General features: G+C 39.4%; 2 long non-coding RNA genes and 110 other non-coding genes across 112 annotated transcripts; all 112 read right to left on the minus strand.

The window, feature by feature from the left end:
- Positions 1-10,162: 10,162 nt before the first annotated feature.
- On the minus strand, positions 10,163-11,466 carry LOC149640756 (uncharacterized). Its single transcript, XR_016372283.1, has 2 exons — positions 11,141-11,466; positions 10,163-11,080 (listed from the first exon to the last, which is right to left on the minus strand). It is a non-coding gene; the product is annotated as an uncharacterized LOC149640756 (long non-coding RNA).
- A 22,873-nt stretch (positions 11,467-34,339) lies between these two features.
- On the minus strand, positions 34,340-34,410 carry TRNAE-UUC (transfer RNA glutamic acid (anticodon UUC)). Its single transcript has one exon. It is a non-coding gene; the product is annotated as a tRNA-Glu (tRNA).
- Positions 34,411-34,489: 79 nt separating this feature from the next.
- On the minus strand, positions 34,490-34,561 carry TRNAE-UUC (transfer RNA glutamic acid (anticodon UUC)). The gene has a single exon. It is a non-coding gene; the product is annotated as a tRNA-Glu (tRNA).
- A 229-nt stretch (positions 34,562-34,790) lies between these two features.
- On the minus strand, positions 34,791-34,862 carry TRNAE-CUC (transfer RNA glutamic acid (anticodon CUC)). Its single transcript has one exon. It is a non-coding gene; the product is annotated as a tRNA-Glu (tRNA).
- A 381-nt stretch (positions 34,863-35,243) lies between these two features.
- Positions 35,244-35,315, minus strand: TRNAE-UUC (transfer RNA glutamic acid (anticodon UUC)). The gene has a single exon. It is a non-coding gene; the product is annotated as a tRNA-Glu (tRNA).
- A 381-nt stretch (positions 35,316-35,696) lies between these two features.
- Positions 35,697-35,768, minus strand: TRNAE-UUC (transfer RNA glutamic acid (anticodon UUC)). Its single transcript has one exon. It is a non-coding gene; the product is annotated as a tRNA-Glu (tRNA).
- A 3,116-nt stretch (positions 35,769-38,884) lies between these two features.
- Positions 38,885-38,955, minus strand: TRNAE-UUC (transfer RNA glutamic acid (anticodon UUC)). The gene has a single exon. It is a non-coding gene; the product is annotated as a tRNA-Glu (tRNA).
- Positions 38,956-39,034: 79 nt separating this feature from the next.
- On the minus strand, positions 39,035-39,106 carry TRNAE-UUC (transfer RNA glutamic acid (anticodon UUC)). The gene has a single exon. It is a non-coding gene; the product is annotated as a tRNA-Glu (tRNA).
- A 79-nt stretch (positions 39,107-39,185) lies between these two features.
- Positions 39,186-39,257, minus strand: TRNAE-UUC (transfer RNA glutamic acid (anticodon UUC)). Its single transcript has one exon. It is a non-coding gene; the product is annotated as a tRNA-Glu (tRNA).
- Positions 39,258-39,487: 230 nt separating this feature from the next.
- On the minus strand, positions 39,488-39,559 carry TRNAE-UUC (transfer RNA glutamic acid (anticodon UUC)). The gene has a single exon. It is a non-coding gene; the product is annotated as a tRNA-Glu (tRNA).
- An 832-nt stretch (positions 39,560-40,391) lies between these two features.
- On the minus strand, positions 40,392-40,463 carry TRNAE-UUC (transfer RNA glutamic acid (anticodon UUC)). The gene has a single exon. It is a non-coding gene; the product is annotated as a tRNA-Glu (tRNA).
- A 229-nt stretch (positions 40,464-40,692) lies between these two features.
- Positions 40,693-40,764, minus strand: TRNAE-UUC (transfer RNA glutamic acid (anticodon UUC)). Its single transcript has one exon. It is a non-coding gene; the product is annotated as a tRNA-Glu (tRNA).
- A 380-nt stretch (positions 40,765-41,144) lies between these two features.
- Positions 41,145-41,216, minus strand: TRNAE-UUC (transfer RNA glutamic acid (anticodon UUC)). The gene has a single exon. It is a non-coding gene; the product is annotated as a tRNA-Glu (tRNA).
- Positions 41,217-41,747: 531 nt separating this feature from the next.
- On the minus strand, positions 41,748-41,819 carry TRNAE-UUC (transfer RNA glutamic acid (anticodon UUC)). The gene has a single exon. It is a non-coding gene; the product is annotated as a tRNA-Glu (tRNA).
- Positions 41,820-41,898: 79 nt separating this feature from the next.
- On the minus strand, positions 41,899-41,970 carry TRNAE-UUC (transfer RNA glutamic acid (anticodon UUC)). The gene has a single exon. It is a non-coding gene; the product is annotated as a tRNA-Glu (tRNA).
- Positions 41,971-42,199: 229 nt separating this feature from the next.
- Positions 42,200-42,271, minus strand: TRNAE-CUC (transfer RNA glutamic acid (anticodon CUC)). The gene has a single exon. It is a non-coding gene; the product is annotated as a tRNA-Glu (tRNA).
- A 381-nt stretch (positions 42,272-42,652) lies between these two features.
- TRNAE-UUC (transfer RNA glutamic acid (anticodon UUC)) lies at positions 42,653-42,724 on the minus strand. Its single transcript has one exon. It is a non-coding gene; the product is annotated as a tRNA-Glu (tRNA).
- An 834-nt stretch (positions 42,725-43,558) lies between these two features.
- Positions 43,559-43,630, minus strand: TRNAE-UUC (transfer RNA glutamic acid (anticodon UUC)). The gene has a single exon. It is a non-coding gene; the product is annotated as a tRNA-Glu (tRNA).
- A 230-nt stretch (positions 43,631-43,860) lies between these two features.
- Positions 43,861-43,932, minus strand: TRNAE-UUC (transfer RNA glutamic acid (anticodon UUC)). Its single transcript has one exon. It is a non-coding gene; the product is annotated as a tRNA-Glu (tRNA).
- A 79-nt stretch (positions 43,933-44,011) lies between these two features.
- TRNAE-UUC (transfer RNA glutamic acid (anticodon UUC)) lies at positions 44,012-44,083 on the minus strand. Its single transcript has one exon. It is a non-coding gene; the product is annotated as a tRNA-Glu (tRNA).
- Positions 44,084-44,162: 79 nt separating this feature from the next.
- On the minus strand, positions 44,163-44,234 carry TRNAE-UUC (transfer RNA glutamic acid (anticodon UUC)). The gene has a single exon. It is a non-coding gene; the product is annotated as a tRNA-Glu (tRNA).
- Positions 44,235-44,464: 230 nt separating this feature from the next.
- Positions 44,465-44,536, minus strand: TRNAD-GUC (transfer RNA aspartic acid (anticodon GUC)). Its single transcript has one exon. It is a non-coding gene; the product is annotated as a tRNA-Asp (tRNA).
- A 230-nt stretch (positions 44,537-44,766) lies between these two features.
- Positions 44,767-44,838, minus strand: TRNAD-GUC (transfer RNA aspartic acid (anticodon GUC)). The gene has a single exon. It is a non-coding gene; the product is annotated as a tRNA-Asp (tRNA).
- A 230-nt stretch (positions 44,839-45,068) lies between these two features.
- TRNAE-UUC (transfer RNA glutamic acid (anticodon UUC)) lies at positions 45,069-45,140 on the minus strand. Its single transcript has one exon. It is a non-coding gene; the product is annotated as a tRNA-Glu (tRNA).
- An 834-nt stretch (positions 45,141-45,974) lies between these two features.
- TRNAE-UUC (transfer RNA glutamic acid (anticodon UUC)) lies at positions 45,975-46,046 on the minus strand. The gene has a single exon. It is a non-coding gene; the product is annotated as a tRNA-Glu (tRNA).
- A 79-nt stretch (positions 46,047-46,125) lies between these two features.
- On the minus strand, positions 46,126-46,197 carry TRNAE-UUC (transfer RNA glutamic acid (anticodon UUC)). The gene has a single exon. It is a non-coding gene; the product is annotated as a tRNA-Glu (tRNA).
- Positions 46,198-46,427: 230 nt separating this feature from the next.
- Positions 46,428-46,499, minus strand: TRNAD-GUC (transfer RNA aspartic acid (anticodon GUC)). Its single transcript has one exon. It is a non-coding gene; the product is annotated as a tRNA-Asp (tRNA).
- A 230-nt stretch (positions 46,500-46,729) lies between these two features.
- TRNAD-GUC (transfer RNA aspartic acid (anticodon GUC)) lies at positions 46,730-46,801 on the minus strand. Its single transcript has one exon. It is a non-coding gene; the product is annotated as a tRNA-Asp (tRNA).
- A 230-nt stretch (positions 46,802-47,031) lies between these two features.
- TRNAE-UUC (transfer RNA glutamic acid (anticodon UUC)) lies at positions 47,032-47,103 on the minus strand. The gene has a single exon. It is a non-coding gene; the product is annotated as a tRNA-Glu (tRNA).
- A 381-nt stretch (positions 47,104-47,484) lies between these two features.
- On the minus strand, positions 47,485-47,556 carry TRNAE-UUC (transfer RNA glutamic acid (anticodon UUC)). The gene has a single exon. It is a non-coding gene; the product is annotated as a tRNA-Glu (tRNA).
- Positions 47,557-47,786: 230 nt separating this feature from the next.
- TRNAE-UUC (transfer RNA glutamic acid (anticodon UUC)) lies at positions 47,787-47,858 on the minus strand. The gene has a single exon. It is a non-coding gene; the product is annotated as a tRNA-Glu (tRNA).
- A 79-nt stretch (positions 47,859-47,937) lies between these two features.
- TRNAE-UUC (transfer RNA glutamic acid (anticodon UUC)) lies at positions 47,938-48,009 on the minus strand. Its single transcript has one exon. It is a non-coding gene; the product is annotated as a tRNA-Glu (tRNA).
- Positions 48,010-48,843: 834 nt separating this feature from the next.
- On the minus strand, positions 48,844-48,915 carry TRNAE-UUC (transfer RNA glutamic acid (anticodon UUC)). The gene has a single exon. It is a non-coding gene; the product is annotated as a tRNA-Glu (tRNA).
- A 78-nt stretch (positions 48,916-48,993) lies between these two features.
- Positions 48,994-49,065, minus strand: TRNAE-UUC (transfer RNA glutamic acid (anticodon UUC)). The gene has a single exon. It is a non-coding gene; the product is annotated as a tRNA-Glu (tRNA).
- Positions 49,066-49,294: 229 nt separating this feature from the next.
- Positions 49,295-49,366, minus strand: TRNAE-CUC (transfer RNA glutamic acid (anticodon CUC)). The gene has a single exon. It is a non-coding gene; the product is annotated as a tRNA-Glu (tRNA).
- A 230-nt stretch (positions 49,367-49,596) lies between these two features.
- On the minus strand, positions 49,597-49,668 carry TRNAE-UUC (transfer RNA glutamic acid (anticodon UUC)). The gene has a single exon. It is a non-coding gene; the product is annotated as a tRNA-Glu (tRNA).
- A 79-nt stretch (positions 49,669-49,747) lies between these two features.
- TRNAE-UUC (transfer RNA glutamic acid (anticodon UUC)) lies at positions 49,748-49,819 on the minus strand. Its single transcript has one exon. It is a non-coding gene; the product is annotated as a tRNA-Glu (tRNA).
- A 379-nt stretch (positions 49,820-50,198) lies between these two features.
- Positions 50,199-50,270, minus strand: TRNAE-UUC (transfer RNA glutamic acid (anticodon UUC)). The gene has a single exon. It is a non-coding gene; the product is annotated as a tRNA-Glu (tRNA).
- A 531-nt stretch (positions 50,271-50,801) lies between these two features.
- Positions 50,802-50,873, minus strand: TRNAE-UUC (transfer RNA glutamic acid (anticodon UUC)). The gene has a single exon. It is a non-coding gene; the product is annotated as a tRNA-Glu (tRNA).
- An 819-nt stretch (positions 50,874-51,692) lies between these two features.
- Positions 51,693-51,764, minus strand: TRNAE-UUC (transfer RNA glutamic acid (anticodon UUC)). Its single transcript has one exon. It is a non-coding gene; the product is annotated as a tRNA-Glu (tRNA).
- Positions 51,765-52,145: 381 nt separating this feature from the next.
- Positions 52,146-52,217, minus strand: TRNAE-UUC (transfer RNA glutamic acid (anticodon UUC)). Its single transcript has one exon. It is a non-coding gene; the product is annotated as a tRNA-Glu (tRNA).
- Positions 52,218-52,295: 78 nt separating this feature from the next.
- On the minus strand, positions 52,296-52,367 carry TRNAE-UUC (transfer RNA glutamic acid (anticodon UUC)). Its single transcript has one exon. It is a non-coding gene; the product is annotated as a tRNA-Glu (tRNA).
- A 230-nt stretch (positions 52,368-52,597) lies between these two features.
- Positions 52,598-52,669, minus strand: TRNAE-UUC (transfer RNA glutamic acid (anticodon UUC)). Its single transcript has one exon. It is a non-coding gene; the product is annotated as a tRNA-Glu (tRNA).
- Positions 52,670-52,748: 79 nt separating this feature from the next.
- Positions 52,749-52,820, minus strand: TRNAE-UUC (transfer RNA glutamic acid (anticodon UUC)). The gene has a single exon. It is a non-coding gene; the product is annotated as a tRNA-Glu (tRNA).
- A 381-nt stretch (positions 52,821-53,201) lies between these two features.
- Positions 53,202-53,273, minus strand: TRNAE-UUC (transfer RNA glutamic acid (anticodon UUC)). The gene has a single exon. It is a non-coding gene; the product is annotated as a tRNA-Glu (tRNA).
- Positions 53,274-53,352: 79 nt separating this feature from the next.
- TRNAE-UUC (transfer RNA glutamic acid (anticodon UUC)) lies at positions 53,353-53,424 on the minus strand. The gene has a single exon. It is a non-coding gene; the product is annotated as a tRNA-Glu (tRNA).
- Positions 53,425-53,503: 79 nt separating this feature from the next.
- TRNAE-CUC (transfer RNA glutamic acid (anticodon CUC)) lies at positions 53,504-53,575 on the minus strand. Its single transcript has one exon. It is a non-coding gene; the product is annotated as a tRNA-Glu (tRNA).
- A 532-nt stretch (positions 53,576-54,107) lies between these two features.
- Positions 54,108-54,179, minus strand: TRNAD-AUC (transfer RNA aspartic acid (anticodon AUC)). Its single transcript has one exon. It is a non-coding gene; the product is annotated as a tRNA-Asp (tRNA).
- A 381-nt stretch (positions 54,180-54,560) lies between these two features.
- On the minus strand, positions 54,561-54,632 carry TRNAE-CUC (transfer RNA glutamic acid (anticodon CUC)). Its single transcript has one exon. It is a non-coding gene; the product is annotated as a tRNA-Glu (tRNA).
- A 373-nt stretch (positions 54,633-55,005) lies between these two features.
- On the minus strand, positions 55,006-55,077 carry TRNAE-CUC (transfer RNA glutamic acid (anticodon CUC)). Its single transcript has one exon. It is a non-coding gene; the product is annotated as a tRNA-Glu (tRNA).
- Positions 55,078-55,307: 230 nt separating this feature from the next.
- TRNAE-UUC (transfer RNA glutamic acid (anticodon UUC)) lies at positions 55,308-55,379 on the minus strand. Its single transcript has one exon. It is a non-coding gene; the product is annotated as a tRNA-Glu (tRNA).
- Positions 55,380-55,458: 79 nt separating this feature from the next.
- TRNAE-UUC (transfer RNA glutamic acid (anticodon UUC)) lies at positions 55,459-55,530 on the minus strand. The gene has a single exon. It is a non-coding gene; the product is annotated as a tRNA-Glu (tRNA).
- Positions 55,531-55,909: 379 nt separating this feature from the next.
- Positions 55,910-55,981, minus strand: TRNAE-UUC (transfer RNA glutamic acid (anticodon UUC)). Its single transcript has one exon. It is a non-coding gene; the product is annotated as a tRNA-Glu (tRNA).
- Positions 55,982-56,512: 531 nt separating this feature from the next.
- On the minus strand, positions 56,513-56,584 carry TRNAE-UUC (transfer RNA glutamic acid (anticodon UUC)). Its single transcript has one exon. It is a non-coding gene; the product is annotated as a tRNA-Glu (tRNA).
- Positions 56,585-57,403: 819 nt separating this feature from the next.
- Positions 57,404-57,475, minus strand: TRNAE-UUC (transfer RNA glutamic acid (anticodon UUC)). Its single transcript has one exon. It is a non-coding gene; the product is annotated as a tRNA-Glu (tRNA).
- Positions 57,476-57,856: 381 nt separating this feature from the next.
- On the minus strand, positions 57,857-57,928 carry TRNAE-UUC (transfer RNA glutamic acid (anticodon UUC)). Its single transcript has one exon. It is a non-coding gene; the product is annotated as a tRNA-Glu (tRNA).
- A 78-nt stretch (positions 57,929-58,006) lies between these two features.
- TRNAE-UUC (transfer RNA glutamic acid (anticodon UUC)) lies at positions 58,007-58,078 on the minus strand. Its single transcript has one exon. It is a non-coding gene; the product is annotated as a tRNA-Glu (tRNA).
- Positions 58,079-58,308: 230 nt separating this feature from the next.
- On the minus strand, positions 58,309-58,380 carry TRNAE-UUC (transfer RNA glutamic acid (anticodon UUC)). The gene has a single exon. It is a non-coding gene; the product is annotated as a tRNA-Glu (tRNA).
- Positions 58,381-58,459: 79 nt separating this feature from the next.
- Positions 58,460-58,531, minus strand: TRNAE-UUC (transfer RNA glutamic acid (anticodon UUC)). The gene has a single exon. It is a non-coding gene; the product is annotated as a tRNA-Glu (tRNA).
- Positions 58,532-58,610: 79 nt separating this feature from the next.
- TRNAR-UCU (transfer RNA arginine (anticodon UCU)) lies at positions 58,611-58,682 on the minus strand. Its single transcript has one exon. It is a non-coding gene; the product is annotated as a tRNA-Arg (tRNA).
- Positions 58,683-58,912: 230 nt separating this feature from the next.
- Positions 58,913-58,984, minus strand: TRNAE-UUC (transfer RNA glutamic acid (anticodon UUC)). The gene has a single exon. It is a non-coding gene; the product is annotated as a tRNA-Glu (tRNA).
- A 79-nt stretch (positions 58,985-59,063) lies between these two features.
- On the minus strand, positions 59,064-59,135 carry TRNAE-UUC (transfer RNA glutamic acid (anticodon UUC)). The gene has a single exon. It is a non-coding gene; the product is annotated as a tRNA-Glu (tRNA).
- A 79-nt stretch (positions 59,136-59,214) lies between these two features.
- TRNAE-CUC (transfer RNA glutamic acid (anticodon CUC)) lies at positions 59,215-59,286 on the minus strand. Its single transcript has one exon. It is a non-coding gene; the product is annotated as a tRNA-Glu (tRNA).
- Positions 59,287-59,818: 532 nt separating this feature from the next.
- TRNAD-AUC (transfer RNA aspartic acid (anticodon AUC)) lies at positions 59,819-59,890 on the minus strand. The gene has a single exon. It is a non-coding gene; the product is annotated as a tRNA-Asp (tRNA).
- Positions 59,891-60,271: 381 nt separating this feature from the next.
- TRNAE-CUC (transfer RNA glutamic acid (anticodon CUC)) lies at positions 60,272-60,343 on the minus strand. Its single transcript has one exon. It is a non-coding gene; the product is annotated as a tRNA-Glu (tRNA).
- Positions 60,344-60,566: 223 nt separating this feature from the next.
- TRNAE-UUC (transfer RNA glutamic acid (anticodon UUC)) lies at positions 60,567-60,638 on the minus strand. Its single transcript has one exon. It is a non-coding gene; the product is annotated as a tRNA-Glu (tRNA).
- A 79-nt stretch (positions 60,639-60,717) lies between these two features.
- Positions 60,718-60,789, minus strand: TRNAE-UUC (transfer RNA glutamic acid (anticodon UUC)). Its single transcript has one exon. It is a non-coding gene; the product is annotated as a tRNA-Glu (tRNA).
- A 79-nt stretch (positions 60,790-60,868) lies between these two features.
- On the minus strand, positions 60,869-60,940 carry TRNAE-UUC (transfer RNA glutamic acid (anticodon UUC)). The gene has a single exon. It is a non-coding gene; the product is annotated as a tRNA-Glu (tRNA).
- A 79-nt stretch (positions 60,941-61,019) lies between these two features.
- TRNAE-UUC (transfer RNA glutamic acid (anticodon UUC)) lies at positions 61,020-61,091 on the minus strand. Its single transcript has one exon. It is a non-coding gene; the product is annotated as a tRNA-Glu (tRNA).
- Positions 61,092-61,622: 531 nt separating this feature from the next.
- TRNAE-CUC (transfer RNA glutamic acid (anticodon CUC)) lies at positions 61,623-61,693 on the minus strand. Its single transcript has one exon. It is a non-coding gene; the product is annotated as a tRNA-Glu (tRNA).
- Positions 61,694-61,772: 79 nt separating this feature from the next.
- Positions 61,773-61,843, minus strand: TRNAE-CUC (transfer RNA glutamic acid (anticodon CUC)). The gene has a single exon. It is a non-coding gene; the product is annotated as a tRNA-Glu (tRNA).
- A 79-nt stretch (positions 61,844-61,922) lies between these two features.
- TRNAE-UUC (transfer RNA glutamic acid (anticodon UUC)) lies at positions 61,923-61,994 on the minus strand. Its single transcript has one exon. It is a non-coding gene; the product is annotated as a tRNA-Glu (tRNA).
- Positions 61,995-62,073: 79 nt separating this feature from the next.
- TRNAE-UUC (transfer RNA glutamic acid (anticodon UUC)) lies at positions 62,074-62,145 on the minus strand. The gene has a single exon. It is a non-coding gene; the product is annotated as a tRNA-Glu (tRNA).
- Positions 62,146-62,375: 230 nt separating this feature from the next.
- Positions 62,376-62,447, minus strand: TRNAE-UUC (transfer RNA glutamic acid (anticodon UUC)). Its single transcript has one exon. It is a non-coding gene; the product is annotated as a tRNA-Glu (tRNA).
- Positions 62,448-62,677: 230 nt separating this feature from the next.
- Positions 62,678-62,749, minus strand: TRNAE-UUC (transfer RNA glutamic acid (anticodon UUC)). Its single transcript has one exon. It is a non-coding gene; the product is annotated as a tRNA-Glu (tRNA).
- Positions 62,750-62,828: 79 nt separating this feature from the next.
- On the minus strand, positions 62,829-62,900 carry TRNAE-UUC (transfer RNA glutamic acid (anticodon UUC)). Its single transcript has one exon. It is a non-coding gene; the product is annotated as a tRNA-Glu (tRNA).
- Positions 62,901-62,979: 79 nt separating this feature from the next.
- On the minus strand, positions 62,980-63,051 carry TRNAE-UUC (transfer RNA glutamic acid (anticodon UUC)). The gene has a single exon. It is a non-coding gene; the product is annotated as a tRNA-Glu (tRNA).
- A 79-nt stretch (positions 63,052-63,130) lies between these two features.
- On the minus strand, positions 63,131-63,202 carry TRNAE-UUC (transfer RNA glutamic acid (anticodon UUC)). The gene has a single exon. It is a non-coding gene; the product is annotated as a tRNA-Glu (tRNA).
- Positions 63,203-63,281: 79 nt separating this feature from the next.
- On the minus strand, positions 63,282-63,353 carry TRNAE-UUC (transfer RNA glutamic acid (anticodon UUC)). Its single transcript has one exon. It is a non-coding gene; the product is annotated as a tRNA-Glu (tRNA).
- A 79-nt stretch (positions 63,354-63,432) lies between these two features.
- Positions 63,433-63,504, minus strand: TRNAE-UUC (transfer RNA glutamic acid (anticodon UUC)). The gene has a single exon. It is a non-coding gene; the product is annotated as a tRNA-Glu (tRNA).
- Positions 63,505-63,734: 230 nt separating this feature from the next.
- On the minus strand, positions 63,735-63,805 carry TRNAE-CUC (transfer RNA glutamic acid (anticodon CUC)). Its single transcript has one exon. It is a non-coding gene; the product is annotated as a tRNA-Glu (tRNA).
- A 79-nt stretch (positions 63,806-63,884) lies between these two features.
- Positions 63,885-63,956, minus strand: TRNAE-UUC (transfer RNA glutamic acid (anticodon UUC)). The gene has a single exon. It is a non-coding gene; the product is annotated as a tRNA-Glu (tRNA).
- Positions 63,957-64,035: 79 nt separating this feature from the next.
- Positions 64,036-64,107, minus strand: TRNAE-UUC (transfer RNA glutamic acid (anticodon UUC)). The gene has a single exon. It is a non-coding gene; the product is annotated as a tRNA-Glu (tRNA).
- A 79-nt stretch (positions 64,108-64,186) lies between these two features.
- TRNAE-UUC (transfer RNA glutamic acid (anticodon UUC)) lies at positions 64,187-64,258 on the minus strand. Its single transcript has one exon. It is a non-coding gene; the product is annotated as a tRNA-Glu (tRNA).
- A 79-nt stretch (positions 64,259-64,337) lies between these two features.
- On the minus strand, positions 64,338-64,409 carry TRNAE-UUC (transfer RNA glutamic acid (anticodon UUC)). Its single transcript has one exon. It is a non-coding gene; the product is annotated as a tRNA-Glu (tRNA).
- A 230-nt stretch (positions 64,410-64,639) lies between these two features.
- On the minus strand, positions 64,640-64,710 carry TRNAE-CUC (transfer RNA glutamic acid (anticodon CUC)). The gene has a single exon. It is a non-coding gene; the product is annotated as a tRNA-Glu (tRNA).
- A 79-nt stretch (positions 64,711-64,789) lies between these two features.
- TRNAE-UUC (transfer RNA glutamic acid (anticodon UUC)) lies at positions 64,790-64,861 on the minus strand. Its single transcript has one exon. It is a non-coding gene; the product is annotated as a tRNA-Glu (tRNA).
- A 79-nt stretch (positions 64,862-64,940) lies between these two features.
- Positions 64,941-65,012, minus strand: TRNAE-CUC (transfer RNA glutamic acid (anticodon CUC)). The gene has a single exon. It is a non-coding gene; the product is annotated as a tRNA-Glu (tRNA).
- A 230-nt stretch (positions 65,013-65,242) lies between these two features.
- On the minus strand, positions 65,243-65,313 carry TRNAE-CUC (transfer RNA glutamic acid (anticodon CUC)). Its single transcript has one exon. It is a non-coding gene; the product is annotated as a tRNA-Glu (tRNA).
- A 79-nt stretch (positions 65,314-65,392) lies between these two features.
- On the minus strand, positions 65,393-65,463 carry TRNAE-CUC (transfer RNA glutamic acid (anticodon CUC)). Its single transcript has one exon. It is a non-coding gene; the product is annotated as a tRNA-Glu (tRNA).
- A 79-nt stretch (positions 65,464-65,542) lies between these two features.
- Positions 65,543-65,614, minus strand: TRNAE-UUC (transfer RNA glutamic acid (anticodon UUC)). Its single transcript has one exon. It is a non-coding gene; the product is annotated as a tRNA-Glu (tRNA).
- A 79-nt stretch (positions 65,615-65,693) lies between these two features.
- On the minus strand, positions 65,694-65,765 carry TRNAE-UUC (transfer RNA glutamic acid (anticodon UUC)). The gene has a single exon. It is a non-coding gene; the product is annotated as a tRNA-Glu (tRNA).
- A 79-nt stretch (positions 65,766-65,844) lies between these two features.
- TRNAE-UUC (transfer RNA glutamic acid (anticodon UUC)) lies at positions 65,845-65,916 on the minus strand. Its single transcript has one exon. It is a non-coding gene; the product is annotated as a tRNA-Glu (tRNA).
- A 79-nt stretch (positions 65,917-65,995) lies between these two features.
- TRNAE-UUC (transfer RNA glutamic acid (anticodon UUC)) lies at positions 65,996-66,067 on the minus strand. Its single transcript has one exon. It is a non-coding gene; the product is annotated as a tRNA-Glu (tRNA).
- Positions 66,068-66,146: 79 nt separating this feature from the next.
- TRNAE-CUC (transfer RNA glutamic acid (anticodon CUC)) lies at positions 66,147-66,218 on the minus strand. Its single transcript has one exon. It is a non-coding gene; the product is annotated as a tRNA-Glu (tRNA).
- Positions 66,219-66,297: 79 nt separating this feature from the next.
- On the minus strand, positions 66,298-66,369 carry TRNAE-UUC (transfer RNA glutamic acid (anticodon UUC)). Its single transcript has one exon. It is a non-coding gene; the product is annotated as a tRNA-Glu (tRNA).
- Positions 66,370-66,448: 79 nt separating this feature from the next.
- On the minus strand, positions 66,449-66,520 carry TRNAE-CUC (transfer RNA glutamic acid (anticodon CUC)). The gene has a single exon. It is a non-coding gene; the product is annotated as a tRNA-Glu (tRNA).
- Positions 66,521-66,750: 230 nt separating this feature from the next.
- On the minus strand, positions 66,751-66,821 carry TRNAE-CUC (transfer RNA glutamic acid (anticodon CUC)). The gene has a single exon. It is a non-coding gene; the product is annotated as a tRNA-Glu (tRNA).
- Positions 66,822-66,900: 79 nt separating this feature from the next.
- Positions 66,901-66,972, minus strand: TRNAE-UUC (transfer RNA glutamic acid (anticodon UUC)). Its single transcript has one exon. It is a non-coding gene; the product is annotated as a tRNA-Glu (tRNA).
- Positions 66,973-67,051: 79 nt separating this feature from the next.
- TRNAE-UUC (transfer RNA glutamic acid (anticodon UUC)) lies at positions 67,052-67,123 on the minus strand. The gene has a single exon. It is a non-coding gene; the product is annotated as a tRNA-Glu (tRNA).
- Positions 67,124-67,353: 230 nt separating this feature from the next.
- On the minus strand, positions 67,354-67,425 carry TRNAE-UUC (transfer RNA glutamic acid (anticodon UUC)). Its single transcript has one exon. It is a non-coding gene; the product is annotated as a tRNA-Glu (tRNA).
- Positions 67,426-67,504: 79 nt separating this feature from the next.
- On the minus strand, positions 67,505-67,576 carry TRNAE-UUC (transfer RNA glutamic acid (anticodon UUC)). Its single transcript has one exon. It is a non-coding gene; the product is annotated as a tRNA-Glu (tRNA).
- A 79-nt stretch (positions 67,577-67,655) lies between these two features.
- On the minus strand, positions 67,656-67,727 carry TRNAE-UUC (transfer RNA glutamic acid (anticodon UUC)). The gene has a single exon. It is a non-coding gene; the product is annotated as a tRNA-Glu (tRNA).
- Positions 67,728-67,806: 79 nt separating this feature from the next.
- On the minus strand, positions 67,807-67,878 carry TRNAE-CUC (transfer RNA glutamic acid (anticodon CUC)). The gene has a single exon. It is a non-coding gene; the product is annotated as a tRNA-Glu (tRNA).
- Positions 67,879-68,259: 381 nt separating this feature from the next.
- On the minus strand, positions 68,260-68,331 carry TRNAE-UUC (transfer RNA glutamic acid (anticodon UUC)). The gene has a single exon. It is a non-coding gene; the product is annotated as a tRNA-Glu (tRNA).
- Positions 68,332-68,711: 380 nt separating this feature from the next.
- Positions 68,712-68,783, minus strand: TRNAE-UUC (transfer RNA glutamic acid (anticodon UUC)). The gene has a single exon. It is a non-coding gene; the product is annotated as a tRNA-Glu (tRNA).
- Positions 68,784-68,862: 79 nt separating this feature from the next.
- TRNAE-UUC (transfer RNA glutamic acid (anticodon UUC)) lies at positions 68,863-68,934 on the minus strand. Its single transcript has one exon. It is a non-coding gene; the product is annotated as a tRNA-Glu (tRNA).
- A 79-nt stretch (positions 68,935-69,013) lies between these two features.
- Positions 69,014-69,085, minus strand: TRNAE-CUC (transfer RNA glutamic acid (anticodon CUC)). The gene has a single exon. It is a non-coding gene; the product is annotated as a tRNA-Glu (tRNA).
- A 79-nt stretch (positions 69,086-69,164) lies between these two features.
- On the minus strand, positions 69,165-69,236 carry TRNAE-CUC (transfer RNA glutamic acid (anticodon CUC)). The gene has a single exon. It is a non-coding gene; the product is annotated as a tRNA-Glu (tRNA).
- Positions 69,237-69,617: 381 nt separating this feature from the next.
- On the minus strand, positions 69,618-69,688 carry TRNAE-CUC (transfer RNA glutamic acid (anticodon CUC)). The gene has a single exon. It is a non-coding gene; the product is annotated as a tRNA-Glu (tRNA).
- Positions 69,689-69,767: 79 nt separating this feature from the next.
- On the minus strand, positions 69,768-69,839 carry TRNAE-UUC (transfer RNA glutamic acid (anticodon UUC)). The gene has a single exon. It is a non-coding gene; the product is annotated as a tRNA-Glu (tRNA).
- Positions 69,840-81,419: 11,580 nt separating this feature from the next.
- Positions 81,420-81,889, minus strand: LOC149640867 (uncharacterized). Its single transcript, XR_016372229.1, has 3 exons — positions 81,756-81,889; positions 81,604-81,677; positions 81,420-81,541 (listed from the first exon to the last, which is right to left on the minus strand). It is a non-coding gene; the product is annotated as an uncharacterized LOC149640867 (long non-coding RNA).
- Positions 81,890-133,873: the final 51,984 nt, after the last annotated feature.

A 133,873-nucleotide genomic window follows, 5' to 3' on the forward strand; every position in this document is an offset into this window, starting at 1 on the left:
TTACTTTTGACAGATAACGTGTCAAAATAAACTTTAAAACAATTAAAAACTTAAATAGCGGTCTCTTTAGCCTTGACCAAAACCTTTAAATCAGTGTTGCCAATGTTAGAAAGTGGATTTTTCCACATTTCCCACACCCCTTCTTTTACAGTCATATTTATCTGGACTATTTTTACCTACTAAGATTAATATGGAATATCAATCCGCATGGCTTTGACAATATGTACAAATGCGCCAAAATGCTATTAAGCTTTAAAATTCTCAAAATATGATTTCTTTTTTTAATACCAAACTTAAAATCACCGAATTTACTTCAAAATTTCGCTTGAAATTATTTAACCCGGCAAAATTTTCGAAAATGCACTAATTTTTAACTGCATAGTCTGCACTATTAACCCTATAACAGGAAAATTCCGACATTTGATCGATTTTGGAAAAATATTACCTTTTCCCCACAGAGCCTAAAACCAAACCTAAACTTCCAACGATGTGGGAAATTACCGACACATTGGAACACTGCCTTAAAAAGTTACATCAAGCACCCTTTCGAGACATGTCCTGAACAAATTAGGGCTTAACTCGCTAGTAGTACGACCACGGAGAATTGATGTAAACTGTAGTTGAAATATCATCATGTGCGACCTGCGGCACTGAATAGTCTCTAACCATTGTTTTAAACTAGAGATAGAAATAGGGGAGTAGTAATAATCATGCCCTGAGCTATGAGAATGAACAGTATGACGATTGACTAAAGTACACTAGACATTACATCACTTTGTATAACCACTAGTAAAAATCTAACTGTCCAAACTGAATTTTCCGCCATTGTTTTAAAATGTTCCACTGCGAAGCATGCCGGGCACAAATGGGGGAACCTTTTAAAACTCATTGTCATACACGTACTCTCTCAAAAGTAATTAATGTAATGATAAAATGTTTTGGGGGTATGGAATTGTGCCCGAAAACCCGAGATAAGTAAATTTTTGAAATTGATTACCTGTAAAATAAGTTATTTCAACGGAAAACGGTAATGATACGTTGTTTTTTCTTAAGCATGCCTTTAAGTTTCAATTAATTTCTCTTGCGGAGTCTTCAGCTTCTTTTTTGGCTTTCAACAGATTTTTTCACTATAGCCCTAGCAGCTACCATTTTGTTTTCCTTTTCTTCTTTTAACTTCTTTATCTCTTGAAGCTGGCTTCTATCACTAAACTCCTCTTCAGTTCCTGATTAACGGAGGTGCCTGTTGTCCTCGTTAATGAAATCACTGAGGGTTAAAGTAGTCCTTTCACGACAACGTCGAGGGCATCTATTTGGGTAAAAACCCTCTTGTTTTCGGGCACTGTGGCCCAACCATTTGACACCAAAGAAGGCCCCAAAAAAATGGATTAGCTTGAATGACTTCTTTCAACAAGTGTATGTCTGCGACAAAGTTAAACCTAAATTGTGGTTTTTTCGTGTTATCTTTTTTCCTGTGAAATTAAAATTGTATTTAAGGGATCACTATGGATGAAATAAACTCGGGACTTACCTATTTGGATTTAGAGGGGAGTGATGGACTGAAACTTAAGTGCATGAATGCGTTGATCATATTTTGGACGACAAATTGGTCTGGCTGTGCCGTCTGTAAATCCCCAGCAGTTATTCAAAGGGGCACTCTTTGAAGCTATAGCATTAGCGTATCCCCTAGTAGCATAAGCCGGTCGGTTTCGAGTCGGGTGGGAGTCGCACAGTTGGCAAAGAGGAGGGATTGGGAAAGAGACATAATTGCGACTTGAATCCGAATGCTGTTAGAAAAAGGATTTCATCCAGACCTTAAAACTTACTAATTACCAACTTAAGCATTCTGGTTATCAGATCATCGAGAAATTACTATTTTTTTATTTTTCCATGATAGTAATATATCCTCGCTTCCTCTTTCCAATTCTTCGATGAGGTCCCGAGTTGGCTCCCCTGATCTTCCCACAATAATGTGGGGTCTGGGGCGTGGGAGGTGCTAGGAATTTGGCGGTTTGTGCAAACTAGCACCTTTTTGCCCACAAACCCGCAGCTACATCGATCGGTGCACTCGACACCATTTGCCCTACATGGGCACCCTAGGCGCCCATGAGCTTGAGTACACACGGACCGACACGAACAACAATTAGAAAACAGGTCGGCTGAACCCGATTTCATTGCAATTGGGAAGTCTTCCATTTTCTGAACTTTCTACTCTCAAGAACACAAGTTTTAAAATGATATGAAATGGTAGAGTGTTGGCTATGCGTGATTCGGCCGTGGGAAAAAGTGAAGCGAGCAATTTTAGCATGTTTGCGTTAAAATCAAAGGGGATGATCACTTTTGGTTTCGTGCCTAATAACCAATGGATAAGGAAAAAGTAATCGTTGTAGACGCTGTACCTTTTACTACAATATAAGGATTATGCTTAACCTTTAAAGGGAGGGTGAAGTAGAAAATGAAGTTATTTTTTATCGATTCTTTTAGCAATTATAAGAACAGTCTGTATGGTGTAACATTCGGGAAATACTCCCGAGTGATTTTAAAATTAAAATTAGGTTCAGATTTTAAGAATAATTTTAAATAAGGACGTCCGACCAATCGTGTAACGCCCCGCCTTTTTGTTAACAAAATTCTCGTGTCACGCGCCATGTCTTGCGCCACGATTGTCACGTCGCGCGCAAATTTTATCAAATCTCGTGATAAATTTCATTCGACACGGAACGTGCCACGAGAATTTTGTTAACAGAAAAGCAGGGCGTAACGCGATTGGTCGGAGGTCATTATTTAAAATTATCCTCAAAATCTGAATCTAATTTTAATTTTAAAATCTTTCTGGAGAATTTCCTGAATGTTTCACTATGCAGACGGGTCTTATAATTTGCAGAAGTATCAATAAAAAATCACTTGATTTTCTACTTCAACCTCCCTTTAAGTGGCGTGCAATTAACATGTTATACCTTTGAACACGAAATCTGATAGTGATTAGCCCCTCGATATAATTATAGTCAGGCCTATCAGCTCCTCTTCTTGGTTGCCCCAAGTTTTTATTGTTGTGCTAAAAGCATTCACTTAGTTATTTTGTATACGAGAAGCTATGGGAAACCTTTTACTTTTAGAGGGACAGGATTGTTGCAATTTAGAGAGAGGTTTACAGAGTCAGGACCAATAAACTTAATGACTCAAGGGACAGACAGGGAGATTGGTTAAAGAATTTTTAGCTTTCCAATGCTTTTGAAATGAAAGCAATGTATTTTTCTGTTTTTCTACTACAAATTTGTCATAGTGTTGGTGTTGGGTAAAAAACTGAAGAAGTACAGTCAAAACAAAACTGAAGACTTCAGTTACGGTTTATGGCGTCATTTTGCATTAGTGACCTTTCATTTCGCATGTACCCGCTTAGTCGGTATCAGTTAGGGGCGGCATGGTTTGGGCTGAACTTAGATGGACAACCCATCCCCATACGATAAAGGACTTAAACTGTTGGAATAAAAGAACTAAAGGACGTAACGTATTATTTAATTATTAATTAATGGACTCTATAGTAGTAAGATGTTTTCTCTGGCCCGCTAACTAGCTTTAATGTACGGATTGTAGGATTTGGTCAGTTATAGCCTTTCTGGGTTCAGCAGATGGGATATCACATACTAAAATATCACGTTCTCATAGACGGTACAAGATTGACTACAACCTTCAGACGATAGTTATCACTTGCATTAACTCGCTTAAAACGTTAGAGAATTACCCCCACTGACCATAAATGTTTAGCATCCTACAAGTTCTCCCCTTAAAATGAGATAAAGGAAGTGTAGAAGTGCGGCTTTTATTTATTCGAAAATGTTTTAAAATGAGCCAACCGGATATGATCGTAGCCATAAAGCCGGGAGCAGGACTTTTTAAAAGACTATTGGTAAGAGTAACGCCATTTACATATATGGCGATATACTCTGAACCAAAGCATCACTGAGCAATGAGCAGAAATCCACTTATGCTCCGTTTATTGTCGAGCTAGGGCTGGTGACAGCCATACAGCTCCAAATGGGAAGGTACATAAATAGTGGTGGTGTAACAAATATACAAATATACAAAAATACTATTTTTTTTAAAAAAAATTGGAACTTTAGCACTGGGAATAATATTGTCACGGGAGGTATCACATGGTTACATGTTTAACATTTTAGCAAAATCATAAGGTTTTTAAACTCAATTAAATGTTTAGATGGGTTCGAAGTTTCCTCTTAAAATTATTTATCGAGCGAGTTGACAAAAAAGTCCTCAGGAAGGGCGTTCCAGAGCGGAACCGTTCGACGGAAGAAGGAGTCATGCAGAAGATTTGTACGCGAATGGTTAATAAATAGCCTGCGACTATGTCCCCGGGTACCTATAGTGTTGGCATGGAAGGTAAAGAATGTCTGGGAAGGTTGACAGAGAATCTTGAAAATGCTAAGAAGGTCAAGGTATTTGCGGCGAATTGCAAGGGGTTTCAACCCAAGGGCATCTAAACGGGCATGACGAGGCTTATCTCGCAGGGAGAGCGGTATACGGCTTGCCCGTCCAAGCACGTCCTCAAGTAAGTTAATGTTCCGATTAGAGCTAGGGTTCCGGACTTGACTGCCGAACTCAAGAACTCGACGTACGTAACATTGGAACAACCGGGTTAAGAGAGGCTCGGAGATTTATCATTTTAGGGAAGTTAGCTTTGATTACTGACAATAGACCATTGGCTCTTCCACAGGAATTCAAAGTGTGATTGTGGAAGGATAGATTGTGGTTGACTGTCAGGCCTAAATCGCGACATTCGTTAACCCGCTTTATATTAGTTCCATTGACGTAATAGGGGGAGGGGGCACTAAGATCAACAGGACGACGCTGCAAGGTGAGGACCAGAGACTTATCACAATTGTAGGCTAAGCCATTTGAACGAGACCAGGACTCAAGACTCGTGAGATCACATTGCAACATAGATATATCCTCGTAGGAGTTGATAACTCTCCAGATTTTTAGGTCATCAACATTTAGTTCAAGGGGGGAGGATAGTGAATTCGGCAAGTCGTTAATATAGAGGACAAATAATAGGGGGCCAAGTACACTCCCCTGCGGGACACCACTCGTAACTGAAAGGAAATTACTCAAGGAGCTACCCACCCGCACCGCCTGAGAGCGCCCTGTCAAATAACTAGCCAACCATCCTAATAAGTTAGGGGAGAGCCCATAGGCTGTAAGCTTAGAAAGAAAACGGGCATGAGGAACCGAATCAAAAGCTTTGGCAATGTCAAGGTAAATGACATCGACCCTTTTTCCAGAGTCAATGGCGGTAGACCACTCATGGAATGCCGACAAGAGGTTGGTCTCAACTGACCGATTGTGGAGAAATCCGTGCTGGTGGGGAGATGGATAAGGGGTGACATGTTGTGGCACAGCCCAACGAATACATTTTTCAAATACTTTACAGACCGATGAGGTTAAGCTGATTGGTCTATAATTTTCAGGTGCTGATTTGGCACCTTTGCCCTTATAAATTGGAGTCACAATTGCAGTTCGCCACTCCTCGGGCACAGATTTCTCCGATAGAGAGGTAGCAAACAGCTTAAGTAGGGGAGAGCTAAAGAGGGACTGCTGTTTTTTAATAACCTGTTAGTAAGGCCATCAGGGCCAGAAGCCCTTTTGACATCTAGTAATTGGAGAGTTTTCTTAACTTCAAAAAAGGTGGGCAAGTATTCATTCATTATAGGAAATTGAGAAAAGTTAGAATTATCTGGTGAGTGACAAAAGTTTGCATTAAAGTTTTTGACTAAGGAGTGGTTTAACCATTGGGCCATATCAAAGTCAATCAGTTTTAACACCATTTGGGAGACGGATTCCCAGTCGACTCGGGAAGGCACGTACTAGCGAACGAACAAAGCGGTAAAAGGCTCTATGATTATGTTTAAATTTGACATTTGACGCCATTGCATCCGCGCACGACACTAGGAAATATTTGACCGAACAAGCGAGAGTTGAGCCTTATATTGGTTACGAAGCTCATTGTAGTGGGAGATATCACCCGTAGTAGAGGCAGACCGAAGCTTTTTCCAGTGGCGTTTTTTCACTAAGGAGCGTTTGGCCAAGCGCGAGACCCAAAGGCGAGTAGTGTGTGGCCGAGGGGAAAACAATGGGACAGTGAGAGTAATGCACTTGAATAACTGCTCTTTGAAGTAATGCCAGGATTTTTCAATTGGTAAATGATCGAGGGGGGACCAATTAACGTTATACAATAAAGAATTGAGGGCGAGAAAATCCGCACGGGTGTAGTGAAAGTCATGGACAAAGTGACGAGGGGCAACAGTAGCACCTATTAGGGGTAAAGCGAACAAATAATCACATGGTCTCTGCCCCCGAGGGGTGGAAGTTCCCGAATCTCAGGTTTTAAGAAGTCAGGTGTTATGACTAAGTCCAGAATATTGCTACCCGGTACTTGTGTCTGGCTAAAGCGAGTAGGGAATCTGACATGTTGATGAAGGGCCAAGGTTGTTATCAATTGTAGTAGTGTGTCATGGTCGTTTGAGGCTTGTGGTTTAGAAGAGAGACTATCCAAGTCAATTAGCGGGAGGTTAAAATCACCCATTATGATTAAGTCTGTCCTAGAAGAGGCGATAGAACGAATATTGTCTAACAGGACTGAGGTAAGGTCTCGAGAAGTGTTAGGAGCCCGGTAAATATAACCAAGGCTGATCCAAGTTTTGGACGAGGGCAACTTAATCTCAAGCCACAGTGAATCTTCAAATTGGTCAGGAAGGGGACTTCATGTAAGAGCAGCGAACATTAATTCCGCCACCTGGGCGGCCGGGACGATCTATTCGAATAAATGAGTGATTTGGGAGGTTAAAAACCGCATCATCAAGTTTTCCCGAGGCCCTGGTTTCGCAAATACATATACAGTCAGCGTAACGCGCAGAAACAAGGTAAAATAGTTCGTCACGTTTACCGTAAAGACCCTGAGAGTTTAACGATAAAATTGCTAGACTAGAGTCGCATGAGGTTGAGGAGGTGGGCGAGACGGCGGAGGGTATACGTAGTTTGACACAATTTTAGGTAGAACCGACGTTGCGGGACAGTATGGATCACGATCATGGTTAACAGGGTTGAGGGACTGACCCCTTTGGTCCCCGAGAGAAACTGACTGACGGGTGGTAGGCGTTGAGACGAATTGAGAGGTCACAGGGTCGTTCGTAGAGTAACGCACCAGTTTACCCTGATGGATACAGATATCTGTCTGACCTTGGGCCCTGATATCATTGAGTTCGGCCACAAGGGACCGGTGAACCTCACGTCGCTCGGGATAACGATCATGAGACGCGGGGAATTCAAACTTATCATACCGACGCCATTCACGAATGGTTTGCATTACACTCCGGTTTGCTAAAGAACATTTCCTACAAGATATTATTGGCAAATAATATCTCTGGAATCGTTGCGATCAGGTACTTGGTAAAGTAAGGCGTTGAATTTGCGAGAGTGAGAAGAGGGTTTCACATGATGGCCAACAAGATTACGGTGCGGTTGTAAAGTGCAATTTGGCCAAGGGGTAGCAGTTGGCGGGTGAGAAACGGTGGCTGGAACTTCAGGAAGTTGATGTTGTAACCGATTTGCTGAAAAAGCTAGGTTACATTGCTGAAAAAGGTAGGTTACAGAGTGAAACAATGAGCTCAAAACCAATAAAAGTATATGTTTGAACTCTTTTATGCAGGTTCAAAGGGGTTAGTAATTGTTAAGGTATGTCCGCACTAGGCCAAAAATTGCGCTAAGTTCGCTACGTTCGCTACGCTCGCCAATCACGCCGAGAAAACCAGCTGTACGCACTTCCAAATTTTCCGCGCTCAGCGTACTCGACGAAGCTGGCGAGAGAGAGAACGAAGTTGAAAATGTTCAACTTTTTGCGTCGGTCTCGCCAGCGAACGCGACGCATATCCAATCAGCGACCTTATCTTGGTCACGTGGGATATTTCTCTCTTCATCCAAAGAAAAAATGGCGCCCATCTGTAGTAAAGTGAAGCGTTTGGCACATGAAAATAATTTAATTCTTTCAATGCTTTTATTGCGAAATAACCGGAAAAAAAATAGAAAAAGAAGAATTTGGATCAGGGAAGTATTCGAAGATAGAAAACAAGATGGTGATTTTTCTAACCTTTTCTGCGTTATTATTACGAAAGATACGGGGAAAGGCTTTTCGTTGAACATTGTCGAATGACACCAAAACAGTTTGATTATTTATTAAATCTGCTTAAACTAGAGATTCAAGAGTAATCAACGCAATTTCGCAACTGTATTTCACCTGGGGAACGTCTTTACGTAACCCTCAGGTGAGTAGAATATTTTAAATTCTGCCGAAGGGAAATAACATTGTATGACATCAGTCACGTGGCCAAGATAAGGTCGCTGATTGGATGTGCGTCGCGTTCGCTGGCAAGACCGACGCAAAAAGTTGAACATTTTCAACTTCGTTCTCTCTCTCGCCAGCTTCGTCGAGTACGCTGAGCGCGCGGAAAATTTGGAAGTGCGTACAGCTGGTTTTCTCGGCGTGATTGGCGAGCGTAGCGAACGTAGCGAACTTAGCGCAATTTTTGGCCTAGTGCGGACATACCTTCACAATAATAATTAAAGAAATAAATAATTAAATGATAATGGCTATTTACAATGCATGTGAAAGGATGGGAAGTGAGAGCGCCAGACTAGGGTTGTGCCTTTCGGAGGTAGCTAATAAAAGCATCACTTACTAGGGTTGAAGTAGAGCCATTTGTGTCCCAAAGTAGGTCTACTGAAGTGATGGCACGAACTGAGAGAGTTAACGCGCGAAGACTAGTCATAACGGACAATATCACTGGATTGCCTCGTAGAAGGTCAATCTACCCTACATCTAAACAGGTCTTAGCTTAGAAGGTGAATACGGCCTAGGGGCCTACTGCACTAGCTAACTAACTCTCTACTAACACCAACAACTATAAACTGCCACTCTATCAGGATACTATCATGATGACTAATGAGACAGACTGCTTAACAGACTGCAACAAGATGAAACTGTACACTCACTCTAATACACAGCTGACCCGACTTTATATAGCCCTACCAATAGGCCTGGCTCAATATAGGGGCGCTCACCAAAGGTGCAATATGAGACGCCACCTATCCACTCATGTTCAACTAATCTATTATGAGGTTAAAAAAGTCTTAATATAAACAAGATGGCCCCGGCCATATTATGCTTTGCGCGCCCTCTTTTGGCTAGAACTGGTGTGATTCTGGCAAATATTTTTGGCGGTATTCTCTTTTTCCTTATCAAATATCCTTTCGATTATGAACAAAATCAATTTAGTATGACTTTGGTTTAATATAATCATTGACCTTAAAATAAATTCTTTAACACAAACAATTACAGTTGTTTTATACTATACAAACTATTTTTGAATTAGTATTCACAATAAAATCTTTCTAGTGCGGTTTGATAAACTCAATGATAGTTTCGACAAAGCAGTTTCAACGGTTATTTTCAGTTACAATTTTTTATAAACAAACATGATAATTTGTAGATTAAATTATAAGCATTAGTATTCGCAACAAAATCGTTCTATTAACGTCTGATTACTCAAATAACCCTTAATAATAAATTGGACCAGGCAGTTTGTAAGGTTCTTTTCACATACAATTTTTGACAAACCAAAATTATTATTTGAAGTTTAAATTTGCCTGTAAGCGTTCTTAATAATTTATTTAATTATCTGTTGTTTTAACTTATAATAAGTGTAGTCAATTACTTACAATGACTAATCTTAATAGTTTCTTAAATAAATAAAATACGTTGATGTTGCAAAGCCACATAAAGTATGGTTCTAAATGCTATTAATAAATTTAAATCTAATTCCGCACGCGAAAAAGGGCGGAAAGGCACCCAGCCAGCCTTCCAGCAAGGGCCGGGCCAATAGTTTTGCAACTCGAAGCGCAAAAGCAAAAACACAAATAATGTGATATGAAGTTCAAGTATCATTTTTTTCCTCTTGTTGATAAATAATATCCAATGCCAAAATTGTAAATCCAGTATTCAATCCACAATATATTTAGGTCTAATGGTCCAAATGTAATGAAACTTTAATGAGAGATGTGCTACTATCTATTATATCTAAAAATGGATAAAAACTTTCAAATTAATTAGTTTTGTCAAAATAATAAATTTAGTACTTTCAGGCCCTTGCAAGATTAAACATATCGCTTACACATGGCACTAAAAATCCTGTAACTAAACCAAATTACAGGCCATAAAGCTTACAACACATCTTAATGGGAAAGTTCAGAAAAGCCCTTGTGTTTCTACCATGTAAACGTTACTATGTTAAGAAACTAACTGAAAGGGTGGGGGAAAAGTATCACAATATCAGTTACTGTTGGTAAAAAAAACCAGGATTTACTTGAGATATAGTTTTAAATTATACTTAGTTGTCAAGCAGGTCCAAGAAGAAAAAAGCTTCCTCTCAGCGGTACTCTACTTTTTCGATGACATACTGAAGCTTCTTGCGAGGGAGACCTTACATTTTAATGCAATAATTTTTTATCAGTATCATTTGGTAACGAACGCAGAACGTTCTCATTATATGTGTTATTCAACTGATCAGGTTTCGCGAGACCTGCCCCTCGGCACGTTTACAAATCTAAGAATATTGGTTCAAGAGGTCTTGGTTTTATAATCTATTACTCTCTAAAAGGCCTGTTTTGGACAAGGATGGGGCTGGGTTTCTTTCTTGGAAAATGGTTGTAAGTACTGAATTGTGGATTAAATACTGAATTTACAATTTTCACATTAGAAATACTGAATTTACAATTTTCACATTAGAAATACTGAATTTACAATTTTCACATTAGAAATACTGAATTTACAATTTTTACATTAGAAATTCATTTTTATTCAAATATTTATCCTATTAAATGTAATAGAATAGATTGTAACACACCTCGGGGTGAAATTTCAGGACATTTGGATCAGTAGATCCGAAGATATCAACAGTTTGGCCTTTCTTTAATCATTTTCAGTATAATAAAACACATTGAAACACACGTCTCACTACAATTTAAGGTCATTTGAATCAATAGGTCAAAGAAAGGATCTGGCAAAAATACCTACCTCCTCCCATAAAACTTAATGTTAATTTTCGGTTCCTTTGAATTTTCTTCAAAAGTCGCGCTTATACATGTAAATCGAATTCTTTGAACTGGGGGTGTAGTTATAAGGAAAAATGGGGGTGGAATGCTCTGAGAGTCGGAATGAAGGCTGGTTATCTAAGTCAGATCTAGGCTCTATTTAGCGCCATCATGTCGGCCTAATTTTAATACATATGCCAAAGTAATTTTAAACTGTTTTGCTCATACATAAAATTTACAATTAAAACACTAAATTTAATAGATAGTTAACAATGAATAATTATTTCTTCCAAATTGCTAAAATAGTAGTGTACGTAGATGACGCTACAATAGGGAAACGCCGGTAGGCTGCTAGGCATAGAAAAGCGTCTGCAATCAGCAAGGAAGTGAGTTCGAAGATATTTTTTTGCAAATTTTGAAATTTGGTTCATAACTGTTGCGTTTACGAATGGGATGATGATATTGATATTGTTTCTTGATGTCTAGATAATTGTTTTCCTTCTGGTGAGAGAAACAAGTACATTTATTTCTGAACTCATTACTTAATGTGAAGTTGTAGTATTAGGTTTTGAATTATCATGTTAACAATGCTTATTTTTATTACGTTTATAAAAATAATATTGAACTTTTTTTCTTAAAGTTAGTGATCATAAGTGATGATTAGTAATTGATTACTCTTATTAGTTAAAATTAAGAAGTTATTAAATAAATTATCATTAACGTTTATAGGTAAATTTAAACTTGAAACGATATTTTGTCTTTGGCAAATATGTAACTGAAAAGAATCCAATTAAGAGTTAATTAAATAAATTATCATTATCGTTTTTAGGCAAATTTAAACTTAAAATGATAATTTTTCATTGTCAAAATTTGTTACTGAAAAGTGAAAAGAACCTTAGAAAGTGCTTGTGCTTCGTAAAATTTATTATTAGGATTATTTGAGTAATCAAACGTTAATAGAAAGATTTTATTGCGAATACAAATACTAAAATTAAACATCAAATTATCGTCTTTGTTTGTCCAAAATTGTAACGCGCTTAAAGAGAAAAAATAAGTTTTTAGACTTTAGCTTATCTAATCCCAAAACCTAAATTCCCAAATTAAATGTACAGGTATGGTTAACCTCAAAAATGTGTCTGTCTAGAAGCACTTGCAAGTTAATTTAATTAACTTACAATATAAATATTTATTTATTTAATTAGAACACTTACAGAGATGGTAATATCATAAACCTGCTTAGTTACAGAGGTTTCCCTGATACACTCTCCAGAGACTACGGTATTAATTTCCTTTGGTTTACAAATCAAATATCTCTTACTTTAAAAATGTGTTTAGTTTTTATTATATTTCAGACTTTCCGACGAGTACAATTCCTAAAATTATTTTGTAAACCTTCTAATGCTAAAAACGCGACGTATTTTATAATTGTAGCGCTACCCGTTTTAAACTGCCTATCTACCATTCGCGAATTTCCCGCCAAGAGATTTCAATTCTCGGCATTGTATAGGCGCGATACCATGGAAACGAGAGACTCGTCGCGACGCCGCCTCGAACAAAGTTCCCTCCTCCCTGCCCCAACTAAGCAAGACGCGAGAGGAACGCGCCGACTGCCGACGTGAGAGAGATGCTAGGTTTAAGCAACATAACTCGAGCTTGTTAATATGACTAGACGGCCGAGAGCGTAAAGGCGTCAATCCGTGGAGTGAGAGCTCTGTGGATGGTGCGGGATCGAAACCCGGTCGAGGAGGAAAATAATTTCATAAATAAATAAAATTCTTTCACGTTGCAGAGCCACCTAAGTGTGATACTGAGTACTTTTTAATAATTTCTGAATTCCGCACGGGAAAAACAGGGGGGAAAATGGGGGAAAAAGGCGCGCCCAGCCGTAAAAAATAGTCGGACTAAACCTTTGCACCATCCGATAGATGGCGCAAAGCAAAAACTTAAGATTAGAGAGCAAAGGGAGCCGGATGTAAGCTTAGCTATGTGTGATTATGAAGGCTCAGTAGTGCATCCGCTACAAAGTTCTGACTTACTTAGTGCTTCCTGGATCACTGGTCTTTTACACGATGAAGGCTTTTGGCCGAGTGGTAGGAGAGGAATTGGGAACAGACGAGGCAGAAGATGACTGCACTCCCAGGGTAGTGATGGGTCTCGTACATAATCCCCCCGGACAAAATCCCCCTATCTTGGATTTGCCAAGACTTTTTCCCCCCGATTCTAGACGTGTTTGTACAAAATCCCGCAGAAGGAAAACGGTTCAACAAAATCCTACCGAAAGGATCATTTTATTGAAAATCCCCCCAGATAATAGGCATTTAGAAGTAAAGGTAAACGGAAGCCCAAATCCAAAGATTATCTTTGATAATAATGCAAAATTATAATTCACAAGAGTGAAAGGTATTGCAAACAATGTTACTAAACCAAAAGAAGTAAACTACTGATTTTGTTTTAACTTATTTCCAAAATTCAGGTTTCTAAAGTAAAAGTTATCATTTAAAGCACTCATAAGAAGCCAGCCGTTTTTATAGTACCGTTAGCCACCGTAACCTAACCTAACCAAACCAAACCTAACCTAACCTAACCCCGCGTCATACACCATGCACTTAGCAAAAAAGGTCGCAATGCATGTTTTTTATTGTGTTATTAATTTTCACAAAAATATTTAACCCATTCTTTATACAAATGATATTCTTGACAAATGTACCACATTTTTTACTGATTGTCGAACGTTCTTGTACTTCGTTTAGGAGGGGTTTTCTCCATTCCTAGTTTCTGAAGGGTTCGTCTCCAAGCTGGGGATTTCGTAAGCGCGGGATTTTGTCACCAATTTGGGGATTTTGTCTTCAGTTTGGGGGGATTATGTCTTCAGTTTGGGGGGATTTTGTCTGCAAATGGGGGGATTTGGTCTTATTCCCATTTGGACGGGGGAAATTTTTGGAGCGATTAAGTCCAGGGGGATTATGGGGGTCCCCCTGGTAGTGATAGAGTCAGCAAGTATAATGTTACAAGCACGGTTATGGATTACATCGGCTCTTAAGGCAGAGACCTTTGACGAGTTACCGTTAATATCCCCATGTAAAGTGGTAATTTGCGATTTGCAGTCAGCAATATGTTCCGACAGGGACGAAATAAGAGAGGGGATATCAGGGATATGGGGAGCATTCTGCTGAGAAACAAGTGAAGGCTCCGGCGGAGAGATATTTTGGTTAATAAGTGGCAAATCCGAACCTTGAACTAGACCAGCGACAGTGGAAAACTGTTCGCGGAGCTGTGAGAGTTCTTCAGATAGCGATGACAACTGTAGCTTAATTGATGAGTAGTCCTCGACTAGTTTAGCCTCCGATCTAAGAACAGGGGCACCTTTGTGGACGCACGGTGGGCACAGAAATATTAAGTTATCACTGTTAGTGGTGGAGAGATGAGTGTATATTTCTTCACGTATGTATGCACAGGAAATATGACACCAGTGTTAGCAGATTTCACATTGCATTTCCTTGTGAGAGGCTTCAACAGAAAGAGTACAAGTTATACAGGCGTTTACAGACTTTTTAGATCTCGATTTGCAAATCTTGCGATTGGGCAGCTTTTTTGTAATGTGTTGAGCTTAGGGCGTTATGCTTGTCTAGTCAATTCCGACTCGCATTAGCAGTGCGTGTACAAGTGTAGGTTACCTTAGCCTCTCTAATACCCCTCCGACCAAAGGTTGCATGCAAGAGGTTTCCTAGTTTTGCACAGGCTGCAAACTCGAGATGTGTGTGTGTGTGTCTGTCTGTTGTTATTGACTTACACCCCAGGGGACCGCGTTCGCAGTTTGCAAATCGGAGCAAACGTGTCCTCAATTTCCGGAAATTTCGAAAATTGTATTACACTTACAGGCTATTACTCCATTGCCTATCTAACACCAGTCTGTACACACTGACTTCTAACCACCACCATCTTCTGGTCATTTTCCATCCCACATGGACACCAGTCTGTACATACTGGCTTCTAATCACCACCATCTTCTGGTCATTGTCCATCCCACATGGACACCAGTCTGTACATACATACTGGCTTCTAATAACCACCATCTTCTGGTCTTTGTTTTTGTCCATCCCACATGGACGCCAGTCTGTACACCTGGCTTCTAAGACCACCATCTTCTGGTCTTTGTTTTTGTCCATCCTACATGGACGCCAGTCTGTACACCTGGCTTCTAACACCACCATCTTCTGGTCTTTGTTTTTGTCCATCCCACATGGACATCATTCTGTACACCTGGCTTCTAACACCACCATCTTCTGGTCTTTGTTTTTGTCCATCCCACATGGACACCAGTCTGCACACCTGGCTTCTACTCCATCGTCATCGTTGGGTTTAAGACATTCGCGGCGATCAGCTAGAGTTACGAGAAACGTCTAGCCTCCCTAGGGTGGGGTGTCCACGATAGGTTTTCGCAATTGCGGTTGTTCTTGCTTATAGCTGTTGTTCGACACCCTTATATACTACCTATCTGAGTAAGGCGAAGCAACCGGCGTATGCTTCATTTCAAACGCCAATATTAGTCAAGTCTCTCAAGAATGTTCAATTATTCTTTTTTAAAACGATGTAACGTTCAATAAGGCGAATAACTAACGAAGAAAATATTAAATATTAATTGTATTTATTTTAATATTTAAGATAATCTTGTTTCTCAATTCAAAATTAATACGGAAAGAGTTAAAAAGCAGTCTATGTTTTTGTCTGTGTGTGTCCGTCCGTTGTTACAGTAGTGCGCTGCGTTAGAAGTTCGTTTTGTTTTGATGTGTAAAGAAATCCTACAGAACCATAATATTCCCTTTATCCTTAATATAAAGTGAATATGTGGAAATATTTTTCGTAATTATGATGTATTTAGTACTTTTGTAGCTTTAAAGCTCTATTTCATTTTGATATTCCACAGATTTATTTTAATATTATTATTTAAAATGGATGTTTATATATAACTTAAGCTATACTACATCTGTTTATAGCATAATCCTTTCTGAAGTAAATACAAGCACAACGCCACTATGTTGGTCAAATGAACTTTTATTTGTCAATAGGCCTAGTGAACAATAAGTAAACGCTTGGGTTTGGTTTTCGTTTCTGTAATGCAGAGACATTAACGGTTCAGAGTGAGCCGAAAGTTAAATACACTTTTAAATAATTAGGTTTAGATTTTATAATCATGGTGGAAATCTGGGCCGCGTTCACTGCGCTGAGCTAGCGCGGTCTTCAAAGAAAATAGTCGGCTTTTTGGATAACGTGACGTAAAACGCGTAGTTCTCAGCTTGGCGAAAAAACCATGGAGGAATTAATACAAATAGCTCTATGGGACTCTAGCTATTTAATTGGCGTGAAAGTGAAACTAATTGATCACGCGAGAATTTTAAGAGATATGTTAGTTTCTAATTTTAATTATAAAAGTTGTTATCTATCTCTATAAATATGTTATCATACAATTTTTGTTAAGCCTTGGTACCTTCCACGCTTTACTGCGCTAGCGTTATTTATAAAACGCCGATGACCGGAGAAAAGCTATGACGACAGAGCTCACCGGTAAACATTTCCAAAATCCGGTGTCTTTTTTGGTGAGCTTTGCTGGACGCAGCCCAGACCAGTGAAAGGTCTGATCGTAATCGGATAATAGCTTCGTGTTTTCATGCTTTTTATGGTACGCATTTACTTTCAGTGTGTGTAGCCACAAATAAGCTTTGGTGTTATGTAACGTTAACAGTCATGTTGACAAACTAAGAAAATCGTTGAGGTGAAACGAGAGGATAGTGTTTACATGGTAACCCTGTTGTGAATATGGCTTTGAACATAGAGGGCATACAGTTGAGGAGTAGGAAATTGGGCCTTTACAAACACGTAAAGGTAATCCCTCCAAAGTTTTTTCTCTTCATTTCCCGTTTTTCCCCCATCGGATGATTTTAATGTGTACAAGTATATCATTATTGGATGTAAAATGTCGTCTGATTTACAGTATATTTGCTATGCTTTGTATACTGCTTTAATATTTCATAAATTTTAACTTAAGAAACATTTCCATATCTGGGTAAATAAGTTTGTAAGTAGTCGTCTTGACTCGGAGAGGTAATATTTTGGTTTTCCCAACTTGTTATTTCATACTCTCAACTGTGGCGGTGAGGAATAATTTCCTCACCTCCGTTTGCGACCTTTTAAGCCAGTATTTTAGACAGATACATTGTTTTATAGTAGACGGAAGCATTTTCTGTCGTTTTGGTTCTAAAAGATTTGGCCCAAAGGAAAAGAAGGATTCAACTGGCACGCCTGTGCCACTTACTGCGAGAACATCCCTCGCCATTTTCGACAAATTTGGAAACCTGCTTTCGTGATCCTAGGGACATTCATGGTTTTTATCGCAATGTAACTAATCAAAAAGTTGCCCAATATCACCTTCCACCAGCCTAAGGCGCCGTCTTTTAAGGTCTCATGCTTAACTACCGGTTCGCTTAAATATATGTTCAACTCATCACTGTTGAGGACGCCAGGTACACCTGATAATTGTAAAAAGAGGTCCAGGGGCTCGCTGTTTGTAATGTTACAACCCGTTTCTTTAGAAGCAGGTTCTTGTAGAGGTTTGTACTGTTCCTCCCATTGTTTTTTGACCTTTCTATAATCGGTAAAATAATTCGTAATTTTAATATATTCACGTTATTAAGACAATGCCAATTGCTGATAGTAAATGCCGCAAGACATCTTTCATTCCATTTAAAGACGTCTTTAGGCCCTCATCAACAAATTGCGAGACGACCGGCTTCGCGAAACGAAATTGGGATAACATTTTAATAAGACCTTAGATAGCTTTCAACAGTGACCTCAGGGTACTTCACCAAACGGTACCAGCTCATCTTGCATATTGGATCTAACACTGAAATAACATTCTCAAACATCAGAGTAGTTATAAGATTACTTAATTTTGCACATGACATACCAGTGGCCAATACATAAGCCAAACCATCTGCTGATGGAACATATTTTTTAAATTTTGCAAGACCCTTGGATACAGGCTCTTTCAGGTATAACAAGGTCTCTAAACTTGTACTTGAAGCTTCGTTGACCACGGTGGTAACATCTGATATATATTTTTGCAAATGACAATAAATATGATTATAAACTAACGAACAAAAAGAAATGTTCGGATAGTCCTGCTTAGACATGAGTTCTGTCATGTCATCAAACGGCTGTAAAGTCAACAAAAGCTATTTACTCTCGTCCATGTAGGAAGGTTAGGTTAAGTTCCCGTTATTAATACCTGAAGTAGCCCAATGATATGGTTGTTGTGATGCCATTCCTCTTCTGTAAGAATCAACTTGGTTAATGCTTTTTCACTTCTCAAAGTCGAATCCAAAGGCTAAACATTTCAAAAAACATAGATGTACTTGTTATTTGTAAAACAGAAAATATATTTATGACCCTTCAAGACAATGTTCATTGGAACCATAACTAACGCCTGCTACACAGTTCATACCTTGCAAAGTATTACGGAGCTAAGCATACTGACTGAAAGTTACTCGCCTTATCCTAACACACGCTCGAAATAAATGCATGTATTTGACAAGGTCATGTGGCGTTCAATTATTTGTCATATATTGGTGACGTTTAGGACCCAAAATCCATTACGCTGCGGAATATCATAGAAAGGCAGAGACGGAAATCCTTCTGGAAATTCTCTATATATGTTGAATGCAGCGATCCTCAAAATCAATATCAGTCTCTTTTTTTCTATGACACTCCGCGGCGGACAGGCTTTTACAATATAAATTAAATATCTTGCAAAATACCATTATACACGATTACGTCGTTGAATTTGCATGCCCTATGAACTAAGCTATCGCACTGTACTTGGACTAAATATGTTGTGAAGCGTGTTACATACGTCAAAGTACCATTTAAAGCGGTAAAAATCATCTCATCTCAGCTCCTTTATGAATGTCACACATATATACATAACATAAACATAAATAATTTGCAAAAAGTGAACTTGGAACCTCCGTTAAGGTATTTCCAAACGCTGTTTTGAAGGATCATTTTATGACATTAATTGTCTCATTTGAACTGCGCGTTTCAGCATGTTTAAGGTGGAATTCCACCGTATCTTAATGTCCCTAATTAGTTCACGATAATCAATTTCATATACTTCGCATTGCCGCTTGTATAACTGTCGTCTTTGTGGTGACGATCGAACACTTATAATGGCCTTGCGAAGCTAAATAACCATTTTATGCCCAAACTTATATCATTATATATCGGGTGAAAAGAAATGTACCCTTCCTAATGTGCCGACAGGCTTTACACCTGCTCTTCCATACGTCTTTTAACACGTTTTTCTCAAGGTTTCATCAGGCTTGTGTTTACAATTGTTTGGTAATTTTCCATCGACGGATTCTTCCCCTGAACTATCATTGTCTGAATAATGTATGTTCTTGTCCTCTTCGTCAAAAACATCAATAATTGTTTGACAAATTAAGTTTAACACATGTGCCAAAAATCTAACTCTATACTGAGATTGCGGTGCTTTTAAATCCTTGAGAACTGGATTACGTTTGAATGAGGAAAAAATGTGTCCATATTATAACAGCAACTATTTTGCTTGCGGGGATTTCAAATTGCGTTAAAACATCCGCGAACGCTGCTGCTAGGTTTTTGCCAGAGCGTGATCCTTCCAGTAAGGTCAAGCCTAGTGCTATAGTGTATAACTGCCAACTTTCAGTAATCCATTGAACTACAACCCCTTGAAATGGGTGTTGATTACTTGATGTCCAACAATCAACCACAAAAGCCAACTTCCCGGAGACCATCTAGTATGTAATGCGTTAGAAAATACCGAAAGAGTGCAGTGCACACTGAGGCAAACCTTTAGTTTTACTTTAAGAACATTCATCTCCTTGTCATACAAATCGTGAACATAGCGTGTAATCCAATTACGTGATGGGAGATTTGTATTTGGTCGTAAGTAATGAATAATATCGAGAAAGTGATCGTCTTCCGTTACATTAAACTGTTGGTCCTTTACGATTATGAATTTTACCACCCTGTCATTTAAGCCATCTTGTGCGAAGCTCTAAAAAGTACCAATGTAGATGTTTTTCTTTCTGCTAAATGTAAGTAGTGTAGTAAGGTATATCAAGATACACGTTTCATCAAGACCCCAAGAAAGACCCGAGAAAGTTCGAAGATAGCATTGAACTGTACTGGCGTAATGCCCCTGCTATTTTTGGATCACTATTTCATCGCTTCTATACTGGTAGACATATCCAGTGATTGCAATGACTTTGCATACTTACTCAGATCTTATTTGGGCTCTTGGCTTCATAGAATCTCGGTCAAGATTTAGTTCAAAGTAAGTTACACTCCTTCCCAATTAACGCAGTGTTTCCAAATATCAAAAGTGTTACCATCGATTCGTCAGTGACGCACTTCGTTGTAGCATGAACGTTCTATATAATGGACCAGAATCTTAATGGCGGATCCCATGTTAAAGTTTTCTTGCTAAAGTGTCCCAAAATAATAAAGAAAAGGGCTAACAGACGACAAGGTCTTGGAAAAAGACGGTACAATGTAAACAAGTAAAATGGCCGCTTGGTCTCATTTCGCTAAGCCTTGGGATTAATGTTAATTTTTTTCCATCTATTTAAAAGTAAAGTTAATAAAGTAATTAAAAATAGAAAAAATAAAGACTTGCGCGTTTGGATATTGTGAAAGTGATTCTAGGAAATTAAAATATAAAAACAAACATTTTATACCCTTCCCAAAACCGTCACGTTTGTTTACGTTGTACGGAGGTGCGCGTACCCGGCGAAACTAGCGGGCAACTGCGCACAGACGTTGTAAGCCGAAAAAAACCATCCCAGTTTCTGGTCCTTCATGGTTTTAGTGCCGGTAAGTAGTTTGTGTGCGGAGCGAGCACGTCGTAACATGGAACTAGTGGTTCATATCTATCTGAAAATAACAATGATAAAACTGATCTATATAAAGTCTTATGAAAGTTAGTTGAATGAAGAAACAATTGGTGAAGAAGATGTATGCTTATATGCTGTAGAAGGGCAAATATTGGCACAGTAATTATCTTATCTGAAAAATAATTGACTTTATTTGGCAAGAAGATTGTCCCTAAAGTCTTACGTTATGCAGGGAAAGAAACCCCAATCGCCTACTCTTTAAACAAATTTAAACCATCAAGTAAATCTGCACACTATTACTGATATTGATCAAAAATTTGTTGAAGGTGTACGTTGACGTCATCCGGTAATGGACTACAAGTGACGTCATGCTCACCCTGAAAATCAAAGTCGTTGTCACTAGTAGCGTTGTCACTAGTAACAAGACGATAAAGGCAACAGGTGAATGCTATTCGCGAAAACCGAGCCCCTCAGGGGAATTTTTAGAATTTTTGAGTAACATCTTAAAGAATTCCGTCTGAAATAAGTAACCTAGGCCTTAAAAGACGGTGAATACTTATGTCTTAAAACAGTACTTGCTTCGGGTTGGGTACGGTTCTGATAAATCCAACTGACGAATAATTGTGTCGGGGATATTTCGAGTTTAAAACTTTCGGCTAATAGTTTGGGGAATCTGTACCAAACTAGTCGAGACTGGTCAGTACAATCAACCAATTTTTTTGCATGAGAAAGTCTTTTGAAAACGGATTATCACGGTGATTGCATAACCAAATCTTTAATTATCCAGTACAGAGACCCCTATTGTCGCGTGCAAGCCTGACTTCCGCCCCAATTTGTTTTTATTAGGCGTTTGTAAAAACAGTGTATTCTTGCAATATAATTAACAATGCTTCGCGTGTTTTACGTTACGAAATATTAAATTCGGTTCCGTATTCCAGAAAGGACTATTACAGACCACGTAGTGACTTTTGTTGCTTTACAAGTACCAATCGGTGTCAGAGTGAATTAGTGTCGAAAATGCTTTAGTCATAGCGATGGAAAAAATTGAAAAGTCATATTTTTCGTTATATTGTTACTTATGGTATTTGAACAGAGCCATAAACGGTACTAAAATAATCTAAACCACCTACTTTGCCTTGACGGCACTAAAGCAGATTGTTTGCAGAATATTTGTTAAACAAGGTAATATAAGAGATAAGCTAAACCATCCACTATCAAGCCCACATTTCTGCCCCCTCAAAGAGAAAGACCTCGACTAGTGACTTATTCAGGATGAAGAGGAATAGGACTGTATTTAGTATAAGGAATTTTAAATTGCGCCTAAGCAAATGGTATCAATAATTGAATAACCCTACTTTTTACAAACGTCATCTTATATCTGACTAAGATATGTTGAATCGTCACTCACCCACACATTGTACAGGCAAATGTACACGCACTTCCGTTGTATGTGAAATAGTTGTACACTTGCGAGGAACACTTTCTCTTTTTGTAGGGCAGAGAGAGTGAAGCACTTGACCCTGAAGAAACAGTAGATTGAATGTCATACTCCTAGTCTTGACCTTCACTAGCGATTGTTTCAGGTGTATCGCAATTCAAGTAACTTGCTGAAGCTTCTTCGACGTCCATGTTGACTTCACAGTATTAACTTATAAGCCACACTAATGGAAACAATAGTCGTTGTAGCGTGTCGAAAGATATAAACGTTAATAATACTTCGCCAAAAATGTAACGACCGTAGCACGGGCAACTTGTAATAAATTATGATTAAACTCTGGCAATATTTGACCTCTATTACGCAGCAAATAAGTATAAGGCCTACATCACCTATTTTTAGTCAATGGAAATCATACAAAAGGTCTAGGTGACAGAGTACAATGAGCTTGAAAATAGTACTTTGTTGCATTGCAGGGGTGCAAAATATAACATGTCATTGTAGTTAACGATTAATCCTAGTTGTAGGACCCCACAAGCGTATTTTGTCTATAATTGACGCAAGGCTTTTTAATCGAGCGGTCGGGGGTCTCGCTCGAAAAAAACAACTCGAAATCAATTAATCAAAAATGTCTTGATTAGAATCAAGACCTAAAAAGTATCGATAATGTTGTTGTTTGACGCAAGAACGACTCTGGGTTTAACTGGTTATAAACTCTTTATTAATTTAAGTAAAACATTATTTCCGGGAATACAACTGCTATTTGAGAACAGATAACTGGGAACTGATCAACTGTGAACTGACAAACGTTATCGGAATGTTATCCGGTTATATAGTTAAGGCATCGCGATAAAAAATAAAGATTACAACAATGACCGCGATGCATAAAAAACACAAGTACAGAAAATAGAATCTGGATATAGATAAAAAACAACCGGTATTATCTCTAATTTACAACAGTCCCTCTTAATATCGGTGGTTTCAATCTTCTATCCAGGGGGTGGTCATTTGATTATTTCCAGTCCAAGGGCTTTGACGCAGAGGAGATGCTTCGGACGGAACAGGCTCTTCGTACAGATGTCAGCTGGCATTTCCTCTGTTGGTAGATACCGCAAGGCTATATGTCCCTGGTCGTAGGTGTCTCGAATGAAGTGGTGCCGGATATCAATGTGCTTCGTTCTGGCATGAAAAACAGGATTCTGAACGAGTTTCTGGGCACCCTGGTTGTCGTTGTACAGCTCGATCGCCTGAACTGATACTCCAAGTTCGTTGAGAAGTCCCTTGAGATATATGGCTTCTTTGGTTGCGTCGGACATTGCCATATATTCTGCTTCTGTACTGGACAAGGCAACAGTTCGCTGTTTCCGGGCTTCCCAGGATACTGCAGCGCCGGCTAGTTTGAAGACATATCCAGTATATGACTTCCTATCTCTCGGACAGCCTCCATAGTCTGCATCAACGAAACCCTGGATTGGCAATCCGGTCTTCCGATAAAGCAACCCATGATGAAGAGTTCCCTTCAGGTATATCAGAACTCTTTTCCCGGCAATCCAATGAGTTTCGTCATAACTGGTGTTGAACTGGCTCAATGCGCTGACTGAATACGCCATATCCGGTCGTGATGACACTACCAGGTACATGAGAGAGCCGACCAGAGATTGATACGGGATACGACTGATCTCTTCTGCTACTGGGTGTTCTGGACTTTGCAACTTGTTGTTGGCATCCATTGGAGTCGCTATTGTTTTGGAATATTGCATGTTGAAACGTTCCAGGACCGTTTCTGCATATTTCGCTTGGGAAATCCGGATGGTATTTTGTTTTAGATCTTGGTGAAATTCCATTCCGAGACAGTGATGGATTGGCCCCAGGTCCTTCATATCGAACTTTCTCCCAAGTTCAAGCTTTACATCAGTCATCCAATCCGGGTTGTTGCTTGCAAGGATCAGATCGTCGACATAGACTCCAATGATCATAATATCTTCCGCGACTCTTAAAACGTATAAGCAGGGGTCGCTCTTCAATGGTGTCATTCCGATTTCCGAAAGTCTTTGATGTAACTTCTTGTACCATTGGCGGCCCGATTGTTTTAAGCCGTAGAGGGATTTCTTGATGCGACAGACTTTATGTCCCTCTTCTTCCAGGTTGCTGGTCCATTTCTTTGCTCTGGCAATGATTGACTTGTCGAACCGGGTTGACTTGACGATTTCTTCGAGGGATTCTGTTAATCCTTCCGGGACGACCATATATATTTCCTCCTCGAGTTCGCCATTAAGATAGGCCGTGACGACATCCATTTGGTGGACTTCCAAACCGATTTCTACAGCAAGGGCCATAAGCAGTCTTATTGAGCTGGATCTAATGACGGGTGCGAACGTCTCTTGGTAGTCGATCCCTGGTCTCTGGGCAAAACCTTTCGCTACGAGCCTGGCTTTCCTTTTCTCTACTTCTCCGCTGGGTAAGTACTTCGTTCGGAAGACTAGGCGATTTCCAAGGACCTTTTGGTTTTCCGGACAATCAACGATGTCCCAGGTTTCGCACTTGATAAGCGAAACGAACTCTTCCGTTACTGCTTTCCTCCAGTCGTTTGCGTACGGAGAAGCCAGGGCTTGCTTCATGGACAAAGGTTCTGACAAGATGGCTAGGATTGCTGACTCATCGGACAGGGTTTCTTGCTCGTCAGTAGCCTCTTCAGTAGACTTTTCTGAGACGCTCGGAATCAAGTTGAACGATTTTTTCGGTCGTCCGGGTACTCCAGTTCTTATTTTCTTCGGTCTTCCGGGACCTTTCTTCAGAACGAGGGTTTCTGACGGTTCTTCAAAGACGTCGTCGTTTTCCTGGGTATTAGATTCTTCCGGGGTTTCATCTATGAACTCCTTTTTGACTTCTTTGAATTCTTCTCTGACAGACGGTTTTGCAGCGTGTGTAGTGGCCGGGACTTCGATTTCGCCTTTAGCTTTGCTTCCGTATTTCAGGTTGACTTCTGGAGTGACGAAATCATCATATCCGCCTTGTTTATTAATTTCTCCCAGGAACTTGACATTTCGACTTCGGTAAATTTGCTTCTCGGACGGAACCCATAGTCGATAGGCCTTCGAGACTTCAGAATAGCCGATGAAAACGCATTCTTTGCTCCTGGCTGCAAACTTCCCCTTCCTTTTATTTTCGTCCAACAGCAAAGCTTCGTCGCCGAAAATCTTCAAATGTTGCAGGGATGGCTTCTTTCCAGTCCATCTGGTAAATGGTACTTCTCCATTTATGCTCCGGGAAGGACAACGGTTTCGAATGTAATTAGCCGTGGCCATCGCTTCTGCCCAGAATGATGGTGGAAGTTGCGCTTGTATAATCATACATCGGGCCATATCCAGGAGTGTTCTGTTCTTTCTTTCAGCAATGCGATTCTGTTCCGGGGTGTATGGTACGGTGAGTCTTCTTTTTATCCCAGAGTCTTTCAGGAATCTGTCGAATTCATTGTTGCAGTATTCGGTACCGTTGTCGGACTGCAATGTCTTGATTTTTCTCCCGGTTTCCACTTCAGCTCGATGCTTGAATTCTTTGAAGGCTTTCAACACTTCGCTCTTGTGTTTTAAAAAGCTGACTTCACTCCACCGGGAATAATCATCAGTGAAAACGACGATGTACTTGGCTCCGCTCATCGACGCTACTCTCATCGGGCCGCATACGTCAGAGTGTACTATTTCCAGGACATGCGAGGTGCGGCTATCCTCAGGTTTCGGGAACGGCTCCTTCGATTGCTTTCCTTTGATACAGAATTTGCAGATTCCCAGACTCCCATCTTTTTCAATGTTGAGTCCCGTAGCCAAATTCTTCCGGGCCATTTCCTTTAAACTTCTCTCGTTCAAGTGACCGAGTAGGAAATGCCAGTTTTCCAGGTTGCTTCTAGGCTTTATTTCCGATTGCACTGCATGGACTGTTTCTTCAGCCTTTCTCAGGAAATAAAGGTCTCCAACTCTGTCAGCAACTGCATCACTTCCCCGGTTGCCGTCTTAATCCAGGCCTGCGACTTCTTGAATGTGACCTCACGTCCTTTGTCTGTCATCTTGGCAATGGATAGGAGATTTGTTCTTAAATCCGGGACATGAAGGGCTCGTTCCAGGCGAAGAATTCGATTGTCGCTGCCATTCGTTGCGTGTACTTTTACTTCGCCAACACCTCGTATCTTCGTTGACTCTGCAGTGGCCAGGTTTAAAGATTTCGTGGTCTCTTCGTAATCATTGAAGCAGTCTCTGCTGGAAGTCATATGCGAGGTGGCTCCGCTGTCCAGGCATCAGGAATCGTGATAAGCCTTCAGGTGCAATGCGAATTCTTCCTCGGCCAAATTTTCTGCCAGTACATGATGGGCGTTTTCCTTCTTTCTGGTTTTTCTTTCTGAACCATTGTCTCTATCGGGGCAATCGGCTACCTTGTGGCCGGGTTTCCTGCATCCATGACACTTGTACTTGAAGGTCGTGCTTCCTCGTCCACGTGAACCTCTTTCTCTACCCCTTACTGCAGTTTTCCGGGAAAAGTGGTTACTGCCCATCATCGCATTCTGCACGGGTTCGCCTTCCCTAGAGTTCTTGGCGTCTGATTCCTCCAGGATATTTATTTTTAAAGCTTCTGGATCAGGTAACGTATCCCTGGACTCTATTGCGCACCGCAAGTTCTCGTACGATTCCGGTAGACTGTATAACAACATAATGGCCAGTAGGTCGTCGTTTACAGCTACTCCCATGTCAGCCAACTTGACTACTGCGTCGAAGAATTCTCGGACGTGATCCCGGACATCTTCTCCCTCCTTCATTTTCTTGAGGGTCAGTTTTTTCAGCAGCGTGGCTTTCCGGGCAGGTCCACTGGACTGGTAGATGGATTCGAGCTTCTGCCATACTTCCCGTGAAGTCGTGCAATTCTTTACTTGCTTCAACTCCGACGGACTGATCGACAAGATTAGGTCCGCTCTTGCCTTCCGATCATTACTGTCCCAGATAGCGACCGCCTGGGCGTTTCCTTCCGTTCCCCGTACCGGAGTTGGCCTCGTTGAAGTTCCATCTACATACTCCTAGAGGTCGTTCTTTTGAAGCAGGGCTTCCACTTGCATTTTCCAGGTATCATAATTATCTTTCGTTAACGTCTCGATTCGTCCCAGGTGATTTCCGGCCATTCTCTGTCTGACTCCGCACCTTCAAGGATAATCTTCCCGGCGTTGAACTTCTTATGATTTCTAAACCTTTGCGCAGTGGAAGCGTGCTGGGCCCATAACCTGTTGTTGTTTGACGCAAGAACGACTCTGGGTTTAACTGGTTATAAACTCTTTATTAATTTAAGTAAAACATTATTTCCGGGAATACAACTGCTATTTGAGAACAGATAACTGGGAACTGATCAACTGGGAACTGATCAACTGGGAACTGATCAACTGGGAACTGATCAACTGGGAACTGATCAACTGGGAACTGATCAACTGTGAACTGACAAACGTTATCGGAATGTTATCCGGTTATATAGTTAAGGCATCGCGATAAAAAATAAAGATTACAACAATGACCGCGATGCATAAAAAACACAAGTATAGAAAATAGAATCTGGATATAGATAAAAAACAACCGGTATTATCTCTAATTTACAACATGAGGTTATCTCTTGTCTGAAGGATCATATTAATTTTTCTTTTTAATTGAAACTTAAATGCATGCTTAAGAAAAAACAACGATCCATTACCGTTTTCCGTTGAAATAAATTATTTTACTGGTAATCAATTTCAAAAATTTACTTATCTCGGCTTTTCGACCACAATTCCATTCCCCGAAAACATTTTATCATTACATTAATTACTTTTGGGAGAGTACGTGTATGGTTTTGAGTTTTAAAAGGTTCCTAAAGACGTTACATCCCCATTCGGGACCGGCACGCTTCGCAGTGCAACATTTCAATTATTCTAAAACCGATGGCACCAAAATCAATAGGGACAGTAAGATTTTTACTTGCGGTTTTGAAAAATGATGTAATATCAAGTGTACTTTAGTCAACCGTCGTATTGTTCTTTCTCATAGTTCAGGGCATGATCAGTGTTACTGCCCAATTTCTCTCTCGAGTTTCTAACATTGGTTAGAGACTATTTGATATGTCACGGCACAACGTTATATACATTTGTAAATTCTAAGTAGCCCAATTAATGAGAGCACAGAGAACCCACTTGCCAAACACAAAGAATTGGCCGAATAATAGGTACACAGGGAACCTTTTAGGCGCACAGAAAGAACCCAGTGTCAAAAAAAAAAACTTCTGACAAAATTGCAAATTGTAAAAAGAAAAAAAAAATACAATATAAATTAATGAAGATAATATAATTACAAGGGAAAGTGAAACCTATTAAGACTAAGAGTAAATAAGACAATTTCACAATCTGAAATGAGAACAAAAGTTATTGTACAATAGGAACATAAAAAAACCAAAAATACTTAAGTTTATAAATCATATAAAACCTTAAAAATTAAGATTCGTGGCAATTAATATTCTTTTACAAGTCTTCGGAATTGTAAGAGAACGGAACGAGGTGGAAATTGTAACAATTCCCGCCAAAATAGAAGCCAAGGCTGCCAAGTGCCGAGGGAATAAGGCATAAGCTACTTGAATTTAGTGCCCTCTGGAGTAGTAGCATGGAGCAATTATAACTGGATACGTTGCTGTAAAATCATAGTCTCCAATCCCATTTTATTGCTCTATGCCGCTTCTCCTAGCCCAGGGAATTTTTTTGGCGGGAAAGTACTGTTACCAAAGCCCCTGCCAAAGCTATTACTTTATTTAAAGCAAGCTAGCGTATATCAACCTCGTAAGTATGTTTTAAACACAATTTCTAATAGTTAAAATTATTAATCAACGGGTTTTGAAGCTAAGTCATAAAATTTGAAGTTATAATGTTTAAATTTATTGTTAAACTTTAAACTAGATAGAAAGTAATTGATTGTAAACTATTCAATGAAATTTCTTGTTTGTCGGTTTGGGTTTAGTAATGGAAGGCAAAAATATAAAAGTAGTAAATGCCTACTTTTACGGCGGAGGCGGACTAGGCGGCGGCGGTCGCGGACGGGGCGGAGGACGGTGCGGAAGACGAGGCGGAGGACGGGGCGGAGGACGGGGCGGACGACGAGGCGGCGGTCGCGGACCTTGGCAATGGGTCCGGACTTGCTATAAGTGCAAGAAGGCCGGCCACATAATGCGGGAGTGTCCGCAAAACCGAGGTACTAAATATTTTCGATTGCTTTTCCCAGGGCTACCTAAAAACTTCTATGCACTTCGTTAAAGGTCTCATTTAGGGAAACTAGTTTTAAATTTAATAAAATGTTATAGAGAGCTTTCAGTTGGAGCTGAGTCTCGTGACATAATTTACGCTGCCATATTGGAGGGTTTAAAGCAGGAATGAAGCCGAGACCACCCAATATGGCTACCAGAACAGCGGTAAGAATTGGGAGGGTGTGACGTACTACTATCCCATCTGAAAGCTCCCTACTGAAAATAAAAAAGACAGTGAAGTTCCCTGCTATCCCTAGGTAGCCCTAATGCAAGCAAAATTAGTTAGAGCCTGTTATTGCCATGGCTTTCATAGCGTAATTTTGTTCTAATATTGGCAATGGGGTAGAAAGATATTCTATGGTATAAAAGTATCTAGAGAAAAGGGGATATTGGACTGAAATTGTAGGGCAGAGAATCTCTGCATGTAAGACCAAAATGAAATATATAAAAAAGTATATCGCACACAAATCAGCCAAAGGTGTTAAAGGCTAAAGCATATATATATAGTTGTCTTATATACGGTTACATGATAGACGACCCCATTGCCGGTCAATACCACCACCACCACTACCACCACCACCACCACCACCACAACCACCACCACAACCACCACCACAACCACCACCACCCCAAACACCACCATCCCAACCAACAATATGGAAACATCACTGTAAATATTTTGTAAGTATTAAACCACATTTAAAAAAGTTAACACTTTTATTATATTGGGGCACAGGAAAAGAAGTTACTATTGGGGGGTTTTTTTTTCATTAATATCTTGAAAGCCTAAGTTTTAAATATTTTTGCATTCTCAATTCTTTTCTTGAGTTTCAATTAAAAATTTTCATTGAAGATAATTAATATATTTTTTCTTATATTTTTTGTAGCATCATCACCATATTAATTTTCATTCATTTTTTTTTGTCAAAAAGCATTTAACCCAATAAATTAATTTCATCCAAAATTATTGCATTCTTTTTAATTCATTTTAATGGACTAATATTCCATTCTTATTAATCCATTTTAGAAAAGTTTTATTTCCTTTAAAATAATAAATGGTTACCCCAATCATTTGTTTATGCTTTGAACGGGAGAAATGGTTTCCCAGCCATTTTGTAATACCTTAAAGCAAAGCGCGGGTCCAGTGGATCCCCTACAAGTTTGCTTTCCTCCTGAACTCCCGTTCTGGCTTGGCAAAGGCTAGTGGGCGGGATTTATATGGGCACTTATAAATCCCGCCCACAAATGCCTCCTGCCTTCTCCAAGCCAAAACTGGAGTTCGTAAGGAAAGTCAACTTGTAGGGGATCCACTGGACCCGCGCTTTGCTTTAAACTTAAGACACTTTTGACCCGCAATTACGTTATTCCTTGACTTAAAAATGGTTATCTCTTGAACCAAATATTTTTTTCCATCAATATTCATCTATTTAATAAATTAAAGGACCGTTCTAATTAATCCATTTGAATAAATTTTATCCCTTGAACTTAAGAAAATGTTTCCCAGTGATTTCTTTATCCCTTGAACTTAAGAAAACGTTTCCCAGTTATTTCTTTATCCCTTGAATTGAAGACTCATTTTCCCAGCCATGTTGTTATTTTTTAAAAAATTCAATTAACTTTCCCATCATTATTCCATTCTTTTTGATCCATTTTAATAAATTAATGTTCGTTCTAATTAATCCATTTTAATAAATATTATCCCTTTAACTGAAGAAAAGATTTACCAGTCATTTCATTACCCCTTGAACATAGGAAATGATTTCCCAACCATTTTGTTATCTTTTGAAAAAATAAACTAACTTTTCCTTCCTTATTCCATTCTTTTTGATTCAAAACCATTTAGTTTTCCAGTTATCTAAAAAATGGTTGACCCGTTTGAAGCTACAAATATATTTCATAAAAACATTTTCTTATCCCTTTAACTCCTATTAACAGAAATAAACAATTTATACCAATATGAATGTATCATTAATTGCTGTAAGCAAATATTAATAAATGAAACAATTTCTTTATCAACTCGCGTTAATCAATTTCTTCAATCTTCATAACTCAATGAAATTTTGTCGAATTTTAAAGCAAATAAATGATGTGGTTTCGATTAAACAAACGTTAATAGATGGTCCCGTAGTCCAAGAGTGGGGTTGACAGGGTTTATTTGTTTATCAGTGTGTAAAGGGATTTAATTAGCCTCTATGCCTAATTGCTAATTAAGTCATATTTGTCCAATTGCTAATTCCAATTGAATTAGTTGCCAGTTAATTAGCACAGCTCTGGTTTTTTTGGTGACACGGTTTTGTGATCGTGCGACTTAATCAATCATTTATTCTACCAGCAATTTGACAAACAATTTATCTTCGTAGCAGTTATCATTGGCACCTGGTGAGAATTAAAAACAGGCTATTGCTTATTGTTTTCTTGGGCAATGTTAAAATAATCATTATATAAATAAACTGGTCATCGTTTAATTTTTTCTTAGGTAACTAAATATAAGCACTAAAAAATAATAAAAAATTTAATAGTTACCCAACAAAAATGATTGGAAGAGTCTGAATAAAAAATATTAATTGGTTTGTTGACAGGGTTTAGTGATCGTGAGATCTATCGATTAATTTACCAGCAATTTCAACGAACAAAATGATGTACGTATTTGTTATCATTGGCCGGTGACACCAGTTTAGAAACCAGTTAACAAATCCTTATACGTAGAGTTTGCAAAAAGACATGAAATTTAGCACTTAAACTTAATTTTTTTCAAAAACCTTTAAAAATGGTCCTAGAAAAAGGTTTAAATTTTCATATGCAAGGCTTAATACCGTTTTGCTTGACTGCATGTCGCCGTCAAATTCCTTTTAAAGCCTAGATCATATAGGATAGTATCCACCCTTGATTTTCATTTCGCAACACACGTTTGATTCGTAAACCTCGACGCGCACAACGATTAGAAGCATTAAAATGCAAACACAACAACACACTGAGCGCATACATTTTTTATAGTAAATAAAATTTCTCACTACAGCTGTTTTCAGGGCTGAAGCGACCGAAAGACGGCGGTAAATAAAAATTCTCCGGCCCGTTAAAGGGAGGGAACGAAATTCAAATGCAAGGCCCGTCCCATCAACAAACAACATTGAATTCGTTTTATGCAATTATAATATTGAAATTTTATACAATTAAGTAATATTTAAGAAAACAAAGCACTACTTTCTAAGTCTAAACTTAAGTACGACGATACGAGAAGGCGAAGTAACGGGCAACGAGAGGTAAACATTTTTTTAAACGGCAAAAATTAACGGTAAGCCAAGGCTTAGCGCAATTTCACCGCCTTAAAAAGAGTGCCAAGTTTAGAAATAGATTGTGGGACAATAAAAAGGTGGAAAATTATGAAATTAGGCTTATATTAAAGCTTGAAACCTACTTTATATTATATTTAAAATCCATCCATGAGCAAATCCTCAAAAAATATTAAATGGCAACGAAAAAGGACTCGCTCTCAAATTTTTTCCCCTTAAAAAAATGGCGGCCACAAACGGGGTAATTTGTCACGGCGGCAATATTAAAGCAGTCTTATCTCACTATCGATAGGCCATTTCAACCAAAAGGCATTATGAAAAAACAATCGGATTATTATGACGCAACTATACGTATAAAAAGGCCAATATTGGTCGCGCTGATATTTACCAATAAAACAGCGTATCCATGCTAAAATATCGCAGATTGGGGTAGTTTTTAAAATTTAAAATTAAACATACTTAAAATTAATTTTTCTCAAAAACCATAAAAATCGTCCTAGAAAAAAGGTTTAAATTTTGATATAAAACCGTTCCCAAGCGTAACAAACGAATATTTCATTTCAAAAGGGTGGCCACAAAATTGCTAAATTTGAAAAAACTCCATGTTATTTCTATGGGAAAATTTAACTTTTTCACCAAAACGGCTGATTAATTTTATGGAAATGAAAACCACCCTTAGCAACTTTATTTTTTATACAATAAACTAATGGGTGGATCTTCTTGACATTTTAACCACATATTGAGGGCCCGAATTGTAGTTCTGTGGAATTTTTTCAAAGCAGTTAATACGATACAAAAAAAGTTATAACCAATCAAAAAACCATCCTTATACATTAAAGTCGGTATGAGGTCTTATCTAAGAGAGCCATCGCTCTCCTAGAATTCGTAAACCTATATTCTTAAGTCTATTCTTGAAATGCGGTACTAAAGCACTGGCTCGGATACCGGGAATCGAACCCGGGCCTTCTGGGTGAAAGCCAGATATCCTAGCCACTAGACCATATTGGACTTACTTAACCAAGTCTTAATTCTATTCGTAAACCTATATCCTTAAGTCTATTCGTGATATGCGGTACAAAAGCACTCGCTCCGATAACGAGAATCGAACCCGGGCCTTCTGGGTGAAAGCCAGGTAACCTAGCCACTAGACCATATTGGACTTACTTAACCAAGTCTTAGTTCTATTCATAAACCTATATCCTTAAGTCTATTCTTGAAATGCGGTACAAAAGCACTCGCTCCGATACCGGGAATCGAACCCGGCCTTCTGGGTGAAAGCCAGATATCCTAGCCACTAGACCATATCGGACTTGCTTAACCAAGTTCTAATTCTATTCATAAACCTATATCCTTAAATCTTTTCTTCAAAACCGGTACAAAAGCACTCGCTCCGATACCGGGAATCGAACCCGGGCCTTCTGGGTGAAAGTCAGATATCCTAGCCACTAGACCATACCGGACTGGTTTGAGCAACCCTAGATATTATTCCTATAAATGTGTCTTTAAATTTATTCTTTAAAAGCGGTACAATGCACAGTCTCCGATACCGGGAATCGAACCCGGGTCTTCTGAGTGAAAGCCAGGTATCCTATCCACTAGACCATATCGGACTAGCTCAACCAACTCTTAATTCTATTCATAAACCTATATCCTTAAGTCTATTCTTCAAAACCGGTACAAAAGCACTCGCTCCGATATCGGGAATCGAACCCGGGCCTTCTGGGTGAGAGCCAGATATCCTAGCCACTAGACCATACCGGACTGGTTTGAGCAACCCTAGATATAATTCCTATTAATGAGTCTTTAAATTTATTCTTTAAAAGCGGTACAAAAGCACTGTCTCCGCTACCGGGAATCGAACCCGGGCCTTCTAGGTGAAAGCCAGATATCCTAGCTACTAGACCATATCGGACTTACTTAACCAAGTCTTAATTCTATTCGTAACCCTATATTCTTAAGTCTATTCTTGGAATGCGGTACTAAAGCACTGGCTCGGATACCGGGAATCGAACCCGGGCCTTCTGGGTGAAAGCCAGATATCCTAGCCACTAGATTAAATTGGACTTACTTAACCAAGTCTTAGTTCTATTCATAAACCTATATCCTTAAGTCTATTCTTGAAATGCGGTACAAAAGCACTCGCTCCGATACCGGGAATCGAACCCGGGCCTTCTGGGTGAAAGCCAGATATCCTAGCCACTAGACGATATCGGACTTGCTTAACCAAGTTTTAATTCTATTCATAAACCTATATCCTTAAATCTTTTCTTCAAAACCGGTACAAAACCACTCGCTCCGATACCGGGAATCGAACCCAGGCCTTCTAGGTGAAAGCCAGATATCCTAGCTACTAGACCATATCGGACTTACTTAACCAAGTCTTAATTCTATTCGTAAACCTATATTCTTAAGTCTATTCTTGAAATGCGGTACTAAAGCACTGGCTCGGATACCGGGAATCGAACCCGGGCCTTCTGGGTGAAATCCAGATATCCTAGCCACTAGACCAAATTGGACTTACTTACCCAAGTCTTAGTTCTATTCATAAAACTATATCCTTAAGTCTATTCTTGAAATGCGGTACAAAAGCACTCGCTCCGATACCGGGAATCGAACCCGGGCCTTCTGGGTGAAAGCCAGATATCCTAGCCACTAGACCATACCGGACTGGTTTGAGCAACCCTAGATATAATTCCTATAAATGTGTCTTTAAATTTATTCTTTAAAAGCGGTACAAAAGCACTGTCTCCGCTACCGGGAATCGAACCCGGGCCTTCTAGGTGAAAGCCAGATATCCTAGCCACTAGACCATATCGGACTTGCTTAACCAAGTCTTAATTCTATTCGTAAACCTATATTCTTAAGTCTATTCTTGAAATGCGGTACTAAAGCACTGGCTCGGATACCGGGAATCGAACCCGGGCCTTCTGGGTGAAAGCCAGATATCCTAGCCACTAGACCATATTGGACTTACTTAACCAAGTCTTAATTCTATTCGTAAACCTATATCCTTAAGTCTATTCGTGATATGCGGTACAAAAGCACTCGCTCCGATAACGAGAATCGAACCCGGGCCTTCTGGGTGAAAGCCAGGTATCCTAGCCACTAGACCATATTGGACTTACTTAACCAAGTCTTAGTTCTATTCATAAACCTATATCCTTAAGTCTATTCTTGAAATGCGGTACAAAAGCACTCGCTCCGATACCGGGAATCGAACCCGGCCTTCTGGGTGAAAGCCAGATATCCTAGCCACATATCCTAGCCACTAGACCATATCGGACTAGCTCAACCAACTCTTAATTCTATTCATAAACCTATATCCTTAAGTCTATTCTTCAAAACCGGTACAAAAGCACTCGCTCCGATATCGGGAATCGAACCCGGGCCTTCTGGGTGAAAGTCAGATATCCTAGCCACTAGACCATACCGGACTGGTTTGAGCAACCCTAGATATTATTCCTATAAATGTGTCTTTAAATTTATTCTTTAAAAGCGGTACAAAGCACAGTCTCCGATACCGGGAATCGAACCCGGGTCTTCTGAGTGAAAGCCAGGTATCCTATCCACTAGACCATATCGGACTAGCTCAACCAACTCTTAATTCTATTCATAAACCTATATCCTTAAGTCTATTCTTCAAAACCGGTACAAAAGCACTCGCTCCGATATCGGGAATCGAACCCGGGCCTTCTGGGTGAAAGTCAGATATCCTAGCCACTAGACCATACCGGACTGGTTTGAGCAACCCTAGATATTATTCCTATAAATGTGTCTTTAAATTTATTCTTTAAAAGCGGTACAAAGCACAGTCTCCGATACCGGGAATCGAACCCGGGTCTTCTGAGTGAAAGCCAGGTATCCTATCCACTAGACCATATCGGACTAGCTCAACCAACTCTTAATTCTATTCATAAACCTATATCCTTAAGTCTATTCTTCAAAACCGGTACAAAAGCACTCGCTCCGATATCGGGAATCGAACCCGGGCCTTCTGGGTGAAAGTCAGATATCCTAGCCACTAGACCATACCGGACTGGTTTGAGCAACCCTAGATATTATTCCTATAAATGTGTCTTTAAATTTATTCTTTAAAAGCGGTACAAAGCACAGTCTCCGATACCGGGAATCGAACCCGGGTCTTCTGAGTGAAAGCCAGGTATCCTATCCACTAGACCATATCGGACTTGCTTAACCAAGTCTTAATTCTATTCGTAAACCTATATTCTTAAGTCTATTCTTGAAATGCGGTACTAAAGCACTGGCTCGGATACCGGGAATCGAACCCGGGCCTTCTGGGTGAAAGCCAGATATCCTAGCCACTAGACCATATTGGACTTACTTAACCAAGTCTTAATTCTATTCGTAAACCTATATCCTTAAGTCTATTCGTGATATGCGGTACAAAAGCACTCGCTCCGATAACGAGAATCGAACCCGGGCCTTCTGGGTGAAAGCCAGGTATCCTAGCCACTAGACCATATTGGACTTACTTAACCAAGTCTTAGTTCTATTCATAAACCTATATCCTTAAGTCTATTCTTGAAATGCGGTACAAAAGCACTCGCTCCGATACCGGGAATCGAACCCGGCCTTCTGGGTGAAAGCCAGATATCCTAGCCACATATCCTAGCCACTAGACCATATCGGACTAGCTCAACCAACTCTTAATTCTATTCATAAACCTATATCCTTAAGTCTATTCTTCAAAACCGGTACAAAAGCACTCGCTCCGATATCGGGAATCGAACCCGGGCCTTCTGGGTGAAAGTCAGATATCCTAGCCACTAGACCATACCGGACTGGTTTGAGCAACCCTAGATATTATTCCTATAAATGTGTCTTTAAATTTATTCTTTAAAAGCGGTACAAAGCACAGTCTCCGATACCGGGAATCGAACCCGGGTCTTCTGAGTGAAAGCCAGGTATCCTATCCACTAGACCATATCGGACTAGCTCAACCAACTCTTAATTCTATTCATAAACCTATATCCTTAAGTCTATTCTTCAAAACCGGTACAAAAGCACTCGCTCCGATATCGGGAATCGAACCCGGGCCTTCTGGGTGAAAGTCAGATATCCTAGCCACTAGACCATACCGGACTGGTTTGAGCAACCCTAGATATTATTCCTATAAATGTGTCTTTAAATTTATTCTTTAAAAGCGGTACAAAGCACAGTCTCCGATACCGGGAATCGAACCCGGGTCTTCTGAGTGAAAGCCAGGTATCCTATCCACTAGACCATATCGGACTAGCTCAACCAACTCTTAATTCTATTCATAAACCTATATCCTTAAGTCTATTCTTCAAAACCGGTACAAAAGCACTCGCTCCGATATCGGGAATCGAACCCGGGCCTTCTGGGTGAAAGTCAGATATCCTAGCCACTAGACCATACCGGACTGGTTTGAGCAACCCTAGATATTATTCCTATAAATGTGTCTTTAAATTTATTCTTTAAAAGCGGTACAAAGCACAGTCTCCGATACCGGGAATCGAACCCGAACCTTCTGGGTGAAAGCCAGATATCCTAGCTACTAGACCATATCGGACTTACTTAAACAAGTCTTAATTCTATTCGTAAATCTATATTCTTAAGTCTATTCTTGAAATGCGGTACTAAAGCACTGGCTCGGATACCGGGAATCGAACCCGGGCTTTCTGGGTGAAAGCCAGATATCCTAGCCACTAGGCCAAATTGGACTTACTTAACCAAGTCTTAGTTCTATTCATAAACCTATATCCTTAAGTCTATTCTTGAAATCGGTACAAAAGCACTCGCTCCGATACCGGGAATCGAACCCGGCCTTCTGGGTGAAAGCCAGATATCCTAGCCACTAGACCATATCGGACTTGCTTAACCAAGTTCTAATTCTATTCATAAACCTATATCCTTAAATCTTTTCTTCAAAACCGGTACAAAAGCACTCGCTCCGATACCGGGAATCGAACCCGGGCCTTCTGGGTGAAAGCCAGATATCCTAGCCACTAGACCATATCGCACTTGCTTAACCAAGTTTTAATTCTATTCATAAACCTATATCCTTAAATCTTTTCTTCAAAACCGGTACAAAAGCACTCGCTCCGATACCGGGAATCGAACCCGGGCCTTCTGGGTGAAAGCCAGATATCCTAGCCACTAGACCATATCGGACTTGCTTAACCAAGTTTTAATTCTATTCATAAACCTTTATCCTTAAATCTTTTCTTCAAAACCGGTACAAAAGCACTCGCTCCGATACCGGGAATCGAACCCGGGCCTTCTGGGTGAAAGCCAGATATCCTAGCCACTAGGCCAAATTGGACTTACTTAACCAAGTCTTAGTTCTATTCATAAATCTATATCCTTAAATCTTTTCTTCAAAACCGGTACAAAAGCACTCGCTCCGATACCGGGAATCGAACCCGGGCCTTCTGGGTGAAAGCCAGATATCCTAGCCACTAGACCATATCGGACTGGTTTGAGCAACCCATGATATTATTCCTATAAATGTGTCTTTAAATTTATTCTTTAAAAGCGGTACAAAGCACAGTCTCACATACCGGGAATCGAACCCGGGCCTTCTGGGTGAGAGCCATATATCCTAGCCACTAGACAATATCGGACTGATGTGAGCAACCCTAGATATTATTCCTATAAATGTGTCTTTAAATTTATTCTTTAAAAGCGGTACAAAAGCACTGTCTCCGCTACCGCGAATCGAGCCCGGACCTTCTGGTTGAAAGCCAGATATCCTAGCCACTAGACCATATCGGATTGGTCTGAGCAACATTAGATATTATTCCTATAAATGTGTCTTTAAATTTATTCTTTAAAAGCGGTACAAAGCACAGTCTCCGATACCGGGAAACGAACGCGGGCCTTCTAGGTGAAAGCCATTTATCCTAGCCACTAGACCATATCGGACTGGTTTGAGCAACCCTAGATATTATTCCTATAAATGTGTCTTTAAATTTATTCTTTAAAAGCGGTACGAAAGCACTGTCTCCGATACCGGGAAACGAACGCGGGCCTTCTAGGTGAAAGCCATTTATCCTAGCCACTAGACCATATCGGACTGGTTTGAGCAACCCTAGATATTATTCCTATAAATGTGTCTTTAATTTTATTCTTTAAAAGCGGTACAAAAGCACTGTCTCCGATACCGGGAATCGAACCCGGGCCATCAGGGTGAAAGCCAGATATCCTAGCCACTAGACCATATCGCACTTAATTAACCAAGTTTTAATTCTATTCATAAACCTATATCCTTAAATCTTTTCTTCAAAACCGGTACAAAAGCATTCGCTCCGATACCGGGAATCGAACCCGGGCCTTCTGGGTGAAAGCCAGATATCCTAGCCACTAGACCATATCGCACTTAATTAACCAAGTTTTAATTCTATTCATAAACCTATATCCTTAAATCTTTTCTTCAAAACCGGTACAAAAGCACTCGCTCCGATACCGGGAATCGAACACGGGCCTTCTGGGTGAAAGCCAGATATCCTAGCCACTAGACAATATCGGACTGATGTGAGCAACCCATGATATTATTCCTATAAATGTGTCTTTAAATTTATTCTTTAAAAGCGGTACAAAGCACTCGCTCCGATACCGGGAATCGAACCCGGGCCTTCTGGGTGAAAGCCAGATATCCTAGCCACTAGACCATATCGCACTTAATTAACCAAGTTTTAATTCTATTCATAAACCTATATCCTTAAATCTTTTCTTCAAAACCGGTACAAAAGCACTCGCTCCGATACCAGGAATCGAACCCGGGCCTTCTGGGTGAAAGCCAGATATCCTAGCCACTAGACAATATCGGACTGATGTGAGCAACCCTAGATATTATTCCTATAAATGTGTCTTTAAATTTATTCTTTAAAAGCGGTACAAAAGCACTGTCTCCGCTACCGCGAATCGAGCCCGGACCTTCTGGTTGAAAGCCAGGTATCCTACCCACTAGACCATATCGGATTGGTCTGAGCAACATTAGATATTATTCCTATAAATGTGTCTTTAAATTTATTCTTTAAAAGCGGTACAAAGCACAGTCTCCGATACCGGGAATCGAACCTGGGCCTTCTGGGTGAAAGCCAGATATCCTAGCCACTAGACCATATCGGACTGGTTTGAGCAACCCTAGATATTATTCCTATAAATGTGTCTTTAATTTTATTCTTTAAAAGCGGTACAAAAGCACTGTCTCCGATACCGGGAATCGAACCCGGGCCATCAGGGTGAAAGCCAGATATCCTAGCCACTAGACCATATCGGTCTTGCTTAACCGAGTTTTAATTCTATTCATAAACCTATATCCTTAAATCTTTTCTTAAAACCGGTGCAAAAGCACTCGCTCCGATACCGGGAATCGAACCCGGGCCTTCAGGGTGAAAGCCAAATATCCTAGCCACTAGTACATATGGGACTTGCTTGACTAAGTCTTAATTCTATTCATAAACCTATATCTTTAAGTCAATTCTTGAAATGCGGTACAAAAGCAGTCGCTCCGATACCGGGAATCGAACCCGTGCCTTCAGGGTGAAAGCCAAATATCCTAGCCACTAGTACATATGGGACTTGCTTGACTAAGTCTTAATTCTATTCATAAACCTATATCTTTAAGTCAATTCTTGAAATGCGGTACAAAAGCAGTCGCTCCGATACCGGGAATCGAACCCGGGCCTTCTGGGTGAAAGCCAGATATCCTAGCCACTAGACCATACCGCACTTGCTTAACCAAGTTTTAATTCTATTCATAAACCTATATCCTTAAATCTTTTCTTCAAAACCGGTACAAAAGCACTCGCTCCGATACCGGGAATCGAACCCGGGCCTTCTGGGTGAAAGCCAGATATCCTAGCCACTAGACCATACCGGACTGGTTTGAGCAACCCTAGATATTATTCCTATAAATGTGTCTTTAAATTTATTCTTTAAAAGCGGTACAAAGCACAGTCTCCGATACCGGGAATCGAACCCGGGTCTTCTGAGTGAAAAACAGGTATCCTACCCACTAGACCATATCGGACTAGCTCAACCAACTCTTAATTCTATTCATAAACCTATATCCTTAAGTCTATTCTTCAAAACCGGTACAAAAGCACTCGCTCCGATATCGGGAATCGAACCCGGGCCTTCTGGGTGAGAGCCAGATATCCTAGCCACTAGACCATACCGGACTGGTTTGAGCAACCCTAGATATAATTCCTATAAATGTGTCTTTAAATTTATTCTTTAAAAGCGGTACAAAAGCACTGTCTCCTCTACCGGGAATCGAACCCGGGCCTTCTAGGCGAAAGCCAGATATCCTAGCTACTAGGCCATATCGGACTTACTTAACCAAGTCTTAATTCTATTCGTAAACCTATATTCTTAAGTCTATTCTTGAAATGCGGTACTAAAGCACTGGCTCGGATACCGGGAATCGAACCCGGGCCTTCTGGGTGAAAGCTAGATATCCTAGCCACTAGACCATATCGGACTTGCTTAACCAAGTTTTAATTCTATTCATAAACCTATATCCTTAAATCTTTTCTTCAAAACCGGTACAAAAGCACTCGCTCCGATACCGGGAATCGAACCCGGGCCTTCTGGGTGAAAGCCAGATATCCTAGCCACTAGACCATATCGGACTTGCTTAACTAAGTCTTAATACTATTCATAAACCTATATCCTTAAGTCTATTATTGAAATGCGGTACAAAAGCACTCGCTCCGATACCGGGAATCGAACCCAGGCCTTCTAGGTGAAAGCCAGATATCCTAGCTACTAGACCATATCGGACTTACTTAACCAAGTCTTAATTCTATTCGTAAACCTATATTCTTAAGTCTATTCTTGAAATGCGGTACTAAAGCACTGGCTCGGATACCGGGAATCGAACCCGGGCCTTCTGGGTGAAAGCCAGATATCCTAGCCACTAGACCAAATTGGACTTGCTTACCCAAGTCTTAGTTCTATTAATAAAACTATATCCTTAAGTCTATTCTTGAAATGCGGTACAAAAGCACTCGCTCCGATTCCGGGAATCGAACCCGGGCCTTCTGGGTGAAAGCCAGATATCCTAGCCACTAGACGATATCGGACTTGCTTAACCAAGTTTTAATTCTATTCATAAACCTATATCCTTAAATCTTTTCTTCAAAACCGGTACAAAAGCACTCGCTCCGATACCGGGAATCGAACCCAGGCCTTCTAGGTGAAAGCCAGATATACTAGCTACTAGACCATATCGGACTTACTTAACCAAGTCTTAATTCTATTCGTAAACCTATATTCTTAAGTCTATTCTTGAAATGCGGTACTAAAGCACTGGCACGGATACCGGGAATCGAACCCGGGCCTTCTGGGTGAAAGCCAGATATCCTAGCCACTAGACCAAATTGGACTTACTTACCCAAGTCTTAGTTCTATTCATAAAACTATATCCTTAAGTCTATTCTTGAAATGCGGTACAAAAGCACTTGCTCCGATACCGGGAATCGAACCCGGGCCTTGTGGGTGAAAGCCAGATATCCTAGCCACTAGACCATATCGGACTTGCTTAACCAAGTTTTAATTCTATTCATAAACCTATATCCTTAAATCTTTTCTTCAAAACCGGTACAAAAGCACTCGCTCCGATACCGGGAATCGAACCCGGGCCTTCTGGGTGAAAGCCAGATATCCTAGCCACTAGACCTTTTCGGACTTGCTTAACTAAGTCTTAATACTATTCATAAACCTATATCCTTAAGTCTATTCTTGAAATGCGGTACAAAAGCACTCGCTCCGATACCGGGAATCGAACCCGGGCCTTCTGGGTGAAAGCCAGATATCCTAGCCACTAGACCATATCGGACTTGCTTAACTAAGTCTTAATACTATTCGTAAACCTATATTCTTAATTCTATTCTTGAAATGCGGTACAAAAGCACTCGCTCCGATACCGGAAATCGAACCCGGGCCTTCTGGGTGAAAGCCAGATATCCTAGCCACTAGACCATATCGGACTTGCTTAACTAAGTCTTAATACTATTCGTAAACCTATATTCTTAATTCTATTCTTGAAATGCGGTACAAAAGCACTCGCTCCGATACCGGAAATCGAACCCGGGCCTTCTGGGTGAAAGCCAGATATCCTAGCCACTAGACCATATCGGACTTGCTTAACTAAGTCTTAATACTATTCATAAACCTATATCCTTAAGTCTATTCTTGAAATGCGGTACAAAAGCACTCGCTCTGATACCGGGAATCGAACCAGGGCCTTCTGGGTGAAAGCCAGATATCCTAGCCACCTGACCTTTTCGGACTTGCTTAACTAAGTCTTAATACTATTCATAAACCTATATCCTTAAGTCTATTCTTGAAATGCGGTACAAAAGCACTCGCTCCGATACCGGGAATCGAACCCGGGCCTTCTGGGTGACAGCCAGATATCCTAGCCACTAGACCATATCGGACTTGCTTAACTAAGTCTTAATACTATTCGTAAACCTATATTCTTAAGTCTATTCTTGAAATGCGGTACTAAAGCACTCGCTCTGATACCGGGAATCGAACCAGGGCCTTCTGGGTGAAAGCCAGATATCCTAGCCACCTGACCTTTTCGGACTTGCTTAACTAAGTCTTAATACTATTCATAAACCTATATCCTTAAGTCTATTCTTGAAATGCGGTACAAAAGCACTCGCTCCGATACCGGGAATCGAACCCGGGCCTTCTGGGTGACAGCCAGATATCCTAGCCACTAGACCATATCGGACTTGCTTAACTAAGTCTTAATTCTATTCGTAAACCTATATTCTTAAGTCTATTCTTGAAATGCGGTACTAAAGCACTGGCTCGGATACCGGGAATCGAACCCGGGCCTTCTGGGTGAAAGCAAGATATCCTAGCCACTAGACCATATCGGACTTGCTTAACCAAGTTTTAATTCTATTCATAAACCTACATCCTTAAATCTTTTCTTCAAAACCGGTACAAAAGCACTCGCTCCGATACCGGGAATCGAACCCGGGCCTTCTGGGTGAAAGCCAGATATCCTAGCCACTAGACCATATCGGACTTGCTTAACTAAGTCTTAATACTATTCATAAACCTATATCCTTAAGTCTATTATTGAAATGCGGTACAAAAGCACTCGCTCCGATACCGGGAATCGAACCCAGGCCTTCTAGGTTAAAGCCAGATATCCTAGCTACTAGACCATATCGGACTTACTTAACCAAGTCTTAATTCTATTCGTAAACCTATATTCTTAAGTCTATTCTTGAAATGCGGTACTAAAGCACTGGCTTGGATACCGGGAATCGAACCCGGGCCTTCTGGGTGAAAGCCAGATATCCTAGCCACTAGACCAAATTGGACTTACTTACCCAAGTCTTAGTTCTATTAATAAAACTATATCCTTAAGTCTATTCTTGAAATGCGGTACAAAAGCACTCGCTCCGATTCCGGGAATCGAACCCGGGCCTTCTGGGTGAAAGCCAGATATCCTAGCCACTAGACGATATCGGACTTGCTTAACCAAGTTTTAATTCTATTCATAAACCTATATCCTTAAATCTTTTCTTCAAAACCGGTACAAAAGCACTCGCTCCGATACCGGGAATCGAACCCAGGCCTTCTAGGTGAAAGCCAGATATACTAGCTACTAGACCATATCGGACTTACTTAACCAAGTCTTAATTCTATTCGTAAACCTATATTCTTAAGTCTATTCTTGAAATGCGGTACTAAAGCACTGGCACGGATACCGGGAATCGAACCCGGGCCTTCTGGGTGAAAGCCAGATATCCTAGCCACTAGACCAAATTGGACTTACTTACCCAAGTCTTAGTTCTATTCATAAAACTATATCCTTAAGTCTATTCTTGAAATGCGGTACAAAAGCACTTGCTCCGATACCGGGAATCGAACCCGGGCCTTGTGGGTGAAAGCCAGATATCCTAGCCACTAGACCATATCGGACTTGCTTAACTAAGTCTTAATACTATTCGTAAACCTATATTCTTAATTCTATTCTTGAAATGCGGTACAAAAGCACTCGCTCCGATACCGGAAATCGAACCCGGGCCTTCTGGGTGAAAGCCAGATATCCTAGCCACTAGACCATATCGGACTTGCTTAACTAAGTCTTAATACTATTCATAAACCTATATCCTTAAGTCTATTCTTGAAATGCGGTACAAAAGCACTCGCTCTGATACCGGGAATCGAACCAGGGCCTTCTGGGTGAAAGCCAGATATCCTAGCCACCTGACCTTTTCGGACTTGCTTAACTAAGTCTTAATACTATTCATAAACCTATATCCTTAAGTCTATTCTTGAAATGCGGTACAAAAGCACTCGCTCCGATACCGGGAATCGAACCCGGGCCTTCTGGGTGACAGCCAGATATCCTAGCCACTAGACCATATCGGACTTGCTTAACTAAGTCTTAATACTATTCGTAAACCTATATTCTTAAGTCTATTCTTGAAATGCGGTACTAAAGCACTCGCTCTGATACCGGGAATCGAACCAGGGCCTTCTGGGTGAAAGCCAGATATCCTAGCCACCTGACCTTTTCGGACTTGCTTAACTAAGTCTTAATACTATTCATAAACCTATATCCTTAAGTCTATTCTTGAAATGCGGTACAAAAGCACTCGCTCCGATACCGGGAATCGAACCCGGGCCTTCTGGGTGACAGCCAGATATCCTAGCCACTAGACCATATCGGACTTGCTTAACTAAGTCTTAATTCTATTCGTAAACCTATATTCTTAAGTCTATTCTTGAAATGCGGTACTAAAGCACTGGCTCGGATACCGGGAATCGAATCCGGGCCTTCTGGGTGAAAGCAAGATATCCTAGCCACTAGACCATATCGGACTTGCTTAACCAAGTTTTAATTCTATTCATAAACCTACATCCTTAAATCTTTTCTTCAAAACCGGTACAAAAGCACTCGCTCCGATACCGGGAATCGAACCCGGGCCTTCTGGGTGAAAGCCAGATATCCTAGCCACTAGACCATATCGGACTTGCTTAACCAAGTTTTAATTCTATTCATAAACCTATATCCTTAAATCTTTTCTTCAAAACCGGTACAAAAGCACTCGCTCCGATACCGGGAATCGAACCCGGGCCTTCTGGGTGAAAGCCAGATATCCTAGCCACTAGACCTTTTCGGACTTGCTTAACTAAGTCTTAATACTATTCATAAACCTATATCCTTAAGTCTATTCTTGAAATGCGGTACAAAAGCACTCGCTCCGATACCGGGAATCGAACCCGGGCCTTCTGGGTGAAAGCCAGATATCCTAGCCACTAGACCAAATTGGACTTACTTACCCAAGTCTTAGTTCTATTCATAAAACTATATCCTTAAGTCTATTCTTGAAATGCGGTACAAAAGCACTTGCTCCGATACCGGGAATCGAACCCGGGCCTTGTGGGTGAAAGCCAGATATCCTAGCCACTAGACCATATCGGACTTGCTTAAACAAGTTTTAATTCTATTCATAAACCTATATCCTTAAATCTTTTCTTCAAAACCGGTACAAAAGCACTCGCTCCGATACCGGGAATCGAACCCGGGCCTTCTGGGTGAAAGCCAGATATCCTAGCCACTAGACCTTTTCGGACTTGCTTAACTAAGTCTTAATACTATTCATAAACCTATATCCTTAAGTCTATTCTTGAAATGCGGTACAAAAGCACTCGCTCTGATACCGGGAATCGAACCCGGGCCTTCTGGGTGAAAGCCAGATATCCTAGCCACTAGACCATATCGGACTTGCTTAACTAAGTCTTAATACTATTCGTAAACCTATATTCTTAATTCTATTCTTGAAATGCGGTACAAAAGCACTCGCTCCGATACCGGAAATCGAACCCGGGCCTTCTGGGTGAAAGCCAGATATCCTAGCCACTAGACCATATCGGACTTGCTTAACTAAGTCTTAATACTATTCATAAACCTATATCCTTAAGTCTATTCTTGAAATGCGGTACAAAAGCACTCGCTCTGATACCGGGAATCGAACCAGGGCCTTCTGGGTGAAAGCCAGATATCCTAGCCACTAGACCATATCGGACTTGCTTAACTAAGTCTTAATACTATTCATAAACCTATATCCTTAAGTCTATTATTGAAATGCGGTACAAAAGCACTCGCTCCGATACCGGGAAATGAACCCGAGCCTTCTTGATGAGAGGCAGATATCCTAGCCACTAGACCATATCGGACTTACTTAACCAAGTCTTAATTCTATTCGTAAACCTATATTCTTAAGTCTATTCTTGAAATGCGGTACTAAAGCACACGCTCGGATACCGGGAATCGAACCCGGGCCTTCTAGGTGAAAGCCATTTATCCTAGCCACTAGACCATATCGGACTGGTTTGAGCAACCCTAGATATTATTCCTATAAATGTGTCTTTAATTTTATTCTTTAAAAGCGGTACAAAAGCACTGTCTCCGATACCGGGAATCGAACCCGGGCCATCAGGGTGAAAGCCAGATATCCTAGCCACTAGTACATATCGGACTTACTTGACTAAGTCTTAATTCTATTCATAAACCTATATCTTTAAGTCTATTCTTGAAATGCGGTACAAAAGCAGTCGCTCCGATACCGGGAATCGAACCCGTGCCTTCAGGGTGAAAGCCAAATATCCTAGCCACTAGTACATATGGGACTTGCTTGACTAAGTCTTAATTCTATTCATAAACCTATATCTTTATGTCAATTCTTGAAATGCGGTACAAAGGCAGTCGCTCCGATACCGGGAATCGAACCCAGGCCTTCTGGGTGAAAGCCAGATATCCTAGCCACTAGACCATATCGGACTTGCTTAACCAAATTTTAATTCTATTCAAAAACCTATATCCTTAAATCTTTTCTTCAAACCGGTACAAAAGCACTCGCTCCGATACCGGGAATCGAACCCGGGCCTTCTGGGTGAAAGCCAGATATCCTAGCCACTAGACCATACCGGACTGGTTTGAGCAACCCTAGATATTATTCCTATAAATGTGTCTTTAAATTTATTCTTTAAAAGCGGTACAAAGCACAGTCTCCGATACCGGGAATCGAACCCGGGTCTTCTGAGTGAAAAACAGGTATCCTAGCCACTAGACCATATCGGACTAGCTCAACCAGCTCTTAATTCAATTCATAAACCTATATCCTTAAGTCTATTCTTCAAAACTGGTACAAAAGCACTCGCTCCGATATCGGGAATCGAACCCGGGCCTTCTGGGTGAGAGCCAGATATCCTAGCCACTAGACCATACCGGACTGGTTTGAGCAACCCTAGATATAATTCCTATAAATGTGTCTTTAAATTTATTCTTTAAAAGCGGTAAAAAAGCACTGTCTCCGCTACCGGGACTCGAACCCGGGCCTTCTAGGTGAAAGCCAGATATCCTAGCTACTAGGCCATATCGGACTTACTTAACCAAGTCTTAGTTCTATTCATAAACCTATATCCTTAAGTCTATTCTTGAAATGCGGTACAAAAGCACTCGCTCCGATACCGGGAATCGAACCCGGGCCTTCTGGGTGAAAGCCAGATATCCTAGCCACTAGACCATATCGGACTTGCTTAACCAAGTTTTAATTCTATTCATAAACCTATATCCTTAAATCTTTTCTTCAAAACCGGTACAAAAGCACTCGCTCCGATACCGGGAATCGAACCCGGGCCTTCTGATTGAAAGCCTGATATCCTAGCCACTAGACCATATCGGACTTGCTTAACCAAGTTTTAATTCTATTCATAAACCTGTATCCTTAAATCTTTTCTTCAAAACCGGTACAAAAGCACTCGCTCCGATACCGGGAATCGAACCCGGGCCTTCTGGGTGAAAGCCAGGTATCCTAGCCACTAGACCATGTCGGATTGGTCTGAGCAACCCTAGATATTATTCTTATAAATGTGTCTTTAAATTTATTCTTTAAAAGCGGTACAAAGCACAGTCTCACATACCGGGAATCGAACCCGGGCCTTCTGGGTGAGAGCCAGATATCCTAGCCACTAGACAATATCGGACTGGTGTGAGCAACCCTAGATATTATTCCTATAAATGTGTCTTTAAATTTATTCTTTAAAAGCGGTACAAAGCACAGTCTCCGATACCGGGAATCGAACCCGGGCCTTCTGGGTGAAAGCCAGATATCCTAGCCTCTAGACCATATCGGACTTGCTTAACTAAGTCTTAATACTATTCATAAACCTATATCCTTAAGTCTATTCTTTAAAAGCGGTACAAAGCACAGTCTCCGATACCGGGAATCGAACCCGGGCCTTCTGGGTGAAAGCCAGATATGCTAGCCACTAGACCATATCGGACTTGCTTAACCAAGTTTTAATTCTATTCATAAACCTATATCCTTAAATCTTTTCTTCAAAACCGGTACAAAAGCACTCGCTCCGATACCGTGAATCGAACCCGGGCCTTCTGGGTGAAAGCCAGATATCCTAGCCACTAGACCATATCGAACTTGCTTAACCAAGTTTTAATTCTATTCATAAACCTGTATCCTTAAATCTTTTCTTCAAAACCGGTACAAAAGCACTCGCTCCGATACCGGGAATCGAACCCGGGCCTTATGGGTGAAAGCCAGATATCCTAGCCACTAGTTCATATCGCACTTGCTTAACCAAGTTTTAATTCTATTCATAAACCTATATCCTTAAATCTTTTCTTCAAAACCGGTACAAAAGCAATCGCTCCGATACCGGGAATCGAACCCGGGCCTTCTGGGTGAAAGCCAGATATCCTAGCCACTAGACAATATCGGACTGGTTTGAGCAACCCTAGATATTATTCCTATAAATTTGTCTTTAAATTTATTCTTTAAAAGCGGTACAAAAGCACTGTCTCCGCTACCGCGAATCGAACCCGGGCCTTCTGGTTGATAGCCAGTTATCCTAGCCACTAGACCATATCGGATTGGTCTGAGCAACATTAGAAATTATTCCTATAAATGTGTCTTTAAATTTATTCTTTAAAAGCGGTACAAAGCACAGTCTCCGATACCGGGAATCGAACCCGGGTCTTCTGAGTGAAAAACAGGTATCCTACCCACTAGACCATATCGGACTGGTTTGAGCAACCCTAGATATTATTCCTATAAATGTATCTTTAATTTTATTCTTTAAAAGCGGTAGAAAAGCACTGTCTCCGATACCGGGAATCGAACCCGGGCCATCAGGGTGAAAGCCAGATATCCTAGCCACTAGCCAATATCGGACTGGCTTAAGCAAGTCTTAAATCTATTCATAAACCTATATCCTTAAGTCTATTCTTGAAATGCGGTATAAAAGCATTCGCTCCGATACCGGGAATCTAACCCGGGCCTTCTGGGTGAGAGCCACTAGACCATGTCGGATTGGTCTGAGCAACCCTAGATATTATTCCTATAAATGTGTCTTTAAATTTATTCTTTAAAAGCGGTACAAAAGCACTGTCTCCGCTACCGCGAATCGAACCCGGGCCTTCTGGTTGAAAGCCAGGTATCCTAGCCACTAGACCATATCGGATTGGTCTGAGCAACATTAGAAATTATTCCTATAAATGTGTCTTTAAATTTATTCTTTAAAAGCGGTACAAAGCACAGTCTCCGATACCGGAAATCGAACCCGGGCCTTCTGGGTGAAAGCCAGATATCCTAGCCACTAGACCATATCGGACTGGTTTGAGCAACCCATGATATTATTCCTATAAATGTGTCTTTAAATTTTTTCTTTAAAAGCGGTACAAAAGCACTGTCTCCGATACCGGGAATCGAACGCGGGCCTTCTGGGTGAAAGCCATTTATCCTAGCCACTAGACCATATCGGACTGGTTTGAGCAACCCTAGATATTATTCCTATAAATGTATCTTTAATTTTATTCTTTAAAAGCGGTACAAAAGCACTGTCTCCGATACCGGGAATCGAACCCGGGCCATCAGGGTGAAAGCCAGATATCCTAGCCACTAGCCAATATCGGACTTGCTTAAGCAATTCTTAAATCTATTCATAAACCTATATCCTTAAGTCTATTCTTGAAATGCGGTACAAAAGCACTCGCTCCGATACCGGGAATCGAACCCGGGCCTTCTGGTTGAAAGCCAGGTATCCTAGCCACTAGACCATATCGGATTGGTATGAGCAACATTAGATATTATTCCTATAAATTTGTCTTTAAATTTATTCTTTAAAAGCGGTACAAAGCACAGTCTCCGATACCGGGAATCGAACCCGGGCCTTCTGGGTGAAAGCCAGATATCCTAGCCTCTAGACCATATCGGACTTGCTTAACTAAGTCTTAATACTATTCATAAACCTATATCCTTAAGTTTATTCTTGAAATGCGGTACAAAAGCACTCGCTCCGATACCGGGAATCGAACCCGGGCCTTCTAAGTGAAAGCCAGATATGCTAGCCACTAGACCATATCGGACTTGCTTAACCAAGTTTTAATTCTATTCATAAACCAATATCCTTAAATCTTTTCTTCAAAACCGGTACAAAAGCACTCGCTCCGATACCGGGAATCGAACCCGGGCCTTCTGGGTGAAAGCCAGATATCCTAGCCACTAGACCATTTCGGACTTGCTTAACTAAGTCTTAATACTATTCATAAACCTATGTCCTTAAGTCTATTCTTGAAATGCGGTACAAAACCACTCGCTCCGATACCGGGAATCGAACCCGGGCCTTCTGGGTGAAAGCCAGATATCCTAGCCACTAGACCATTTCGGACTTGCTTAACTAAGTCTTAATACTATTCATAAACCTATATTCTTAATTCTATTCTTGAAATGCGGTACAAAAGCACTCGCTCCGATGCCGGAAATCGAACCCGGGCCTTCTGTGTAGAAGCCAGATATCCTAGCCACTAGACCATATCGGACTTGCTTGACTAAGTCTTAATTCTATTCATAAACCTATATCTTTAAGTCTATTCTTGAAATGCGGTACAAAAGCAGTCGCTCCGATACCGGGAATCGAACCCGGGCCATCAGGGTGAAAGCCAGATATCCTAGCCACTAGTACATATCGGACTTGCTAGACTAAGTCTTAATTCAATTCATAAACCTATATCTTTAAGTCTATTCTTGAAATGCGGTACAAAAGCAGTCGCTCCGATACCGGGAATCGAACCCGGGCCTTCTGGGTGAAAGCCAGATATCCTAGCCACTAGACCATATCGGACTTGCTTAACCAAGTTTTAATTCTATTCATAAACCTATATCCTTAAATCTTTTCTTCAAAACTAGTACAAAAGCACTTGCTCCGATACCGGGAATCGAACCCGGGCCTTCTGGGTGAAAGCCAGATATCCTAGCCACTAGACCATATCGGACTTGCTTAACCAAGTTCTAATTCTATTCATAAACCTATATCCTTAAATCTTTTCTTCAAAACCGGTACAAAAGCACTCGCTCCGATACCGGGAATCGAACCCGGGCCTTCTGGGTGAGAGCCAGATATCCTAGCCACTAGACCATATCGCACTTGCTTAACCAAGTTTTAATTCTATTCATAAACCTATATCCTTAAATATTTTCTTCAAAACCGGTACAAAAGCACTCGCTCCGATACCGGGAATCGAACCCGGGCTTTCTGGGTGAAAGCCAGATATCCTAGCCACTAGACCATTTCGGACTTGCTTAACTAACTCTTAATACTATTCGTAAACCTATATTCTTAATTCTATTCTTGAAATGCGGTACAAAAGCACTCGCTCCGATTCCGGAAATCGAACCCGGGCCTTCTGGGTGAAAGCCAGATATCCTAGCCACTAGACCATATCGGACTTGCTTAACTAATTCTTAATACTATTCGTAAACCTATATTCTTAATTCTATTCTTGAAATGCGGTACAAAAGCACCCGCTCCGAAACCGGGAAAAGAACCCCAGCCTTCTTGATGAGAGGCAGATATCCTAGCCACTAGACCATATCGGTCTAACTTAACCAAGTCTTAATTCTATTCGTAAACCTATATTCTTAAGTCTATTCTTGAAATGCGGTACTAAAGCACTCGCTCGGATACCGGGAATCGAACCCGGGCCTTCTGGGTGATAGCCAGATATCCTAGCCACTAGACCATATCGGACTGGTTTGTGCAACCCATGATATTATTCCTATAAATGTGTCTTTAAATTTATTCTTTAAAAGCGGTACAAAAGCACTGTCTTCGATACCGGGAATCGAACCCGGGCCATCAGGGTGAAAGCCATTTATCCTAGCCACTAGACCATATCGGACTGGTTTGAGCAACCCTAGATATTATTCCTATAAATGTGTCTTTAATTTTATTCTTTAAAAGCGGTACAAAAGCACTGTCTTCGATACCGGGAATCGAACCCGGGCCATCAGGGTGAAAGCCAGATATCCTAGCCACTAGCCAATATCGGACTTGCTTAAGCGAGTCTTAAATCTATTCATAAACCTATATCCTTAAGTCTATTCTTGAAATGCGGTATAAAAGCACTCGCTCCGATACCGGGAATCTAACCCGGGCCTTCTGGGTGAGAGCCAGATATCCTAGCCACTAGACCATGTCGGATTGGTCTGAGCAACCCTAGATATTATTCCTATAAATGTGTCTTTAAATTTATTCTTTAAAAGCGGTACAAAGCTCACATACCGGGAATCGAACCCGGGCCTTCTGGGTGAAAGCCAGATATCCTAGCCACTAGACCATACCGGACTGGTTTGAGCAACCCTAGATATTATTCCTATAAATGTGTCTTTAAATTTATTCTTTAAAAGCGGTACAAAGCACAGTCTCCGATACCGGGAATCGAACCCGGGTCTTCTGAGTGAAAAACAGGTATCCTAGCCACTAGACCATATCGGACTAGCTCAACCAGCTCTTAATTCAATTCATAAACCTATATCCTTAAGTCTATTCTTCAAAACCGGTACAAAAGCACTCGCTCCGATATCGGGAATCGAACCCGGGCCTTCTGGGTGAGAGCCAGATATCCTAGCCACTAGACCATACCGGACTGGTTTGAGCAACCCTAGATATAATTCCTATAAATGTGTCTTTAAATTTATTCTTTAAAAGCGGTAAAAAAGCACTGTCTCCGCTACCGGGACTCGAACCCGGGCCTTCTAGGTGAAAGCCAGATATCCTAGCTACTAGGCCATATCGGACTTACTTAACCAAGTCTTAGTTCTATTCATAAACCTATATCCTTAAGTCTATTCTTGAAATGCGGTACAAAAGCACTCGCTCCGATACCGGGAATCGAACCCGGGCCTTCTGGGTGAAAGCCAGATATCCTAGCCACTAGACCATATCGGACTTGCTTAACCAAGTTTTAATTCTATTCATAAACCTATATCCTTAAATCTTTTCTTCAAAACCGGTACAAAAGCACTCGCTCCGATACCGGGAATCGAACCCGGGCCTTCTGATTGAAAGCCTGATATCCTAGCCACTAGACCATATCGGACTTGCTTAACCAAGTTTTAATTCTATTCATAAACCTGTATCCTTAAATCTTTTCTTCAAAACCGGTACAAAAGCACTCGCTCCGATACCGGGAATCGAACCCGGGCCTTCTGGGTGAAAGCCAGGTATCCTAGCCACTAGACCATGTCGGATTGGTCTGAGCAACCCTAGATATTATTCTTATAAATGTGTCTTTAAATTTATTCTTTAAAAGCGGTACAAAGCACAGTCTCACATACCGGGAATCGAACCCGGGCCTTCTGGGTGAGAGCCAGATATCCTAGCCACTAGACAATATCGGACTGGTGTGAGCAACCCTAGATATTATTCCTATAAATGTGTCTTTAAATTTATTCTTTAAAAGCGGTACAAAGCACAGTCTCCGATACCGGGAATCGAACCCGGGCCTTCTGGGTGAAAGCCAGATATCCTAGCCTCTAGACCATATCGGACTTGCTTAACTAAGTCTTAATACTATTCATAAACCTATATCCTTAAGTCTATTCTTTAAAAGCGGTACAAAGCACAGTCTCCGATACCGGGAATCGAACCCGGGCCTTCTGGGTGAAAGCCAGATATGCTAGCCACTAGACCATATCGGACTTGCTTAACCAAGTTTTAATTCTATTCATAAACCTATATCCTTAAATCTTTTCTTCAAAACCGGTACAAAAGCACTCGCTCCGATACCGTGAATCGAACCCGGGCCTTCTGGGTGAAAGCCAGATATCCTAGCCACTAGACCATATCGAACTTGCTTAACCAAGTTTTAATTCTATTCATAAACCTGTATCCTTAAATCTTTTCTTCAAAACCGGTACAAAAGCACTCGCTCCGATACCGGGAATCGAACCCGGGCCTTATGGGTGAAAGCCAGATATCCTAGCCACTAGTTCATATCGCACTTGCTTAACCAAGTTTTAATTCTATTCATAAACCTATATCCTTAAATCTTTTCTTCAAAACCGGTACAAAAGCAATCGCTCCGATACCGGGAATCGAACCCGGGCCTTCTGGGTGAAAGCCAGATATCCTAGCCACTAGACAATATCGGACTGGTTTGAGCAACCCTAGATATTATTCCTATAAATTTGTCTTTAAATTTATTCTTTAAAAGCGGTACAAAAGCACTGTCTCCGCTACCGCGAATCGAACCCGGGCCTTCTGGTTGATAGCCAGTTATCCTAGCCACTAGACCATATCGGATTGGTCTGAGCAACATTAGAAATTATTCCTATAAATGTGTCTTTAAATTTATTCTTTAAAAGCGGTACAAAGCACAGTCTCCGATACCGGGAATCGAACCCGGGTCTTCTGAGTGAAAAACAGGTATCCTACCCACTAGACCATATCGGACTGGTTTGAGCAACCCTAGATATTATTCCTATAAATGTATCTTTAATTTTATTCTTTAAAAGCGGTAGAAAAGCACTGTCTCCGATACCGGGAATCGAACCCGGGCCATCAGGGTGAAAGCCAGATATCCTAGCCACTAGCCAATATCGGACTGGCTTAAGCAAGTCTTAAATCTATTCATAAACCTATATCCTTAAGTCTATTCTTGAAATGCGGTATAAAAGCATTCGCTCCGATACCGGGAATCTAACCCGGGCCTTCTGGGTGAGAGCCACTAGACCATGTCGGATTGGTCTGAGCAACCCTAGATATTATTCCTATAAATGTGTCTTTAAATTTATTCTTTAAAAGCGGTACAAAAGCACTGTCTCCGCTACCGCGAATCGAACCCGGGCCTTCTGGTTGAAAGCCAGGTATCCTAGCCACTAGACCATATCGGATTGGTCTGAGCAACATTAGAAATTATTCCTATAAATGTGTCTTTAAATTTATTCTTTAAAAGCGGTACAAAGCACAGTCTCCGATACCGGAAATCGAACCCGGGCCTTCTGGGTGAAAGCCAGATATCCTAGCCACTAGACCATATCGGACTGGTTTGAGCAACCCATGATATTATTCCTATAAATGTGTCTTTAAATTTTTTCTTTAAAAGCGGTACAAAAGCACTGTCTCCGATACCGGGAATCGAACGCGGGCCTTCTGGGTGAAAGCCATTTATCCTAGCCACTAGACCATATCGGACTGGTTTGAGCAACCCTAGATATTATTCCTATAAATGTATCTTTAATTTTATTCTTTAAAAGCGGTACAAAAGCACTGTCTCCGATACCGGGAATCGAACCCGGGCCATCAGGGTGAAAGCCAGATATCCTAGCCACTAGCCAATATCGGACTTGCTTAAGCAATTCTTAAATCTATTCATAAACCTATATCCTTAAGTCTATTCTTGAAATGCGGTACAAAAGCACTCGCTCCGATACCGGGAATCGAACCCGGGCCTTCTGGTTGAAAGCCAGGTATCCTAGCCACTAGACCATATCGGATTGGTATGAGCAACATTAGATATTATTCCTATAAATTTGTCTTTAAATTTATTCTTTAAAAGCGGTACAAAGCACAGTCTCCGATACCGGGAATCGAACCCGGGCCTTCTGGGTGAAAGCCAGATATCCTAGCCTCTAGACCATATCGGACTTGCTTAACTAAGTCTTAATACTATTCATAAACCTATATCCTTAAGTTTATTCTTGAAATGCGGTACAAAAGCACTCGCTCCGATACCGGGAATCGAACCCGGGCCTTCTGGGTGAAAGCCAGATATGCTAGCCACTAGACCATATCGGACTTGCTTAACCAAGTTTTAATTCTATTCATAAACCAATATCCTTAAATCTTTTCTTCAAAACCGGTACAAAAGCACTCGCTCCGATACCGGGAATCGAACCCGGGCCTTCTGGGTGAAAGCCAGATATCCTAGCCACTAGACCATTTCGGACTTGCTTAACTAAGTCTTAATACTATTCATAAACCTATGTCCTTAAGTCTATTCTTGAAATGCGGTACAAAACCACTCGCTCCGATACCGGGAATCGAACCCGGGCCTTCTGGGTGAAAGCCAGATATCCTAGCCACTAGACCATTTCGGACTTGCTTAACTAAGTCTTAATACTATTCATAAACCTATATTCTTAATTCTATTCTTGAAATGCGGTACAAAAGCACTCGCTCCGATACCGGAAATCGAACCCGGGCCTTCTGTGTAGAAGCCAGATATCCTAGCCACTAGACCATATCGGACTTGCTTGACTAAGTCTTAATTCTATTCATAAACCTATATCTTTAAGTCTATTCTTGAAATGCGGTACAAAAGCAGTCGCTCCGATACCGGGAATCGAACCCGGGCCATCAGGGTGAAAGCCAGATATCCTAGCCACTAGTACATATCGGACTTGCTAGACTAAGTCTTAATTCAATTCATAAACCTATATCTTTAAGTCTATTCTTGAAATGCGGTACAAAAGCAGTCGCTCCGATACCGGGAATCGAACCCGGGCCTTCTGGGTGAAAGCCAGATATCCTAGCCACTAGACCATATCGGACTTGCTTAACCAAGTTTTAATTCTATTCATAAACCTATATCCTTAAATCTTTTCTTCAAAACTAGTACAAAAGCACTTGCTCCGATACCGGGAATCGAACCCGGGCCTTCTGGGTGAAAGCCAGATATCCTAGCCACTAGACCATATCGGACTTGCTTAACCAAGTTCTAATTCTATTCATAAACCTATATCCTTAAATCTTTTCTTCAAAACCGGTACAAAAGCACTCGCTCCGATACCGGGAATCGAACCCGGGCCTTCTGGGTGAGAGCCAGATATCCTAGCCACTAGACCATATCGCACTTGCTTAACCAAGTTTTAATTCTATTCATAAACCTATATCCTTAAATATTTTCTTCAAAACCGGTACAAAAGCACTCGCTCCGATACCGGGAATCGAACCCGGGCTTTCTGGGTGAAAGCCAGATATCCTAGCCACTAGACCATTTCGGACTTGCTTAACTAACTCTTAATACTATTCGTAAACCTATATTCTTAATTCTATTCTTGAAATGCGGTACAAAAGCACTCGCTCCGATTCCGGAAATCGAACCCGGGCCTTCTGGGTGAAAGCCAGATATCCTAGCCACTAGACCATATCGGACTTGCTTAACTAATTCTTAATACTATTCGTAAACCTATATTCTTAATTCTATTCTTGAAATGCGGTACAAAAGCACCCGCTCCGAAACCGGGAAAAGAACCCCAGCCTTCTTGATGAGAGGCAGATATCCTAGCCACTAGACCATATCGGTCTAACTTAACCAAGTCTTAATTCTATTCGTAAACCTATATTCTTAAGTCTATTCTTGAAATGCGGTACTAAAGCACTCGCTCGGATACCGGGAATCGAACCCGGGCCTTCTGGGTGATAGCCAGATATCCTAGCCACTAGACCATATCGGACTGGTTTGTGCAACCCATGATATTATTCCTATAAATGTGTCTTTAAATTTATTCTTTAAAAGCGGTACAAAAGCACTGTCTTCGATACCGGGAATCGAACCCGGGCCATCAGGGTGAAAGCCATTTATCCTAGCCACTAGACCATATCGGACTGGTTTGAGCAACCCTAGATATTATTCCTATAAATGTGTCTTTAATTTTATTCTTTAAAAGCGGTACAAAAGCACTGTCTTCGATACCGGGAATCGAACCCGGGCCATCAGGGTGAAAGCCAGATATCCTAGCCACTAGCCAATATCGGACTTGCTTAAGCAAGTCTTAAATCTATTCATAAACCTATATCCTTAAGTCTATTCTTGAAATGCGGTATAAAAGCACTCGCTCCGATACCGGGAATCTAACCCGGGCCTTCTGGGTGAGAGCCAGATATCCTAGCCACTAGACCATGTCGGATTGGTCTGAGCAACCCTAGATATTATTCCTATAAATGTGTCTTTAAATTTATTCTTTAAAAGCGGTACAAAGCTCACATACCGGGAATCGAACCCGGGCCTTCTGGGTGAAAGCCAGATATCCTAGCCACTAGACCATATCGGACTTGCTTAACTAAGTCTTAATACTATTCATAAACCTATATCCTTAAGTCTATTCTTGAAATGCGGTACAAAATCACTCGCTCCGATACCGGGAATCGAACCCGGGCCTTCTGGGTGAAAGCCAGATATCCTAACCACTAGACCATATCGGACTTGCTTAGCCAAGTTCTAATTCTATTCATAAATCTATATCCTTAAATCTTTTCTTCAAAACCGGTTCAAAAGCACCCGCTCCGATACCGGGAATCGAACCCGGGCCTTCTGGGTGAAAGCCAGATATCCTAGCCACTAGACCATATCGGACTGGTTTGAGCAACCCATGATATTATTCCTATAAATGTGTCTTTAAATTTATTCTTTAAAAGCGGTACAAAAGCACTGTCTCCGATACCGGGAATCGAACCCGGGCCTTCTGGGTGAAAGCCAGATATCCTAACCACTAGACCATATCGGACTTGCTTAGCCAAGTTCTAATTCTATTCATAAATCTATATCCTTAAATCTTTTCTTCAAAACCGGTTCAAAAGCACCCGCTCCGATACCGGGAATCGAACCCGGGCCTTCTGGGTGAAAGCCAGATATCCTAGACACTAGACCATATCGGACTGGTTTGAGCAACCCATGATATTATTCCTATAAATGTGTCTTTAAATTTATTCTTTAAAAGCGGTACAAAAGCACTGTCTCCGATACCGGGAATCGAACGCGGGCCTTCTGGGTGAAAGCCATTTATCCTAGCCACTAGACCATGTCGGATTGGTCAGAGCAACCCTAGATATTATTCCTATAAATGTGTCTTTAAATTTATTCTTTAAAAGCGATACAAAGCACAGTCTAACATACCGGGAATCGAACCCGGGCCTTCTGGGTGAGAGCCAGATATCCTAGCCACTAGACCATACCGGACTGGTTTGAGCATCCCTAGATATTATTCCTATAAATGCGTCTTTAAATTTATTCTTTAAAAGCGGTACAAAAGCACTGTCTCCGCTACCGGGAATCGAACCCGGGTCTTCTAGGTGAAAGCCAGATATCCTAGCCCCTAGACCATATCGGACTTGCTTAACCAAGTCTTAGTTCTATTCATAAACCTATATCCTTAAGTCTATTCTTGAAATGTGGTACAAAAGCACTCGCTCCGATATCGGGAATCGAACCCGGCCTTCTGGGTGAGAGCCAGATATCCTAGCCACTAGACCATATCGGACTTGCTTAACCAAGTTTTAATTCTATTCATAAACCTATATCCTTAAATCTTTTCTTCAAAACCGGTACAAAAGCACTCGCTCCGATACCGGGAATCGAACCCGGCCTTCTGGGTGAGAGCCAGATATCCTAGCCACTAGACCATATCGGACTTGCTTAACCAAGTTTTAATTCTATTCATAAACCTATATCCTTAAATCTTTTCTTCAAAACCGGTACAAAAGCACTCGCTCCGATACCGGGAATCGAACCCGGGCCTTCTGGGTGAAAGCCAGATATCCTAGCCACTAGACCATATCGGACTTGCCTAATCAATTTTTAATTCTATTCATAAACCTTTATCCTTAAATCTTTTCTTAAAAACCGGTACAAAAGCACTCGCTCCGATACCGGGAATCGAACCCGGGCCTTCTGGGTGAAAGCCAGATATCCTAGCCACTAGACCATATCGGACTGGTTTGAGCAACCCTAGATATTATTCCTATAAATGTGTCTTTAATTTTATTCTTTAAAAGCGGTACAAAAGCACTGTCTCCGATACCGGGAATCGAACCCGGGCCATCAGGGTGAAAGCCAGATATCCTAGCCACTAGTACATATCGGACTTGCTTGACTAAGTCTTAATTCTATTCATAAACCTATATCTTTAAGTCTATTCTTGAAATGCGGTACAAAAGCAGTCGCTCCGATACCGGGAATCGAACCCGGGCCTTCTGGGTGAAAGCCAGATATCCTAGCCCCTAGACCATATCGGACTTGCTTAACCAAGTCTTAGTTCTATTCATAAACCTATATCCTTAAGTCTATTCTTGAAATGCGGTACAAAAGCACTCGCTCCGATACCGGGAATCGAACCCAGGCCTTCTGGGTGAAACCCAGATATCCTAGCCACTAGACCATATCGGACTTGCTTAACCAAGTTTTAATTCTATTCATAAACCTATATCCTTAAATCTTTTCTTCAAAACCGGTACAAAAGCACTCGCTCCGATACCGGGAATCGAACCCGGGCCTTCTGGGTGAAAGCCAGATATCCTAGCCACTAGACCATATCGGACTTGCTTAACCAAGTTTTAATTCTATTCATAAACCTATATCCTTAAATCTTTTCTTCAAAACCGGTACAAAAGCACTCGCTCCGATACCGGGAATCGAACCCGGGCCTTCTGGGTGAAAGCCAGATATCCTAGCCACTAGACCATATCGGACTTGCCTAATCAATTTTTAATTCTATTCATAAACCTTTATCCTTAAATCTTTTCTTAAAAACCGGTACAAAAGCACTCGCTCCGATACCGGGAATCGAACCCGGGCCTTCTGGGTGAAAGCCAGATATCCTAGCCACTAGACCATATCGGACTTGCTTAATTAAGTCTTAATACTATTCATAAACCTATATCCTTAAGTCTATTCTTGAAATGCGGTACAAAAGCACTCGCTCCGATACCGGTAATCGAACCCGGGCCTTCTGGGTGAAAGCCAGATATCCTAGCCACTAGACCATATCGGACTTGCTTAACTAATTCTTAATACTATTCGTAAACCTATATTCTTAATTCTATTCTTGAAATGCGGCACAAAAGCACTCGCTCCGATACCGGAAATCGAACCCGGGCCTTCTGGGTGAAAGCCAGATATCCTAGCCACTAGACCATATCGGACTTGCTTAATTAAGTCTTAATACTATTCATAAACCTATATCCTTAAGTCTATTCTTGAAATGCGGTACAAAAGCACTCGCTCTGATACCGGGAATCGAACCCGGGCCTTCTGGGTGAAAGCCAGATATCCTAGCCACTAGACCATATCGGACTTGCTTAACCGAGTTTTAATTCTATTCATAAACCTATATCCTTAAATCTTTTCTTCAAAACCGGTACAAAAGCACTGTCTCCGCTACCGGGAATCGAACCCGGGTCTTCTAGGTGAAAGCCAGATATCCTAGCCCCTAGACCATATCGGACTTGCTTAACCAAGTCTTAGTTCTATTCATAAACCTATATCCTTAAGTCTATTCTTGAAATGTGGTACAAAAGCACTCGCTCCGATATCGGGAATCGAACCCGGCCTTCTGGGTGAGAGCCAGATATCCTAGCCACTAGACCATATCGGACTTGCTTAACCAAGTTTTAATTCTATTCATAAACCTATATCCTTAAATCTTTTCTTCAAAACCGGTACAAAAGCACTCGCTCCGATACCGGGAATCGAACCCGGGCCTTCTGGGTGAAAGCCAGATATCCTAGCCACTAGACCATATCGGACTTGCTTAATTAAGTCTTAATACTATTCATAAACCTATATCCTTAAGTCTATTCTTGAAATGCGGTACAAAAGCACTCGCTCCGATACCGGTAATCGAACCCGGGCCTTCTGGGTGAAAGCCAGATATCCTAGCCACTAGACCATATCGGACTTGCTTAACTAATTCTTAATACTATTCGTAAACCTATATTCTTAATTCTATTCTTGAAATGCGGCACAAAAGCACTCGCTCCGATACCGGAAATCGAACCCGGGCCTTCTGGGTGAAAGCCAGATATCCTAGCCACTAGACCATATCGGACTTGCTTAATTAAGTCTTAATACTATTCATAAACCTATATCCTTAAGTCTATTCTTGAAATGCGGTACAAAAGCACTCGCTCTGATACCGGGAATCGAACCCGGGCCTTCTGGGTGAAAGCCAGATATCCTAGCCACTAGACCATATCGGACTTGCTTAACCGAGTTTTAATTCTATTCATAAACCTATATCCTTAAATCTTTTCTTCAAAACCGGTACAAAAGCACTGTCTCCGCTACCGGGAATCGAACCCGGGTCTTCTAGGTGAAAGCCAGATATCCTAGCCCCTAGACCATATCGGACTTGCTTAACCAAGTCTTAGTTCTATTCATAAACCTATATCCTTAAGTCTATTCTTGAAATGTGGTACAAAAGCACTCGCTCCGATATCGGGAATCGAACCCGGCCTTCTGGGTGAGAGCCAGATATCCTAGCCACTAGACCATATCGGACTTGCTTAACCAAGTTTTAATTCTATTCATAAACCTATATCCTTAAATCTTTTCTTCAAAACCGGTACAAAAGCACTCGCTCCGATACCGGGAATCGAACCCGGGCCTTCTGGGTGAAAGCCAGATATTCTAGCCACTAGACCATATCGGACTTGCTTAACCGAGTTTTAATTCTATTCATAAACCTATATCCTTAAATCTTTTCTTCAAAACCGGTACAAAAGCACTCGCTCCGATATCGGGAATCGAACCCGGGCCTTCTGGGTGAGAGCCAGATATCCTAGCCACTAGACCATACCGGACTGGTTTGAGCATCCCTAGATATTATTCCTATAAATGCGTCTTTAAATTTATTCTTTAAAAGCGGTACAAAAGCACTGTCTCCGCTACCGGGAATCGAACCCGGGTCTTCTAGGTGAAAGCCAGATATCCTAGCCCCTAGACCATATCGGACTTGCTTAACCAAGTCTTAGTTCTATTCATAAACCTATATCCTTAAGTCTATTCTTGAAATGTGGTACAAAAGCACTCGCTCCGATATCGGGAATCGAACCCGGCCTTCTGGGTGAGAGCCAGATATCCTAGCCACTAGACCATATCGGACTTGCTTAACCAAGTTTTAATTCTATTCATAAACCTATATCCTTAAATCTTTTCTTCAAAACCGGTACAAAAGCACTCGCTCCGATACCGGGAATCGAACCCGGCCTTCTGGGTGAGAGCCAGATATCCTAGCCACTAGACCATATCGGACTTGCTTAACCAAGTTTTAATTCTATTCATAAACCTTTATCCTTAAATCTTTTCTTCAAAACCGGTACAAAAGCACTCGCTCCGATACCGGGAATCGAACCCGGGCCTTCTGGGTGAAAGCCAGATATCCTAGCCACTAGACCATATCGGACTTGCTTAACCAAGTTTTAATTCTATTCATAAACCTATATCCTTAAATCTTTTCTTCAAAACCGGTACAAAAGCACTCGCTCCGATACCGGGAATCGAACCCGGGCCTTCTGGGTGAAAGCCAGATATCCTAGCCACTAGACCATATCGGACTTGCCTAATCAATTTTTAATTCTATTCATAAACCTTTATCCTTAAATCTTTTCTTAAAAACCGGTACAAAAGCACTCGCTCCGATACCGGGAATCGAACCCGGGCCTTCTGGGTGAAAGCCAGATATCCTAGCCACTAGACCATATCGGACTTGCTTAACTAATTCTTAATACTATTCGTAAACCTATATTCTTAATTCTATTCTTGAAATGCGGTACAAAAGCACTCGCTCTGATACCGGGAATCGAACCCGGGCCTTCTGGGTGAAAGCCAGATATCCTAGCCACTAGACCATATCGGACTTGCTTAACCGAGTTTTAATTCTATTCATAAACCTATATCCTTAAATCTTTTCTTCAAAACCGGTACAAAAGCACTCGCTCCGATATCGGGAATCGAACCCGGGCCTTCTGGGTGAGAGCCAGATATCCTAGCCACTAGACCATATCGGACTTGCTTAACCAAGTTTTAATTCTATTCATAAACCTATATCCCTAAATCTTTTCTTCAAAACCGGTACAAAAGCACTCGCTCCGATACCGGGAATCGAACCCGGGCCTTCTGGGTGAAAGCCAGATATCCTAGCCACTAGACCATATCGGACTTGCTTAATTAAGTCTTAATACTATTCATAAACCTATATCCTTAAGTCTATTCTTGAAATGCGGTACAAAAGCACTCGCTCCGATATCGGGAATCGAACCCGGGCCTTCTGGGTGAGAGCCAGATATCCTAGCCACTAGACCATACCGGACTGGTTTGAGCATCCCTAGATATAATTCCTATAAATGCGTCTTTAAATTTATTCTTTAAAAGCGGTACAAAAGCACTGTCTCCGCTACCGGGAATCGAACCCGGGTCTTCTAGGTGAAAGCCAGATATCCTAGCCCCTAGACCATATCGGACTTGCTTAACCAAGTCTTAGTTCTATTCATAAACCTATATCCTTAAGTCTATTCTTGAAATGTGGTACAAAAGCACTCGCTCCGATATCGGGAATCGAACCCGGCCTTCTGGGTGAGAGCCAGATATCCTAGCCACTAGACCATATCGGACTTGCTTAACCAAGTTTTAATTCTATTCATAAACCTATATCCTTAAATCTTTTCTTCAAAACCGGTACAAAAGCACTCGCTCCGATACCGGGAATCGAACCCGGGCCTTCTGGGTGAAAGCCAGATATTCTAGCCACTAGACCATATCGGACTTGCTTAACCAAGTTTTAATTCTATTCATAAACCTATATCCTTAAATCTTTTCTTCAAAACCGGTACAAAAGCACTCGCTCCGATACCGGGAATCGAACCCGGGCCTTCTGGGTGAAAGCCAGATATCCTAGCCACTAGACCATATCGGACTTGCTTAATCAATTTTTAATTCTATTCATAAACCTTTATCCTTAAATCTTTTCTTAAAAACCGGTACAAAAGCACTCGCTCCGATACCGGGAATCGAACGCGGGCCTTCTGGGTGAAAGCCAGATATCCTAGCCACTAGACCATATCGGACTTGCTTAATTAAGTCTTAATACTATTCATAAACCTATATCCTTAAGTCTATTCTTGAAATGCGGTACAAAAGCACTCGCTTCGATACCGGGAATCGAACCCGGGCCTTCTGGGTGAAAGCCAGATATCCTAGCCACTAGACCATATCGGACTTGCTTAACTAATTCTTAATACTATTCGTAAACCTATATTCTTAATTCTATTCTTGAAATGCGGTACAAAAGCACTCGCTCCGATACCGGAAATCGAACCCGGGCCTTCTGGGTGAAAGCCAGATATCCTAGCCACTAGACCATATCGGACTTGCTTAATTAAGTCTTAATACTATTCATAAACCTATATCCTTAAGTCTATTCTTGAAATGCGGTACAAAAGCACTCGCTCTGATACCGGGAATCGAACCCGGGCCTTCTGGGTGAAAGCCAGATATCCTAGCCACTAGACCATATCGGACTTGCTTAACCGAGTTTTAATTCTATTCATAAACCTATATCCTTAAATCTTTTCTTCAAAACCGGTACAAAAGCACTCGCTCCGATATCGGGAATCGAACCCGGGCCTTCTGGGTGAGAGCCAGATATCCTAGCCACTAGACCATACCGGACTGGTTTGAGCAACCCTAGATATAATTCCTATAAATGCGTCTTTAAATTTATTCTTTAAAAGCGGTACAAAAGCACTGTCTCCGCTACCGGGAATCGAACCCGGGTCTTCTAGGTGAAAGCCAGATATCCTAGCCCCTAGACCATATCGGACTTGCTTAACCAAGTCTTAGTTCTATTCATAAACCTATATTCTTAAGTCTATTCTTGAAATGCGGTACAAAAGCACTCGCTCCGATACCGGGAATCGAACCCAGGCCTTCTGGGTGAAACCCAGATATCCTAGCCACTAGACCATATCGGACTTGCTTAACCAAGTTTTAATTCTATTCATAAACCTATATCCTTAAATCTTTTCTTCAAAACCGGTACAAAAGCACTCGCTCCGATACCGGGAATCGAACCCGGGCCTTCTGGGTGAAAGCCAGATATCCTAGCCACTAGACCATATCGGACTTGCTTAATCAATTTTTAATTCTATTCATAAACCTTTATCCTTAAATCTTTTCTTAAAAACCGGTACAAAAGCACTCGCTCCGATACCGGGAATCGAACCCGGGCCTTCTGGGTGAAATCAGATATCCTAGCCACTAGACCATATCGGACTTGCTTAATTAAGTCTAAATACTATTCATAAACCTATATCCTTAAGTCTATTCTTGAAATGCGGTACAAAAGCACTCGCTCCGATACCGGGAATCGAACTCGGGCCTTCTGGGTGAAGGCCAGATATCCTAGCCACTAGACCATATCGGACTTGCTTAACTAATTCTTAATACTATTCGTAAACCTATATTCTTAATTCTATTCTTGAAATGCGGTACAAAAGCACTCGCTCCGATACCGGAAATCGAACCCGGGCCTTCTGGGTGAAAGCCAGATATCCTAGCCACTAGACCATATCGGACTTGCTTAACCAAGTTTTAATTCTATTCATAAACCTATATCCTTAAATCTTTTCTTCAAAACCGGTACAAAAGCACTCGCTCCGATACCGGGAATCGAACCCAGGCCTTCTGGGTGAAAGCCAGATATCCTAGCCATTAGACCATATCGGACTTGCTTAACCGAGTTTTAATTCTATTCATAAACCTATATCCTTAAATCTTTTCTTCAAAACCGGTACAAAAGCACTCGCTCCGATATCGGGAATCGAACCCGGGCCTTCTGGGTGAGAGCCAGATATCCTAGCCACTAGACCATATCGGACTTGCTTAACCGAGTTCTAATTCTATTCATAAACCTATATCCTTAAATCTTTTCTTCAAAACCGGTACAAAAGCACTCGCTCCGATATCGGGAATCGAACCCGGGCCTTCTGGGTGAGAGCCAGATATCCTAGCCACTAGACCATACCGGACTGGTTTGAGCAACCCTAGATATAATTCCTATAAATGCGTCTTTAAATTTATTCTTTAAAAGCGGTACAAAAGCACTGTCTCCGCTACCGGGAATCGAACCCGCGTCTTCTAGGTGAAAGCCAGATATCCTAGCCCCTAGACCATATCGGACTTGCTTAACCAAGTCTTAGTTCTATTCATAAACCTATATCCTTAAGTCTATTCTTGAAATGCGGTACAAAAGCACTCGCTCCGATACCGGGAATCGAACCCAGGCCTTCTGGGTGAAAGCCAGATAGCCTAGCCACTAGACCATATCGGACTTGCTTAACCAAGTTTTAATACTATTCATAAACCTATATCCTTAAATCTATTCTTGAAATGTGGTACAAAAGCACTCGCTCCGATATCGGGAATCGAACCCGGCCTTCTGGGTGAGAGCCAGATATCCTAGCCACTAGACCATATCGGACTTGCTTAACCAAGTTTTAATTCTATTCATAAACCTATATCCTTAAATCTTTTCTTCAAAACCGGTACAAAAGCACTCGCTCCGATACCGGGAATCGAACCCGGGCCTTCTGGGTGAAAGCCAGATATCCTAGCCACTAGACCATATCGGACTTGCTTAACCAAGTTTTAATTCTATTCATAAACCTATATCCTTAAATCTTTTCTTCAAAACCGGTACAAAAGCACTCGCTCCGATAACGGGAATCGAGCGTAACAGATCCACTTGCGTTAATTAATGATGGATCTGATGCGTTGACACGTGCTTCCGCTGCGCTTCCAACAGAAGGACCAGCGGATAGTAGTCACGACGTCCAAGGTGACCAAAACGCTTCGAACATGCAGGACCAAGATGAAAATCAGTCTAGCCTTGCACCAGGCGACGCCTACAAAATTCTAACACAGCCCGAGGCTTTGTTGCGAAAACTATCTGAGGGTGAAGCCAATGATCTGTACGATCATTACTCTATTCATCCAGTGAACGTTCAACCACCGAAAGATTTACTTGGCGCTTACCAAATGAAGCGCGTCGAAGACGAGCCGGTTAGCACTTGGGACAAAAATCTTGAATACATGAGCTTCGTTCATTTGTTCCCTCGGGGTCGCTTTGGCAAGCACGATGATAGACCATTTGGCAAAATAACGGAAACCGAGTATCGTTTATCCCGTCTTTTGAACAAAAGTCCAATTTTTAGACGAGATTACGCCTATTTGTTCCATTCTTATCAAGAATGTGAAATGAAAGCGATTTCTAGCAGTTTGAACTACGTACTTCGTGTTAAAAAACCCATGCCAATTGGGGTTGAAAATTTGCTCAATCGAGTTGAATCTGGCGATAAAGAACTTGAGAGTAATTTAGCTACTTTCTTGGGTCATATTCGAGGAACGAAGGACTACTGGTATAAAGTTCTTAGATACGTTTTAGCGATGATTCGGGAATTTGGTCCTCCCACCTGGCTTCTAACTTTTAATCCGGCCGAGTACGATGATATGGAACTGCACGATCACTTGAGAAAAGTGAATTCAGACGTTCCAGGAGTAGAGTCGATGACGGTGGCTGAATTGTTGAATTTAGACCCACTTAGCGTCAATTTGCACTTTCACAACAAAGTGCGGTCGCTGTTAAACAACTTTGTCTTGTGTAAGCAAAATCCAGTTCTTGGCATGATAGAACATCATTTTTGGAGGGTTGAATACCAATCTCGGGGTTTACCTCACTACCATATGCTTTTGTGGGCCAAGGACGCTCCAAAGATTGGAACTTCTTCGACCGAGACTATTTTGGATTACGTGCAAAAACACGTCACGTGTTCGATGCCAAGAGCATCGGTAAGTCCGGAACTACACCGGCTGGTAAAAAAATTCCAAACTCACAAATGCACCTCCAGTTGTTATAAGAAGGTGAAAAATTCTAAAAAAGGATTGAAAGTGTGTCGTTACGGTTTCCCTCGAAACGTAACAAACATTGCTACTATGAATTCTGTTAGATCAGTTACTTGTCACCGTAAAATGAAAAAGGTGCAGAAACGACTGTACGACTTGCCGAGAAAACAGCACGAAGTTTTAATCAATGATTACAATCCCACGCTACTTTTGGCTTCCAAAGCCAACATGGATTTGCAATTTGTCGCCGACAAATCGGAAATAGTGGCAAACTATGTCACGGCTTACGTGACAAAGGGAGACCGGGCTGACATGGACCAAACTTTTGCCGAGTTAGGCAACGAAAGTTTGTCCAAAAAATTATTTGCCTATAGATTGAAATCTTTGACGTGCAAGCAAATAGGAATTTATGAAGCTCTCGATATGATGCTGGGCCAAGACCTTTACAACAAGTCTGACAGCACTAAATTTATAAACACTAACTTGAAAGAAAACCGATCGAGAATTTTGAAAGGTTACAAGGAACTCGCGCGATTGAGGGAAACTGACCTCGAAAGCACGGACACTTGCCAAAAAGGGTTCGTCGACGACAAATATCCGAATCGTCCTGACAGCTTGGAAAATCTAAGTTTGCGGGAATTTGGTCAGTTTTACGATTATGCGATGCGCTCTGAGGGTGTCGAGAAAAATGCGAATGTAATCCAGTTGAAAAACAATCTGGGTTTCATGAGAAAGAGAATTAAGCCGTACATAATAGAGCACTTCATTCACGACCCGATAGAGGAGAAAGAACAGTATTGTCACGCTCTACTGATCCTCTTCAAACCGTGGCGTGACGAAACTGAGCTATTGGGCGATTTTGAAACATACGCCGATGCTTTCGAAAACTCGCTTTCGGTGTTAAAAGACATGAGAGAATACCACGAGAAACTCTCGGTTTCCAAAGAAGTTGAAAAGAAACGGAAGGCTTCTAAAAAGGCGAAAGAGCCAGAAACCATAGTCTCGGAGACTGAAAGTGACGACAATGAAAATGCGCTGCAAGGGAAGGAAATTGTTATCGAAACCGAACACGCGATGGCTGATGTGGAAGCTGCCATGGAAATGAATTTCGAGACTGATGTTGACAATGTGGCGTTACTAAACTCGGATCAAAGGCGAATTTATGATCACATCATGGATCACTTCTCCCAAGAGGGAGAAAAATGTAGAAACAAGTGCCTTTTTGTGTCGGGACCTGGTGGCACTGGCAAATCGTTTCTTATCGACACTCTCGCCAACGCCGTAAGGCGACGCTTTCAAAATCCTGCTAGCGTGGCAATTGCCGCGCCAACGGGTTTGGCAGCGTTGAATGTTAATGGCGTAACATTACACAGATTACTAATGTTGCCGGTAGATCATGGGCGTATCGCCGAATACCATTCCCTAAGTTCTGACAATATGAGCATTATGAAAGAAACTTTGGGTAATTTAAAACTGTTAATTATTGATGAAATTTCTATGGTCTCATCGGTTTTACTGACACACGTTCACTTGAGGCTGAACGAATTTTGGGAAATGAACCAACCATTTGGTGGAGTTGTATTTATTCTTGTCTTGGGAGACTTTTTCCAATTGCCACCGGTTCAAGGAAATCCCGCGTTTATCAAAATCACTTCCGAAGAAGCCAGACTTAGATTCAATTGCATCGGAGGAAGTGATCTTTGGAAGTCTTTTAAATCGATGAACTAACGCAAAATGTTAGACAAGCCAACGACCAAAGTTACGGCGACATTCTAAGCAGAGTTAGAATTGGAAATATTTCCGAAGCTGATGTTGCAACCTTAGGAACTAGATTGGTTGAGGGAGGTCAAAACATCGAGGTGGCTATGGACCTTTTCATTAAGCTGTCCAATGAAGGGTTTCACCCAATTTGTTTGATGCCTAAATTAGCCATGTGCGTAAAATTCAACTTTGATATGCTGCGAAAAAACGGCGAGAAAGTTGAAGTCATTCGTTGTCAGGATAGACTCGCTGACTATGGGAAAAAATGAATAAAAACATTCTCAGGAGACTGCAAGGGCTACAAAACGAACCGTCCAAAACAGGCGGTTTGGAGAGCGAGTTAGTTCTTTGCGTTGGCTGCCAGTAGTAGGGACTACCTAGTTGCGCAGAGATCCAAGATGGCCGCCACCCCAAGATGGCCGACCTCTCCCCATCCACCAAACTTCCACCCAAAGATTAAGCTAAACTCCTACCTGACCAGCCCTAACTTGATTCTTTAGAGGGGTTTTACCCATTTTTTCCCCCAAAAAAAGCTCGGCTTAACCCTCGGAGGCTGTAGTTCTTTTAATAAACCGGTATAGTTATTTTGTAAGATTCTCGTTTGAATTTCCCGCCATAAACCTTTAAAGTATGTCTGAGAAACAAAGACAAATATATAAATAAAGATTTTTTAATAACAAATACCAAATAATATATACAATAAAATAGAGAATAACAAGAATATAAATAGAGAATAACAAGAATATAAATATAAACAAAGATTAAATTAAAACCAGAAATATTTACCGCCACTTTTACCGCTAATGAAAAACACTCTTTAAATCGAAATTTTGAAGGTAGTTGTTTTTATCTCTAGTGTAAAAAGCATCTTGTTCAAAGTGACATTTTGATTTTCAAAACTTGATATTTTAATCGAAATCTTAACTGAAAGCCGCTCTTTAAATCGTAATTAGAGCCGCGTTTTATTAACAATTTCACGACATCAACGCGGCCTTCACTCCAGCAGGGCGTCGGCCACCAGCTTTTTTCAGGCACTCTGGTGGTACATGCCTCCATTGATTCATGAAGATCTTGGGCCTTTCGGCTCCGAATCCTATCCACGTTGATCGAGCGAACAGCTGTTAAGTTTGAGAAGGACATCGAAGTCAAGGCCTCACTGAAGAGAACGTGCTCCAGCTGGTGCAGGGTACGCAGAACCTTATGCGGTGGCAGGGCTTGTCAGGTTGTACGGGCCATGTCCCATAAAATTCTTCGTTGACCCTTTACCTCCCGAAGGAAGTTACATCCGAGCCACTGCGAGGCTTGGTCTTCTTGTTCTGGTCTGGTTGTTTGGGCCAGAACTTCTCCTTCATTGCAGTGTCAGCCCGACCTTGCGAATGAAATCGAACCACAACCAAAAGGCTTTGCTCATGCATTCTGATGGCTGAGACGACTTCACACAAATTTTACGCAACTTTCAAGAGACCAATGGAAAACACGTAAAATTAAGTCTTGCCGCGGAAGAAGTAGCAGGACTTAACTTAAATTTGATTTTCCTTCATTGCAATAGTGCGTTGTATGGACGCAAATGACACTGCAATGAAGGGCGATTCATGAACCTCCTCGACATTAGCCATCAGGATGCACGAAAATAGCTTACTGATGGCTTAGTCACTCTGTCAGGAGAAGTCGCGATGGAAATTGCGACTTTACACAAATTTACGCAGCTTTTCGGGCAGTCAAATGTAGCAGAGTAGAGATTGTCCAGAAAAGCTACGTAAATCTAGCCCATGAATCGAAATTGGTCCCTTTTCAGGCAATGCCCGAGAAGAGACAGTTGGCATAATCGAAATTGGTCCCTTTTCCGTTGGAAAATTGAGTTTGGTCTTTACTCACCCAACAAAAGCGGCACGAGTTAAAGCAAGACATCTTTAGTTGGACTTTTAAGAGCATAGCTGAGCAACTGATAACTTTCTTCATGAAACACGGAGCTTATATACTAAATGACCGAGAGCAGATTTAATATTAAACAAGTTCTCTAGATAAAAAAAAATTTATTTTTTACCGACCACACCGTGAAACATACTATTAAAGCCGCGTGTCTTATATAATAACCGCTTAAAAACAGGTTGAAACCGGCTCGAACTAGTCAGGGCGTTGTCTTTTTTATTGGAATCGGGTAAGGTCAATTACCTAGCTACGTAGATTTTTCAAGGGTAACGACTTTAAAAGTTTAAGAATTTTTAAAGTTTTTTTGATGAAGATAAACGGCGTGTATTTTAAAATCGTCCATAGCTCAGTGGTTAAAGGCAGGGTCTACTAATGTAATACCTAAAAAGGTGGCGAGTTCAAATCCCGGCCAGTCTACCGAGCTATGGCCGATCTTTTTATGAAATTTATGTATAAAATAAGGTTTGTTTAAGAAGTTGGGGTTAGTTGATAAACAGGCGTTAGTCATGAATGACGACTTTTTTTAACTTTAGCGTCTAATACGTGTCTAGATATATACCCAAACAATACCCAATCAAGTTTTAAAAATTATTTGCATCAACCTCTTAACTTGAGTAGCGATTATGAAGTTGGGCTGGCAGAAATCATATTTCCAAATCATTGGGTGAATATAAGCGAAGAGTTTAACAAGTTTGAAATTCAGGTTGTAAGTGACCTAAACCATGGCAACTATGCAGCTGTTAGAGAGCCTGTTGAATATCAAAAAATAGAGATACCTGTCAATCGTTATACCAAGACCAAAGAGTACGAACTGCCCCAAAATTTTGTCGAGCTGTTAAATGATGATGTAGACAGTCATCCGTATTTAAAAGGCAAATTATCTTTTAAATTAGTGAATAAATATAAGGACGGGGCCCTGGGAAAACAGTTAGATACAAACTTTCCCGTTTACCTGCAAGTTTTAGGAGAGGAGAACATACGGTTCAAAATACCAGCTGATTCCCCCTTGACCACGCTATTTGAATTTAAAGAGAATAATTACGAAGATGTTCCATATATATCCAAATATCCTGTATCAAAGCATGCTAAAAATATAAGTTTAAATTACACTAATAATTACGTGGAAATCGAAATTGATAATGTTGGAGATAGTTTTAAAAAAAAATTTGACTACAAGTACATTCCTAAAGCCGCCATTAAACGTAAAACAAGCCACGAGGTTCCGTCGATAAGAAAAAAGCCCCAGCCAGAATATAGACCTGTACCGCCATCTATACCTATTTTACCGCGAACTACGCCTCTTCTTCCGATACCTATTGCTACGACTGAACCCGTAGTATTTGTACAACCACAGCCATCCAAAATAACCCCTCCCCCGCCACCACCACCCAAAATAACGCTTCCGAAACAAACCTCTCCAAAGCCTTATTATCCAACATATTCAGGGCCTAACCCCTCTAAAACGCTAGCTTCAGGTAAACAGTTACCTCCAAATTCGACTAAACCGATACCTCCAAGTTCAAATAAACCGATACCTCCAAGTTCGGATAAACTAATACCTCCGAGCTCAACTAATTCAGCCGCTACTACAACGATTAATTCAACATCTACCACAACAACTAAACCAACATCTACTACAACAACAACAACTAGGCCAACCCCGGCTACTTCAGATCCCTTAAAGATTCTGACTACAGAGCCACCAAAGGCTGAATTACCAAAGCCAAAGCCGGAGCCAACGAAGTCCGAACTACCAAAACCAAAGGCTGAATTACCGAAGCCAAAGCCGGAGCCAACGAAGTCCGAACTACCAAAACCAAAGGCTGAATTACCAAAGCCAAAGCCGGAGCCAACGAAGTCCGAACTACCAAAACCAAAGGCTGAATTACCGAAGCCAAAGCCGGAGCCAACGAAGTCCGAACTACCAAAACCAAAGGCTGAATTACCGAAGCCAAAGCCGGAGCCAACGAAGTCCGAACTACCAAAACCAAAGGCTGAACTACCAAAGCCAAAGCCGGAGCCAGATCCCCTGAAACTTCCGGATCCCCCCAAAATTCCAGCTCCGGACCCATATAAGCCTGATCTATCAAAACAAGAGGCCCCGAAACCCTCTACCTTCGAACCACTGACGCCGACCCCCTCGCCAACGGAGGTTGAGGAAATATATATATTTCCAGACCCCCCAAAACCTGACTTACCGAAGCCCGACTCACCGAAACCCGACTTACCGAACCCCGACTTACCGAACCCCGACTTATCGAACCCCGACCTATCAAAACCCGACCTATCCAAGCCTGATCTCTCAAAATCTCCAGACTCTACAACATCCTCTACTTTTGAGCTACCCGTATTACCGACCCCCTCCCCACCACCGGTTGATGAAAAACCGTTGTTTCCGCAGCCGGTTGATCCGCCAAAGAAAAAACCCGAGCCAATTATCTCTGAAAAGCCTAAGCAAATTAACCCCGAAGATTATGATAACTATAAGATATTGTTCTTACCGCAAACTTTTAGAGCCAGTAAAACGCCAGAGAAAAACGCCGAAGGGCTTTACCGAGCCGTAGCCAACACTTTAGAAAAATTAGTAATAAATAAAATTCAATTCACATATCACGTAGTAGATAATTGGGGCTATGCTATCGTGTATAATTTCAAAACACCGAAATGGGTGGAAATTAAATTTTCTCCCCAATTAGCTAAATTGTTCAACCTCGACCCTGATAAATATTATACCGGAAAGCAGCAATGCGGTCCCTTAAGCCTCACGATACAAGAATATACCATAAATGAAAACAATGCCTATCTAGAATATCGAGTCAATAGAACCATTAAGCATTATACCGCCTGGGAGGAGCCATGGATTTATTTATTGTTCTCGGTGTCAGGCGAGTTTAAAGCGAAACAATCTTTGGAGGATGATTTTAAAATTTATTATGAAATCGCTGAAGAGCTCAAAATAAGCTCGAACAACCACGATCCTTTAAGATTGCTCAATGCTGAATTTAGCGTTATTAAACAAGGAGCGGAGCATTATTTTAGAGTCCATTGTCCGGCAAAAATTGAAATGAAATTTTCACCGGATTTGCAGGATATATTAAATTTAGAAAATGAATACGTTGGGGGGACGTTTCTATCCAAGAGGCCTCTAGAGCGTAATTTTACGCATTTTAAAACTACTAACAGTACAGGCGTATCATATCGCGTCCACTTTTCATTAATGTATCTTTTTACAAAGACGGAGACAACGAAAATCAAAATACCGGCGGGTGAATATACCTGTGATCTTACCCCGACCGGTGCGGTAATCCCCTTTTCGCTACATTTGAAAGTGATTAACAAATTATTGGAAGTTCAGCAATTTATGACTCGCCGTCATTTTAAAATCTTTATTCTCAAAACGGCGTCAGAAAATAGATACTACACGCGTCTCGAAATAGAGCGAGGTGTTCGCGTATCGGTAACTGGACCGATGGCCAAGTTATTTAACATTCCCGAAGAGGGAGAAGTTTTGCAACATAGCCACTCGGGTGTAGCGTTGGTGAACCCCCGATTGAGATCAATGACACTGACAGAGGCTAATAATTTTTGGACTAGCGAATACGATGTGGATAGATTTCCAGAAGATCCAAATATGGCTGACCAGCCGTCCCTACCCGGATATCAACAGGATAACCCTCAAGGCAAACCCTCAAGGCAAACGAGTTGACAATTACGCGTGCGAGATTCCTCCCGGGGTTTATTATCATATTAGCGATGTTTTAAGTGCTATGAGCGAAGCCATGTCGCCGATGCATAGAAAAAGTCTAAAATTCACGCAGAATGTAGACGGAACCGTGACGGTTTCAAAACTGAACGATACGGTCTCAATTTTGTTTCCCAAAACAACACCCGGGAGGGGGCTGGGGAGACTGCTAGGCTTTAGTGCCAATCAATTAGATCGGTATCTTAATAACGAGACTTCGGATTACCCCGCGGATATCATGAGAGGCGTCGATGCCATGTTTGTTTATACCAATATTATCCGTCAACAAGTAGTGGGTGGTGGTCAAGCCCCCCTGCTACGTTTTATAAAAATGCCGGCTTTTTCGCTGCTAGACGAGGAGAACCAGGAAATATTTAATAATATCGACTTTTATCCAATTTCAACCAGCGATATACAAGAAATTGAAATTGAATTGAAATCCGATTACGGGGAAAATATCCCGTTTAATTTGGGCAAAGTATATATTAAACTGTTTTTTAGGCGTCGACGTCAATAGATCTTGAGCGATGGTACCCAATAGATATACGCTGTATTTCCAAAGAGGATCGTCCCTTCCGGCTTTACACGCAAACGTTTTCCAATCGGGGGGTCGTTTTAGTGTTGGCGGTATCTTTAATTCTTTATTGCGCAAAATTACGCCCTTTATTAGGCCGGCCATTAGTACTTTAGCGTCCGAAGCTGTTGGGTTAACGAGTAGAGTAATTAGCGATGCCCAAAACCCCGGAATATCACCTCGAGAATCGATTAAACGAAATGTCAAACAATCAATAAATTCCCTACTACATAAAGGCGTGGATCGGTTCGTCAACACTCAAAGCGGGACGGGCCGAAAACGAAAGAGGACTGCTAAAACAAGCCGGAGCAAACGTGTTAAGCAACGCACTAAACGCGATTTTCTAGACTAATCATGTCGACTTACGAAAGTGTTCTATCCGATTTTGAAGTATTTGAAAAGCCAGTGGTGAATAATAATATTGTGGGGACTAAAACGACTGCTCATTATCCCATTGCCCCACTAACTAATGCTAAATATGTAGAATTTATCATTCCTCCCTCTAACAATTATCATGATTTGACTAAAACTCTTTTGAGATTAAAATTTCGCGTTTTGCACGAGGACGGCACGGTCGTTCCAGATGCGGAAAAGAAAGTCTCGGTGACAAATTTAATAATTGCCTCGCTATTTTGTCAAGTAGAATTATTTCTCAATGGCGTCGCTGTCCAGCAACCTAATAATATGTACCCATATATGGCTTATTTTAAAATACTTTTAAATTATGGACAAACGGCGGCCAATTCCTGGTTAACTTCTATGTTATATTATTTGGATACCATTATCGATCCGGCGACGGCTTTAGCGGACGCCGATATCAACAAAGAAGATAATGGTATTGGTCGTCGCGCTAAACGCGTGGCCCAATCAAAGACGTGCGATGTAATTGGCGAATTATTTTTGGATATGTTCAAAACGCCCAAATTCTTACTAGATAATATCGAGGTGCGAATTAGGCTTCATCGAAGCTCCGCGGATTTCGCTATTATTCACAATGAAACGGGCAAAAAGTATAAGATTGATTTAACGGAATGCACCTTGTTTACGCGCGAAATTGAGGTTAATCCCGAACTGCAACTAGCGCACGCCCAGATGTTAAACTCGGGAATAAACGCTCGCTACGAAGTAAACTCTATTGTTATGAAAAATTTCTTAATAACCACCAGAACGCAAGATTTTATTAGGGACAGCTTGTTTACGGGGCAATTACCCTCGCGAACTGTTGTGGCTTTCGTTACTAATAAAAAATTTGTAGGGGAAGCAACTTCCAACCCCCTGGATCTCCAACACTTCAAACTCGATTTCATGCAATTCTCTTTAAATTCGCAAAATTATCCCGATATCCCCTTTACGCCTAATTTTGCCGACGATCAATACGTTAGATGTTACAATTCTTTATTCGAGGGTCTCGAGATATTAGGTCTTGACCGGGGAAATATAATTTCTTACGATTTATATAAGAAAGGCTTTTTTGTCGTTGTGTTTGATTTGAGTAGAGAACATCTCGCTTCGTTAGGTCTAAATTCCATGCCCCAGACTGGTAACTTGCGATTATCGTTAAGATTTAGCTCTCCGCTAACCGAAAACGTCACGTGCATTGTCATGGCCGAATTTCCAAACAACCAATTAATAATATCTAAAAACAGAGAAATTATTTATAATCACCCCAACGTATAAAAGACTAAAACTTTATAAATACAATATCAGTCGCGAGCCAAGATGCACCAAGTACACACCGTCACGCCAAAGCTCGACATTTGCGTCATTGAATCGATTGAACCTAAAATATTAATTCAAAGATCGGATACGCGTACAAAAACTATATTAAAACCTAACGCCTGGTACGCTTTGTTTCGGTTTCAAAATGAACTCACGTCCTTTTTTGACGGAAAAATACCTCGCTATCATATTTGGTTGCCCGTCAAAGAGCGCATCAAGCTGGAATGCTTCGTCAACTCGAAAGATGAACGTCTAATCGATCTTCGATACTATGAACGAGGCAGCGGCAGTCGTTATTTCCTCAACTTTAGCACCAGCGAAGGATTCAGCCTGAACAAAACAGGATGGCAGACATTGATCGATTTAAAACCGTTGATTGACGAGGATCTCAAGGCTAAAGGGATAGCTGTCTGTCGCATGCGCGAATTAATTTTAAACGAGCTCACTACCACTTTGTTTGACGTCACTTCCACTTGCGCCAACGTCGAGTGTCGAAAACAAATATGCCACTCTCAAAGCTGCTCGGAATTTGACACAAATTTCGGTGATCGAGTCGAGCGTAATTTGCACGAAGCGTTGCCTCAACTGGATCGTGAGAAAATTTTGCATCAATTTGAGACCGACCATGGATGGATGGAGGATCAAGAGGATATTTACGCTTATTTTGTCAACAGTTTTGCCGATTTAAAGAATGCCTTGATTTATGGCTATTAAGATAAATGTACTGATATAGCGTATTTGTTTAACTGATATTGTTTTTATAAAATACCTTTGCGTGTATTAAATAAAGTTGTTTATTGGGAAACCATTTAGTCGTTATTTATACTTGTTGAGACATGGACGCTAAAATTAGAAAAATTTATTACGACGTGGCAAATCCGGCCGATTATGGGTCGCTAGAGAGATTACAAAAGGCTTTACCGGACGTGCCAAAAGCCCAATTAGTCGCCTTTCTCGAGAAACAACCCGCCTACACGAAACACCGATTTCGACGTTTCCGATTCAAAACCAACCAAGTGTACGCCTCGACTATCGATGACGTTTTTCAAGCTGATCTGATGGATCTACCAAAATTAAAACGTTTTAATAAAAATGTTCGCTATGTTTTGTGCGTCATTGACGTCTTAAGCCGCTACGGATGGACAGTACCTCTTAGAATAAAACATCTGGCGAGGTTATCGAAGCTTTTAAAAAAATATTTCGAGAGAGAATCCCTTTAAAAATATACACCGACTACGGGGGTGAATTTAGTTCGCGCAACTTTGATTCCTTCTTGAAACGAAACAATGTGCAAATACATTTTGCCCGGAGTCAGCATAAGGCCAGTCTAGCGGAACGCTTTATTAGAACAATTAAGGAACAAATTGCCCGGGTTATTACAGCCACGGGGAATAAAAATTACGTTAAATATTTACCTTTAATTACTCAAGCCTATAATGAACGGGTTCATTCAACTACTGGAATTGCACCGGCTCATGTTAATATAGATAACGAATCAATCATTTGGAATAAACTGTACGGGAAATCAAACGGCATTACTCGATACGCACCGAGGCTTAAAGTTGGCGACTACGTGCGTCTCTCTATAGCTAGTAGAGTATTAAGAAAAACCAGCTCGGGAGGCACCTTTACTGACGAAATATTTCGCGTTGTTGACGTCATACCCAGGTCACCACCCGTCTATCGCGTAGCGGATTTAAAGGGCGAGCAAATTCTGGGTGTTTTCTACAGCGCCGAATTACAAAAAGTCTCGTTACCTGAGACTAAATTATGAACACTTCGCAAATAAACGCTCTCTTAACTTGCGACAAAAGAACGCGACCCTACTATTTAGGATGCTTCCCAGTAGACAGACTCCCAGAACGGCCAAAAAGGTCCAAATTTTGCTTTATATTCAATAATGAAGCAGCTGGAGAGGCTGGAGAACATTGGATAGCGTGCTTTTCTAACAATGACACGGTGGAAATGTTTTGCACTTACGGAAAGTCGCCGCGATACTATAAAGTTAATTTAAAACGATACGGGAAACGGGTTCTCTGTGCTCTCATTAACTGGGTTCTCTGTGCTCTCATTAATTGGGTTCTCTGTGTTCCCATTAATTGGATCTCTTTGTGTATCCAAATTGCAAGTTCCAGTGTGGGATTAAGGTTTCCTTGTGACCCATTGCAAACTGTGTCAAATACGGTACTGCTTGTACTGACTAGAACTCTGCAGGGGTTGAATAAGATTTGCTTTCTTGTGCGATTCGTAAATTTTCATAATGTTTTGTCGGGAGAAAATAAAGAGAAAAAATAAATGCTTAGCAATGCAAAAAGAAAGAGCCCAAAATAAATTGGAACTGTTAGTTAACAGTAAAGCTTTGCAAAAAAAGAAAGCTAAGCGAGTTAAGAATAAGGAATGTTATTTGAAAAACCAAGACAATTTTCAGAGAAGAAATGCAAATAACTATGTTCAGCGTAAACTTGCGCTTGGTACAGCAAAAGGTTGTAAAAGGGCTATGGCACCAGGTGGCACCACTAATGTTGCTTTTTGCTCAAAAAAATTAAAACCCAAACATAAACCAACTAAAGTAGATAAATTTGGTTTTGCGAAAAAGCTCCTCAATGCGGGGATTTTCAAAACGAAAAACCAAAAAATTATAGCCGAAAGCTATAAAAGGTTTTTAGTCAAACGTCTAACTGAAAGACTGGCGGCGTCAGAGTCTTTTAACGGTGAGACTAAAAAACAACGCACGAAGTCTATCTCTCACAAGCTAAAATGCCAAGTGCTAGCTGGTAGAATATTGCATTTGAAAAGGCAATTATATTCGGCTTACCACGCCCAACTAACGAGCATTGTTAGTGAATTTAAGGATTTTGTTCAGAAAATCAAAGAAATTGGGTCCATTGACCCTGGCAATTTGGCAGAAGTTGTGGGTGGGAAAAGGCTTCACAGTAGCATGAAAGAGGCCTATTTTCATGAAACTACCTATTATGTGATTGGAAATAATGGTAAAATATTGAAAAATGGCGATGAGTCACATTACGGCAAAATTTTTAAATTGGATTCTGATGTTAGTATAAGTAAAGTTCTGAGAGACCGTGCTACCAGTTCGACTAAAGAATTGTTTGTTGACGAAATGGGAAATATCGTTGACATGAAAAACAATAACGCAACTAGTAATGTTGAACTAGTTTTACAAGTTAATGAGTCGGGTGTTGTTACGAATCTCTTCAACATTGTTGAAACTGAAGAGAAGAATCCAAAAGCAAATTTTGTCATCAATGAAGGTGGGTTTATTGAAACCTTAAACAAAACTGTATATTGGGAATGCAGTGATATTTGTAATGTTCGAACTCGAGCCATTGCAAAAGTACTAGCTTTCGTAAACACAGTTGCCAATGCAAATGAAAAATCTTTGACTAAAATTTTTGACTCTGATTTGGACCTTTGCGAATTAAGAAAACAATTTTGCAAAAAATCAAACGTGTCTATACCACCAGATGGGGACGAAATAGTGGTGAGAATAGTTCCGTTCCTAGGACACACTGCTTACTGCGCTGATAGCGAAGAGTGCCAAAGTCATTTGCGTGCTTTAGCTGAACTGGCTCCTCACTATTCGGGAATTAGAAATATTCTGAATAATATTTATCACGTCAAAGCGTTACTCAACGCGTTAACTAAAATCTCAACTGAAATTGAAAGTGGTGATTACGAGTCTGTGACGAATGTCATGGCGGAATTAAGGAAAACCCTTGCTACACGTGGGAAAAATTTAAATAAGGAACAAAACGATGCTCCCGAAGGAAGCGTTAACGCTCCTCAGCCGAGTCTCGATGAAAGTCAAATCTTGAGTCTTTACGAGAATCAATTCGCTCGGGCAATGCTAAACACCAACGAGTTTCACGATACGCCCTGCGACTGCTGTTTAAGATTACTGAAAAAATCTGATTTAAGAGCAGTAGAAAAACTGGTAAACAGAGCTGTTTTTGAGAACGAGGCCTATCTGATTTTAAGAGCTGGTTGGATAATGAATAATTCCGACACGAGAGAAGCAGACATGCTACTATGTCGTTACTGCGCTACGGATTTGGGAAAGGGTAAAGTTCCCATCAGATGTTTTCTGAACAACTTGGCGGTTGACAATCCTCCACTAGATGTCACCAGTTTAAACATGTTTGAGAAAGTTTTAATTCAGCTTGTGAAGGCCTTCCACACTGTGGTGCGGTTAGGCACCAAAACCAACTCCAACATGCAGTTTGGCACGGTTAAATCTTTGAAGGGAAGAGTAATTTATCTTCCAATACCCGTGGAGAAAAATTTGAAGATGATTCCCAAGACATTGCCCAAAAATCACGAACTGCATATCTTGGTCAATGGCGTTCCCACAGCGGACAGAAAAGTTTGGCAACAGGTTGTTTGCCTCGAAAAAGTGTTGAAAGCATTCAGTGTGCTGAAAAAGATAAACCCTTTTTACAAAGACATTGATATTTCGACAATGAATGAGGAATATATTTGTGGCACGCAAGAAATTGATGGAAATGAAAATTCATTGACTCCCGAAGCCAGATGGCTATTTTTTTATATTTTGGTTTGAAATAAATAAACTCATGATAGTAGTTATAACGAACAGAAATTTAAGGGAATGGCACCGGTAATGAGCAGCAAAAAGAGAGGAAAGTTTGCTTCAAGTTAGCAGTGGGACATGGTAGTGAAAATAGTAATATAGAATTTTCTTCGTTCAAACCTTAATATGTCATGAAAAATTCAAGTGAGGAGGCGGCACTACCTAGAAAGATTGATTTTTGCAGATAACAGCGACAAAAATTATGTTCTACACACACTGGGACTATGGGAGAGTTTCAAGGCCGAGGTCGCACATGATGAAATTTCAACTCCAGTTTACATCAATTCTCCCTAGTCGTACTAGTAGCAGGTTAAGCTATAGTTTACTCAGGTCCTGTTAGTCTCGAAAGGGTTATATAGTGCTTGAAACTTTTAAAAGGTTCTGGTCATGGCTAGACAGACCGCCATAACAGGTTTTTATTGTTTTATATGTTATTCCAGATTAATAATAATAAGTTCAGCTAGCTAATTGGATCAAGTCATATTGCGACTTATTGCCACTTATCTAATGCCTTTACAATGCATAGACACGTTATCTCCCAAAAGTTATTAATGTAATGATAAAATGTTTTAGGGGAATGGAATTGTGGTCGAAAAGCCGAGATAAGTAAATTTTTGAAATTGATTACCAGTAAAATAATTTATTTCAACGGAAAACGGTAATGGAACAATGTTTTTTCTCAAGCATGCATTTAAGTTTCAATTAAAAAGAAAAATTAATATCTGATCCTTCAGACAAGTGATTACCTCAGTCTTATCGATACTTTTTAGGTCTTGATTCTAATCAAGACATTTTTGATTAATTTGGAATATGATATGCGAAAAAATCCTCAGGCTTACGATCGATATGAACGAAATGAAAGAGGTTTGTCTTAAATCTAATCTTTAACACACTAGAATGTATAAACCCCATATTTAATATTATTCCTATATGCAGAGAATTACAGCTTTGAATAACTTTTCTTTCTTTCAGAATTTAGGGTAATTGTTTTGAGTGGCCATTTTTAAATATGGCGTCAATAATTTCGACTTGGGGATGGCAATTTTTTGTGTTTATTACGTTAATGTAAATAAACTACTCAAAATAGGAATTTCGAAAAGATTTATGTATTTGAAAAATATTTAGCATTTCCAGGAGTCATTTTTTAAGATGGCGCCCAAACTATCAGTAGTACGTCTTCATTCTTCAAGTATGATGTTTAAACGCTCTTCAACAATATTTTTACCGATTTTTTAAATATAAACTGTATCTAAATGAAATTACCGGCGGCCATTTTCCAATATGATGGCCAAACTATCCCATGATTGGCTACAATATTTTACAATTAGGTTCACACAGCTCTGATTACAATATCAATAAATTTTCATAATTTTTTAACAACATGGTGAAATATAGTGCACCCACCCCAGTAACACGAGTGTTCCGCGTTCGAGTCGGTTCGAGGTAGATTCGTCAGTTTATGGTCTAGTCGGTAGTTACGACTAAAATCCGACTCTTAAGGCCTGTCCAGACTGACACATTTTGCGCGTTCGCATCTTCGCTTCGCTTGTTTGCAAGATCGCGCTACTGTCCACATTGGGTTTTCGCTACTACGCGTCCTCACCTCGCGAAGATGCAAACTTCTTGCGACTAGACCAAGAATTTCGCGCCTTCGCGAGAAAAGCACCAATCAGAGACGAGAGGAAGGGTGGGGTGTGGAGAGAGTCGAGGGACGATTTTTTCACCCTTTCAAAATGGCGGAAGCGGCATGCAGCTCGGTACTGTCTATCGGAATAAATATGGATAATGTAGACTTTGAAGAAGCGTTCATTGTTCAAATTCGCGAATGCCCAGAATTGTGGGATATTAAAAGCAAAAACTATAAAAACAGCAGGAAAAGAGACGTGTACTGGGAAAGAATTGCGGAAGCCGTTAAGGTTTCAGGTAAGTATTTCAATGTTTTTTTTTTAACCAAGGCTTAGGGTATTTGGATTATTTCTAGTTGATGATGCTAAAGCCAAATGGAAACAGCTGAGGGACAAATATGTAAGAGAAAAAAAGATAAATGATGGACTTAAAAGAAGTGGATCAGGAGCGGTTAATAGAAAAAAATGGATATTCATGGACCTTCTCTCGTTTTTGGACGATTCAATAAGTCATCGCACGTAAATAATTATCTTTTTTTTTTCATGTCAAATGGCTTGGAGTAATGGCCTGTGACTGTATTACGCACTGTTAGAAGTTAACATAGGGTGCCACTACTTCAAGCCATATGTTTATTGGTATGTACAAGCTTTGTTCCAATGCTTAAGCACTTATTATTGTAGGACTGTTAGCAATATGTCTACGAATGGAAAGAATGATGATGAAATAGCATTTCAAATTCTGAACCAAATGGGCAATGGTGACAGTGTGGAAGAGTTGCCTGTCTCTCATTCAGAATTAGAGTTTGAGGTTCCAGGGGTATCCTCTGAAAGCCGTTCCTCTGACTCTAATTATTCCAGACCCAACTCAAGGGGTGAACACCTCAATATCAAACCTGCCGGCAACAAAAGGAAACAACCAAAAACAAGTGATCCTATTCAAGAACAACTTGTTCAAATAATAAGTCAAAATTCTGGGCAGAATATTGACCCAGATCAAAGTTTCCTGTTGTCGCTGTTGCCTCATTTCAAGGACATGGAAAAAAAACAAAAACTTGAAACACAAATGAAAATTTTAAAAAATTTTCATGAAGAAATGTAGCAAACATAAATATGTACTTTTTTTAAATAAAGCCTTTGGTTTTATTTTCTATAAATACAAAGCGAGAAAATAATAGTTAATAATTAACAATGGTAGCTTTATGTTTATTCAAGAGCCTTATATTGCCAGTCTACAGCCCCGGCTTTCATGAAATATTCTGCAAATGAGTCTCTGTAGGCCATAGCTTCTCGCGAGCCACAATTAGATCCCTGATGGCCAATGTTCAAAAGACCGTTTCCATTTGCCTCATTTCTCCATTCTCCACCAATGACATGTCCTTCTAAATTGATCCAATCACCATAACCATGGGGTGTATATGTTCTATTGCCCATTTCACCGTCTTTGTTCATTAAGAAATTATGTAATGTGACAGTTGCCTGAACAATCTTGGTGGCATTTTCAGGTAGTACACTTAATGCTGACGTCAAGCATCTCCACCGACCTACTAGAATCCCAAATGCATTTTCTATGCAGCGCCTTGCTCGGCTCAATCTATAATTAAAGATCCTCCGCATTGGGGTGACACCTTTCCCAGGGTAGGGTTTCATTAAGTTGGTTTTCAATGGGAATGCTTCATCACCAACAAAGCAATGAGGCATTGGAATTGGATGGTCCTTCAATAGTTTCTTTGGGGGACAGAAATCAGTATCTAGAGCCCTGCCAAGCTCACTGGCTCCAAAAACACCACCATCGCTTATTCTTCCAAAATTTCCAATATCAACGAATGTGAAGCGGTAATGTGCATCACAAGCGGCCATTAGGACAATGCTATGGCTTCCTTTATAATTGTAGAACTTTGAACCAGAATTTGGTGGGGCCACTAAGTTCACGTGCTTTCCATCTATTGCACCTACACAGTTGTTGAAGTTCCATTTTATCTCAAAATCTTTGGCTATTGCTAGTAGAGCTGGTTTGGTTAGCTTTTGGAAATAAAGGTGGGTCAATGCTTTCCAAATGGCCTCACACACTTCAGGAACAATCTCAGCAACAGTTGATTTTCCAACTCTATACGCAAAAGAAATTGTTCGATATCCATCTCCGGTAGCGAGAAACCTGCAATATGTTTTGGTTATGATTGTCATTTTAACATAGTGTAATCTTGATTACCGGAGGGTCATTAGTAGCAGTTCAGCTGACGAAATGGGTTCCCTAAAGTTCGTGGTCTCTTTAATTAGATAAGGTCCTACAAGACCCAAAAGGTACTCCACCTGTGTTGGACTCATTCTGAAGCACTCAACATACAATCGATCACCACGAATCTGATATGCCATTTTTAATTTTGGAACCAAATTATAAAAGTCCCCATCAGTTTTGCGGTCCCTGAAAATTTCTCTGACCCAAATTGATCTCTTTCGTTTACATTTTTGACGACGCCTCAGTAACAATAAACAGGCTTAAGCTAATAAAATACGACGAGTTCTTTCATCAGGCGCCATTTCACTAGCAAAAACTTTTATTTTTGTTTATAAAAAAAGGGTAGATGGCGCAATGATTTCTCGAATTTCATTGGCTCTCAAAATAGGAGAAGCAAAATATTTGCGTGTATCTGAACAGTAACGCAAATGTTTTTGTTGATCTGTTGCAAAGGTGCGAATAGACGAAGGCGCGAACACGCGAGCGCGAGCTCAATGTGGACAAAGCTTTAAGCGTTGTTTCGTACGCCTTTTCCAAAATATTGTTGTTTAGCTTCATTGACTTCTCAAAATAATAAGCCTTTTCCAAAAAATTATATTTTATATTTACTTCCGATATAACATTAATCCTTTTTGCATAATAATGTTCTTTATTTTATATACTTAATATAAAAGAGATTTCTCTCCCTATCAATCACAGTTTAGGCGGAAACAGCAACCGCTATTTTGGGAAATAGCGCTGTATTGAGAAACGCGGAAACAGCAACCGCGGTTTTGCTTCCACGCGGTTTTTCAAACCGCTGTTTTGGGAACCGCTTTATTCCAAAACGCTCTTTTGAAAACCGCTTAACTACCCGTGAACCAGCTAAACACTACTGACCCGTGTTTATTTACAAGAATATATAGTAAGGTTGCAAGAATATATAGTATGGTTACAAGAATGCATTTAGTTACTAGTAAAATATTATTCCATAACAATAATCTCGGTTTACTGGCGAAAAGCTGCAATTATGGCTTTGGTAATGATGGCTCAATATTAGGAAAATAGCTATCACAACGGTAATTAGTGTTTCAAATGCTTAAAGCTAGATTCCCACTCGACCGAAGAAAACCGGCGGAAATCACACAGCCAACGGAAGAAATTTTAACTTACGCCGGCAGTAATGTAATAATGACAGTTTGGCATAACGGGTTGAAAAAATCCCATAGGAATAACATGGGGTTTTCACCTCGACGGCCTTTTCAGGGCCAGTTTATGCCTTGAAGCAGGTCTAAGCACGGGTATGGATATATTGTCTACCGTCGAATTCCGATGGACGGAGTGGTTCATATTTCCCCGGTTTTAGGAACGCGAATGTGGGGGAGTATCTACCGTCGTTTTCAGTTTGGCATAACGGGGTGGAAAAATTCCATAGGAATAACATAAGGTTTCCACCTCGACGGCTTTTTCAGGGCCAGTTTATGCCGTGAAGCTGAGGTCTAAGCACGGATAAGGATTTATTGTCTACCGTTGAATTCCGATAGACGGGGTGGTTCATATTTCCCCGGTTTTAGGAACGCGAATGTGGGGGAGTATCTACAGTCGATTTCAGTCTCGCATAACGGGGTGGAAAAATTCCATAGGAATAACATAGGGTTTTCACCTCGACGGCTTTTTCAGGGCCAGTTTATGCCGTGAAGCTGAGGTCTAAGCACGGATATGGATATATTGTCTACCGTCGAATTCCGATAGACGGAGTGGTTCACATTTCCTAGACTAGGACAAGCGGGTCTACGAGAACATACAGAAATTTATACTGGAACAGTTAATGGAAACAATAGCAAAGGAATGTTATGGGTGTAAAACCGACAATTCTTCCCAAACAAAACACGAATGTATACTGTATGACTGGAATACCCGCGTGGAAATGAACTTTACATTCGCCGTCGGTAAATTAGGGTATTCAGATGTTACATCCACCATTGTCTCGAACACATTTCTCGACGAGAAATTCTGTAAATATATATTATATCATATTGTCTGTATTTCCAAGAAATTACTATTAAAATCTGAAGATATCACGCCCTAATAAATGATTGTCTCGCTTCTTAAATAGGTGTACTGCGGGTAAGTGAATTAAAGCTTTACGAATACTGCCTCAAAACCATTCGTTTGCGGGTATTTTCTTTTTTTCATCTTTCGGTTCGATTAGACGTTTTTATTCGAGTTTTTAAAACCAAAAACGTTCGATTTTAGTCGAGTACATCTTCGAAAAATAGGCTTAACCCTACGGGAAATTCATTTCGCAAATGATCGATTTTGATAAAGTTTTTCAAAGCTAGATGAAAGCTTATGTGGGGTAAAGTTAAAATATCTGCTTAAAAACGATCGTTTAGGTTAACAAAAACCGCTATAAAATCGATTGTTTGTATAAACTAATATCTTTTTTGTCCTGGTCATTTATTCGCTAACAGTAGGGAGGTTCGGTCTATCATGCATTTAACGCCATCTTGGCTGGTCCATCCGGGTCTGGTAAGACTCCACTGGTTCTCAGACTAATTAAGTATGGGGATGTGATGTTCTTGCCTAAATTTAGTGAGATTTTAGCAAGAGTATAATAAATCCAATTTAAATAGTATGGGTGGGCTTCAATTAAAAACCGCATTGAGAGACTATTATCATGTTTTAAGATAAGATAACGAAATTCGAAAGAAGAAAGAATTCGTTTGAAATTGGAGTAATTTTTTATGAAAATGTTATTGGAAATCAAATGATATATTTTATCTTTTCCATATTCCAATTATCGTAGGTGGTGTAATAGATCAAGACTATCGTGAAAATGTTGGTGTTATTATTTTTAATTTCGGTAAAAGAGAACTCGAAATCAATATAGGTATGTGAATCGCCCAATTGATTTGTGAGAAAATTGCGTATCCCAATCTAGAGGAATGGGAAGTAAAAAAAAATTCATAAAACTGGCTAAGGATTTTAATGAATTCATCAACTTTTAAGACTCATGACGACACTTATAGAGGTAAACGACTCGAGAATTCATGGTGTGACAAAGTGGTCACACCATGAATTCTCGATCAACGGTCTGGCAACACTGGGGGAAAGGAAAAAATCCCCTTTAGTGGAAACTATGTATATTTTTAAATTAAAAACCTTTCAATTTTCAAATGCTTTTAATATATTCCAAAAAATTTCCTTACAATATTTTGAATGTATATATTTTTGTAATTTTTCTTAACTTTAAACCTTGGGCATGGAAAAGCAATAGATTTTGTTATCACTGCACACTGTTAAAAATAATGGTTCATAAATGGTATCAAAAGGGTATATTCTCTCCCGCTGCACCATTAATGGTTCAAATTTAGCTAGACAATGGTGTGATTATGGTTTGCTTTGATTGGCAAACCATTGATGGTGTATGAATGGTTTATCTTAAATGTTTGACCATTCCATATATGGTTAGATAATGGCATGTTAGAATAAGTGGTTAAAATATGGTTAAGAAATGGCTTATGTTAAAAACTTTTGACCATTCCATATATGGTTTGATAATGGAAAGTTGGATATATGGTTCGAATTTGGTTTAAAAATATTTAACCATTTTTTTTTCTATTCCATATATGGTTTGGTAATGGAAAGTCATGATATATGGTTAACTTATGGTATAAACTTGGTTGAACATTTTTCTACATTCCATATTAGGTTTGATAATGGAAAATTAGGGTATATGGTTAAAATTTGGTTTAAAATAGTTAACAATTTTTACTCTGTCCCATAACAAGCATAAAATTGAAACGTTGGCACATTAGTTTAAATTTAAACTGTTGACACAGCCATAGTTTTTTCTTCTCCGAGTGACGATGACGTCACGGAGAGGTATTACACTGGACGTGTCTGTGTGTGTGTCTGTCTGTCTGTGTCTCTTTCTTTCTGTCACCGCGTTCGCAGTTGGCAAATCGGAGCAAATGTGTTCTCAATTTCCGAACCGCATATACAGTTCCCGGAAATTTGTAAAATTGTATTGATCTTACACTGGCTATTACTCCATTGTCTGTCTAACACTACTAACTTTATGTTTTTGTCCATCCCACATGGACACCAGTCTGTATTTACTGGCATCTAAACACCACCATCATCCGGTCTTTTGTCCATCCCACATGGACACCAGTCTGTACGTACTGGCTTCTATCTCCATCGTCATCGTTAAGGTTAAGACATACGCGGTAATCAGCTAGGGTTACGACAAACGTCTAGCCTCCCAGTGGTGGGGCTTCCGCCAAAGGTTCGCGCAATTGCGCTGTTCTTAACAATACTTGAGATTTGAAACATTTATATACTACCGATTTGAGTAGGACGAAACAGTACGCGTGTGCTTCATTTCAAACGTCAATATTAGTCAAGTCTATCAAGATTGTCTAATTATTCTTAATTAAAATGATGTAACGCTCAATAAAGTGAATAATTAACAAAGAAAATATACAATATTAATTATATTTATTTTAGAATTTAAGATAATCTGGTTTCTCAACTCAAAATTAATACAGAAAGAGTTAAAGAGCAGTATATGTGTTTGTCTGTGTGTCTGTCCGTTGCTATACTAACGCACCGCGTTAGCAGTTCGCTTGTGTAAAGAAATCTTACAAAACCTCAATATTTTCTTTTTTCGTAATATAAAGTGATTATTTGGAAATATTTCCGTAATTTCGATGCCTTTAGTAGTTTTGAAGCTTTAAAGCAATGTTTCATTTTGATATTTCAAGGATATTCATAAATATTATTATTTGAAATGGCTGTTTATATATTACTTAAGCTATACTACATCTGTATATAGAATAATCCTTGCTTTAGATAATACAAAAAGAACGCGAAGGCTTATACTTTGTCGATTAACTCCATTCTAGCTTCCAAGAGGCTGGATTACAGGAGTACGCCACGACTCCCAGGCCTACAGAATCAAAGAGTAGACAATTGAGGCCCGAGGTGAATAAAAATATGGGTTTTGTTATTCGTCTCTGTAATGAAGAGACATTAACGGTTCAGAGTGAGCCGAAAGTCAAATATACATTTAAATAATCGGGTTTAGATTTCAAACTAAAATAAAGCTATATGGTGGCCTTCGGATTATTGAAAGGTCCGGTCGTAATCAGTTTCTAGCTACTATGAATATAGTTGGGGTGAAACGAGAGGATGGTGTTTACATGGCAATCGAGATGTTAATGTTGCTTTCATCATAAAGGGTATAAATATCATCCATGATCCGAATAATAACGGTTAAAATATCATTGATTATGGGAATAATAACGGTTTAAAAAATATCCATGATGGGAATAATAACGGTTTAAAAAATAAATTTTTACATATTGCTACAGAATTTTGGGTTGCTAACACCAATTTTTTGGTAGGGTTTACGGATTATTTTGGGGGGGGGCTAAGTTTGGAATTTGGGGGGGCTATAGCCCCCTCCCCCCCAAAAAAAGGCCTAGCGACGCCACTGAGGAAGAGCGAAACAAAATGTTATTGGAAGAAGAAAATATGAAGAAACTTGAAAAAGATTCATTGCTCTTCAAAAAAATAATTATTTGAACTCTTAGAGAATCGAAAAGAAGAAGAAAGAAAGAGAAAGATGGCGGATCAGCTATTTTTAGAAGCAAATAAGAGGCTTAAAAAGGCAATAAGTAAAAAAAATCTTAAAGAAGCCGAATTAGCACAGGCCATGCTTGAAGGGGTCATGAAAGTGAAAGAGAGGAGGATGAAGAGAAGAAAAAGGCCGATTCTATTCAAAAAAATTAACTTCAAGAAAAACATTATTTTTAAAATGTTCAAAAGAAAGTAGTGTTGTATTAAACACCTGTGTGTACAATTTTAAACTGAGTTTTTACTTCAATTGTGCTTGTTAAATATTTAATATTAAGTTACTATTAAGTTACTATTTTCAAAGTAGTTGGTTACTATTTCAACTAAAATTCAGGCGAGCTCTGACTATCAGCCCTGTTTAACAGAGGTTAAACGAAATACCCATTAAAAGAAGTACAAATAATCACTGTGACTAGCCCCTCGATGCCCTAACAAAAAATTATAACCCCCAATTTACTTATGTTATAACTGTAATATCCGGGGCCACTAGCTAGTTCTTTCTTTTAAAATTCTTCTTGATTTGAGGAGAAATACACGTAAATTCTAATAATAAACACCACCTTAAAACCATTCCAAATATAACGTCGGTATATAGTTCCTTTTGCTTTTAAAAATTCCCCTCGATTTCTTTGAATTTTGAAATACAGGGGAGAGGGATAAAAAGCGTGAAACCCTTATTGTAGACGGGTGACAAGAATTTTAAAGGGAATATTAAACCTCCAATTTAAATTAAGGCAATACCATAATCCTCTCTATCGCTTTAATTATATCGAGCCAACGTAAACCACAATTCACAAAGTGTAACCTTACCTGTTCAATTAAATGCAATGCTTAAACTAACTATTATAATCCCCATCCTTTTAAATAACACGAACGAAAAATATCACCTCACGAAAATTCTCTCAGATTCACACTCCCTTCAATGACGAGCGAAAAATTTTCTACTGCCAAAGGCATAAAATAACCTTTTCTTCTATTAGCTCTGACATAACCATTTCTTTGGGTAACTGTGACCACATTCCAAATCGCGAAAAACCAATACCATCTACGATGTGGCTAAAAATGGAAATAATATAAGAGATTTTGAAATTTCAATGCAGTATATATTACAGTTCTTAAATATACCAAATACGATAAAAGTTTTTAAAAAGTCATTTTATAAGTGAAAATCGCACCATATTATTGCATATCATTGCGCTTGGCATGAATGCAACTCGCTCGCTATACACCCCTCAGAAATGGAAAATAAAATAAAATAAAAATAAAACCATAGAGGGAGAAACATGGTTTGCCTAAGAGCAGGTTAAGCGCATAAGTCTGTCATAAGAAAGATATAGTGAGTTGAAAAATACCGTCCAACCCTCTGCCTAAAAATTGTAAAGACAAAAATAGGCCTAAAATGGATATGCTTTACCCGTAATTGCTGAACAGAATCTGAGAGTGATGAGCCCGTCGAACAATTTTTTTTACGTTGCGAGGACTGTATCGCAACTCATTTTAACAATAGTGAGTCTAAGGCACAGATAAGAAGTCACGAAAGTCATTTCGTAATATCTGCATGTGGGTGGTTAAATATTATACAACAATTTTCACCAGATAGCATGATAACTCTGGTACGTAATGTAATTGTAGTAACCATGTTTGTTAACGGACTGACCTACTAAGGTAAGATCATAAGTCTGTTACATAATGGTTGTGTAATACTAATTTAAATCAGATATATAGGTATAAGCGCTACTATTTGTCAAAATCTTTAACAATAATCGTAAATATGGATCCGCTCTTGGAATAAGGGCTCCTAAATTTATGAAATATGTTCCCTAATTATGAAATAGAGAAATATTGGTTAGGAAATATATCGTGACGGCTTTTCCTGACGCTGAAAAGTTTTACGCATTTAATAGGCTTTGTTTTGAAAAACAGGTTGGAACTAATTTCTCTGGACGCTATAGTGTTCGATATACCTTCTCAAACTACTGGTTATGTGAAGCGGCGTGCGAGCGGTTTTCATTTATATCCAAACCGAAATTTAATCAGTTTCTGTTAAATCAATACTATAAGGGCTTATATGTTTCCACAGTTATGCGAGAACGCCGTTCTCACGTAGCTATTACGTAATCGTTAAGCAACTTGTTATAATAATGCTAAAGCCTTACTAAGAGCTGGAGTATGAGAAAGACGTGACACGAGACTTCATTCTGCTGTCGAGCCCATCTCTCTATTTATTCTGTACTAAACCTAACCTTTTGACAAATATTGAATTCTCGGATGTTAACGATTATATTTAATAAACTGTCACTTTTCATGTAATTTTTAGTAGTATAGGGCTACATTTCGTACCACGGTAGAGGTATAAAGTAGGTGCGTGGGAACTAGGTCATGGGAACTGGGTCATGGGAACTGGGTCAAGGGAACTGGGTCATGGGAACTGGAGCGTGGGAACTGGAGCACGCCGCCGCCGCCGCCGCGGTGAATCTTCGCGAGTTCCCCGCGAGTTCCTTCCCCCCTCACCCCCGCGGGGTTCCACGCGCGCGCCGCGAGTTCCTTCCCCCATTTTAACTCCGCGCGCGGCTCTAGTTTCGTACTATTCAATTCCAGGAAAAATTCTATTGTTAAATTCTTACTATTTACTGAGATTTTATACTGAGACTATCCCTTTAGTTTTTTATCCTGAGACTGTCCTTTTAAAGAATTAAGAGGTGTTTTCCCTCGGTAACATCAAACCTTAACCTTTCTGTTTTCATACCTTGCGTGTGACTAATCAGTAATAGGGATTATTTATTCAACAACACGAACTGGCTATAATACGTTTTATTCAATGCCTTCAAATATATATCAGTTTAGTTTTTAAATCATTTACATCGTTTACAATGTAGTTGTAAAGAAATGGTTCATCAATAGGTAGATTAGTACCAAAATCTTTGCGAAACTTTTCAATGACATTATCGTAGTTAATTACTTTTAAAGCTTTCACTAGGTTTTTTTCGACCCTTCCGTTCCAGTCAGTTTCTTCGGACTCGCACATAATATCGTGGGCTATTTTGTTTTGGCAAGAGGTATTGTCGCAGCATTGGGTCATCTCCAATAAGATTTCAGTTACGTTTTTCAGAATCGCTTCTCTCATAGTTTCAACGGCTCTTGTTTTTTCGTGTAGCTCTAAGTCTATGAGGGCTTTAATTTTCTTCAAATAATCCCAACTAGATTGGTTAAAGGAAATGCCCCCGCTTGTAGCGTACAAAATGTTGTATTTTTCTCGACATCCTCTCGTGTATTTTCTAATGTCAAATATATGTCCTTTCCGGTTTACGAAGCATTCTAGCTTTAAATTGGTAGTAGTTGGATGTAGCCAGACGGAAAACCTCGGCGAATTTCCTTTGAAGAAAGCGTCGATTTCGTTGGAAAACTCCCAAATATTAGACCAAACGTGTTTCTTTAATGATATTTGTACACGAGTGTCGGTACGTCTAAAATATACCTTTGGGGTCGTGACATTACCAACCCAAACTTCTACTTTCTCCGAAATATTGTGAACTTGGTTCATTTTAAAGCGGTTAAGAAATGACGATTTCGACGTTGAGTTCCTACCTAATATAGTTTTTCCTCAAAGTTCAGGTGATCTCCAAAAAAGAGTAATACGAATGACGTCATATCTAATTCAACCAATCAATGCGCCTATATTATAACTGTTCGACGAATGACGTCTATTATAACAGTTCGACGAATGACGTCATATTTGCCTTAAGTTTTACTCTAATGATACAAAAGTTTTTATTGTTACATTGGGACTATTTGTTACAAACTTCTATTGTTAAAGTTAGATTATTTTATTATAAGCATTTTCTAATGGCATAGAATTAAGGCGATATTTACAAAGTCACGTCCTGTTCTTATGGAATATTTACAAGTCAGCTATATAAAATATAAATGGAAAGACCTTTGTTTGTATTAAGAAGTGCTAAGCTTATTGGCTGACTTAACCATCTGGGTAGAAGGTTTAAAAAACTAACCAATTACAAATTATGTACTAGAACGTTTATAGCACGTGATTTTACTGTTACAAGCACTTCTTGGAATCGGATGTTTCTTAGAAATCAGCTAAAGACGGTCATTTAGAGGTCTTACCAAGTTATCTAAAATTTCAATAGAAAAATGGTCAAAATTTTTTAAAAAAGGCTTTTTGTTTTCAACTTGGTTTAAAGTTTTTGATGAAAATGATTTTAAGTACGAGTGCAAAATATAATTTGTGTGGATATAGTGGTTTCAAGCGTGTAATTTTCGAGTAAAAAACCACGTTTGTTTTTGTGATCATCAACTTAAATAAGGAATACATATATTCACATTGAAAGGTAACATTTTTTGCTATATTTAAATTAGTTTTGGGGTGCCTAGTGTTTGAAATGTGCACTTTAATAAATTTCAAGAAAAATATTCTAAAAGTGAACTATCGTTATGAGTTATAAACGTGCCAGGGTGTTAGCCACTAAAATAAAATCAATATACATGACAAAAATGGGTAATGAACGAAAAATAAACGAACTCCTCCTCCTCTTCATTTAAATTAGCAATGCGTATAGAGCTTCATCTATTTAGTTGTCTTAAACGACAGAAAATCCAACCCTTTTCTTATGAAACAAAAGTCATACAATGGTAGCTGTAAAACCCTTTCGCTAGGAATGCGAGATGTAAAACCCTTTTTTCTAGAAATGAAAACAATGTATCTGACTGAGAATTTAAGTTTATTATACTACAATTTACAATAAATAAAAAAAAATTAATGTAAAAAAGATACACGAGCCACTTTAGTATGAGATACCTCTTCTTGGTCTCTAAATGTAAATGATCTACGATTGCTAATAGTATGCCAGCCGGTATTATGCGAACAAAATTCCTCACTATACATATTAAATAAAGGTTTTTTTATGCAATTACTACAGAAACTTTTCTGAACGTCCCAAATTACTTCTACCATCATGTCGTCTCGATGCACTACTGTATGAGTTTTTACCGCTAGATATTTCGTATTTGGTTCGTCCATATCGCTAAAAAAGACAAAACAGTCTCTGCAAACTCTACGTTGGCATTTCCTTTCACCTTTTCTCCATGTTTTTAAAAATTAGTCATATTCTATGTGGTGGTACCCATCCAATAAAAAGAAAGGGATGGTAACTCTATTCCTTTGCGTAGCTTGAAATTGAGCAAAAGTCAAGCGATCATCCACTTCGAATTCAATTTCTGATTCTGTGATCCAAAGCCAATTTGGCATTTCTTCGGGATATAGATCCTCTTCGCCCAGGTTCCCTCGTTCACCAATAGCTGCTTTCCAAAATACCTGTTCAGATACTCCCCAAAGTTGGCGTGGAATTGTTTTCTTAATATCATTAAAGGTTTGCTCCGTATTAGCTAAAACGAATTCCATTGTTACTACCATGGCTCTAATGGCCATGGATCTCAAAGACATGGGTGACCGAGATTCCATATTGATTTTAAATATATGAAGAGATGCTTTAAAGTTAATAACTGAATGTTGTATGTGCCCTTAAGTTTTAAATTTCCCCTTAAATACCTACTGTTAATTAGATAAAAATATTCGCCAAAAGTAACATTAGGTCGATTGAAAGGTTACTTACCGATAACTGGAATCGAACCAGGATCTTTCGAATTCCATATTTAGCAGCCAATACGCTACCAATCGACCTAATGTTACCTGTGATCTTTGAGTGTGAAACTATAAGTCTATTTTTCCAATAACTACTATTTATACAATGTATGACGGAGGTGATATTAGATTTTTTGGCAAAGGTAGTTTAAGTATAGTAAAGCATATATAAGGCTCATTAGACTTCAAAGTTAATTGTTGCGTTGAGTCATAATTCCAAGAAAAATCCTTCTATGCCAGAACTTCGAATTAACTAAAACGTCATTGTTTCTAAGGCTTGAGTTCCAAGAAATTTTAATTTTATTTAAAGGTATGGTTGTTAAGTTTTATTTCTCTATTCGTTTAAGTATGTAGCGCCAATTTTCCCCTGCTTTCACGTACAAAAGCGGTAGGCATGATAAACTATATAAATTACCTTTTACACTCCCTTTAAGAAGTCTGAACAATATAAATACCGCACCCACCGCCACGCAAACTACAAAATATCCTCATTGCTTTCGCTTAATCTCCCTGCTAAAATTAATAATTTCTTCAAAATGGTAAGTAATATATATAAATATATATTTTTGGTACTTTTTCTTACTACCCCATAGTTTTATGTTATCTAGGCTCAAAGCAGCAACCCTTGGGAGACTCTTCAACTACAGTTTAGTCAATCCGAACAAATAGGAGTTAAACTATGCAAGTTTAATAATAAATTATATGTAGACATAAGAAAGTACGCTCTACCCAGAATACCCCTTAAATCGGGGGTATGCATACCCATTGAAATAGTAGACGATTTAGTTAAGGTTTTGAAATTTGCATCTCTGAATAAGTTACCGCAAAGTTCCTGTTTGCCTGGGATGTTGGAAATCGAGAAAATAAAAGAAAAGGGTTGTCTAATAACGAAATATAGGGGCCAAGCGCGCGAGAAGCAACTGGATTTGAAGGCCGTCGATATACCGGAAGTAGTGGAACTAATATCGAGCATCTTGAAGAAGGTTACGTTGAAGTAGTAAAATGTCTGATGATGAACCACTAGACCTTTCTATTTTTAGAGCAGAAAACTTTTATGAATTAGTTAAAGTAAATGTAGCCAGATCTAGGAAATTTAACTGTTCATCCTACGAATACAAAATTATCTTTAAAAACCTTGATAAAATATGTGTGACGGAACTATATGAAAAATTGAAACTCATATTTCAATCAATCATTGAGACTATTATCAACGCGGGTAGAGACTACAACAGAGTCAGGTTTTGTGTTAGAAGTGACCAGCTGGAAAATGCCATAAATTTAAGATTTATGGCGTTGAACGAACTGACAGTTGATAGGCTTTTTGGTGCTACAAGTCAAGTTAGTCAATCAAATCGTAATTTCATTTTAGACGGTGATATTAGAATTGATGCAATTTTTCTAAAAACTGATATTCCAATATCGGGTAGAAAATCAGTCAGAAATAGATCGATGTTATCACTAGAACATTACATGAAAAACGGGAGGACTTTTTTACCAATTTTAAACGATGACGATCTTTGCGTAGCTCGAAGCATAGTGTGCGGAAAAATGGTTGCGGACTTAACCTATTTAAAACAACAAAAACAAGATAGATCTGGTTTCGACTATAACCGATACCGTAGAATACAGGCACCTAACAGACCGCTACAGAGGGAAGAGGCCCTAAAACTTCACCATGAAGCTAACTTACCGGTAGGACCCGTTAGTATAGAACAGATTTCGGCTTTTCAAAAAATCTTAGAACCCGAATACCAAATTATAGTGTTTAGCGCTGAAAATAATTTTAAGAAAATTTATGAAGGTGAAATTTACGCTGAAAAAAAAAATTTTCCTTCTGCTTGTAGATACACATATGCATGTTATTAAAAGTTTAGCAGCCATGTTCGGATGTGTTTCTTATTGTAACAAATGCTTAGTAACATTTAGTAATGTATTTAGGGCCTCAAATCATAAATGTTATAATGAACCCACAAAATGTTGGCGATGTTACTCTGAGACATTCCACGAGAGCCCATCCTTGGACGTCGTGAAATGTCCAGATTGTAATAGGTATTTTAAAGGTCCCGAATGCTTCCAAATACATAGAACTAATAAAATTTGTGAAAAAGTAAAAAGATGCAAAATTTGCTGCGAGGAAATTGAAAAAAATCACAAATGTAGTAAAGTATGCCCAAAATGTAAAATTGAACACCTGCCTAGGCTTTGTTATGTCCAACCCCTTACTAAAAAGTATAAGGAAACAACTTATTGTTATTTCGATACCGAATGTATAGTAGATAATTCCCTTCATACCCCAATACTTCTAGTTTCTGCTATGCAAATAGAGGAAAATGTTTACGATTATAACATTTTTAGAGGACTAGATTGCGTAGACAAATTTATGCAATACCTAACCCAAGTAGATGAAAAAATTGTTTTTACAAGAGACAACAAAAGACGTAGAGTAACCAAACCTAGGTTTGAAAATGTTACTATTGTTGCTCATAACATGAGAGCGTATGACGGGTTTTTTCATTTTACAATGGTTAATCCATAATTATGGAAAAATAGAAATTATATTCGATGGAGCAAAACTGCTAGCAATGTTTGTTAAAAACCAAAATTTAAAATTTATATGTAGTTTTTCCTTTCTGGCTATACCATTAAGGGCTTTTTCGGAGACATTTCAGTTGGGTTCAACGTGCAAGCAGTTTTTCCCATATATCTTTTTGAACAAAAACAATTTAGATTATTGTGGAAAAATTCCCGATAAATCTTATTTTCAGCCAGAGTTTATGAAAAAAGATGATAACATAGCTTTTGAAAAGTGGTATAGTGAAAAGTCAAAACAACCCGTTTATAATGCCATGTTAGAGTTACAAGAATATTGCGCGGCTGATGTCCAAGTCCTTCAGAAGGGTGTAGACTGTTTTCGTAACCATTTCAAAACAGTAACGGGTTTAGACCCAATGAATTGCGGTGCGATAACCATAGCGGGAGCTTTACTTCGGTGTATCTTCACACATACTTACAGAAGAATACCCTTGGTGTCGTTCCAAACCCTGGATTCCGTGGTTCAGGTAACCAGAGCAAGAAAGCCATAAAATGGATGGCATGGGTAAGTAAGGAAAGAAAGGTCGACATTCAAACTGTAATGTCAGCATCAGGAGAAAAGAAAATTGGACCATATGCAGTTGATGGTTATTGTAGAGACCCGGAAATAATTTTAGAATTCATGGGCTGTTTATATCACGCGTGTAAAAAGTGTTACAAAGGAAGTGAGAGGAATAGCGTAGTTAAGGAAACCAATAAAGTTACTTACGAAAAAGGACTTGATAGAATACAATACATTAAAGAGCTTCATCCTAGGGCTGAGATCATTACTATGTGGGAATGTGATTACGATAAACTGATGGCTGAAAATTCAGATTTTAGGGAATTTTGTAATTCAGTCGAAGTGTGTGACCCTATCTTATCAAGATCAGCGCTTTACGGAGGACGATGCGAACCCCTAAAGTTATACTATAAAGCAGATCCAAGTAAAAATGAACGTATTTTATATTTTGACATTATGTCTTTATACCCTAGTCAAAATAAATATGGTATTTACCCGAAGCATTTCCCTGAGGTGATTCAATTCAATTTTGATTATCGGAAAGACGCTTATTTTGGAATCATGTCGGCGACATTGTTACCCCCATATGGTCTGTACATTCCTGTATTACCCTACAGACATAATGGGCGATTGTATTTTGCTTTTTGTAAATCCTGTGTAATCGAGGAAAATACTGAACTTTGTAGTCATAGCGATGGTGAAAGGTCAATTTCGGGCGTGTGGTGTACCCCAGAAATTTATAAAGCTATGGAAATGGGTTACAAACTTTTAAAAATATCAGAAGTGCATTATTATAAAGAAACTTTCAAATTTGAAAAAGGTGTAAGCGACGGACTTTTTGGTGGTTACGTAAATAAATTTTTAAAGATTAAGCAGGCCAACTCGGTGTTCCCCTCCTCAGTTAAAACCTTCGAAGAAAAGAGGGAATATTTAGATTCAATTTATGAGACTGAAGGAATCAAAATCGAAATGGATGAGGTAAAAAAATTTGTTTGAACTCACTATGGGGAAAATTTGGATTAAATACTAACAAACCAAAGTCTATCATAATAGATGATTATTAAGATCTAATTGGCATTTTAGTAGACGACACAAAAGAACTTATAGATTTAAGGCCCCTAAACGAAGAGCTATGTTTGTTAACGTATAGTTTTAAGGATGAGTTTCAACCCACATATTATAAGGGGAACCCATATGTTGCCAGCTTTGTTTCATGTTATGGTAGATTAACTCTTTATGAAACACTTGCAAAGTTGAATGAGCGTGTACTTTATATGGATACTGATAGCGTAATCTTTGATGCAAAAGAGGGGGACTACATACCCCCCACCGGTATTAACTTGGGGTGTTGGGTAAACGAACTGGGAGAGGAATCAATTTTAGAATTTGTTTGCAATGCTCCAAAAAGTTACGCCCTGAAAACTACAGACAACAAAACTATCGTGCATAAGTCTTCAAAATCGAATAAATGAAAATATTGTAAATTTTGACTCCATATTTGAAAGTATTCATAATCAATCAAAAAGAATTAAAGTAGCCGTTCCTATGTACGTAGAGATATATATATACGGCAACAATAATAAATAAAAAATGGAAAAGACATTTGGATATACATTTAACAAGCGCGTAGTTAAGGGTTTTAAAACATTTGCATATGGTTACTTAACAGAGACAACTCAGGATGAGTAGATCTAAAAAGAATGTACATTTTTCACCAAATGTAACTGTGTTTGAAATACCTATCGAAGATAGACGTAATTACGCCCTTTACGATGCGCTAAGGTTTAAAGATCGTATTCGAAAGGTGGAAAAAATGTTACTCAAAATATATACAATTCGAACTGAGCAATAAAATATTCGAGTGTTGAATTTTTTGTGTCATTTTAATTACATTTATTAACCATGGCGTGTCGAATAAAATTTGTGGCGCCCTTTCAGATGTTATGCGCGGGCTCTAGCATGTGTGGTAAATCATCGTGGGTTTTTAATTTATTAAGATATAGAACATGCATGATTAGTCCAAAACCAGATCGGATAGTTTATTGCTATTCAATTTACCAAAATAAATTTGATGATCTGAAAAGGGAAATCCCTGAAATTTTTGGAAGGGTTACCTCCGAATAACGAAGAATTTTGGAATAGAAATCAAAATAACCTCCTGGTGTTGGATGATTTAGCTTCAGAATGTGGTAATAGTAAAGAAATAGCTGATATGTTTATTAAGGGGAGTCACCACTATAATACCAGCATAATTTTAATTACACAGAGCTTATTTAGTAAAAATAAAGAGTTCAGATTGATAAACCTAAATTGCGTTTATATTTTAATATTCAAATGTCCCAGGGATTCATCGCCAATACAATTTTTAAGTAGGCAAGTTTTTCCTAGAAAAAGTCAGTTTCTAGTGAAGGCCTACTCCATTGCTACTGAAAAGCCGCACTCGTACATTTTGATTGACTGTCATCAAGCCACGGATGAATGTCTACGAGTTAGAACAAATGTCCTCCCTCCAGATGGAAATATGTACGTATTTATCGACGAATAAGAAAGAGTGACGGCGCATTTTTAATCTATTTAATACAATGGTTCTGCCGGTCTCACTTCGAAAGAAATACCCCTACCTAACTTTGCTTAAACGAAGCAATAAAATTCAAAGAAAACACATTCTAAAAAACAGTACCAAAGATCAATTAAAGACGCTTTGTAATATTTGTTTTAACATTACACACGGTGGGATACCTTTGACCTCCAAACTAAAAAAATCATTTAAAACGTCACAGGAGAGTTATAAGGCTATTGGCTCAAAAGTCTTTGCCATTAAGTAAGAAGCGTCAGTTGATGATTAATCAATCAGGCGGAGCCTTTTGGCCAATGTTACTGGCTAGTATTATCCCTAGTGCTATCTCAGCTATAAAAAGTTTAACATGAAGAAAATGGTTTTGGTGCCTGCCAATACCATTTTGGACCCGGTGGATAAAGAATTATCTGAGCTAGATCAAGAAATGCATAACATTCTTCGAAAGTCCGGGTCTACAGAAACTAAACTTAGAATACTTGGAAACCCTGCAAAAATATTTAAATATGAAGAAACTAGTACAACCCATTACCGTAAAAACTGTATCGGCACCTCCTACAACTTATCCAGCGCTACCTTCTACCCCGGTGGTTTCTACTTCTACCGCTACTTTACCCTTTACTCCGAGCCTAACAGGAATACACGCAACTACCCCCATTATGCCTACCGCTTCTGCACAGGGTTCCACCATTTTTTAAGCACCACCTAGCGGGTCCACCTTGACATGGCAGCCATTTACGGCTACGGCTATAGCGGCTAAGTCTCCACCACCCAAAAGGAAAAAAACTCTACGTAAAAACAGCGTGGCTCAATCATTAGATGAATTTAAAAAATTTCAAGAACTATATTCGCCTCTTCATACTAAACGTAAAACCAGAAAAGATAAAAAACTGTTGTACCCACTACACTATGGAAAGAAAAATTTAAATAAACGTTTTTTATTGATTGCAATATTTATTTTGATGTTTCAACAAATGATTACATAAAAACAATAGAACCAAAGCTTCATTATACATTAAATCATTTGGTTTATATAAATCTTGAATAATAACGTTTAGATTATAACCGTAACAGGCATTAACTAGATAAAAAATACAATGTAAACCGCATGTTAAAGATAATGGATATTGAACAGGTACAGGGTTTATAAACCATTCTTTAGCGTAGACATAAAGATCATTAAGATTATAATAAAAGGGATCATTTCCATAAGAATCAAAAAAGTTCCCTACATTATTATTTACATATATAGCTAACCAATGAAGTCCTGGACTCGATGAAGGTTCCGTATTTAGACAAAAGCAATATTTAGCTTGCTTTGGCGGTAATGGTTTTTGATCGAAAGCAAATACACCGAGGAAAAAAGGTCTTGTTACAGGTTCACACGTTAAAATTTTGATTATTTCCACCGTATTCATTATCCCGATGGGTTATAAATCACGGTACGATCTTTAGAAATAATAATTTCAGATTCGAACTCGGCGTACACTATTACAGTTACGTTATGGACTAGCGGAGATTTGGACTTCATAGATATTCTTAGGCTTCCCTGTTTGTTTCTTGACAAATGTTCAGCGCCCGCTTGTTCTTCCGGTGTAAGATCGAACGCGTACAGAGCGTTACCCTCTTTAAATTCTTCGAAGGGAATACAGTTTCCTTTATTACTTTTGAACAAATCCAAGGCCGTATAGTTTGAGAGGTACTCTCTGGAATACTCGTTAACGGCATAGTGGGGTGTAAACGGAGGATTGGGATATGTTTGATTTCCAATTGTTAGTGCCAAGTAGCTTAAATTAAAATGATTGAATTCAAAGCTATTTAAATCTAGGGCTCCATTAAAGGCCGTTGTTCTAACTAAGCCGATAACTACGCGTGATGGTTGTCTTTCCATAAAGACATTTTCTCGTATAATGTCAGTGGAACCGCTACTGATGGAAAAGTATTTTAACACTGTTCTGTTAATTGGATAAATTACATCGTGCTTTTCGTGTACCATCGCCTGAGCTAACATAATCTCATTATTTATTTTAATCTTTTTTATAAATAATGTAACATCGTCAATTTTAATTTTAAATTTAGGATTAAGTGCTGCTGTAGATATAATTGCAAATTCATTAACTGACTTTATGAAGCGAAACCGTACATCAATATTATTAATGAGAAATCGACTCATTCGACATACATCCAAATGTAAACCACCCAACATATCAATGCGTTTCGATAGGGCAGCCCGATCTCTTCGTTTCAGCATTCCATTCTTGTCGTTGTTTGACGCGGGTAAAAACATTTTACTAGCGTCCACAGGGTCATCTTTGTAATACATTTTTGAAGAAAGATAGGACTTTTTGGCACTTGTACCATAGTTTAAATGTGTTTCAAAAAATGCCAAATATGGGTAGGCATTCGTTGGTGTATTAACTTGCGTATCTCCAAAAAATACGTCAACTTGACTAAATAAAGATGCGTGTAATAAATTTGTAGGACCAACGTCCTTGTCTTGGGAAGTTAAAGAAGATCCATCCTCCTTAACTAGTTTGACTCGAACTTGCAATAAGGTTTTAGACAAATCCATAAAGACGTCATTAGATCCAGGGATAAAAAATTCAAATGGTCCATCATCAGAAAGCGAAGCCAACGCTTTATACATAGCATAATCACTATTTTCTATGTTGTAATTTGTTGGTGGATCCGCGAACAAATACAGTTCAGACATCATTCCTTCAATCATTGTTATTTTTAATCGAGAAAATTGGTTTTCGTTCTTTTTCTCTTTTTTGATCGCTTTTTAGGCTTCAGCTTTCTGCGAAGTCCTTGGCCCGTTTGTTGTTGAGCCAAGTGTTGGCTAGCCTTTTGTAGTAAATTTGATCCTGCTTCGCTCAAATTTGATTTCAATGATTCTCTTAGGTTTCTTCCTGCTACGAGATCCCCTGCTATTCTCGACCCCGTTCTGAGAGCTTCCCTACCTAACACTTTACCTGCTGGTCGATATATCGGTGTAATATATCTAATTAAACTTTTGAAGATGCTTCCGAGTCCGTTTCCTCTTTGAAATACAGGCCCCCGGAAGTGATTAAGACCATTTCCGGTTTGGCTTAAGTAGTAGTTTAGATATATGTTACTTCGTGACATGCTTGAGAATGAAATGAAGTTTTATGACGGACTTGTTTAATTTAAACATAATATTTTCTCCGAAATCTGTCCTCATATCAATTTCGATCATTTCAAATGATGGACATCTTAAAGGGTAATAATCAATGTTTTGAAACCTATGTACAGCTAAGCTAGAAGATTTATCATTTATTATTGGTATAACCCTCAGAAGAGGGGCATAAACGTCACCAACCACTTGTGGTAGAATTAAATTTTTATAAATATACAAACTAGCCGTACCCTTGTCTATATCGGCAACACTTTTTCCAGTTTCATCCATAAGGGGTCTATCCATTTGGTCCATATGAAACCCTAATAGTCTACCTAGACCAGACTGATTTTTGTTAAAACACAAATAATAGTTATTTTCACATTTTACGTTTACTTTTCCGTCGGGATTAAGCTTAATTACAAAATTACTACTGTGTTCTCGAGGAATTGCGTGGCGCATTGCTTCAATAACATTTTCAATATGGTTATACTGGCCGGGTTGAATTTGCAGAGTAATTTCCCTTGGATTCGTTGGGCCTTTTCTTTTTCTTATATGGAAAAAATTATTGGAACTATTTAGTTCTAAAGGATCGTCTTTCTTTCTTTTAATCAGTTCTTCGGGAAAAGTGTATCTCTCTTTGATCCAATCCATGAAGGGTAAGCCTAAGATTATCCCCATTTCTTCCGGTATTTGAACTTCATATCCATTTTTAGCTCTCAGAGCGCAAAAAGCCTTCTGATTGTCATCACTGTAGGTGATAAACATATAAACCGACCGTCGTATTTCGGGAGGTATGGCATTATTAATAGATTTAATTAAATTCTTATAAACATCGTATTCGTCTCCACGCAAGTTTCCCGCGACAAGTTGTATCTTATACTGGTCCTAGCTGTTTTCAGTATAGTCATGTACTCCAGCATTGAAATATAAATACTCGCCGGATACATTATCCCAGGCCTGGGGTAAAAATGCTTCGGCAAGCCCCACATGCCAATTACCAACTAAGTTTAAAGGAGCTGGTAACTGAACTTTAAAATGAGATTGCGTGTTATCCGGAAAGACATTCATAGAAGCCGAACTTACGAGTGTAACATAAAATGAATCGTTCGACATGGTTAACTAGATTAAAATGAACATTTATTTATTTGTCAATATACATATATCAGTAGACCACTTTTTGAAGTTCGCATTCGTAAAAGGCACCTCTTATTTCTTCGTCGTTGTAATCTTTAACTACGTAACAAACTGGATTTCTGTAAAGAACTTTTGATACGGTAAATATTTCCCTCGTCCAATAGCCTTTATAACCCTTTTCGAAAAGAGGTTTACTCTTTGACAGTCTGACAAAATCACCAATCTTTAACTTTGGGGGTTTAGCAGGTTTTTGATGGCCATACAAACGCTGCCATACTAAATGTTCATTTTCGATATTAACATCTTTTGGAGCGAAACCAATACTTGAATGCGTACTAGAGTTATAGGCCTTCATGATTTTTGGCAAACTACCAATATAATTATATTTTTGGTTCTTGTAAATAGTTTGAATATTTTATCCTTTAAAGTTCTGTTAAATCTTTCAATAACACCGCACTTTATCCTTCCAACACTTGTATAGAGTTGAATACCCTCTTTCTTCAAATATTCTTTAAACAATTTTGATAGAAATTCACTGCCTTGGTCAACATTAATACGCAAAGGCTTTCTCTCTTTGATCGCTTTCTGAAATGCGCTTAAAACTTCTCTACTAGTTTTATTCTTTAAAGGAAAACTGCAGGCATATTTTGAAAATACGTCTATTATAGTCAAAATGTATTGAAAACCTTTGTTATGCTTTTTGATACGTCGTAGATCAATTAGATCGCATTGAAATACTTCATCAGCTGTTGTAGCATCAGTTTGATTTCGAGGGAAGTTTATTCTCCTTGGTTTATGAATAGTGTGTGTGGGTTGAGACTGAAGCCAAGTCTCAATTTTTTTCTTTGAAATACTTTTAACTCCTTGTTTCAATTTATTTGCGCTTCCGTGACTAAGAGGATTTTCACAATCGTAATATACTCGGCTTAATTTTGATTCCATTGTTATTGCTAAGCTTAAATTCTATTACCCTAGTTCTTTATTTAGAATTGATTTCACTATAACAATACAACTGTATTCATACGCTATAAGTTATCACCATAAGTCTATGATACTCTCTATAAGTATGGGTCTATAGAATATATGCCAAAAGCATAGTCTATGATACTCTCTATAAGTATGGGTCTATAGAATATATGCCAAAAGCATTAATCACCTACGTAGATAGTAAGAATTTAACAATAGAATTTTTCCTGGAATTGAATAGTACGAAACTAGAGCCGTGCGCGGAGTTAAAATGGGGGAAGGAACTCACGGCGCGCGCGTGGAACCCCGCGGGGGTGAGGGGGGAAGGAACTCGCGAAGATTCACCGCGGCGGCGGCGGCGGCGTGCTCCAGTTCCCACGCTCCAGTTCCCATGACCCAGTTCCCTTGACCCAGTTCCCATGACCCAGTTCCCACGCACCTACTTTATACCTCTACCGTGGTACGAAATGTAGCCCTATACTACTTCTATAGTATCTCTTTCCCTGTGGGAGGGAAGGAATCTATCCCATAAAACGTTATTGTTTCTGACAGATTCAATTAATGCTTCTTTTTTCTCTACTTCTTTTTGTCTTTCTTCCGCTTTTAATTGTTTCACTTTTTCCTTCATGGATTTCATAACGGAACGGATATTAAATATAACCAGAGGTTTAATTATAGGCTTCTGATATAACTAAACTAATTGCACCATATCTTTATTAGAGAAGGTTAGAAATTTAGTGTCTCTGTCAGTTATGGCGCCACTTTTTTAGTTTCATGGTTCCTATTGGATAATAATTGTCACGTGTTGTTTTGCGATAAAAAAAGCGGCGAGAAAATCAAACACTTTTTGATCGTGTTTGACCCGAGCTGACTGCGACAATCAGCTCCATCTATCGGCAAAAAGCGCGTAAAAGTAATCTTCTCGCAAATATGTGAACGAGGGCGCGAGAATCAGTTTCAAAAATCAGCGTCATGCGTGCGCGATCCGCCTCGACTTTATGGCTTTCTCGCTCGTTTGAGAACGCACCTTCACGCTATCAATAGCAATAATATACCATGAACTAAAAAAGATTTTGATTTATATTTTACTCAAAACCACTAACAAATAACATTTGTGGTTTGTTAGATTATAGAGACGGGAAATGACCCTTTTCAGCCAGTTAAGAGTTGACTTGACTACCGCCTTTAAGCCTCGTTTTCAAAGCAGCAGGTTTCAGCCAAAAAAATGCGCGCGAGCGATTTTTCGAAGCTGGAGCGATTTATTGGTTTGTCGCTATCGCCTAAGAAATCGCGCCTTGTTTCTCGCTGAAAGGTTTCAAAGAAGCGATTGCTATATAGGCCCAGTGCGGTTTGACCGATTTCTATCAAGATGGTGGTAATAGGCAAGCGAAGGCGCCTTGTTATTAAAGTTAAAAAATTGCTTTTAATGCAAATATATATATATTTGTTGAAATATTATGGATACGCTAAAAGACGATACACACAGAAACGCTCGGCTTTTAATTGTCTCTAGGAATTTAGCATTTTTGATTTTCAAGGTATGGTTGTTAAGCCTTGGCATATACGCCTTACGAATTTCACAGATATCAGAATCTAAAAATGAAAATTGACCGAAGGCTCCTTCTCATTGGTTGTCAAACGAATGACGTCAAGCGATTTTTTAAAACGAAGCGATAAAATCAAACTGAGATAGATGTGCGCGATTTTTGAAATTGCGCTATCTCTTTGCTTGTTTTGAGCTATCACTTCAAAAGATCGCTTGCATGAAAACAGTAGTGTTAAAAGCGAGAGCGATATTTTGTACTTATTTTGCGCAATCGCTGGTATTTTTCACGCTACCCGCTGCTTTGAAAACGAGGCTTTAGAGTTTTTAGGGCCACCTAGGAGCTGTTCAGTGTTCACTCGTTTGGTGTTTATCGCATCGAGCAGCCGTTCAACAGTGTCTTTAAGGGTCAGGATCACGGGATTAATTTTAACACTATTAAAGGGGCTTTTCACTCTCGGAATTCTTTGTTCCATGTTGCTGTACTACAAATATAACAGAAGTGAATATTTTGAAGGAAGGATATTTTTCCTTAGATATAAAACTGTTGAATTACGGTTTGTTTTCGATAGAATAGAATGTCTAATAAGAGTATGGCTTTAATATCGAATATCTTGTTATATATAGAAGCATAAGTTCATATGTTATGTTTCTTACGTTTGCCAATGGTTACTGAGAGCTTGTCGTGAAGTGATGTAGGTGAAGGGTCTAGGCCATTTCGGTGCGACTTCTTTAGGTGTCGACTGTTACGGTGCTTCCACTTCGGTGTTTGCGATTTAGGTGTGTAGGTCATTACGGTGTGGTGGTTGATTAGGTGTGGCCTGTTTAGGTGCGCAATAAAACATATAAAAAAATTGCAAATAAATATTTTATTCATGTTGAATTAAAAATCAAAGTTATGGGCATCTCCTTGTAAATAAGAAATTGACTCTTCTACATTATAACTATTGGCTAGATTCTTAAGTCGTTCCTGTGTGGCTTTATACATTTTTTGTCTTTGTTCGTTCCCCTCTGTTGAGTTTCGCCAAATCTGTACTGGCAAGCAATTCTTGTTTCTTGAGTTTTCGTAAAAATTTCCAAATGTTGGGGTGAGTAGCGGAAATATAAGAGGATAAACCACGGTGCCAAGCTTCCACTGCATTATTTGACTTCTCTACACCTTGAAGAACGTCATCGTAATGGTTCCATGTCTCTATGGGAAATCGGGGCTGTCTCTTGTGTCTACCTATAAAATTTTTCTCGAAATAATCAAGTATTTTTTCCAAAGATGAAGGTAAATAGTCCACCAACATGATAAAAACGTTTTTAACGTCAACCTTTGGAACTAAAGCAAGACTCGGAATCATTCGACATTGCAAAGCAAATTTAGGGTCATTTTCATATTGAATTTGAAATCCTTGTCTCTGCACTGCTCTATGGACACACTGGCAAAGATGGAAGAAAGAACAACGAATTTGCACCTGGGGCAAAACTTCTTGAATCGCCTTTATCGATGCCAACTCAAAGTCTGTCATGATGGATTTCAACCTGATATTTGGACAACGTTCTATGATGGTAGAAATTACTCGGGTGTAGGATCGCTTTGTCTTGTTCATCATTAAGACGAATGCAGCAGGTATTATAGAGCCAGCCTTCTTTCCATGGATTGTGTAGAGTTGGAAAAATAGTGCTGGAACTACTTTAAAGGTACCATCCGCAAACCACGACTCCGTTGATTCTAAAAGTTCAATACCGTAGGACTAGCAAATATAATGAATCTTGATTTATCCTTTTGTCCTGAGTCGAATAGAAGAAATCTGGTGTTTAAACTTGTGAGTTTGAAATCTTTCGGAATATCGAGACAAGCTGCGGACAGTGGCAAAGGCACCGGCTGGTCTTTTTTGGAACGGTTTCGCCTGTAATTTAAAATAATGCTAGAATAATAATAATGCGCACACCGAAACAACCTACCCACCGCAATAGCCTATGCACCGAACCGACCTCCACCGAACCGACCGCACCGATACATCCGCCACCGAAATTGTCGACACCGAAATGGCCGGATCCCGTAGGTGAAACGTCATAGATTCTCGTAAAGCGACGCCTGGTGAGGTGATGTGAAAGGCTTAGTATAGACTAAATAGGAAGATGGACGGCAAAACCTATTGTTGTCAATTCTCGTGTCGTTTTCGAACTACCTCTCAGTAAGCCTCTAGCATTACATGTAGGGTCATACTTATGGAACATATCTCATAAACTTATGATAGAAGCCATTATTTGATCCATACATTTTATGAAAAATGAGGTCACTGGCAAGTTATGCGCGGTAACGCGAGAAGATGTTTCTTATTGGATATTGGATTGCCTTAGATATACAACAAATGGTAAAATTCTATATCGAAGAAATTCGAAACCTTTTTAAACTATATGGATATATTTGGAAAACTCCATAAGCAGTTTTCAGAAAAGAGGTTTTTGTGTCTTATTGAGCTCTCACGTGAAATATTTGTGATTTAAAAAATTATTGTATTTACTGAAAATATCACATAATAGGAAAATAGATACATTGCAAAGGTTTGTGTATCATTTTAAAGACCTTGTGTAATTGTATCACCATTGTTTGTCATATTAACTATAAAGCGCAGTTACAATTCAATGGAAACTATTAATGTTGAATCCAATTATATTAGCCGATCAACTATTGCAAATATTCTCAAGACCATCGATACTTTAAGGGACCGTCCATAAACTACGTCACACTCTTATGGGGGGAGGGGGTTTCTAAATTTGTGACGGTCCGTGACAAGGGGGAGGGAGGGGTTCTTCGATGCGTGACGTCACATTTAGCATTGATTTTGTTACGAAGTCAGTAAGAGGCCGATGGGCTCTCTTATGTTATAGAAGAAGAAAGACAACATTCCATAGTCCACCCTTACAATAATTTACAAAATTGTTATTCCATCATCGCTTAAATAGTAGAAAATTTAAGCAATTATCTACTATTTACACCTTTACATGGCCAATTTAAATAGCGCATTTAAAATAAACAGCGTAAACTCTATTATGTCTCTGTTTATTCGCCCCTATTATTTGTGAGGATGAATCAAATCCCCCTACCGATTGAAATGGTTTCGATTCTTTGGCAAATTTTCTAAATCTCAAGCTCGATTAGTCTGTTTTCGGTGACAGTGTCGAAACCTAAAAAGTGTGCCCTTTTAACTAAACTATATGGAACTTTTTTGAAGCTTATAAAAAGCACATCCAGACATTAAAATTCTAAAGGTCAATCAGAGGGAAAAAGCTTAAAACGGAAGAGAACTTGAATTTTCAGCCGAGCAAAATATTTCTGAGAGAGCGGCATATCACTCAAAAAATTAATCAAATTAAATTTGTACATTAAGACAAATCATAGTGCGGAGGGGGGGGGTTAAAGAAATGTGACGTGGTTTCTAGGGGAGGGGTCTGAGAAAAGCGTGACGAAGCGTGATCTGGGGGGACGGGGGGGGTCAGAAAATGCTTTTTTTCGCGTGATGTAGTTTATGGACGGTCCCTAACCTTAAACATATTATTAAAATTAATTTAACTTTTTAACTTAATATTTTCGATTCGTATTTTAGAAGCGTAGTTTAAAATTAAATAAATGTTAAAATAGATATATTGAATGGTGTTAACCTTAATCGAAATATTAACGATGATAGATAATCGTTTTAAGCATTTTATACGAATTAAGATATAATACTAACTATAAAGATCAAGGCACAAGAAAAGCACTTACAATTTGAGTGATAATTCATTATTATAAGCACTTAACATTTTTCAATACGATTCAATGGATTATTATACTAGCCGATCATTAGTTGCAAATATTAACACGTACATCACAATTGTAAACTTAAACATTTTATCAAAATTAATTTAACCTGCGATAGCCCGTACAAAAATTTATGGCTGCATTTCGACTTAAAAGTAGATTATTCAGAATCTGCAAAATATTGCAAATATACTGGAATATTCTGGAATAAACATGAAAAAGCGTCAACGTTAGACAAAATTTAGATGCATTCCAGAGAGCACTGCAGAACATTTTAGAAGTTTTGAAGGAAAAATACCTGCTGCTGGCAAACTCAATTCAGCAACTCTAGAGTCATAAAATAGCTACCTTACAGCTGGAAAGCAGAGGTGAGACAGAAATTCCCGTAACAAATCAGGTTGTTTGTATAGCTCATTATAGGTACCTTTCAGATATTTTGTATGTATGTTACAGTCAAAAAAGGTAAATCTTCCGAATTGGGGAATAAAATGGGCTCCGGAGCGAATTTATAGTTTACTAAAACAAGAAAACAAAACAACCTAATTTTGGTTTTCTTCCTTTCAATTGAAAGTTTAATATTCTTCAAAAAAATATCTTTTGGTTTTCTCCGTTTCAAATTAGAATTTTATATTCTTCTATGCTTTAATTAAGGTTTTTTCTTTTTTTTTGTTTTTGGGTCTATTCTCCATCAAGACACGGAACGTCTCCCGGGTTCCTTTCCATATTAAGCAACATGGTTCATTCACTCATTTTCTGTGGTTTTACGTGTCTTTCTCTTGGATTCCGTGGACCGGGTTTTGTTTTCCTGTTTGTATATCTTACAGATAATCCCATGGTTGTTGTTCATGATAGTCTAGTTTTATAAAACACGACCGACTGTGTCAAATATATAGTGCTGTCACATGTATAGAGTCATCTCGAGGAGCAAGTCGGTAGAATTCTTGTCTCTTTTTTTTTAAACTAAAATAATATGCATTGATTAGCATTTGCAAGCAATAAACTGGAAAAAAGGTATGTCAGTATTGATTTCTATTGGCATTTAAATGGAGCAGCTTTATCAGACACAGGATTAATTGGTCTCCCTATATACTAGTTCTTGGTGACAAATTACTAGCAGCCAGTGGGAAACAGATTTAATGATTCTTTAAAACTCACCCCTGAAAAACAATTATTAAAGTCAATGAACATTTTTTCTATGTACATGCATTTTACCGAATACGAATAGTACATTTCCGTGTTTAAATTGTTCCGGTGTAAGGGCTTCTTAGTTGAGTCATTTCGGTGTTTTCTAACGTTTGGCTGCCACCGCTTTCAATGACGAACGTAGAAACTTAGACTAAAAATTTTACTATTTTAGAAATATAAAATGATCAAATTCAGTGTTTCTCTGATCTCTATTTTGAGTTTACACAATGACTACAAACTACAAATCGAAAACTAACCTAAACTGTGGACCGGAAATGAAACCTAAACTGACTGATATTAACCGAACTCAACCCAATATTACCTGTTCTGTCTAGGTAGGGTCGGCTTAAGATTAAATACGCTATACAATATATGGTAGGATCGAGGCATGGGAAGGGAGAATGGTTCTCAATATGCCTATTTTCAGCCCTTTTTATAGTGAAAATAAAGACAACATTAAAAATATTAATAAACCTTTTCTGTTTAAATTGATTTTAATGCCATTAAAGTTATAATTACAAATTCCACAATAGTTCAATTTTTTTCTATCGAATTCAATGAAATTTTAAGTAGACGCGTGTTTGTAATGGGCTTGAGTTTCCTATCAATATAAGCGGGAGTTCATAATAACCCGAAGTACGAAACTGGTTAAAAAGCCCGTAACAGCAAAGTTTCGCCGTAAAGCTCAGCGGATTCATACACCGCTTAACTCCCAAAGAAATAGTTACCCCATTTTTTAGCGCCCACGCGCATTAACTTACACACTCACCTCTGCTTCTGCCGGAACGGTGTTAATTAATTCTTGGCTAAGAATTTGGCTTTTAGTCGGGGTTTCTAGTTTTCTACAATACATTTAAACGATCGTCAATATTGTTTTGTTGTGATATGTGGCCCTGTGGGAGTGCAAATTTCGTGGTTAAATTAAAACGGTTTGGGCAAATTTATTCGCAGTATCTTTAATATAAGAATTACAACGTGTTTCAACGTCCACCATATCGCCATTTTTCTTTTTGACGGAGATCCCAGCCATCGGAAGTTTTGGAACGAAAACCAAGGACCATAGATACCACTACGATATACTGTAGCGTTGTATGTCCATAAACAGGCTAATCCTTTCTATGCGCAACGACAGAATCTTGTTGTTCGCGAATTTCACCATAAGCTCTATGGCCAGTTTCATACTTCCCCCCGAAAGGGGGGTTATTATGAACTCCTGATATAAGTTAATTTCCAAAACACGCGCGCTCTCAAATCAATCGTAGGTTGAAAAATCATATAGTTTATTGCAGTAAAAAATCATCAGCGATAGAAAACCACCCATTGCTCAATGAATCTAGAAACATGTTCTTAATCTTGAACCCTCTCCCTTAAAAAAAGTGATCACCTTTTTCCTGGTAGTTTCCCCTTCCAGGCTTTCCTGAAAGGCATCGAATGCTATATTTTGTGTTATTGCAAAAACTTAAAGCGAACGTTACATGATTTCCTCTAATATCGTGCGAAATAGTGACAGTTTTGCGAAATTAGATTTTTAACTAGTTAAATTATTTTATTAAATCCGATTATGCAAAATTTGGTATCCATTACAGATCTGGTTATAAAAGAAGTTTTAAATTGTTCCAAATTGAAATCATACTTCCCCATCCCAAGTAGAATTTTAATCGACTTATAGGCTATACAGGGTGATGCAGAGATGTGTGCGTTCCTTATAACAGTAGATTCTAAGCAAAATTTGGAGTCAAAATATCCTGCTCCTTTTGGTCTAAACCAAACTGTTTCAGAGTTCCTAGCTCTTACACTCCGGGCCCATTTAAGCCCTTATACTCTTCAGACGAGGCGTAACATCTTGGTTTAATGAGACATAGCTTCTTTAATACTGTTCTTACTTTTGAAAAGAAAAGGGATTGCAAACCGATTTTAATTTAAGGAAACTCAGGTTTTCTGAAGAAAATCGCGACTTTTGACATTGCGTCTCTCTACATTTTTCAAACAAGCTTTGTTTTAACGCGCCGTCTGAAGAGGCTTTTAAACTACATTTAAAAAACGTTTTAAATGAGATACCATTGGTGATTGCCAAATTAAGAAGTTCAACCAAATTATCACTTTTTTCCCCAAGCCTCTGCTGAAAGGCAGCTAAAGCTTTATTTTTCGTTAAGAAAGTCCGGAATCGTGCGGGAGCACCCAGAAAGATGGATAGGACGCACTGGACCAGTGCCGCGGCCTCTCCGTTCTCCAGAACCATGAAGACATTGGTTTATTTTTCAACCGTACCAACCAGAGACGTTCTTAAGGAGCAAATTCAAATTGCCGGGGCACAAATTCAAACCAATGCGGAAATGCTAATCAGTATTCAAGTCTTTTAAACGTCGGGCTAATCAGCCATACATCAACGGTAATGACGCGCATTTTGAGCAACTTATTTAATATGTCTTAAAGACATTATTATTGAGTCACACTGAAATAAACAATTTCAAAAAATTATTTAGAAAGTAAAACATTCACGTTCGGCCTCCGAATTTCATCCTCACAAAATAGTATCTCGACTCCAACATGAAGTACTTTTCGTTCTTCTTCAGAAGAGTGTGTAAAGCTTTAGCTGACTATTAGAAAAGGCTTGGGGCAAAAGTGAAAATTTGGTATACCTTAATTGGGCAATCACCGATGATATCTCATTTAAATTGATCTTTTACCTCTAGTTTAAAACCGTCTTCAGACGACACGTAAAATCTAAACCTTGTTAAAAAAGGTAAAAAATGCAGTGTCAAATATCGTGATTTTCTTCAGAAAACCTTAATTCCGATGCATTAAAATCGTTTTAAAATCCGATTTCTTTTTAAAAGTAGCAACAGTATTAAACATGAAATGGCTTATTAAACCAAGGTATTATGTCCCATCTGAAGATAGTAAGGCCCAAAGGAGTCCGGAGTTTAACGGCTTGTAACTCTAAAATGGTTTGGTTTAGACCAAAACGGCTCGGAAATTTCGACTCGAAATTATCCAAAGAATCTACTATTATAAGGAACGCGTACATCTTTAAATCACGTACCCTGTGTAATCTAACCCAAATATCTGAGGTCAGTTTTGGTCTTATATCCTTTAAATTAATGTCAAATCTCGTAAATGTTAAGAAAAATATCCTAAAAATTAGGATTTTTACTGATTTTGCAAATCAATTAAAAGCCCTCAAGAAAACTTTCTGCACCCAATTAAAGAACATATAGTCGATAGTGGCAGAATAGAAATGTCTATTACCAAAAGCGCAAAGATCAGAAAGTGAAGAACATTAAACCTTTCCTGCCTTTAGCAACGGTATTCGTGTTAAATGAGAAGCAAGGGGGGACACAAATGGGTGGTTGGTGAGCCTCGTTTTCAACTGCCAATCGAATCAGAGATATATTAGGTCATCGTTAATGTCACGTGACAAGTGGAAAATAGTTCGCGATTGTAGCGGCTCCTGGGGATAGTGGGGAATAATAACTAGGCTTAACGGTTGTTCTTTAGCGCTCTTTCGGTTCAATCGTCGTGGAATTCTCAAGTTTCGTTAAGTTGAATTTTGATATTGTTTTTCATGCACCTTTAAGTTTTCCGTCTTTATCAATCAGGAAAAAGTGATCCTTTTCGTAGCTTTCTAAAATGTTTGCTAAATTCAAATCTGACATTTTGACCAATGTGCCGATTCCCGACTACCTAAGTGAATAGATTATATTAAGCCTTGGAATTAAACTATAGCAGACGACATGAAAATAAAGAAATAAGTGAACTATATTTTCGAGCCAACTTACGCATGTACCTTGTGTAAAACTACGCGAAAGTAACTCTCCGCCGCGGCATAAGACCAACTCTTCCCGTCGCTGTGTAAGGGGGACGGAAATCTTGAATCGACTATGGGGGAACTCATTTTTCACGTTGCGGTTTAGGCTTCTCGTTCTTCACTTTCTGGTTTTCTATGCGCTTTTGCTATTACTGAATCGTTTGTTTTGTTTATTGAGGAAATAATTTTAGCTCGCGATATGTCGTTTGACTAGGATTATCGTCGGGGGCTGTTCACGATAAACCATTCTACTCTTTTTTACATAAATTGACAGGAAATGGCGGAGACATCATCAAAACTAGACTTTTTCGTCAGATTGTGTATATCCGATGTAAGACTTGCCGCAGTTTTCACCACCTTGAATATTGCTTCAAAGGAAAAATTAAATTTATTTTCAACAGGTTTTTGGTTACTGCATAGCCGAAGGTGATTCAACCAATACGGACGAAGCTTTTTTGTACAATTCTGATAGTATAGTTGTTGGTCATCTCAATGTTTCTTTAATGCACTCGTAAGCCGACTGTCTAAGTAAGTAATAAAATTAACATATAATTATATTAAATCGTATAAAACTACAGCTATTTGTCGTCGAAACAAATTGATTGAAAGGTGATGGCAAATGTTTGCACCAACACTTGATGCAACTGAATGGTTGCTGGCTACTTTAAGCAGATAATGAACTAGTGTGGGTTGGATGTGGTAATCAGCATTATCTTATCATTTTTCAGTTATTCATTAGCCAGGAATAAAGATCTTCCTGGTGATACTGGTACAGTAACTGGACCAAATAATGGAACTGGATATATTGGTTTCTTTCCCAGAAACGTACGTATGAAACTTCATTTGTGCAAAAGCTCCATCTAATATCGTAATTTCTCAATAGAATGTGACGTTGGTATTTGGATGTTAACACAAAATGAAAAAGATGCTGAATATTTAGCATATTCCGTTCCACTTTTTACCGATACTTACAGCATTATTACTGGAGCAAACGTAACAAAAATAGAATCAACCATATTTTCCATTTTTCAAATCTACGATAACACGGTGCGTATGAAAAGTTACAGGATAAATTTCAATCTCCTTTATATCATCAAAAAAACTAATAAATAAATAGGTCTGAACTGCTTATTTAAAGGACTACCTTAGCTTCCTGGTGGTGCACGGTAGACTAAAATAGGAGTATAAACGTAAACGTTTCTGTCCATGTTGACACTAAACACCAAAAACTCCCGACCGGTATAATAAGAGGTAACGAGCTACGAGTGTGAAAACGATACTGGTTTATACTTTTGCACGCCATCTATTGATGGTGCAAAAGTTTTTCATTTATACAGAAAATTAACTACCCAGACTTTACACCTTTTACCCTTCTTTTGGTGCATTTGCCCCTATATTACCCCCATTATAGCCTATATTACGGCTGGCCGGGCGCCTTTTTCACGCTCTTTTCCCGCTCATTGTCGCGTTCAGGAATTTATTCAAATTTATAAATAATGCTCTAAAACGCGAACAGCTGGATCAGGGTAGCCCAATTTAAATATATTATAATTCATAAATTTCCAAATGTCCGAGGGGACTCGAACCTAACAACGTTACCGCTACCAATCAGAAAACCGGTACGCCACCACAGAGCCAGAGTGTTTCCCAACGCGCTTACAAATATCATTACTTAGAAGTAGTGTTTAAAATGTCCATTATCATCATTGAGTTACTAGCCCATTTTATAACTTTTAGCCATTTAATAGTACACTTATGTAAATACATGTTTAATATTGAGATTGTCTAATATTTTTAAACAAGATGTTTACACATGTGTGATTTTTTTCTTGTCTTAGGGGCCAATGATTTGGAGTTGGGAGCACTAATATCCTTAATTAAATGCTGTAGGCCCCCATTTTTTTGAACACATTCCACTCAGTTTTACCCAAATAATACACCGTTCAGTTGTACATCAAAATTAGATTGAAGTTTATTTTGTTCGTTTACTAAAAATAATCTATTTGAAGTAACCGATACAATTGAAGTAAAATAAATTTTCGCCCACTTTAATTAAATGAAGTGTCTTTGATCGATACAAAACTATGAGCTGAATTTATCATTACATACATCTTACCTAATAGACTTTGAAATATTGTTTTAGGTATGGACCATATTCGCCATTTTGTTCGTTTTCTTTGTATTGGTGTACAGCTATCTCACCCGATACTTTGAGGAAAACAATGGGGAAAGTATACTGGATACATTATTAAACAAGCTTTTTCAGACAATAACTCTGGTTTTTGGTCAAGGTAAACAAAAACGATTTTGTCAAAATTCTTAGTTTATACATAGTGTATACTAAAGGGGGTTACAGTGCTTTTACCTTGAATTCATCCCCTGTGCTCCTCCCCGTACAGTACTGGTAACTAGTGCAATAATGGGACTTGTCCTTTATCTCGTTGCCATCAGTGAACTGTATTGTTTTACTGAGAAATAAAGATTATTATTAATTAAATTATTAAATTATTATTACTGCCAGTCAGTTTTGAGAGCAGCTTAGCAGACGACAGAATCCCTCTCCACTGAAATTTCCGTTTAAAGTCCTAGGCTTAGGTTAACATTTAGATTAAATAAGTTTCAAATGAGCTTTTCCTACGTTTTACATTGTAAAACTCAAAAGAGAAGACATCAAGGTTTATCGTTTTATTCAATACCGGGTATTATTACCAACGAAAGTATAAAAGTTAGAGAATTTCTCTTAAAAGAGGAAATGCAAGATAGGATTTCAGAACCGCAAAGATGGCATAGAGTTTGTTGGCGTCACTTTATTACTGGTAAGTTTTATTTTATTTTAGAAATCTTTTAAGTATTTGCTAATTATCCCCTGATTAAGGTGAAATTGACTATGTAGGAAAACCAGTTTTTTTGGAAGACGAAACTCATTCTAAGTTGCGTCACTTAATTTGGGATATGATACTTTGTCAAATATTAGAAGTCCTCAGTCAGTTTTAGATTTGCATATTCGACCACTAGAATGAGCCCAAATAGAAGTTATTAGAGAAAAAGCGGCACCAACTTTCACTGATGATAGCAGTTTCCTCGAAGATGAAAATTCTCCATCATCATCAAATTTAGAACGTAAATATTCGTCATTATCATCAATATTAGAAGATCAAAATTTATAACAGGATGTTGTAGTGTTAATAGAAGAGGAAATGCCAAGAAAAGCCAGGATTTAACTGATAAAGGATAAGTATGACTTCAAGTGATGATCAAACTTTACCGTTGATGTGGGCTCTCAGTGTACTCCCGATGTTTCCTATTTTTTGTATTCAAACCGATGAAGAAATGCAATCAAAACCCAAAGATTCTTAATTTCAATTAAGTTGTTGAACCCAAACAGAATTATCCATTGTTGATCTTTCTGAACTTGAACTAATCGCAAATACAAAATATTTCGATAAAAGATATATTGAGTCAAACGAACCCAGAGCAGTTTACTAACGTAACAATTATAGTAGCAACATTCAACTTAATGGCGGCTCACGTCCAGCCAAAATTAACTGCATACTTATCAATATTTCAAGAATAATTGTTACTCTTCTAAGGTTACGCCTTGATTTAGACGTACAAGAACTTGCTTTTAAATTTAACGTCTCCCCTTCTACTAATTCTCTTATATCAGACGAATTGCTGGATATCATATTAAGAGTCTGGCTTGATAAATTAATAAAATGGCCTTCTAGAGACTAGTTACATCTAACAATGCCAAACAGTTTCAAGTGCGCTTTTGAAAAGAAAGTTGTGGAAATCATTGACTGCTTAGAAATCTTCATTGGATGCTAGGGCTAAGACATGGTCTAATTACAAGCACCATAATACCATAAAAATTTAATAGGAATTACACCCCAAGGACCAGTTTCGTTCATTTCCGAAGCGTGGGGAGGGCCTGCATGAGATAAGCACATTACAAAGGAATGTAAAATTTTTGAAACATTTTGACCAGAGATTTGATTTTAGTAGATCGTGGTTTTAATATCACTGAGGCTGTTGGGGTTTTTGTGATGAAGTCGCCATTCTGCCTTTTACGAGAGGAAAAACACAGTTAAGAGCAACGGAAGTAAGAGAAATGAGAAAAATAGCAAATGTAAGGTGAAATGATGAAAGAGTGATGGGTCATACCAGGAACAAATTCCGTATTTTACAATCCACAATTCCTATCAATTATTTTCGAAAAGCTAGTGGTAGTATAACCGTAGTTAGCAAACCATACTAAATAAAATTGTGAAAGCTTGTTACGCTCTTATCAACATTTGTGACTCTGTTGTAAGATTTGATTAAAGGAGGTTTAATTCATCTCTTTTAGAAACAAAAGTTAGGTACTAAATAAACATAATAAAATTATTTTTTATTCATTTCATAATTTTTGAACTTCGGTCTATCCCGTGGTCGGGCACACTCATGTTTACAATCACGGCAGTACCAAAATTTGTAAAAGGTGCTGTACGGATGAAGTGGAACCATTTCAGTTTATTGTTTTCATTGCAACTGTGTGGGGTGGCGTTGCGGTTAGCGCTTTCGCCTTGCAGCAAGATTATCCCGGGTTCGATCCCGGACTGTGAACAAATCTTTCTGCGTAGAGTTTGCAAGTTCTCTCCCCGCTTGATAAAAGGAGTTCTCCTGCGCGGTCTAACCCGGTTTCTCCTTTCCGTCAAAACATGCTGAGGTTAACGGTAATATTTAGTAGAGAGCGCTGTAGGTTAGCTGTGGCATAGGGGCTTGCCACCATCCCTCTATTCAAAGTAAAGGGACCCACCTGTAAACAAGCCACAGGCTTAGTGTGGACATCCCTTCTTAGACAAAGACTAGATTATTATTATTATCACAGGCCACCATCTTATCACTTTCCCCTTGGCTACAGTAGCAGAGTTTTTCAGGTTCTTTATCAAAGTCAGAGATTGCATTTACCGTTAATTTTTGGATACCATTACTAGAAGTTTTTGATGAGTACTATTGGCAAATTAGTTCAGGTAGAACATAATTATGAACAAAGCCATGGCTTCATTGTCGGTGGCTGTCCTAATTCCAGGTTAGGGGTGATTATTAGAATTTGTGTGCCCAGTGGACTCCAAATGACGAAGTCAGAATACTGAACGTTGCAGATAAACATTTGAACTTGTACTTGATAGTTGTATGCGTGTGCTGTATCTAATTTAAAATATTTTGAGGTTTCACAAAACTTTAAAACGGAGAGTTTTTGGAGACTATGAATTCATCAATGTTGATATCTTTTACTGCAAAGCTATATGGACATTTAATTTATAATACACCAGATCCGCAACAGTTGCAGGATTTAACGCCGTCGGGAGAGGCTCCCATAAAAGGAAATTTTAGGTTTATCACAAAGCTAGACTTGTTAACTCTTAGGTTGTTATGGAAGTTCTCATTCTCCGTCAAATATGGCTTTATAGCCGTTCCTTCGTTATCAGTTCCCTATTTGGTTGCTTTCGAAAAAACGGTGACGTCTGGGTGACAAATAGTTTTGAGCAAAGATATTGATGGGTTTTCTGGATTGCTTTTGCATGCAGCTTTTAATTTTGACGCTGCAAAAACCAACCTCGATTCTTTGAGTGTGCTCTTGTTTGTTTTTACATTCTATCTGAATCTTCAGTTACATTAATTTTTCCCTTAAGAATCAAACCCAATTCCAAAAACCTTTGGCTATGGTCAATCCTTTACCATTCTGTCTTGGAACAATGTGCCGTTATAATTTCCACACATTTGCTTGTTAAAAGTGAGTTGTACAAATAGTCCACTTTGGCTCTTTGAGAGTCCAGACCTAAATATTTTCAGTTTATCAAAACCCAGATTTTACTAGTTTGAAATACATTCGGTGGTGGAAACTTACCATTCCTAAAACGAGGACTATATTATTAACGCGTTACTTTACTACAGTTTTCTCTGTGTGACCACTAGTTAAAAATGTGTGGGAATCCATACTTTTGTGGCTTTTCATTTCCTCCACGGTAACCAAATAATGAGTACATAACAAGTACATTGATATATCCGGAAACTGTAATTTGGGCCATTGTGATGCATCAGTTGTATAATTATAAACATTTTCTTGGTATGGATCGAATTCCACAAATTCTTTTGATACACCATTCTATCTTTTTCTCCCAGACACTCAGAATAGCCTTTATAAAACTCCTTAGATTTATTTGAAGACATTTTAATCTAAATGTTAACTTAAGCCTAGGACTTTAAATTGAAATTTCAACGGAGAGGAGCTCTGTCGTCTGCTAAGCTGCTCTCAGAAGTGACTGGCAGTACTGTACGGGTAGGAGCACAGAGACAGAATTCGAGGGAGAAGCACTACCGAAGTTTCCCGATTGCAGCGTCATCTACGCGCATTATTATTTTAGCAACAATTTTGAAGCAATAATTATTAAATATTAACTCTCTAAAAAATTTAGTGTTTCGACTGCAAATTTTATTTATGAGCAAAACAGTTTAAAATAACTTTGGCATATGAATGCAAATTTAGGCCAATAAGATGGCTCTAAAAATTGTTTAGTTCTGAACTAGCCCACCTGCCTTTCGTCGCAAGTATTCTTCCCCTATTTTTAGCGTCCCACCATACACATTCGTTTCCGCAGTTACGACGCGTAATTCTCTCGGATTTCGTATCCACCCCCATCATCCTTGATTGTTTCTAAATTTTTTGCAAGAGTCATTCTGTACCAAGAAGGAATTTACTATAAGAAGACCTAAGTAGCGAGATTTTACGCTTCTACTCTTCTGCTGGTGTTAGTGGACAAGTAAGCCCCACCCCTTTCATATCCGTCATTGTTCTTGGCATTTCTATTGGATTCCGCGGGGATAGTTCATACAGGCGCAAATGACTAGATAAAAAACCTCGAGCAAAGTAAACAAAAAATGGAGGCTGCTAGCGGTTCTGAAACGGTACGCGAATGGTTTTTAATTGCCATTAACAAGCCAGTTAAAGGTTTTGAACCTAACTTAATGGATTTTGAATATGTGTCTTTACGTGAAAATCGTTCGTTCTATAATTGTTTCTAAATCGAATCAAGTTTACTATACTTATGATTCCGTGAGTTCCGAAAACCAAACAAAGGCTTAATGAAAAGGAAAAAGAGATCGATGGTGGAAAATTTAGAGTAAGATAAAATATAAAGTCCCGCCTTGGTTTCCAGCCTCCACCCACCCATGAGGAGGGATTATCGACTATCACGCGCGCATCGGACGCCTTTTTAGGCCTTCTTATAGTAAATTCCTTCTTGTCTGTACTTTATCTCCCTTTCGGAACTTGAGACATTAAAATACTGAACAGTAAAAACAGAGAACCAAACACCTTAGAACTTGGGAATACATACCCCTGATTTCATTCCCCGGTCTATCCCCGTGTTGGACTGTAAGATGTTTTGTGAGCCAAAGATAGCAGACGTTTTTCAGTATGCCGTTGATTTTTCCTATGATAATGACTGAAAGTGAATATTAGTAGTTCCATCAAGTTGGCCCCTCCACCCACCCGCAGGAGGAAATAAATGTCTGCAAACGATTGCGCTCTTCGTGCGCTGCAGTGCGCCACCATTTATTTTACTTGCGCCACTATAGTTTACACACAAGTTGGAAAATAAATTGGGGGTGCCAAAGTAACGAACAGCCACACCACCCAACGGTGGGAGGAAGGTAATATATGCAAACGATTGCGCTCTTTGTGCGCTGCAGTGCGCCACCATTTATTTTACTTGCGCCACTATAGTTTACACACAAGTTGAAAAATAAATTGGGGGGGGGGCCAAATTAACGAACAGCCCCACCACCTAAAGGTGGAAGGAAGGTAATGTATGCAAACGATTGCGCTCTTCATGCGCTGCAGTGCGCCATCATTTATTTTACTTGCGCCACTATAGTTTACACACAAGTTGAAAAATAAATTAGGGGGGGGGCAAATTAACGAACAGCCCCATCACCCAAAGGTGGAAGGAAGGTAATGTATGCAAACGATTGCGCTCTTCGTGCGCTGCAGTGCGCCACCATTTATTTTACTTGCGCCACTATAGTTTACACACAAGTTGAAAAATAAATTGGGGGGGCCAAATTAACGAACAGCCCCACCACCTAAAGGTGGAAGGAAGGTAATGTATGCAAACGATTGCGCTCTTCATGCGCTGCAGTGCGCCACCATTTATTTTACTTGCGCCACTATAGTTTACACACAAGTTGAAAAATAAATTGGGGGGGGGGCAAATTAACGAACAGCCCCATCACCCAAAGGTGGAAGGAAGGTAATGTATGCAAACGATTGCGTTCTTCGTGCGCTGCAGTGCGCCACCATTTTTTTACTTGCGCCACTATAGTTTACACACAAGTTGAAAAATAAATTAGAGGTGGGGGACCAAATTAACGAACAGCCCCACCACCCAAAGGTGGAAGGAAGGTAATGTATGCAAACAATTGCGCTCTTCGTGCGCTGCAGTGCGCCACCATTTATTTTACTTGCGCCACTATAGTTTACACACAAGTTAAAAAATAAATTAGAGGTGGGGGGGGGCAAATTAACGAACAGCCCCACCACCCAAAGGTGGAAGGAAGGTAATGTATGCAAACGACTGCGCTCTTCGTGCGCTGCAGTGCGCCACCATTTGTTCTACTTGCGCCAGTACGGTTTAAACACAAGTTCAAAAAGAAGATGGGGGCCCAGCTAACGAGCAGCCCCTTCACCCATCGGTAGAAGGAAGATAAAATATGCAAAAGTTAGCGGTCTTCATGCGCTACAGTGCGGCACCATTTTTTCTACGTGCGCCACTATATTTTAGAAAATAGATAAGGGACAAGTTTATGAGCTTCCTGCACATAGTTTGCTAGAAAGTAGAAAATCATTAAAAAGTAGGTTAAAAATTTATTGAAGGTAAAACAAAATGTAATTTTTTGGGTTTTTTAATTTCACCGGTTTGCAATTCCTAATTTCAGTGTTAAACGTAAAACATCAATGTTCTGTCGTTGACTAAGGAATTTGAGTGGAATAGCGAAAATTCTTTGAACGGGCTTCTAAAGCGCTAGCAGTGGCGTGGTCGAGTGGGCTGTGGTTCAAGAGTCAAGCCACGGCCCACTTGGACTCTCACTAAAGCTCGCCATTAAGGCGCGCCAACTTTGCCCGCCCTCTATGTTAAAGCGCGTACCAGCAAGAATTCGAAATACATACCAGGCTGGAACAAAAATTGACGAGCTAAAACTCGTTTTTAATGCATATTCCTATGGGAAATGATTTTGAAAATGAGTTGTGTCCGTAATTGTGTTGAGTTTTTCAAATGTTTCCGATTTCTATCAACTCTGACCTTTTTATGAGACGTGAAGTAAGTTTTGAGCTTCATTTTGAGCCTAAACTTATAATTTTGCATCCATTATTTCGCTCTCAATAAATTTTTAAACTTAAAATTTCAACTTCAAGGCGGAGATGAAGCCAAGGCTTAGGATTCGGACTTCGTAATTTTTCCGCCTTGAAGTTGAAATTTCAACTTTAAAAATTTATTGAGAGCGAAATAATGGATGAAAAATGGTACGCGCTTTAACATAGAGGGCGGCCAAAGTTGGCGTGCCTTATGGCAAGTCATGGCCAACTTAGATAAACCTTCCTTCGTCGGTATTAAGGCCTGGCAGCTTTGACCGAGCCCCATATGTTAAAAAACGACTAGCAAAATCGCCCCTAGTTCCGACTTTCGCCGTTAGGTGCGCTACCAACCCAGTTTTCCTCCTAATGCTTTTTCAACGGAGAAAATATTTCGGAAGTGGACTCGGTTTCGGGGCATATTTAATACATGTATCTAATATTTTCGTGGCTGAATTTTAAACGAAAAGTCAAGTAAGTTCCAATTTACATTTTGAGACCTAGTTCGTAATTTTCCGTCCGTTATTTGGCGAATAATCAACTTGCGAAGTTGGAGTTGTTTTTAAGGTGAAGAAATTGAATTATACCGCGGATTCTAAGCCTTGGCCAACTTTCAATAGTAAAGCCCGTAGAGCATCAAATTCAAAGTGCAGATTCAATTTCTTCGCCTTAAAAACAACTCCAACTTCACAAGTTGATTATTCGCCAAATAATGGACGGAAAATTATGAACTAGGTGTCAAAATGTAAATTGGAACTTACTTGACTTTTCATATGAAATTCAGCCACGAACATATTAGATACATGTATTAAATATGCCCCGAAACCGAGTCCACTTCCGAAATATTTTTTTGCTTTGAAAAAGCATTAGGATGAAACTGGGTTTGATATCGCACCTAACGGCGAAAGTCGGAACTAGGGGCGATTTTGCTAGTCGTTTTTTAACATAGGACTCGGTCAAAGCTGCCAGGCCTTAATATCGCCAAAGAAAGGTTTATCTAAGTTGGCCATTGGCGAGTTTAGTGCAATCCAAGTGGGCCGTGGTCCAGCGGAAATAAAATCCCGAAAAAGTGTAAAAGTCGTCTGCGTGAGTTTCCAATCGAATCAAGAGCAGTTATAGAGGACTTTAATTAAGTCGAAATATCAAGATTTAGTTTAAGTAATAGAATTGTTTAGCCCTCGGACATTATTGTAAGCATTAAAAAATGGAAATTGATAAAGAAAAGTTTGAAGGTCACACTGGTAAGAGAAGAAAGAAATCGGAAAAGGAGGTTGCTGAAATAATATCCAAGTTAAAGAAACACCAATCGGATATTGTTAAAAACGGTCATGTTGTTGGGAAAAATAAAGAAGTTTGGAAGAACATAAGTTTGGAACTAGACCATAAAATGACGCCTAACGGTTTGTACACTTTTGTCATAAAGAACTACCATAATGCTTCACATGTTTTGGGGTTAAAGTCTGCTACAGATAGTGACAAAAATGATGATCACATTTACTCCGAGTCCAATGATAGTAGTATATTAACTTCGAATTCCAGTCATACATCAGATGACACTGCAAGTCAAATGAAATTTAGTATTTCCATAACACCTAAAGATTATAATAAAATGGCGCCGCATGACGTATTGTACAACAGAACTGAGAAAAATAAGCCAAGTTATAGAAGCTACAGGATATTTAAACCAGGATCGTGGACCCATATTGTTAGCAATTATGTGTATGAGGCAACAAAGCTACCATGTGCATTAGCGTTCAAAAGGGCTAAAGTTCGGAAAGCGGGTAGTTTTTTTGCTAAAATCCAAGGAAGATGCGTTGAGTGTAAAAGCAGTTTTGCTGGAATAGTAAAAGCGGAACCAAGTTTGAACCAAGAGGCTACGATTGAGTGTACCCTATATGGACAATTTAAAATGAATCATGAGAAAAACTTAAAACGGAATCTTTCCGGACTTGCCAGAATAGAAGCAATTGCACAGATGACCGAGAGAAATTTATCAGCAAGCATGTTAAGACAACTCCTAGCTCACGAGACTATGTCATTTGGCGACTTTGAACCACCTAATTTACCATCCGCAAACGTTCTGCGAGTTGCAAAAAACGAAGGTCTCAAAGACAACCGAGTCTCCAAGAATCCCTTGGAATCTCTTTGCAAAATGATGATTTTACCAGAGTTCGAAGGGATCATAAAAGAAATATGTATTTTCAAGTTTTGTGTCAAATACTGGACCCCTACACAGATGCAAGTTTATCGTTCATATATTCAAAATAACAACAAAAGTTCCAAACTATCTATTGATGCAACCGGATCGGTAGTGAAAAGGCTAGACCGACCTTCAGGAAAGAGTGGCAACATTTTTTTATATGAGCTAACAGTTAATGAGAAAGCCCAGAATAAACAATACGCAGTTTGTCAAATGCTCTCAGAGGCACACGATTCGTTATCTATATATTATTGGCTTGCTTTCTGGCTGAAATCAGGAGCAGTTCCACCAAAAGAAGCCGTAAGCGACATGTCACTCGCACTTTTAATCGCAATCGCCAAGGCTTTTGGTAATTGCTTATCACTTAACGATTACCTCGGACGATGCGCAAAAATTTTAATTGACAAAAAACCAGCTACATGCTTACCAACTTGCTACATAAGATGCGATGTAGCCCACGTGA

This window comes from Phalangium opilio, unplaced genomic scaffold, assembly GCF_054372755.1.
Source record: "Phalangium opilio isolate 3A_F unplaced genomic scaffold, DU_Popi_V2 ptg000093l_1, whole genome shotgun sequence".
NCBI lineage: Eukaryota > Metazoa > Arthropoda > Arachnida > Opiliones > Phalangiidae > Phalangium > Phalangium opilio.